Consider the following 137,526-nt stretch of genomic DNA (forward strand, 5'->3'; position numbering starts at 1 on the left):
TTAAGGTTTTGTTTACGTTTTATTTTGTTTTTGTATATCTGATTGTTTACGTTAATGAATGCTAATTTATTGGTTGATTGATCAAATATGGAACTTGATTTTCATCATTTGAACCCCCAAAAGGGTCTTTACTAGCAATTTTAGTTTCTTTCCAAACAATTTCTTTTGTATCAAACTTTGATGGCTTTTCTGTTTATTCAATGAAATTGCTGGACAGATGACAACATTTGTGCATATTACCTTCCTTAACATCCTTTATTGCATATAAGTACGGCTCACATGAACATCAAGTGACATGACTTTAGCTCTGGAAACCCGAAATGAGTCGTTATGTGTGTAATAACTGGGGGAGTGGCATTTTTGTGATATGAAATGGGCATTTCGGGTTTTCAGAGCTAAAGTCACGTCACTTGATGAGGGGCAATTTGTGATATGAAATGGGCATTTCGGGTTTTCAGAGCTAAAGTCACGTCACTTGATGAGGGGCAATTTGTGATATGAAATGGGCATTTCGGGTTTCCAGAGCTAAAGTCATGTCACTTGATGTTCATGTGAGCCGTACTTATATGCACAATATTTATTTATTTTTTTCCTTGTTATATGTCCAGTATTTATATTAAAGTGGTTTTTTGCACTAAATTTTCCTTTTCGTGGGATGTTTCAAATTTGAACTTTTCTATATTGTCCCTAACTTTTTCAAATAATAATGTAAATATTTAAATATTTGTGGTGTTAAATTTGTAATTTTCAAAGGAAAAAGTGCATTAAGTGCATATCACCTAAAAAAAAATATTTAAACCCCAAGTGTGACAGGTGTCGTGGGAAAAAGAGGGTCATGTTGACTTTTGTGTATAAGATGTTAGATTTTAACATTGGAAATGAAGAAGAATATATTTGATAGGAGTATATTTGGATTTTTAACAATTTATAGTATCAAAGTAGTTAGTAATTGCACTAGTTTTCCCGGAATTTGAGGACTATATTTTGGTATTTCAAATTAAATCAAACCCTATTTTAGATTTTGTTTGTTCCAAACAATAATAATTTTATTTTGAATTCCAATCCCACCAAATCCATGCATTAAGTGGGTGTATGAGTTACCATTTTTTGTTTCTAGCCCTGGCAATGAGTGGGGTTATATTCCTTTGCTTACAAAACCCAAACAGATGATAAAACTAGAGCCCTCACATTTCACGTCTCTCTCAATTAAGAGGGTCCTTTCACTCAGGTTCATCTCTCAATCAATCCTGATTAGCATTGTCATTCTATCGTCGATGGCTAGCTTAGTGGGCAACAGTTTGCAGTAAATACCTTTTGTGGGTTTTTTTTTATGTTCTAGTAAGCTAATCTTTTAATGCAATTGTTTAGTCATTGCAAAATTTAATCATGAAAGGATAATTTTTTTATCGGGGCCATTTCAGTCTTAAAGAAGAATCGGTGGACTAATAATGTATTCATTGGTCGGTTATATATGTGAAACCCAAATTAGTTGGGTAAATGTTCTTTATTATTATTATTATTTGGGTGTTCTTCGTGTTTTTCTTGCTGCTAATTGATATTTTGTGGTTTAGTTGAAGTCTTTGTAGATTTGACGGTTCAGTTGGTATGTTTGATCTGATACCCAATGTGGCAATGTGGTTTGTAGTTATAATTGTTGTCCTTTTGTTTTAGATTCTTGGTCAAATTCACGTGTGTAGTGTATCTGAATTCAACACAGATATAAACTGTTAAGCTGCTAGAAAAACACAAGTTTGGATTGAACTTTTGCAATGGAAACACTGATGTGTATTGTATATTTAATACAGCATGGCGTTGAGATCCACCTTGGCAAAATCATCTCATTTGAACCCGAAAAAACACCTCTAAGTTTTATAAGATTTACCTGTACTAAAGCCACTTCATCAACCACCATTTACCTTTCGCTTTGAAAGGAGAGGACATACCATTGGCATTGGGCCATAGGCCTTGGTTCTTTGGTTCTACTATATTTTCCTACAATTTGGGTTTGTTTATCCCTCCATTGTACTTCATCCATGGCAATATCTTTTCTACCAAATGACTTTTAAGTCAAAATCTTTTGTTTTTCATTTTTTTTGTTGCTGTTTACAATCATGTTCCCCGAAATATTTTTTTCCAATTTCAAAGTAATACTTGATATATCATAAATATCCTTAAACCTATGCAACTAATCAATCTTTGATTCTTCACATGTAGTTCAACGCACACTTTGTGCACGCAAAAATATGTTCCACACATGTATTGATTAAACTACTATTTTCACTTTCTTCTATTTGTTAGAAACTGCACTCATCCTTAGTAAGGGATACATTTGGCTAGAGAATGAAATGGCAAAATTATTTTATGCGAAAGTTTTAAAAAGGTTTCTTCTACATTGTTCTACCGTGTTGTTCTGTTCAGTAATCTGACTATCTTTTATCGCATTTCGTTTAAGAATGTTATCAGTATAAGTACTCTTGTTGTGTTTAGCTTGCCGCAAAAAGCTTATTACAGTCTAAATTCTAAAATATATAACCATGAGCTTTCTAAAGAGTTTTTCCTAAAATTTGATGCACATCTATAATAATTATACAAATACGACATCCAAAACACATTATAAATAATTCAACACTTGTTTACTACATTGCTGAAACGCTTTTACGACAAACTAGTGTTTTTTGCAACACTTTGACTGTTGTTAAAGACTTATTTATGGAAAGCTAAAAACGGTGTGAATGAGTAAGAATTTTCTCTTTTGTAATAGATTATTTATAGATCTTCCACCTACTGTGAATACTAGTGAGGTGGGTTGCATGCCTTGACGGCATCTTTCTTACATATTGTCAACGTTTTCTGCATTTATCTTTGGTATTTGTTTTCCTAAGGCTGTATTTTACCTATCCCTGACCTGTACAAGCATGCACGTCTTCTATTTCTATAAATACATCATTTATTGGCTAGTCTTCTATATTTATTTATGTCAAGAAATGTATATACTTGATGTTATAGTTTTTTTCTTTTTTTTTTTTGTTGGGTTGTCTTCTATATTTTTAGGCAGCACTCTGCTATTAACTTGACTTTCTAGTTTCTACTGAGTGAAGATGTATGGATATTCTCTCATTGTTAATTGTTTCACTGAGAACCTTCAACATAAGAAGATTGACGTGATTTAATTTTTATCATTTGTTGACAGTAGAATCTCTTTGTTAGTTTTATATTGAGGTGTGATTACTAGTGAATATTAGGCAAGATTCACTATTTGTTTGGTTTTATTGAATGAATTGGACAAGTATAGAAGTTTAAATGGATGGGTTGGATGACATTCTTTGGACACAACTTTGGGGTTCTGTTTGGTGAATTTTTTGGTTATTTATTTATTTGCGTGACTTGCTTAATAACTTTTTCACACCATGCATGATGATTTGTTTGAGTAGCATTATAAACTCACTCTATGTATAAACAAACGCATATGGATAAACAGGGACGGAGCCAGGAATTTTGAATTTGGGGGGTGAGGGGTAAACTAATCAATTGTAATATAATTTTCCTTCCAATATTATTCTTGGTATATATATTGAGGAAAATACAATTCAAAAAATTAGAAAAATGCAATTGATCCTATATGTCACTGAGTTATAGTAAAAAATGTCCCTCTAGATAGAACAAATTGGCAATCATAGTGAAAGAAATATAGTGATATGTTGGTTCTATAAGCCATTGGAATAAACGCCTTAGTTGCTGGCTTTACTATTTTTAGATAGAAATACATTCAGAAGTATTTATTGCTCATACCGTATAATAGGGTGTTTAGATTGGTCCTATTCTGATAGAACATGTGAGATACTGAGACATACTGGCCCAGCTACCATAACTGGTTATTTGTTGTGATTTAGATTTAGTTCCTTACAAAAGAGTCTCGATGGTAGTAGATAAAACTATAAGAATGGTTGAAATATGTTAGCTGGTGTGGTAAGATTTTGTACTTCTAAGTTATTTTTCATTGATACCTGTTAAATTAATGCTATATTGAATATGTAGGTTTGCCAAGTGCAGACGCTCCTAAAAGATTAAATCGGCTCGGTTCACAAGTGCTGTCGGAGATATATTTGAACTCGAAGAAAATCAAAGAAAGTGCCCCCCTAAAAACCAGAAGTTAAAGCAACATGATGATGCTGTTTATTTTTTCTTCAGGTATTGCCCTTTTATTTTCCTAGTAAAATGTAGCTATAATCAAAAGAACCGAAACCTCTTTAAATAAGCAGAGCTATAAATGAAGTGTTTTACTATATATTTTTTTGCAGAACCATTTTTAATCACACAATTAATAACCACCATTCAAATCTCATTAGCATGACAAAACTAAGCGCTCTTGTGACCTTGTTTATGTGCTTTTGCATTAAAAAGAAAGCAAGGGAACTATCTTGGTTGGCTACTGTACATGTCGGAATTTTTCTCTGGTGATCTTCTACTGCCTTCCACTGTAAGATCATACTTCTATCATTTAGCAGAAATGTGTGAATTTTATAAATATGTTTGTTTACAATCTCTCGTTGGTGTCGATTAGTTGAAGTTCCTGCCCTATCTATCAATTTTCATTATTCATGTATGCTAAAGGAAACTAGTTTTCTATACAGATTCTTTTTATGTGTGTTTATCATACTTCATTGAAAACATATGATGCTTTTGGATGATTAAATACTTCATGTTGAATTTGAATGGAACTCAAAAAGGGGTGGAGCTAAAGGAAAATGAAGCCCATTTACATTTGCATTAGATATATTAAACACTCAAATTTAATGATTTGACATATCTAGAGTTTACCAATAATCAAGTTAGAAACGTCTCACATTATCAAAAAAAAAAAAAAACATGTAAAAATCTTGAAGAGAGGTAAATTCTTATATTTTTAAGGTAAATTTATTTAGGTCGACAAAAACTTTAAAGAAAATCTCAGTGAAATTCCTTTAAGTAAATAGGGTGTCTTCGTGAATCCAACAAATAAAAGGATTAGTAGAAAATGAGTGGGACATATTGTGTCCTGTGTAATAATTGATTCCAAAATTCCACGGTATATAGAAAATGGAAAAGGGCTGGACCACTTCGGATCTGAACACTATGGACACAGTATGTCACGTGGTAATGGTATCGTGCAATGAATAAAGTCCAAAGCCCAAAATCCATTAACAGGAGGGCACATGCCCACCATTTCTTTTTGGGCCTTGTGAAGTGCACGTGTTCACGTGTCAAACATTGGACTCAATTAGTTCATTCTCTTTTGTAAGAGAGAGAATGACGTGGAACATGAAATGTTTCGATACTAATTGATGCAGGACAAAACAATGCTCAATACCAAATCGATGAATACATCAAACAGAAAAGAAGAAGAGGGAAGAATAGAAAGAAAGAAAGAAAAAAAAAAAAAAAAATCTATTTTAGTAAATCTCAATTATGTCAATAATTCAGAAATAATCGATTCTATGTATTGTACTACATTAGACGATTCATAATTGTGATATGTGTTGTATGCATCGTAAAGATTGCTTCATTCTTTATAACTCAAGCCTCCAACTGCAGCAGCACATTTATTCCATCTCTTCTTAGTTTGGAGTCCAACTTTGGACCCTTCATGGATTGTCCCCTAAAAAAGGTGACAGGCATTTTTATCCCATGCCTACCATTGTCCTATTGCATGTTTACAGATTGTGTTTGGCAGATTCAAGGATAGGAACTACTCTTCAATGTTTTCTTGCAATATATAATGAAGTATATATAAATTTGTATAACTCTATCAATTTTTTTTTAAGATTAAGTCAATAATTTAATAAGAAAAAGAAAAAAGGTATTTTATGTGCAATTCCTTAATGAACAATATTTAGGTCCTCACAGGTACACTATCTGAGATGTACCAATAAAAAATGAATGTGTCGTCTTTAATTACCAAAATAAATTTTCAATTATTATTGACAACACTTAGTAAAAACTACTTGTTTTTTTTTTTTTTAAGTTAAAACAAAAACACAAAAACAAAATGCGTGCCAAATATGCCCTAATTATTAAGGAGACAGTATGGTAGATGAACTAGGCCAAACGTGCCTTGTGATCACTTGAACACAGTATTATAAAATTAATAGCTAAATAAAGCAGGGATTGGTGGTCCAAACTGTAGATAACCTATGTTTAGGAGCAATGAAAGTTGGAAAAATAAAGGGCATTCATATGATAATAAAACGACAATGTGGTCATTATCAGCCACATGGGCCGTTCACCATCATGATTTTCTTTAACTTTTCCTTTTTTGGTTTTTTAAGATTTCAAACACCATGGAATCAATGCTGTAATGGGTTTTTATTTTAATACATAATTGTTCAAGTGTAGGACCCTCTCTAAGAAAGGAATATGTTACCATCCTTGATTGAATATTTAATGAAGTTGATGATGAGTTGGGCTTTATTTAGGCTCATTCGGTATGTATTTTATTTCTGTTATTTTTATTTTTTTAGTTATTATAGTGTCAATTTTGACAATAAAAGTATATTTGATACAGTTTTATTATATTTTATATAGTGTTAAAATACTTCCGGTGGCCCAAAATTAAAATATCAAAAAATTATTTTTTCTTATTTTAACAACTGTTCATGGCTCAAAACCATACACCGTGCTAAAACATTCCGACATTTTCACAACAAAATATCGTTCCCAAACGTGCTTTCGATTTTTTTTCCAAAACACTCCTATAATAAAAATATTATTTCTATTTTAGCCAAAAACAAAGCATAACCAATTTCAAGAAGCTGATTTTAATTTGATGTGCTTAATTGTCAGATGACATGATTCAAGCAGCGGTGTTCTTGAGCTAAACTTTTCTCTTTTGCATGGACCTTGTAGACAGATAGCAATGCCCAATAATACAATGTCCTCTACTAAAAATCATGAGGTACAGTACAAATTCACCTCCCAAAAGGGAGGCAGGGATTCGAGCTTCTTGACATGAGTGTGTAAGTTTGCATAACTCTTAAATAAATAAATAAAAATTTGAGTATAAAATTTTAATAGTTTGTGTGTAATTTTGACGGAAAACAACCGGTCAAAATATCTAGAAATTATTAGGTATCTTAAAAGTACCGATATCATTCACTATGATTTTTATTATTATTATTATTAACATTCACTATGATTTTTATTATTATTATTATTAAGAAACATGGTGACTATAATGAACAGAATTTCAAAAGTTTTTGAAACAATCACAGAAGTAAAGAACTCATCGGTTAGAAAAAAACACATTTTAAATTTTTTTTTTTTTTTCAATTTTCAAAAAAAAATGAAATAGAAGAGGATTTTCAACTCTTAACTACATCATTTGAATAATACACTAATAACACATCTATGGCGACATTCTTCCACCTACTTTTGTAACTTATAACTCTCACCCTTACAACTTCTTGTTCATGGTGACACATCTACTCCATATATATATAGAATGCATTACTATCAATGGCTAAAGTATTCTGAACTTTTCTATCTAACTATAAATATTTACAATACCTACAAATTAAACTCTCTACACTTCTACAATATTCTCTCCCCTTAAACAGTTTTTATAATTAAACAGTTTTTATAATTAGCAGCACATCCATGTAACAAGTCTATATTTTTTCTTCAGGGGTATATATATATATATATATAATATTTTGGTTATGGATACGAGTGTCAAAGAACATACTCATCATTGAATGATTAGCCTAAAAAAGGAATCATCCGAGGTTAGGAATTGATTTCCATTTTCCATCGTATCAATCTCTCATAATCAAGAAAGAGAAAACATTGTTAAAGAAGAGAGAGTAATTTTAATATTCAGTAACTCATTTACAACCATTCATTATACTCTTTGAAAAACAGTCTTCACCTTTTAATATATTTCTGTTTGTTTAAAGAGAGAGAAAATTAAAAATGGGATAATTTATTTGATTGTGTGGTAATTGTGTTGGCTCGTTAAATATTTAAATGAACATCGTTAGGTTTTTCAAATCAGTAAATTAAAACAATCAAATTCAGTTGTTGTGCTTACAAAAAGTTTGCCCCACCTTCCCCAAAAAAAAACTAATTAGACTCTGTCCCTTTCATTAGGTATAGACAGTTGCGAATTAAATATATATATAGGCACAGTAAAAATTAAAAATAATTAAATTTCAACCAATCTCTTCAGTAAAAAATTTAAATAATATGGTGAGTCAATATTTGGTAACCATGTTACGAAAGCTAGTAGGGTCTTCGGATTTAAGCACGAATTAGTGGTAGTTAATTACATGTTTTGTGTCCGATGACCAAATTTTATTGGTTGAATATGATGTTGTCGGGAGATTATGAACGAGATATTGTTAATATTTATAGAGCAAAGATGACAGAGATAACTATTATTTTTTAAAATCATATTTAACGTGATTGACTTTATTTATCACGTTTTAAACAATTATTTTTTAGAAACTATTTAAATAGATGGAGTGGACAAAAACACGTCAGATTCAGGGCTTATTAAGAAAAATAATTCGGTGATCCTATCATTTTCCTTTCAATTAATAAAACTTCAGGTTCACCGTCACAATCAGATTTAAAATAAAACACAACATGACACATTATATATTTCACAAGTTTTCTAATAAATAATTGAATATGTCACTTGAGAAACATAATATATTGTTATCGAATATATATATATATATATATAAACACACACACACTTCATTTGTGCAGTAATAATCATCATGTGTACATTTACAATTCCTTAAAGTGAAAAAGAACTTGTTTAAGTTCGCATCTTTAAATATTACTCCCAACCTTTATTGAGTATTTTAAACCTGAACTTTAAAAAGAGGTCTAATTTGAAACTTAAAAATACAAAAATATAAAAACACCAAAAAAAGGACAGATGAAACCTAAAAATACACATGGGTTAAAGCAAGTATAATAATAGAGAATATATATATATATATATATATATATATATATATATATAAATAAACGACTCTTAGCTTACTTAGTGGTCGATCATGATTGAACTTGCACATAAATAAATACAGATAAATGTCTATATTTATTTATATATATAATATAATTTAAAATTTAAAAACACATTAATTAAAGTCGTTTAAATATTCAGCTGACAAACATTAATTAATATTTTTGTTATTAGAGTTGGAAATTGAATGGATAGATGGGTCAACTCATGCTCAATCAAACCAAAGTACAAACTTTAACCCAAGGCAATTCATTTTAAAAAAACATATTAAATGTAAATGTATATAAAAAAAATTCTCAAAAGATTAATCTGTAAGAATTAGTAATAGACATTGAATGAATTGAGCAGCTCAAATAAATGAATGGAGTAATTTCTATAGAGAGGGGTTTGACATGTGAGGTGATGGAGACATAGTAGATATGGTATCAGAAGGAAGAGTTGGTTTGATCTTCGCAGGAAATTTAAACAGACTCGAAAATACATGTGAGATAGATATATATATATATATATTATATAGAGAGAGAAAGTAAAGAATAAAAAGAGCTAGAGAGATAAAGAGAGGGGTCGGGTGCCCTAAAAATAGGGGGTACTCTTCTGGGATTGGGACAAGTTATTGGCTTTATCTCCGCCCCAAGCAAAGGAACAGCTTTGACCCTCACGGGACTGGGAAGCGCGTTTGCAACACGTTCGAGAAAGTGGATAAGATTGGTGGTGTAAAGTGACGCGCTTTGAATGGCGAGTGTGTGTTTGGTTTGGAGTATTGGGACCCAATTAAAAGCTAGCAGCGGGTTTTAAGGGGTGGAAAGGAAAGGAAAGGGTTTTCCTTCCTCCTAAGCAGTTCCCAATAAAAAAGTGGGAGATGGAAGTGGGTCGTGGCCGACAGCCATACGCTGCCCTGCACCGTCATTGTGTTTTGACTTGGAGACCGCACGTGATTTCTCTCCCCCAACCCCACTTGCAGGACTCTTTCAATGCTATACTACAACCTTCGTATTTATTATATATATGTATGTGTATATATATATAGACGGAGATAAACCCACGGCTTAGGCCATGGCCAAGTACAGCTCTCAGTCGATGAACCCATAATGCCAGATAAGGAAATTTTTACATGGTTTGAGATTATATATGATTTTAATCAATTATAACAATTTAATATACAAGTAAAAAAATCAAATTACACTATTGCATTAAATCAAGAATATAATGTGCGCAATATAAGGGTACTAAAAGAAATCAATACAATATAATATGCTAAATGAATGAGTAGTAAAAGAAATATAAAAACTTAAAATATTGTTTAGTAATATTTTTGTTGAAAAATTACATACTAAAAGGAAAAAAAATAGAAAGACAAATGAGAAAGAGAGACTTTTAACTTTTTTTCTTTTTTTCGAAATCAAATGAATTTTAAGAGTAGATCGGGAAAAGAAAACGGGGAAAAAAAATAATAAATAATTTTAGAAATCAAAAGTTTTGTGGGCATTTTACAGAAAATTTCATGTATATGTAAAAATAAATTTTAAAAATTGAGAAGGTGAGGTTAGGCGCGACTTGAGTGTGTGTGTGTGTGTGTGTGTGTGTGTGTGTTCTCAGAGCTACTTAAATCCCCTCTGTGCATCATGAATCACAGGACGGCAACGTAGCAGAATTAGCCCAGCTAGCTCAGAAGAAGAAATGTTGATTTGTTCTTTCACACATCAAAACAAGAAATGTTTATATATATATATAAAAGACAGAAGTATAGTCAAACTCCATTAATATGCGTTGAGGTTACGAAAATTCAGAATTTGATTTGACATTTTTGATTCGTGTTACTTACAAAAATCTTCTTGCCTTCTACAAGTAATTGAATTGACATTTGACACCCCCAAAGATACATCAAAGGTCGATCAAACTGTCACCAATTTTTTTTTTTTTTTTTTTAGGTAAAGGAACTGTCACCAAATTAATTCTGGCTTTTAATTTTTTGTTTTTCTATTTTCTTTCTTTACGTTTATTTCTAATTAACTCTTCCACTTTGGCACTTAAATTTTTTTTCTCAGAATATGATTTGATTCCAACTTTTCTTTTGAAGATATGGCAATTTGTACTTCCTTTGTCTCGTTTTTTATTTTTACAATCTTAAAAAAGAAGGAACGCAATTTTATTTTTTCGAGTAAACAATAAAAAAAAAATGTTTATTAATAAAAACAAAAAACAATAACAGTTTTTAATAATAAATACTTGTTACAGATATACATTACGTTTTTCAATTTTTTTATTTTATTCATTAGTAACAAAAAGTCTTAAATGTGTATGCAATTCAATTATTTCACACATATTAAAAAATACCTAAGGATAATAAAATATAATATTCAATTTAAAATCACAAATCCTATACATAAATACAAAATAAGATATATTAAGACAAAAACATTCATACCAATTATGTATAGAAGTTCATGCAGATACATCATTTATGCATTTATTATATAATATATTTAACATATAGTATATTATAATAAATAAAAAATATTAAATAATATATCTATAATATAATATAGATATATAATAATATATTATATCTGCTGCACAATAATTTAATAATATTATATAAAATAAATAAAAAATGTGTCCCAGAAAATAATTTACAGTATAATATAATATATTATATTTTTAAAATATATTTTTGTTAAATAAAAAAATTACACTAATATATATAATATAATTATATATTAAAAATATAAATTTTATTAGTAGTTAATATGTAGCATTAGTATATAATTAACATGATCGAGTAACACACATTTTATTTGAAATGAATAGTATACGTGTAGTAATTATAGTGAAAACGTTTTTCTTCAATAGTGTCGAAAACATGAGAAACACTTTTTTAATTGGAGACAAAGAATTCATGACATCAACTTTATTTATTTATTGAATTAACTCTTACATGTTATTGCATTTATATACAAAAAAATCTAGAAAATCTATAATATCAATGTTTAACCTGGTAATGTCACACACTTTAAACCTAGTCATCGCTGTCACTGGTCATAGTTTTTTCTTAAATTGGCCTAACAATAACCAATGAAATTGCTATTGCGATTTAATTTGGAGTGTGTTCAATACAATTTGAAAGTATTTTTAGTAATGCTATATTTGTTACAAGATTTTTGAAAGTAAAAATATGAAAATATATTTGATAAAAAAAGTATTGTCAATTTTAAAAATAAAATGGTTAGTTAAAAAGATAATTTAAGAGTTTTTTATATATATATATATATATATATATCTTCATTGTTACAGTGCGAAAAATGAACCAGAAACATTAATTTGATACTTTCAATTTTGACCTCCTTTTTAAAAAAAAATTTGATAGTATTCAAATCACAACAAATGTTATATTGACCAATCAGAATTAATTAATTTTTTTTATATTAAATGTGTAATTTAATAGTATTTTTTCACCTTCCATAATAGAAGGTTGGTTCAAATTTTTATGGAGACAGATTTGCTTGAATTTTGTGAGAAAGTTAAAATAAAAAATAACAATAATGTTTTTCTCATGTTCCTCACGGATGAACAAGAGGGCGTTAATTATTTGTTTATGAATTAGGTAAAGTCATAGTCAAGTCCAATTAATTTGCACCCCACGTAAGAAAATAGAGTTCTCTCCCTGTCTGTTCGACGTTTAAGCCTTCATATTGCGACGACTTTGTTCTCTCTCCTCTCTCTCTTTCTCTCTCTCTCTTTCTCTCTCATCATCATCCACGAATCAGTCAGTCTTGTTTGGTTTACTGGTTCTAGGACACCATTGTTGTCCAATTTTTGGACTATGACTCAGTTTGATTTGCGGACTTATCAAAAGAGCGTTAAATCTCTGCAAGTGAAAAATTGGGAAGTGTGGTAATTTTTTGTATTCAGGAGTTCTTATTCAAGCCTTGTTCTTTTTTTCTTTTTGCATCTAACCATTAACTTTTAAAATTCTTGTCTAGGGGAAAACAAAAAAAACAAAACGCAAAAGTAAATACAAGGAAAGAAAAAATTTAAAATTTTAACTTAGGTTGTGTTTGAAAATACTAAATACTTCTCAAATTTAGAATTAAAAGAGCCTATTGTTACTCCCAGACATAACATTAATTATTCCAACCATATTTTTGTGAAATTTTTAATTTATAAAATCATCCAAATCGTTTTAACCCTCTTCATGTAAATGAAAAGTACACATCAACCGGAAGAGAATTTCCTGCATGCGTAAGACAATAAATTCATATTAGACATATCCATAATGTTATTACACCTATACATGAAATTATTATCATATCATGGTTATTAATACCGAAGGCCATGTAGTTTTATGGTATAACTTCTCCACCTTCAAAAAGAAGGAAAGGAGTTTGAGTCCGGGAGTTTGCACAAAAGAGTGTATGTGACAGTGTATTTTTTGCAGTTAGGTAATCATTTTTGTTTTGCTTTTGTGGTTTCATGCGAAGAAATAATATTAAGTTCATTGTAAAATGTTTCAAAGCAAAAAAATGAAAAAGACAATGGATAATACTAAATATGGTATTAATTTGTATTGGATATTTAAAAATATATATGTGTGGTATTTACATTGTATAGGATTTGTTTTTTAAAATATATATTTATAATTGTTTAGCTACATTAATATAAACAAGTGAAATCATCTTTTTCGTACTTCAAAATTTGGGGATTTTTATTTTTTTTAAGTAGATGTGATACAGTACAAACGCAAAGTTCACCACTTGTTTTTATTTTTCACCAATTTGAGACCAAAATAAAAGAAGTTGCCAAACAAGCCCTCTAACTTGTGGCGTTGAAAAATTATTTTTCTTTCGTTTAAAAAAATCAAATAATGCACTTATTTATCTTCAAAGCATTTTTGTTTTTTCTTTTTTCTTAATTATGCATGGTATCCTGCTAATTAATATACGTATATATACAAACACGGACAAAACATAGCACCAGTGGGGCGGATGGCCCTGGATTTTTTATAGTTTCATTTTATTCCTTAATTTTTTTAGAATTTATAAAAATACCCCTACTAAAATTATGCATTGGATTTGTTTAGCTACAATAATATAAACAAGTGAAATCATCTTTTTCATACTTCCAAATTAGGGGATTTATATTTTTATTTTTTTATATATTTTTTTTAAGTAGATGTGATACAGACTACAGTACAAACGCAAAGTTGACCACTTGTTTTTATTTTTCACCAATTTGAGACCAAAATAAAAGAAGTTGCCAAACAAGCCCTCTAACTTGTGGTGTTGAAAAATTATTTTCTTTTGTTTAAAAAAATCAAATAATGTACTTATTTATCTTCAAAGCATTTTTTTCTTTTTTCTTAATTATGCATGGTCTCCTGCTAATTAATGTATGTATATATCATTTAATACTTTAATTTTTTTAGAATTTATAAAAATGTCCGTACTAAAATTATAATTCGTCCTCACTAAATTTTTTTTTTTACATTTCATATTTCAAAATTTTGAAAATATCCCACTAAAATTACAATCCGCTTCCACTGAATTTTATTTTTTTGCATTTTATACTTTAAAAATTTATAAAAAAAATTTCATTAAGATTATAAAAATGGACTCACAAATTAAAAGCGACCCTCACAAAATTTTCTGTCTCAGTCACTATATATATATATATATATATATATATATATAACACACTCATACACAAAACACAAAATAGAATTCTAATTGCAACCACATAAGCCACAAGAAGATGGGAAGCTGCCAAGCCATGAGTCAATCAGGAGTGGGCCAGTTGGGAAGAAGAGGGCCGTCCAGGGTGGGAGGTAGAGGACAAGAGTGGGGCCCATCCGCCGCAGCCCCCACTTGCCTCTGCAGAGCTCGCCCTCAATTGTCTTTTATAATATAATATATCCATATATTTGTCAATTGTCACACCCTTTAAGTCATCAAGTTTAAGCTTAACCAGACTTGGTCAACTCTCTCAACCCTAATTAACCATGGTTAGTTTTAACCCACATAGAGACACCTACGCCCCCACAAAGGACAAGACCCATCATTTATCCCCATCCACAAATACCCCTCTAGGTTTCATTTACTCGAATCAAATGTTTGTATTTTTTTAATTTCATGCGTGCTTTTGTACAACGTTAAGAATAATGTAACACCAACGCGATCTGGAACCCATCTGCAACCAACTTTCCAATTATATGGCTTCCCTTTAGTCAATAACTTGCACACGACCATTACAACAAAGTCGTTTCCTTTGAAACTTTTCTAGTCAAATTGTGTGTGTTTAGATTTTACTTTTTGTTACATTTTATTTATTTATTTATTTTTGGTTGGTTTGTTAATTTGGACTATTATTATTGCATATATAATTCTATTTTTCAATTTGCTGGACTTTTAAGAAGGAAAAAAATTGAAGAGCAAAGGCATCGGGTCAAAGTGGGGTAATTAAGTCATGCAAGACAACTCATGAGTTGTGAAATTTTCTATCTTTTATGTTTGGGTGAACTTCACTTAACTCTATTTTTGATTGTTAATATTTTACATAAATTCTTTTTTAGTTTCATAATTTTACTTACCTATCTCCACTGTGACTGATGTCAAATTTCAAAACGGTACCTATCTTGACTGTGACTGATGTCAAATTTAAAAAATGTAGTGTGTTATTTTATTATTTTTGTCCATAAAAAGGTTATTGTCATTTCAAGCATTCAAGGGGTAAAATTGGCCTTCTATTCATTTTATGCTACTAACATCAACAACTTCTGTTTGTCAAGGTTATGATTGCAAAAATTGATGAATGCAACCATCATGAAAAAATTTATCAGTCCAGTGTCCTAATGAAAGGGGGAATATGTTACATGTACCACAATCTCAGGAGAGGTAAGTGAAATTATGAAACTGATAGGGAACGTATGTGAGATATTAACAAACATTAAGATACATAAGTGAAATTTACCATTTATATTTTCTTACCTATGGCACCTGAAGTTTATAAAGTTATACCTATTTGTAGGAGACATATACATTGGTTGTATATATACGACTCTAATTATATTTTATATGTAAACTTGAGTCATCATGATTAAGTTTAATTTCTCTCCATATACTCCACTGGTCTCATACGGTCATTTCTTCTCAAACCGGTAATCGGAGGTGATTTTGATTGTGTAAAACCTTTCCACTTATGCTACATTTGGTGTGTAAGAATGAAATGCCCATTCCAATCATACTTTTGTTTGGTATGCAACTTAAAGTGGGAATGGCCATTCTATTGGAATGAAAATCCATTCCACAACTAAACATATGGAATGACCATTCCATTCCCAAGTAGTTTATTTTAAAAAATCAACTTCTCAAAACACCCTCATATTCCAAGTACAAAAACCACAATTACCTTCCACCACAATCATCTCCGCCTTTCACCACTACCACTGCCTTCCACCACCTCCGACTTTCACCATTGCCCACCACTTTTCACCACCACCACCGCCACCGCCTTTCACCACCGCTACTGCCACCGCTTGCTGTAACCACAACCGCCACCTTTCACCACCACTACCGCCACCACCTTCCACCACCACCATTGCTACCGCCTTTCACTACCACCACCACAGCCCTACACCACTGTCACCGCCGCCTTCCACCACTGTCACCGCCACCTTTCACCACCACTGCGACCGCCGCCACCTTCCACAACCACTAACGTTGCCGCCATTGCCTTCTACCACCACCATCGCCTTCCACCACCTTCTATCACCACCACCACCACCACCACCTTCCACCATTGCCACTACCACCACCACCACCTTTCACCACCACCACTACCTTCCACCACCACCACCGCTACCATTACCACCACCGTCGCCACCTTCCACCACCACCACCACCACCATCATCACCACCTTCCACTACCACTACCACTGCCACTTCCACGGCCTTCCACCACTACCACCACCACCATCGTCACCACCTTCCACCACCACTACCACCACCACTTACATTGCCTTCTACCACCACCATAGTCACATCACTATCTCCTTCCACCACAACCACCACACTACTTCCACCGCCTTCCAGCAACACCACTGCCACCTTCCACTACCATTGTTGCCACCAATTTCCACCATTGCCATCACCGCCACCTTCTAATACCACCACCTACACTACTATCGCTTTCCACCATCCACCATCGCCACTGCCACCATTTATTTTTAAAAAATTATTAGAAAATATCATTTTGTTAATTTTATTTTATTTATTTATTACTAAGAGGGATATTTTGGAGAATTCAATTAGAAATTTATTCCATTCTAACTTTTAAATTGGTCCAACCAAACACTAGAATGGTTATTATCATTCTATTCCTACACATTTCATATTTACAACAAAACAATAGAATAAGAATGACCATTCTATTCCATTCTCATTCTCATTCCATTCCCATTTTCATTCCATTCCATTCCTGTACACCAAACGTAGCATTAAGATATTTTAGGATTTACTTTATAAAATGGACTTCACATAATGGAAATGATCCATTTTGGACATAGACGGATATTCAAATAATTTATTTGATCTACCCTGTTCAAATAGAATTAAGGCAAGAATGATAATAATAGAAATTAGTGACCTGTTTAGTATAAGTGTCAGACAACTATAAAGAACTTTTCATTAAAAACATGTTGGCTACTTCTCTTCCATTTTGTTTTTAATTAAGTTCTGAAAAAATGTTTTTAAGAAAATGGTTTACCAAACAACTTTTTGTACTATTTTATTTTTTAAATTTTGTAATTGTTTTTGTTTTTGTTTTTTTTATACTTTTACAAACTAACTCTTATGCAAACAATGAGTGGAGTGATGGATATTGATAACATATGGCTATATATATATATATATTCAAACCTACTTATTAAGTTTACTTTTCAAAGTGAAACAATATAATTAAGATTGTTAATGGCCTGAAGTGAGACCTAAAATAAAGTTGCACCATTTTCATATAGTTGCTTCTTTTAGACTTGTTATCTTTCATTTGCTTTCAAAATTTAAATCCATGTATGTACTAGACTGATTAGCCAACGTGAAGTGATTGTTATTTTTGGTAAAATACTAGGAAAATGTGAAAATCAAAACTAACCGTTTGGCTCAAAATGTGCCTCAGGGTTACAATGGTAATTCTCGCGTGTGCGGGCGTGCTAAGGACTTCTAAGTCCTTGTATTCTTTTCCTTGTCTGATTGCTACTGTTACTTCGGCCTTAGTTAAAAGGCTTTGAAGTACTTCTTCTATTGTTTTTTAGTTAGGAATGAAGACTGGGAGAGATAAAGATTACGACTGTATAGTAATTTAAGCAAAATTAACTTTCTCGTCAGTAACTCATGACATTAGATGAAGATCAGTTACAACTTACAATCCTTTAAATATTATAGGAGTTTGGTCCTAATTGTGAGTTGCGCAAGGCGTTGTAGAAAACAAGTATGAAAACAATATCTAAATAGGTTGGACTTGTTTGATTTTTGTCAAATTTAATTTTTATATAGGTTGGACTTGTTTGATTTTTGTCAAATTTAATTTTTATCAAAATAAAAATTAATTATCAACTCACAAAGCAAAAATAAAGTTGTGATGATCTCTGTGCATAGATGAATGTGAGACACTGGACAAGCTACTACACTAGTAAGTTATAGGGTGTCATAATCTCACATCGTTTGAAAAATGTGAAATTATATGTAAGGTTCAACATCTTTCTATGATACAACACGTTTTAAAACTGTGATGACCTTAAACCCATCAGAACTCCAAAATTAGGCATTCTTACTTTAGATTGGTTACTAGGATCGGTGATCCTCTAGGAGGTCTCTAGTTTGGGAGAGCCAAAGTGGACAATATATTGTTTGAATAAAGTGAGGGTTGTTATACATGATATCAAAGACAAAGCCCAGCCAGAAGTATAGCCAACGAGGATGTTGGCCCCCCACGGGGGGTAATCGTGAAGACCTCTGTGGGCGGGTGTGAGACATTAAACGAATTGCCACATTAGCATGTTATAGGGTGTTATGATCTCATATCGCCCTGGAAAAATGAAATGTTATATATAAGGTTTAACATCTTTTTATGATACAACATGTGTCTCTGGTCCGAAAGAGTCAAAAGCGGACAATATTGTGTCCTGGTAGGGTGATGGCTACTTTTACAAAAATGCAAGTAAGTGGGAAAATTCTAATCAGAGAAATTCATCCAAAAAAATCTCAGAGAATTTTCACGCAATCTCGAGTGAAAATGATCCCACTATATTCGAAACAAAGTACAATCTAATTCAGACTCACACATACATTGCTCAACGTATGTGGCTTTGTGACTCTCCATCCAAACGCTCCAGACTTCAAGCTTACTTCCTTAATCCTTAATTATAGAAATGTTGTTGATAAAACACTCAGCGAATATTATGTTTCCTTCGTAGCTCAATCGATTCGTCCTTTGAAGTTATATTTTTTAACCCAGTTCTCATATAATGATTTGAAAGAAAAAATAATAATAATAATAAAAAACTCAATTTTACAAATTTTCAAACTATTTTTCATTTTACTTGTTCCGCAAAGTCAAACAAGAGAGATTAGGGGTAAAAAAGAAAAAAGGTCACTTCATAGTTTGAATCTCAACAAGATAGAACTCAAGGTTTGATTATTACCTCAGCCATGGATGTAAGAGACTCGGCGAGTGAACTAGGTTTTTTCTCGTCCCTCAATCTATTTCACGGTTTTCACCCCTCCTTATGACTACCAAATCTAATACTCCATTGTCAAAGCTCCTATCTATTGCACGCGCTCCAGCCTCGAGTTAAACTAATATATCATCCCACCATCTTCTCATTTCTCAAAACAAATTAAAATAAACAAACAAATAAATATATTCAAGTACAAATATTTAATACATATATATTTAAACTTTTAGGGTGTAACAAATGACTGCGTTTGAGTCCTTGTCTCCCCCACCTCTCTTTCTTCTTCCCTTCCCTTTCTCTGCACTCAAATCCTCACCACTTTGTTTTCTATTTTCTCTATTCAAATCTAGCCTTCAACTTCCATAACTCTCTTTTTCTATATTTTTCTTTGTCTTTCTTTTTTTTAATCTCTTAAAATAAACGAAAAAAAAACAGTTTAGTTTTTAAAATTAATCTTGCTTTCATTTTTTATAATTTTCTTGTTTTCTGTTGCTTCTGTTTCTGTTTCTTTTCATGTTGTGTGGACATGGCTGGTTTGGATTTAGGCACTTCTCGTTATATTCATCAGCTTCACCAACAAGACTTACACCTCCAAAGACAACAACAATCAGATCAAAACGAAGATGATGACAACAATACAGGTGGTCATTTTTCCGGTGACCACCGAGACGATGGCGGCCACCACGGCCTTGACTTGGTGGCTGCCAACGCCAGTCCGGGCGATATCATGGCTCGTCGGCCTAGAGGCCGACCACCCGGATCCAAAAACAAGCCCAAACCTCCGGTAATTATCACTAGAGAGAGTGCAAACACTCTCCGAGCTCATATTTTGGAGATCGGGAATGGGTATGATGTGTTTGATTGTATCGCGACGTATGCCAGGCGGCGGCAGCGTGGGATCTGTGTACTGAGCGGCAGCGGCACGGTGGCGAACGTTAGTTTGCGGCAGCCGGCGACTGCTGGGGCTGTGGTGACGCTGCATGGGAGGTTTGAGATTCTTTCGCTTTCGGGTTCTTTTTTGCCTCCACCGGCTCCGCCGGGTGCGACGAGTTTGACCGTGTTTTTGGCCGGAGGGCAGGGCCAGGTTGTCGGAGGAAGTGTGGTGGGGGAATTGACGGCGGCTGGGCCGGTAATTGTGATTGCTTCATCGTTTACGAATGTGGCTTATGAGAGGCTGCCGTTGGAGGAGGAGGAGGCAATTCAGATGCTGCCGCCGGTGTCACAGGGTTCCGGCAGTGGCGGTGGTGGTGTTGGCAACAACCCATTTCCTGACCCTTCTTCTGGACTTCCATTCTTCAATTTGCCACTCAATATGCCTAATGTTCAGCTACCAGTTGATGGTTGGGCGGGAAATTCAGCTGGCCGGCCTCAGTTCTGACTTCGGCGTGCATGTAATGGGTGAATTTTTCCGGTGCCGGCTTCGCGGTTTCCGAACTGATAGAGAAGAAATTCAAGCTTTTCGGAGCCGATTGGATGGGGGTGAAATAGGGTTTCTTGAACCATGAAGGTTAGCTGCAGACCAGTGCATCATCTTCACGGATCATCATAATCATGGTTCTCTTTTTATCTCTTGTTTTGGGGTTTTTGTATCTTTGATTCTGGAAATAGTCTTCTTGCTGTTCTTCATGGAAACTACTCTCTTCTTTATTATAAGGAAATGGTTTGAGAATTCAGCTATGGGTTCACTTTTAAAATTGGTATATATATATATATATAGTCACTATATATATATAGTAGTGCTAAGTGCTAAGTGCTAAGTGCTAACTCATCATATATATATATATATATATGTTTTCTCTTCTTGACTACTACTATCGATCATAGAATTTTTCTTAGTAGAGAAATTATATTGATGCATGCCTCATCAACATGACTTGCATTGATGTTAGAGCTGACTTTACTTTGGTAATGTGCTACAACTAGTTTTCTACTGAATAGCATGCCTAGCTAGACTCCCTTTACTAAATAAATGTTCTCATGAAAAAAACAAAAGTTTATCCGGAAACCCAAGCAAGTTGTCTTTACCAATTTTTCTAAGATGTGTGTGTGTGTGTGTGTGTACACACACACACATATACATATACATATATGTTAACAATGAAGAGTCTACCTGTTAACTTGTTTCTGATAAGGAAATAGTTCCTACTTTGTATTGTGAACTTGATAATTAATTGGGTCACACTATATATACATCAAGTTTAACTTGTTGAGCTAAGGGCATCCCTAGAGACACTCATTTTGCAACAGTAGTGATTAATTCATGGTGATTTACTCAGATTCCAACATAGTTTTTTTTTTTTTTTGAGAGTGGTTGGCGCTAGAAGTCTTGTCCTAGCAACTTGCAATATGATCCATGTATAATGGGTTTCTCTTTGTGATGGTGATGAGGATATATATCCTATATTTTGTTTAGGTATTAATTTCCTTGATATCTTTGTTTTTAGGTTGACAAGGATGGATGGTAGTAGACCATATATAAACTATCAAATAAACAGTACATAGGAAAGCTTATATATCCTTCTATATTTTTCCCTAAAAACTAGTCTAAAGTATTTTTGTCACACTAAAATACTCTTCTGCATGTGGGATACCCTATGTACATATATCAAAGCATACATATACTAGTGGTTCCTACATACATACACATATATAGTATAGTCTCCTAATTGGTGTTTGGGTAGTTTGCTCAATGTTAGAGCTATTAATTAGTTTTACAAGAATATATATGCTTATTGAGGCTTATTGATCATGAGTTTCTGGACAAGAAATGTTTAGCTAAAAGCTTAGTTAATCGTTTCAATCTATATCTTGTGGTTGCTAGCTTGTTGCAGTTTCCATTTGAATCATTCTTTAATAATTAGACCTGTATGCCTTGTATATATATAGACCATATCACTTTTCCTACATTTGGTTTCAGCTAATTAACTTAATTTGTGCTTTCAGAGAATGTTTGTGCCTCCTTGTGTATCTTATTTTTTCCTCACTACAAAGAAATCATGCTATATGTTTCCCTTTCTATCGTCATTAATGGAATTACATCTTATCTAGAATTTGGGATATAAATTATAATATACAGTTAGTGTGTGTAAGATATATAATTTAACAAGGAATAGCAGACTGAATGTAGATAGATTATCAAACAATTTCCTTGTTCATGTTTCGTTAAGGTGATGGTGTCGATCACATTTTTCATTCTAAGTTTTTCCAAATGCAAATAGACCGGTATATATATATATATATATATATATATCCTTCTCTACAATATAATCATAATTAAACGTACATTTCCTTGGCAACAAGGTTTTCCATGAACAATGGACTTAAATATTATGAAGATATGCAATGTCAACTATCTTTATTCCATACATTAAAAGGAAAATGATCATTCTGATTCCAATGACATCCTTATATACTGCACTTTGATGAAACAAATTCTCGTAAACCTTGTCCACGCATAATCACATTAGATTTTTAAAAGCGCATTAATGAAGGAATAACTAATCCTAATCCTTTATATATAGAGTGAACTTTTGAGGTCATGGCTAGGTTAAGGTTTGTATGATAGTGGTGGGAATTAGCTTTTGATATTGTGAAAGAACAACTATATCTATATATATTCTCTGAAAGACGAAAAAGATAGAACAAAACTAAGGTTGGCTGCTTTATATATAATATGTTCAAGATCGATTTTGTTGCTAGTATACCTAGATGGTATCTCTTTAATGCCTGTGTGAATCACCATGTCTTGCTGATTAATTTTGAGGTACTGAGAGAATTATTTAGGGTATATTAATTTGTCAGGTATATCTAAGTCTCTTAAAACATTTGATCGAATACATCAAATACATCCTTTGTGACTTTCGCCAACAATATCTCTTCAAATATTTAGCCTTATATTGAATCAAAACTTTCGCCAACACACACACATATATATGTTTTTTGTAATCAAAATTTTGGCTCTTGAATGATCATTTTTTGTGATATACAGGCAGCATAAACATATATATATATATATATATATATATATATATATATATATATATATATATATATATTCTTTAATTACTAAAAATCTATTCAATGATGGAATCCATAATAATTCTAGCTTTCAATTAGGCTTTCAGAAAGAAGGCAAATGTTTTTGCATATATAATTCTTTCAAATACTTAATGGAAACCACAATATTAATTTTTAAACTTTTAGGATATGATCATATGAAGCTCACACACAGCAATAGTGCACTACTGCTACAAACCCAAGGAAATTTGCACTAATATCATGGGGGATACTAAAATTATATTTATTGCAAAATAACTTGTTTTAAGAGATAATTAGCAACAATTGATCACATCATTTGCTTGTTGTACATAGATATCATCAAATATGAAGGAAAGGTGTAATAACTAATCAGTATGCATGTTAGTAATTACCAAACACTTGTTTGCTTACATTCTGTGAGATCATGATGATGGGTGTATGTGTGTGTGTGTGTGTGTGTGAGAGAGAGAGAGAGAGAGAGAGTGAGTGAGTGACTAGAGCCAAATGAAGGGTAGTTAGAACATAAAAATCAATGCTTACCAATAGAAATTAAATAATACAAGTGTTTATAAATAATAGATAGTAGACTTGGATTGAAATAATATTAATTGACTGGATTTAAGCATATTATAATATCAATTATAGTTATCTGCATGAACAATTAAACATGGCTTAATTAAACAGTTTCTTGAAAAAAATATTAGTTTAAGCAAGAGCAGTTGGTTATCAATTACATCGAAAAAGCAAAGTGTCTGCTTATCTATATCTAATTATATTTAGATTACCACATTTCTTCAGAAGTTTGATAGTTATGTACCATATTCATATATATATATATATATATATATATAGTTGTAGCAACAATTTATTATGATGGCAACACATTAATTGGAGTCTGCTTGTAGTCCTTCTTGATCGATCCTGTGGTTAGGGTGATAGAGTGACCTAGATCTTGTCGTTCCTAATCAAGATAATGGTTAATTAATATTGTGTGCATATATAATATTTAGGAGGAAACAACCCTCATCATGATGAACACTAAACTAATAAACAAGTTATATATTGGACATAGCATAGACAATGATTGAAATTCCAAGAAAAAAAAAAAAAAAAGACAACGATTGCTCCAATTCATTTTTTGTGAATATATAAAATGTTCCCAAAATGTTATAAATAGTAGTATATATCAAATTATCAATTTATCTAAAAGCCATCATGATATATATCTCTCTCTCTCTCTCTCTCTCTCTCTATATATATATATATATATATATATCTATTGTCATATTGACATTAACTTGAAAGTGTGTAGGAACTCCATCAACCAATGACTAGGAGAACAAGACCTAGTATCAAAGCAGCAGCTATATATAAAAATGACCGTTAGGGGAGTAACGGCTCTTAACAAGTCCGGGAGGCGTCTCTGGTGGAAGCCTTTTACACTATGGAGCAGAGGCTCCACCGTTGGTGTCCGGTGGTCGCGGAGGCGGTCTAATTACAGCAGAGGGCAGATTCCAGTAGTCAAATTAATTAGAGCCTCCTGGATACTATGGAGTTCTCAAGTTGCAGTGTTAGCAATCTTCCTCTGATGAGGAGGTCACAGGCATTGCTAAGAACAGGCCATTGGGATAATCCCTCGTAAACAAGAAAAACATTTAGTGAGTTCTTAGTACTTATAGTATAGTATCACCTACTAATTAAATACGATTGAGACACCCTTAAATCTTACTCCCGGTATACAAATAGTGGAAGGGCAAGATGTGTAAAGTTGACAAGAAAAGTGCAACCAAACTTAATAAAGGTCGTGCTATTTTTTTTTTTTTAATTTTTTTTCAAGTATGTGGCATGTACTGTGTGATAAGAGATTACATTTACAATGATAGTTGTGGATAACCACAACCCAAAGTTCGGCCCATCGACCAACAAAAAGCAGGCCCAATGGAGCGAATGATATTACGGCCCAACAAAAGAAATAGTCACTCCCTACTGAGATTACAGTCAAAAGAAAGCCGACGGAACACAGCATCGTTAGAGCTCAGCTTCATGGTAATGAAGATCTGGAATTTGGGGGCAAGCTTTGATGGTAAGAATTTTTTGGGGAGTTTTATTGTATTAATTTGTACTTATTATGTTACTATAATCCGATAGTATTTATTTCATTCTAAACTTTCAGTATTATGTGTTCTATTTTAAAATATAACTAAATCACTGTAACTCCTAAACCATCCTAAATTTGTGTGTTGTTATATATGTTTGATCAAGCAGTTTAGTCAATGATTAAGTTAAATAAGAATAAAAAAGAAGTAATAGATTGAGGAAGAAAAAAAATAATTTAAAAGAGAAATAGATTATAATTGATAGTTTAGAGGCGGGTTTTGGATAGTGATTTTTAAATAAAAATCTGAGATAGTGTTTTTTAAATAAAGTAGTCATGAGTGCAAATATCAGTGGCAATATAGTCCATATACCCCATTTGTGCTAAAAACACTCCCCATAAAATAAAAACGCTTAAAAAGACTATAATGCCCTCATTATAATAATGGATCTATCTTGAACTCGATTGATTTAATATTTTTTTAATAATGTTTGCCTTAGGCCGTATAAGAAGGAGATTTCCTTCTTGTAATGAGGTGGCCTAATAAAATATCAACAAGTGTTAAAGTTTTAAAAGAAAAAAATATATATAATAATGACTAGAGGGGATAGAAACTGATCCTTTCTTATTTCTCTTTCAAGTCGCTATATATATTACTTAATCTAAAATCAAACAAACAAAATTTAGAGACAATAAAATATAAACCTGCAAATTGTTATTGGTTCCAATATCACAAAATTTAGAAATAATAAAATCTAAACCTGCAAGAGAGAGATTTACCGAGTAAAAATTATCGAGTGACTTGTACGATTTTAAAGATCAAACCGCTAATTAAAAATCATTAAACTTTGTGAATTTATGATGGTAGTGATGTATAAAAATTAAAAAGGAACATTGTTTGATTTTAGATTCAAAACACAGAAATAATATATATAGCTGCGTAAGAAAGAAAGATGGAAGGATCAGTTTTTATTCACCGTAATCATTATTTTGTTTTTTTTTCTTCTAAAACTTTAACACTTATTGATGTTTTATTGGTTCACCTCATTATAAGGAGGTTCTTTCTTATGCGGCTTAAGACAAATATTGTTCATATTTTTTTATGCTAGGTAAGGAAAAAAAAAAATTATATAAAAAAAAAAAAAAACAGAGAGAAGAGGGTTGGATGAGATATCCTAAAAAAGAGATGATGTACTTCTCTCTTTTTGATCGGTTTGATGAAAGAGAAAATAATAAACTTACAATTTATTGTGCTATTGGAAGAGAAGAAAATTGAGAGTTTTTAATTGTTTTTAGGGCAAATTTCTGAAAACCCCCAATATTTTTAAAAAGTGATCATAAAACCTTAACCAGTTTTAAAAACCCCCAATAATATAATAACTTTATCATTTTATCTCAACTCTATCAACCCAGCGCGTGGTTAACAATTGCTTTGACAAATTGACTTTTGTGACAAAAATACCCTTACTGTCACGTGTGTCAAAGATAGGTATTTAAATATGTTATACCGAAAATACCCCAACTTGTCAAAGTTAAAACCCACAAGCCACATTACGTTTCAGGAAGCAGGAAGCCCTAGATAACCAGAGAAACGCCGCACAAACGAACGAAGACAGTCCACCGATGCGCGACGACCAGGAGAATAAAACTGTGGGGAAACGGCAGCGGTGCACTGCAACGGTGATGACGGTGAACTCCGATGATTATTTACTGGCGTCCGAGAAAGGATTTGGCAGTGACTAGACTTAAAACCGCGAGCCGGGGAGCAAGAATTCCAGTGACGAACCGGCAAGATGGAACCGGCGATCAAGGATGGCTGAACGGCGCTGCTTGCGGCGTGATTCGGGCGACGGAGATGGGACTAAAATTGAGCAGTAACTGGCCCCTTTTTTTTCCAATTGGGAAGCTTTGGGATGGGTGGTGATGATGGAGGTTTTGGGTGGCTGCTGTTTGGCTCATCAAGATTTTTGGTTGCTGTTTGATTTAAACCCTTTTTAATACAAGGAAATTTTTGTGAGATATTGCATATTCTTTTTAGTTGTAAAGCCATATATATATATATATATATATATATATATATATATATTAGCAATTCAATTATATAATACACATTATACAAGCTGCAACGAGAAAAGTCGTGAGCCACCAGAAAATGAGCTGTTTAGGCAGCTTAATTAGTAATTTAGGAGAGAGAGTGAAAGAAAGAAGAAACAGGGGACCGCTCTTAACTCCTTTAAAGCTTGTGAATCACTGAGAATGCGAAGTTCCAGCCTTGAAGCTTTTATGGTCCTTAAGTAGAGGAGGTATTAACAAACAACACCTTGTTATACACTCCCCATATACTCTATTGATAGTGGGCAATAAGGACTCAATAATAAAGAAATAAAAAAGAGAAGTACTTGACTTCCGTAGATGGTCCTGCTCTTTGCATACCTTTCGTTTTTTGAACTACGGACCATACTTCTTGTTTCTTCACTTGAGACCTATGTGCTGGAAATTTTACCTGGATTAAATTATTCCTTACTGCAGCAGTCAAGTTGCTTCCCTCAAAAATATGAAGAGTTAAAGCAAAACATGTGTAGAAGTATTATTGAAACTTGAAGGACATTAAAAATCAGAAATTTAAGACCACTATGGCTTGAAATGTTAGAATGGTTGCACTTAATGAATTAGGTTTACAGCCATCCACAAGTCAAGTAAGGTGGGAGTGACCGGGACGTGATATTACGAGGATGGAAAAGGTTTCGCCCATTCTGTTTATTACTGGGTTGAGTATGAAATCTTAATGGAGGAAAAATTGCAATTTTCCCTTTACAAACATTTTCATTTTGGAATTTTGATCGATAGAACCTTCTCCTTTTGTGCGTTTAGATATAGTTTTAATCCCTTCTGCCCTTGCGTAATGATTTGATTATTACCTGTCATTTATTTACACCTTGTATCCTAGTTTCATGGATGAGTGGCCTTGTATCTTTTCAGAGATAAAACTGTCTTTAAGTCGAAAAAATGAGGCTGCCTAAAAGTTTTTTGATTTATAAATATTTCCCAATAAGCTAATATAGCAAGAAAATTTCCCCCAACTTATTTTTATTTTTGTTTAATTTGTTGCTATTAGGTCTCTGAAAAACTCTTAGAAGAAAAGAGAGCTGGAATTTTACAGATGGGACGGGAGTACAGAAGAATTACTGAAAGGTGTGCGAGAGAAGCTCAACATGCTTGGAGAGGTTAATGCCTGAGATTACCATGCACTATGTCCATTTGACTTGCACTGGAATTTTGTGGAGGCATGTTAATAAGACTCAACTGTTTTACATATGTAATTCTTGTTGTAAAGCCATATATATATATATAGAGAGAGAGAGAGAGAGAGAGAGTGTGTGTGTGTGTGTGTGTGTGTGTTTATGTGTGTTGTTTTAGAAAAAAAGGGGAGGATTGAGGGTGGGGGATGGAGGGGGAAGAGAGGGAGATGATAGTAGCAAATAGAAACCCAAAAGTAGAGGATAATTTTGTAATTTGTAAAAAATAATTTTTTGTTTTTTTAAATAAATTGGAATATCATAAGGGTAATTTAGTCATTTTATGCATCCTTAACGGCTAATTGACAGAATTGGGGTAAAATGATAACGTTATTATATTGTTGGGGGTTTTTAAAACTGGTTGAGATTTTATGATCATTTTTTTAAAGTATTAGGGGTTTTGAGAAATTTGTCCTTATTTTTACCATTACATCCATCATTATTGTATTGTAATTCAAAATTTCCATAATAGCACCACTTGTCTTTCTTCTTTTCTTCAGCTCATATTTGGAGTGTTTAAAATTTATAAAGGGTGAAGGATGAATCGTTGCTCATATCATATTTTCTATCCACCACTCTTCCTTCATACTTACCGAATAGAGCATTAGTATAATTTAGGAGTAAATATTGGATGCACCTGGCGCATCATGTAATTAGTTATACACATCCAATGACAAAAAACTTGGCTCATTGACTTATAAAATTACTGATAACGAGATAATATGTCAAATTTGATTGGATGAGTACACTAATGACATAGTGTTGTGGCGTACACGGCGCATCTAATATCTACTCACAATTTAGAGGTTTACATAACCTTCCAAGAAGGTTATATAATAAAGATTTTTTAAAAGTCATAAACTTGTTCAGCAAAAGGGATTTAAATGTACCCACACTCGATACACTAGATACGATTTATTCATGTACCAAAGATTTGTCCTATCATCCAACTACCTTATGCTCGCCACAGGCAGTGGATTTTTGTAAGTTTAACCTTTTATTTTTATTTTTTTGGATAACTGATTTTTAACCCAATTAACAAAACAGTGCTTAGAAAAGTTGAAAGTCATGGGGTCAATATCAATCCTAACAAAGTGAAAGAATAGTTTTGTTTGGAGGCAAAAAAAAAAAAAAAAAAAAAAAAAAATGGTTTTGTTTGTTCATTGGGGTAATGCCCACTACACCCTTCACAATGCTAAATACAATATATAAATATAACAAAAACAAATATCCCAAAAATGACCTTTTCAAAGTGCAGCTGAATAGATAAGGAACAATAACAATTATTTTGACCAATTCAAAAATTAGTCTAGAAAACAAATACAATTTTCAATATACATCATAATTGATCTGTGGATATTCTCAACTGTCCACTTTCTTTAGTTAGAGACATAATAATATACATTAGGTGACCATCCAACAACAGCAACCACCATCTGTATTTTTAACATTGTTATGGTGTCACAATTACAACATATACTAAACGATAAAGTCTTGTCCGGACCACCAAATTACTAAACAAATCATGTTTTCAACTTGGCCTCTTATACTCTGTCGTTACCTTAAGCCTGCAAATATCACCACTTTTTAACACATTAGAGACTTGGAGTTATCCACAACAATGAAAAAGGTAAAAATAAAATACTATCACCGAAAAAGTTTAAATAACAAAAAAGAAAAAAAAAAAAATAAAATTTAATTAAAAAAATAAAATAGAGAAACCGAAAAAGTTTAAATAAGAAAAAAGAAAAGAAAAGAAAAGAAAAATTAAATGAAACAATAAAACAGAAAAATCATCTTTATACTTAGAGTACAATATCATCCTTATAAACTTATAATCAATTAATTATATCTTGTCATATGAGTAAAAATGCATCATTTCATTATAGTACTTAATTAATAAGACAAGGAAAATTAATAAAAGTGTATCAATAAAAATAACATAATATGTGAACTATGCTTTTACAAAGCAATAATATTATAATTAAATTTCACCAAATATACAAGCCAAGAATATTATAATTAAGCAGAACTATATATATATATATATACCTTTCTTTTCTTCTTTAATAATTCTAATAATCTTGAGCATAGAAGTCAAGAATCTCTCTGAGATTGAGCTGAAACAATGAAGAACAATCATTGTGGACCAACCACAACATGTGCTCAAACAAAATTGCATCCACATCCACATAAATCACTCTTTTCCCTCCTACTGAATCAATTCTTCCCTTATTTTCTTTCCTCAACATATCAATCAAAACCCGAAATGGGGTTTCTTCTAAAACAAACGGATCCACCAAAAACTCCCTCTTCTCTCTCCCAACCACAACCGTCACCGGATCATCTGAATCGCCGAAAACATCGTCCGATAAATGCCGGTAGCGCAGCCGTGACCCCGAGCACCGCCTTTTTAGTATTGAGACCGGCAACACTAAGCAGTCCATTTTAGGAATTGGTCAGTACGTTGGTGGTGAAACAATGGATTTTGATGAGCTTGATGTTGTTGGGTATGTATGTATATGTGTGTGCTTATTATATATATGAATTTCTATGTGTGTTTTGTACTGTGTGCGCGGATTGGTTGTCTGGGAAGTGAAGCAGAGGGGTCTTATAAAGGAAGAGCTTGTTGGGCTGTGATTGAATTGGCCAGCTGCTAACGGCGAATGAGTTGTAACAACAAATAATTTTAGATTTATTATATATAAATATATGCAACGTAATTTATTAGTATCGATTATACGTGTAATTGTCGTGTTTTTATTCCGGAAAATAGCCGTTGGGAAGGGGAGAGAGAGAGTCTCTTGCTGGTAGGAATTGGAATATGACAGGTACTATCTTGTGGTTGAATAATTAGCACTGACTTCCACGCAGATCACCCAAAAGCGCGTGGGGATTTGTACGATTATGGATCCTACTGTACTTCGTTATTTATAGGGTTAATTGCATTAAACCCCCTTAAACTTTTTTCTCTCTCTCAAAAAACCTCCATCAACTATTAGAAAGACACTTAACCCCCTAAACTATTCCAATTGTTGCAAGCCGTTAGATTGCTGTCTGAAATTTAACACTACCTTAAGGCACGTGACACACATGACTTGCCCAATTTGAAAATGCCTAAACTACCCTTGACAGTTAAACCCATTATTATATATACATATACACTATATATCTATCTACGTGAAAATCCCCAATTTATGTTGAACAACAAATCTTTAAAAATCACAATTTATGTTCAACAACAAATCTTAAGAATTATTCAACTTGTGTTCTCTTTCTCTATATATCTCTATCTGTGGGTGTATATATATATCGGTAAATGCTCACTTGGTAATTGGCATATTAATCATCCATTATTTGTCCTCAATCCATCTTCCACAATTTGTTCATGGGAATCAATTATCTTATTTATTTGACTGGGCATCAGTTCAGTTGTTATCTTGCTTCTCAATTCTCATTTACACTTGTTTTATCTATGACAATGGATTACTAATTATGTAATCCCCAAAGTGATAGCCTCACAGAAAGGGTAAAAAAAAAAAAAATCATATAGACAAGTGAGTGAGGACAAAGAGTTTCTTTTTTTGGGAGGAGTGTAATTTGAAATTGCATCTGTGAAGGAAGAGAACAGATGCGGACCATGTCCATACCAAAGAAGCCGGAGCACCTCATGAAGCAAAGAGGGCAATTCGTACTAGGCAAGTAGGGTACCGAGTAAACTCGCTTGCTGTAACTCAAGCTCATTAAGCTGCAGACCGCGATCCATCTCGACGATAAGCGCAAGACGACGATGAGGAACGTCGTGCCGGCGAATCGGCGATCCAGGCGCCCTTTTCTATGCCCTTCATAAGGCGCATCGTTGCGTAGGCAGCGTTCGACGTTTGTTTGCTTGCCTCGGTACTCGATTGAGGACTGTGAGATAGCACTTAAAACCCTAGATAGGATCCTTTTGCTGTCGCTGTTGTTATATCTGACTGAGAGAATCGTTTTCCACCCCTTGGATGCCATCTGTGTGAGAGAGAGATGGGGAAGAATTGTTTGGTGCCATAAATTGATGTAAGGGTTGGTTTGGTCACTTTGGTGCCAGTTTTTGTGTAAGGATAAGGTAAGTATGTGTGCTGTCGTTTTTCTTTTGGCTATTGGAAATTTCCTAGCCACGTCAACATATTAATTCCCATTAACACAAAAACGTCGCCGTTACACTAAAGGGCTTAAAGGTAATTTTATTTTTTTATTAACGGCTGGTTGACGGATTGTACTGGAATGCAACATTTTTATAGTTTAGGGGGTTACTTTTAATTCAGAGGGGTTTCTTACAATTGGGTCATAGTTCAGGGAGGTTTAGTGCACTTAACCCTTATTTATACATGTATATGTTGTGTATATATTTATGCATGTATTTAAAATATTTTTTTGGTGAATTTTATGAATAAATGATTGATAAATTTAATTAAGTAAATATATAACCCCAGTTAAATTATTTAATATTTATGAAATTTTACTCTAAGTCACACAATTCTTCTCAATTGATATCACCCTCACATTCCGAAACACTCGTGTTCTCACACTCCACACGTGCTCTCGTTCAAATTCTCACTATTTATGACATAATTTTGCCGCTCTCATGCTCCCGCTCCAATTAAATTGTTTAATATTTATAGAACACAAGTCGCTAAATAACGGCATGTTTGGTATGCATTGCTTTTAGTGTTTTTATTTTTGTCTCATATTGTAGTAATAAACAATGGATTTTTATTATTTTCTCTTTTGACACATTTTCAAAATGTTTAGTAAATAGGGATCTAAAAGTTAAAACACCAATTTGGTATTTTTACATGTTTGTGTAGTAACAGGTGCAATAGCAATGAACAGTATCCAAAAAATTTTTATCAAAAACTCAAAATGAAATTAGTCATTATATTTTAAAAACTTGCAACACTTTTTTACCACACATGCTCTTATGTTTTTTATTTCAAAAATTTTACAACAAATAGACATCACCATTCAAAACACTGTATAACAAAACACTTATTGTTTTGAATTAAAATAAAAATATAAAAACAAAACACATACCAAACAGACCCTAACAAAATATTCACAATATATATATTAATAATAATAATAATAATTGTCCTTTATTTTTTGTTACAGTTGTTATTCATCAACTTTAAAAGTCTTTAATATATATATAGGAGAGAGAGAGGTCCTTGTTAGGTGTTACTAAAAAGTACCTAACATATATATAAGAATTTCTAAGTTTTCTTTTTCATACTTAGGTGGCATGTTTTAATAATCTAATTATATACAATCTTTATCGTAAAACATATTAAAAGTTCCATCATTTTGTTTTCACGATTGCTGATGTTTTAAGTTGAATGTTTGGTAGGTACTTGTGAAGTACTTGTGATGTATTGGTAAAATATAGATAGGCTTGTATTAGAAGCGTAGAGGTAAGTAATCTAGTGTTGGGCGTGTCAATTGAGACAGGTCTGGTTATATTTTTCCTATATTTGACGCTGAATGTATTTGCCGGTAACCGCCGAGTCGTCGACGTCTACCCATTGGCCTGTGTCGTCGACGACTCTTTGGTATCACCGTCGTCAATTCTCAATGGGCCCTCTCTCCCCCCCTCTCTCTCTCTCTCTCTCCCTCTCTATGTATATATATATATACATATATATATATTTGGTCTTTTTTGTCGGTGAGTATATTATATATAACAATTAGACAAAAATCATACGACGGAATAATCTTGGACTACAACACACATCAAGTGTCCAAACTACCTATTAATATAGTACAATACAAGCAAACCTTTCATTTTCTTTGGCATTGTATAGGAAATTTTTAAAACTTTACAACATTTTGGATAGCAAAAAAATAAAAATCAAGAAAGAGAGTATGATTTAATTTTTCAAAAACAGTTTTCTGTTATCAAATAGCTAAAAACCCAATAAAAATTTTGTACAATTGATTAATTTTCTCTAAAAGGGGGGAAAATAGAGGATTTTCTTCCAGACTTCTAAATTTTTTTGAATTCTACAGTGATAGTCCTATAACGGTTTTGTAAAATTTCACCTTAACCAAATACATGCAATAAAAATATTTATTCAATGCAATATATACTGTTTTTTTTTTTAATATTTATTTTTTCAGGGTAAAAATGTTATATTAGAAGTCAAAGGTGCAAAGCCCAAAATGGGGCTCTCAAAGACAAGAAGGAGCAATCCACTGCTGGGCTATGAAGGCCTTCATAATGTATGCTATCTTTTTGTTTCTAATCATTTCCTTCCAACACCCTGCATCTTAATGAACCGACACCAAAAATGGCCTTTTATTTGTTTATTATACATGGATGAGAGAGTCATTTTCTTCAAATACACGTACAACCAGGACCGGATTGTCGACAATAATAAGCAAAAATTAAGTGTCCATCAAGCGTTAGCTTTATGTATTAGTGTTAAAAAAATGTGGAATGGTAGAGCAGGAGGCACCCCTTTCCCAAACCCGTTCTTCTAACAAAAATCCGTTCTTCTAACAAAAATCCTTTTCTAAAATCCACCCCACCCGTACTCGCATCGAGTTGAGACATATTTGTGGGACCAAGATCACCTCCAGTGAAATTTCCTCCATTTTTGTTAATGAACAGAAGTTATTAAAGTGGGTAAAAATGTATATTTGTTTTATACACAATTTTCATATATATATATATATATATATATATATATATATATATATATATATACACGGTTCACAAATGCTGTTGTTTCTTCTTTCCTCCCTTATTTTCAGCAACCCAAATCCTGCCAGTTTCTTCACTGGAGGTGATTTTGCACCATATTTGTGGCAGTGTGGCACCCCGATATACATTTTTTTTTTTTTATAAAAAAAATCAAGTTTAAACAAATTTGAGATAAATTTCATAAATAATAATAATAATAATAAGTATATTCAAATATTTAATAATTATAATAACAAAAATATTGTTAAATTTTAAATTTATCATAAGAATGGAAGGAAAAATAAAACTATAACCTTTCCCCAACCCCCACCCTATTAGGGTGATGATCCTAAACCCGTCCCAATAGGAGCCGGTTAAATTAACATCCGAAATTCAAAGGCAGAACCAGTTTGTTACTGTACAAATTAAAAAGAAAATTGCCATATTAGTTCAATGCCATTGTAACACAGTAATGGAAGTGTTGACATACTCGAAGGTTTTGATGCTCGTAGTTTATAACAGAAATAAAATTACTATTATATTGAAAAAATCTGTTGTATTAAAATGCCAAAATAAATTAAAAACTCATCCCTAAAACATATTTTATCGTATTCTTTCTTGTTTCTGTGTGTGTCATCCATTAACCTTTCGAAGCTAATGAAAACCAAAATCAGGATAGTTAAAGAAGCTAACACCTTCAATATCGCGTGTGTTTTCCCCACAAAAATTTATACACTGAAACCTGCAACTATGTTTTCTGAGGAGCTAGTATGTTTCGGCTTTGTGCCAAAAAAAATTGCACCTGAAAATGTGGGGGTGAAAGTAGAGTCCAACATCAATTTGGTTTAAAGCAAGAGAGACAGTCTTTAGCTCAAATGGCATCTGTTCCTGCTCCAACATGGGAGGTCAAGAGCTCAATCCTCGTTGGGACAATAGTGTGGTTGGTGGGTGGGTGGGTGTGTTATTGGTTCCTAAAACAGGTTTACATATAATATCAGGTCTATTAACATCAAACAAGATATTCAAGCAAAATCTAAACCAAGAGATCCTAAGAGGACATGGTATAGAAAATCATGCCCTCTGCTAAAATAACATGTCTAAAAATCTGAGTGAAGAAAATGTGAACCAACTCGAAATAAAAATCATAGAAGTATTCAAGTCTAGAAGAGAAAAGAAGAGCACCTAGAAATTATCTATTAGTATCCGCAATCAACCTGTAACTCCATAAGAGCATCAACTAAGAAAATATCCTAAACAATTGTGTTGTCAGTTGGGAAGCAACTTTACCGTGGAGTTTGCCAGTCCATGTTTGAATACATTGACATACCATGAATGGGTTGGCTAGCATTATTATAAAATCCTGAACCCCCCTGGTTAAGAGGACCGTTATTGTTCTCATCGGATGACTCACTTGAGGCTCCTTGGGAGGGAGCACTTGCTGCTGCAACTGCTGCACCAAAATTCAAGCTAGGTGTTGAAGGAAGCCCGGATTTTATTTTTTTTCTATCTTCAAGAAAGCTTCCCACAATTACCTGGAAATAAATTAAAATTGTTCACAACTAAGGTAAAATGAAGAAATGCAAATAGATAGATCCCTAACAATTCCGGAAGTGTGGGACACTAGTCCTGATTTTTTCAGACTTAGCATTGTGTAGATCTACAATTATCTAAGATGCACAGGTGTATATTTAGTTTCGAATTGACAATGTGGGAGAGTTCACACGCACAAAAACCAATAGGAAGATAAAAAACAGCAGAATCAAGACCTGAACTGATGTCGCAGCCTCTAGCATTCCCTCAATTCCACCACCCAAAACTCGACCATCTGGCCCTGCCAAGGACACACTCAGACTACCTGTTTGGCTGTGGTTACCATTATTTTCTGACAGCAAGAGGGAACCCGATAAAGAGATAATCTCAAATCGTCCCTGTAAAGAAAAATATTATCATTACACATAAAGCAATTAATTTTTTGAGTAAAATTTTGAAAAATATACTTGATTACGTGAAGTCAGTACAAATTTCATATTAAAATAGGCCTAGATGATCACTTGATTACTCAGTATAGGATTGCAGCTAACACGTCACAAGTAAAATGGTGAGACATGACCTTCTATTGACAATATGGTCTCAACCCCAAGGGGTTGGCTCAAGCGGGTTAGTGGCCTGGTGCCACATGAAGCATCAAGTCTAAGGTTCGACTCCTCTTGGGTGCAAACAATTCCTTGGGGGGGGAGGTGAGTATCAACTAGGAAAAAAATAATGGTCTCCAAGTGTCCATTGACAAAATGGTCTCAACCCCAAGGGGGTTGGTTGGTGCCTCATGAAGCATCAAGTCTAAGGTTCGACTCTCTTGGGTGCAAATAGTTCCTTGGGGTGGGGGTAGGGGTGGGGGAGTATCAACTAGGAAAAAAATTATGGTCTCCAAGTGTCCAATGTGAAAGGGATTGTAATAAAATTACAACATAGAAATAGGGGGTTAGAAGAGAAGTTTCCATTTGAAGTGGGACAGATTATCCTGAAGAGAGGAAAGGTTAAAAGGGCACAACCCAGTGAGCTCAACTGTTTCACTACATTTCTGGAGTTTATGGTATAAATCAGAAAATCAATTGAGAAGCAAAAGGCTTCTAATTCTCAATAAATTCACTATTGACAATCCCCAAAGTCACGTGAGCTTGAGCTAATCTCATCACCAGTTTCCTCGAGTCCATCTCACGTTGGCTGGGTATAGAGAGTGTCAGCTGACTCCCAGAAAGAACTTGTGCATTGGTTTCAACAATTATGACACCAACAATTAGTGTTAACAATTAGTCACCAAGTGTGAATAGATTCCCAAAGTATTCAGCAACAGCACTACTACAGTAACAAAATATATTTTTAGTTTCAAATATAATAATTAATAAACAAAAAAATTTCAACAAATATGGCTCAAAATTAAAATGATTAAAACTTGAACTAAGGGCACTTTCGTCTCAAACTAAAACGACTTCTTGATTGGCATGGGACCAAAGCATCAATTTTTGGGTCCAAAAGAGGGGTATATCTTCCTTATCTCATTTGAAACCACCCGCTATAGATCTAATTGCATCCTCGCAATAACAAACCCTAACAGCAACCACATCTCAGACGTAAAGAGGTTAGGCATGTACGATATCCATCTCTCCAAGCACCCGAAATTTTCCAGATCCAGGCTCAGTGATGTCCTCCTCTACAAATATGTATTAAACACACCAAACCAACCCAAACCATCATAAATTTATTTTGGTTTGGCTTACTTGATTTGCAACACTAGCATATCCATGCCCTACACAGCCACCCTAATGCCTGTTAACACCTTTAACTAGCACCAACTCCAATTTCTCAGACACCTTATGCATTTCCCACCCACTTCAATCTGGAAGCTTTTAATATAGATAAACTATTGAGCTCTACTATATTTGGAAAGTATATTTACTTCTCAATCAACATCTTTCCAGGCCAAAGTCTCTACAGAACATATATTTCTTGCGTGCCCAGCACTCTACTCTTTAAGATCACTTATAAAAATGAGAACAATGGAGAAAAGAATATCTGCTGATAAAGCAAAATTGCTATGTGAAATTAAATGACAACTACAAATCTAAAATTTTCACCTTTTTGTGAAGGCAAAAGAAACCCTAATTATAAGTCTACCGTGAGGTCCGTTACTTACTAGTTAACTACATCTGATGGACAACTACCACAACACTTGAACTATACCAGAAATCAAAACTTATGCTTGCACACTATTTGAAAGAAGCTACCCTCACTAATTTGAACTGATACAATTATGGTGAGAATGCAAACCAAATAAAAGTTAATTTGCAGATTCTAGCATTTAATGGTGACTGCTTTAGGCAGAGATTTGAAACGTCTTAAAGTTATAAAGCCCCAGAGAACCAACATGTTAAGTCCCCCAGGTTCAGAGAACCAACATGTTAAGTCCCCCAGGTTATCTTTGGCTAGCCAGGTCCCCCCATAACAACCGCAAAGCACTGCTAAGATATGTACAAAAAAAAATCCAAAAGACTGGGCAAATGATGTTATAGAATAACACAAGCGCTTTGGCTCAATTGAAATCTTAATACATTTTTTTAAAAATAATAATAATAATAAATAAATAAAAGTGCTCAATCTAATTAACAAAAACACACATTATATTAATCACATCTGCAGATTGTGCAAGCAAAAATCTGTCAAAAGCTTTATCAGTTTAAACAAATGCCATCTCAAACAGACTGGTGCTTTTGTTTGTATACATGTTCCAGAGAAATGAGCATTATTTTATCAGGTGGCAAAGACATGGTAGCATCCACAACCCCAAGGCCATAGAATGCAGCCTTGCAGGAAAATCCCTAAAAGAAAATGAAATCCTATAGCAACTCCTCCTTATGAGCATGGGTACTTAAGCACAGCGTTCCTGATTATTACCAAGGTGGCAACCTCACGGTACCACATAATGCCAAGGTGGAACACTTATGGCATCTTCAAGTAGCCACATGATTTATCTACAAGAGTTCACATAACTATCCTGTATCAAGACTGGTGACAGTCTCCAAATTAAACGAGCTAGCCTAGTGCACGAGGCTTCCGCCATTGTGGGGTCTAGGGAGGGTAAAATTTATGCAGCCTTACCTTCGCATGGAGAGGTTGTTTCCAGTTTCGAACCCCGTGACCTCTAATTCACAATGGAACAACCTTATCGCCAAATCTTACCCAAAAAGTTAGATGTTATCTCCAATCTCCAGTTGACATGTGGAAAGAACCATAAGACACGGGTCCTTTCTAAACAGGACATGTGCTAGGTCCCCACAGAGCTCCAAAAGGGACCAAGTGGTCCAAGTCCTATAACTTCAAGCTATTAACAGAAGCAATGTTATCCCCACTACTGCACACCTTACATATTGGTTATGAACGGAGAAAGGCATGAGAGAAAAGCATATTGGCTAGTGATTGTGAGGCCCCGATTCTTGACTGGAGGGGACAGCAAAGGCCTCTGCCCTTCCATCCCTTGGATAGACAGAGAGCGAGGGCAGAGCTAGTGGAAGTCAACAAGTAAGGCCAGATAAGAATGTGGCACTGGTGAAAGGCTAATAGACCAAGATCAAATCCCAAACCTTTATTGAAGAAAGAGTTCCCTTATTGAGAACTCAAGCCAGAAAAGAAAGGAGAGACAAGAAAACTCCAGATGAAGAGCCAGATGGAAGGTTGAAGTAGCACAAGCAGTTGAGTGACATTTATGCTAAATCCATTCTCTTTCTTCTTTCATTAATTCTTCACTTCATAAAAGCTTTAACCCGCACACAAACAGACAAATCGGTAATTCACTGTCACGATCTTCTCTGCCATTTCTAAACAAACCACAGAAATATAAAAAATAATAATAATAATACCCGTGTAGTTGGCTTTCTAGATCAACTTGCCCACACTCTAGGGCTGAATAGTCGTGCAATCCATCTTCCACGCATAAGAATCCCTCAATGCCTACACTAGGTTTGACTGCTCACTTTGCAAAAAATGCAATTGATCTTTCCCCATAGACATTGCTGCTGCCTTTGTTGAGTTGGCTCAAATTTATTGGTGGATGAAGAAAGGCAAAAATGGTCTCAGTGCATGAATGAAAAAGGAAAGTTGTGCACATGCATTAAATGCATATGGCAGTGAAGAGAATATGTGGGTTACATGTGGCGGTGAAGCTACGCTAATATGAAAGTGTGTGTGGTTACATGGTGTAAATGCATTGAATTTGTATACAATGAATGGTATATTTGCATGCATTGAATGTGAAAGTAAAAGGAGTAAAAGGTGTGTCAGCAAGACTTGGTGAAATGTATTTACAGTGCATTTAATGCACTGTTGTCTGAGACGATGTGTTAAGCCGGCAAAAGCTCTCCTGTAAATATAGGCATGGTATGCAGAGAATAGTTAGAGAAGAGACGAGAGCAATGGAAGGGCGAGCGAGAAAAAGAAGAGAGGAGAAAGTGGGTGCAAAGGAGGCACCGAGTGTATAGAGATGTAGTCTCAGAAATCAATGTGTGTGGGGGGTAGAGCTGATGAGCAAGTGGTAGAATACCTATGGCAAGCAGGGGCTCATGGAGTGGTAGATCGTGAAAGGCTCGGGTATCCAGCACCATACCTTGGGCAAAGAGTGTGTGTAGACGGTTCGGTGTCAAAGTCCCTACCGGTGTAATTTCTTATGAGGCTGTGAGTGTATTCTCATTTCTCTACAGTTGTAATATCTCTTCTTTAATAATGAATAGTTGTAATATCTCTTCTTTGTATTATTGTTTGTTGTTTAGATCTCTACGTCCGTTATATTTGCTTCCGTTGTGCCGAAATAAGGGGGGATTAATTCTTAAAAGTCTTCTTCACAAGCATAGCTCCAATGAAATATGGTTGCAGTTACACATCTCCGACTCCACAATCCATCCCCTCCTCAGGCAAACCCCTCAAGAAACGATTCTTCATTTTGCAGAGCATCTTGATACACCTCATGCACTGCCTGTGCAGACAGCAGAACTCAATAGGCTACCACTGCTCCTTGTGCTGCTATCAGAATGGCCCACCTCCCCTATCATGTCACAGTTTGTTGAGAGCCTGAGATCCCAGGGTATTTGGTTTGGTTGCTGATGTACCAGCCTCAATGACCTTTCCTAAAGTTTAAGCCTTGACCTGCCTTAAAGAAAGTGAAATTCCTCATGATTTTCGAATGACATACATCATACTAACTTGGAAATAACTTATTAGTCCATACTTATCGTACATTTGCAATCTCTCATGTACATTTGCAATCACTCATGGACTCCATTAACACATGAAACCACCTCATTGGACCACAATAGTGTCTTGCCAAGAACATGTGATTGCCTTAGCAACACCTTGATACCGAAATGTTACCCTTAAATGTCATATTGCCACCCTGCATGGCTGAATTGCAGCCTTCCCTTCCCCCCCACCCCAACAAACAAAACAAAACAAGAAACCTCCATCTGGTACATCTACACATGGCAGCATCTCATCAAACTATAAGCATTGCCTTACCCTCACACATTTACATTAACTAGACATCTAATCTACATTTAATGAGGAAAATAAAACCTTAAGTACAACCTTCAGGTAGTATATTCAATTATAGATCCTCATAGAACATTGAGGATACAAACAAAAAAATATATCTATCTCTTAAAGCTTGGACCAATCCTCAAGGGCAAGGTATTGATCTTGTGAGTCTGGTAATCTCCCTCTCTCTTTTTTCCTGTGTCACACACACATACCAGTCAGCCTTGACTTTTACCTAACCCAATCCACTTGGAACCCCCACCATCTCACGTGTGACACCTCCATGCTTACCATCTTACATGTGATACGTCCATAGATAGATATCTAAAATTTCCAATTACTTAAAGAAGAAACAAAGACATTGCTAAAGCTATTTAAGTATTGGCATGATCTCCAAAAGGGAAGAATGTGGTTAATGGTCAATTGTCATGTAATAGATAAGAAAACATTCCAAACACAGTCGTGCAACCTGAAGATATCTTTCTCCATATTTTAAAAATATATTAGTTGTCAATAGCAATGACTATGGAAGCTCTAATTGGAAAATTTTCATGTCTCCTTGCTCAAATAATTCTAAAAGCGTACATTGTACACATCTACTAAAAATTGAAATTAAATTAAAAAAATTGAGCTGATAATAATATTAAATGTTAAAGGTTATACATATCCCTTGTCATACAAACCTCATATGTCACAGTGCCATTAGACATTGCGGGTTGGCGAAGGGTGACACGACGGACGGCACCATTTGCTGAAAGAATACATACAGTACGTGGTCCTAGTTGCGAAAATTCCATGATTTTCGATGCTATATCCTGTAAACCAAAAGAGAACCCAAATGAGAAGGCACATTGCATTTTGGACAATAACTCCAGTAAAACTTAAACTAATACCCCCGACCTGGTGCAAAAGGCAAAAATAAATAAATAAAATCTCAAAGGAAAAAAATATATATAGTAACAATAAAAAGGAGGAAGAAGAAGAAAAAATGCAATTTTAAACTTAAAATAGAAAATAAAATAAAAACATATAAGCAAGGATAAGAAACCGACTAATTTCGTCACAACATAATTCTACATGACCACAATATAAATAATAATTAAACAACAAAAACACATGCATTTGGTTAAAATTCCAATAACATGACACTGTGCTCTATATTGTTGTATAAAGCATGGATAAATTTCTTTCAAAAATATCTCTCTCCACAATACCATATATGTAAAATATTTTAAGAATGGCATTAATTTAAGTCGTCTTGTTACTTCAACAAGTTGCATACAACAAGCCGTCAATACCAACACCTATTAACAAAAGGGTCCACTAAATCATCCATGTACATAACCCCTCCCCCTTCAGAAATAAAATAATAATAATAATAATAATAACAATAATAAATAAATAAATAAAATAAAGTAAACAAGCAAACTAGTCAAAAGCTAATAAAATAAGAAAACTAAGAAAAATGCACACAATGAGGGAAATTGGCATAAAGTCCTCATAAGATAATTTTACACCAAGGAACAAAACAAAAATTTAAACAAGAGAAATTGTGTTTGTTTCAATATATTACATGATAACCGCTTCCAACTATCCTGTCACACAATGCCAAAATGAGTAAAATAAGCTCAGCTTGTCCCCAAAATACCCACTATTAATATGTTCTGGGACTTTTTAACTTGTGATAATAAAGCAGTAATTTGAAGTCATTTTATTGTTTGAACAAATTTCATTCTTCACCCATCTCTACTCCAAAAATCAGGACTTCTTGTCTTCTCAACATATCAGATTTGGGTTTGGCTCCTCTTAAGTGAGCTACCTCAATAAATTCCGAAAAGCATACCACTTTCAACCGTTTTGGTGTAAATGAAAAGAATTCGGGCTCCACCACAGATGATCAATTGAAAAGGCTAGTTGATTGAATACAATTTACCATGCTATTTGCATTATTTACTTGAAACACACACACATGTTTTGTCACTAATATTTATTAAGGTGAAACCATCAAATCACAAGTAACCATTTCACGTCTGATGTCCAAAAAAGGGCCACATCCCTTCTTTCTATATTTTCTTTCACTAGGAATTGTTCAATATTTCCCTTGATATCTCAATATTCTTCCTTTCGCTTCTCACATTTCTTACTTTGAATTCTCTAGTGGAAGCCACATCAGGTTAACGAACCGTATCAAAGATTACAAAATGCTGGTCAAGGCAACACCCGCACAAACCTAGGTATTTATTCTTGTATTTCAAATTTCATTCCAAAAATGGTGCCAACCTTAAGCCAAATACCAAACTTAACAGCACACAAAAAAGGCTAAACTAAAGATATCTGCAATCACAATGCATCCTACAATAATATATATGTAAAGGCTAGATCTTGAAATATAATTGATGCCAATTGTTCATACTAATATGAAAGGCACATTACCTCGCCAGGTTTGACCAATATAACATGTGGCGTAAAACCAACTCCAGAAGATCCTGTTCACATAAAAGAACTCAAAATTCACTCTCCATTCTTGAAAAATTTATAGCACAAACTAAACATCAATGAATATAACTATATAAGCAACCACATAACAATCAAAACACATCCAAGCACAACAAATTAATATTATCAACCAAAATGGACAACCACTACAAATTAACTACTATCAATAAAAATAAAATAAACAATTTATGATCACCTAAAGCATCCAACTGCTTTTTCCCTGAACCCGCTGGCCTTCCCCGACTCCGTTTGGCAGACGACGACGGCGACGCAACAGTGGAATCTCCATGGCCCACTGAAGAAATAGGGGTAGAGCCCAGACCCAGAGCAATGTTACCGTCGGGGGAGTACTTCCTCGGCCGCCCTCTCTTCTTCCTCGCCGCGTCGACGCTGAACCCACCTGGATTAAACCCAGAAGACTGCGATCCATTGTTGTACTGTGAGTTCAAAGAATCCAAAGTTGTTGGTGCAGAAGTTACCATAGAATTGAAGGGAAAACGAGGGTTTTGCATCATCGAATTAGCGGTAGAATTGGGAGCCAGCGTGTTGTTGGGTATGTTTGGAGTGTAGGAGTTGGGTGGTCCCACTCCCATACCAGGCGGCGGAGGCGGTGGCGCTTCTCGTGAAGCCATTTTGCAGATTGAATCTAAAAACAAACAGATTCTGGGGATGGGTTTATGTTATTGAAATGCAGATTGTTTTTGGAGACTGAGGATTACCAGTACAAAGTGAAATAGGAAACTCAGAGAATGAAAAGCGGAGCTGAAACGCGTGTGTGACTTTTAGGACTTAGTGCCTGATGAATAAATAAAAATATAAAAAAAATTTAAAAAGAGTTTTCAAAGGCATGAAACAAATTTCATATTATGGTTCTATCAAATTCTATTCTTTCATGATTAAAAAAAAAATCTATTCTTAGAAGAAATTTTTCAATGGAACTGTTAATAAATTTTTGCAAGATATTGGTAAAATTAATATTTCAATTGTGAATACCCACCCATCTAAATAATCTAAATAAGTTAAGTCATTGTTATAATAATTTTGTTTTTAGTCCACAAGATTTGCCATTTATTGTATTCATATTTATTAGTCTGTCTCTTTTAAATTTCTTCTATCATATACATAACACGTCAACTTTGATAGTTATTACTTGTAATTACATAACACGTCAAAATCCCAATTATTATATTCCCAAAGTTAATGTAAATCGTGACTATAGATAGTATCTCTCAATAAATTTATTAATATTTCTATTAATGATATATATTTTTATGATTTCTCCAGGACCTCTATGATTTCAATTAATTGCATGCTAGTCAATTAATCATACATGTATACTCGCCTCAGTTATTTAAGTTTTTTTTTCCATAATTAAGTGGTTATTATTTCATTCTTTTAAAAAGTTCAATTATCAAATACAAATTACTACCACACTTGCATTCAACATGCTCAGCAATTAAGTTAAGACTCCAATTGGATTGAAAGTTTTGAAATGAACATATTTTGTATTCAATCGTTTTAAAGGGTAATAACTTAAAATGTAGTCATTTGGGTTTGAATTTTATCAATATGAATTGATTAGGTGACCATTGTACATTTGGATTTGGAATAATAAGGTTAAATGAGTAATTTAAAATCAATGTCAACAAAAAATGTAAAAACTCAAAAATTGTGGAGTAATTTGCAACAAAATAGTTTCTCCTACCTTTAATCAAATAACCCCTTGAGTTGCGGGACTCCATCTCAATAAACCTCTTTCTTTAAACTCACATCCCTTCATAAAAAAAAATTAATAATAATAAAAAAAAAAATTATTTAATTAAAATCATTTTGCTTTACTTCTTAACATAAAGTTTTAATTGTTAAGGGTTTATACACATGTTATAAAATAAAATTAAAAAATAAGTAACAATAAAATGGTTAAAGGATTAGAATCTAGGTCACACAAAAAAGTTTATCGAGTCATGCTTGGAACATGTGACTGTTTAGAAGAATTGCATGACTAAAGTTAGGACACACCCATATGATTTTAATAAATCAAAATAGAAAAAGCAAAAATGAAGTGTTAGGTCAAAGACTAAAGTTAAGACATACCTATATAATTTTAAAAAATCAAAATAGAAAAAGCAAAATTGAAGTGTTTGCTCAAAGACCAAACACGGACTCTAATATCGTTTTACCAGACAAATAAGATTCGGATTCAAGTAGATATAACATATACTACTTTTGGGTTTTTTGTTTTGTCACGTAAATACTACTTTTGGTATTATTTACACAAATTTACTTCTCTCGGCTTGTCACTCTTGACAACTCATTCAAATGAAACTTTCCAAAAACAAAAAAAAAAAAAAAAAAAACACAAAAAAAAAAAACAAAAACTTGATTCAAATGAATATATGTTTCACCAATCAAACTGAAACTGGTATTCATTCACTAATACCTGTAAAAAGTACCAAAATTTATCATTATTATCAATAAATAGTGACAAATATTAGGTAGAATTAAGCAATAGCTGTAATTGCAAACTTTACCAGCAAAAAAACAAAAGAATAATGATGTGATAATCAAATTATCAAATTGCAAGTCTCTTTACAATTTTACTTTCGACATCACCAGTAAAACTCTCTCAATTCCTCTTTCATGTTCAAAACAAGTACAATATTTATGACAAGAAAACTAGGACAGAGAAAAGGAAAACACACACACACAAAGCATCAGAAAAGAAAACTCATACTCTTCCAGTCCTGATGAAGGATTAGCCTTTACAGCACAAATTGACGAAACCAAATTTCTCGCCATGTGTTATCATCGACGGAACTGGGAAGGAAACAAGAAATGCCTCAAAGAATATAAGAACCTGCATCCTTTTCCAGGAGATCTCCATACCGTATCAGGGTAATTTATGCAATAATTTCTTTTAACCCCGGCACAATAGCTTCAAAATGTTACACCATTAAAACGACAAGTCCTCGAAAAAAAATTCAGAGCAGCATTCGTATGTCTCTAACACCTAATCTCATAAGAACCAGCTTTGGTAATATAACGAACCCACTCAACAGTGTTGTACCCACTCTTCTCCCATACCTGCAGAGAGCTTAGAAAGTGAAGCTACATTTACAATAGCTAAAAGGTTTATATACCACTAACTCCAGTAAATTTACCTTAAGAAAACGGACACGTAATCCAGATGCTGTAAACATAGGAACCTGAAAAGGCAGGAATATTAATTATTCTACTATACAAAGGATGATGTCCATGCGCATGTTATATATAGTAGCTATGTGACAGAAATACCTACATTAAAATGTTAAAGACGCTATGAATTTTAAATACTGATGAGGATTATATTTTACATCAAACTTGCTTCACCTTATTTATTTTGTACCTTTTTCCATAAAAAATAAAAATAAAAAGGAAATGATTGGTTCAATATGTAGATGGCTTAAGGAGACTCAAAACAAATGGAACTAGTACAAATTCTTTAAAATCTTAAACCAACACCAGCCTGCAAAAATGTAATCGAATCAGACAAAACCTCTGTGCCATTATGTGGACAATCTTTAAGGCAAGTCATGTAAGCTCGCCAAGGATTTGCATGAAACTATAGTTAGTCCCATTACATCATACAATTTCAGGTTTAATTTTGTTTCTTTAAGTATGAATAACAATAGCAAGTAGTAATAACACCATGTATGATCTCCCTACTACCCACCCACCCAAAGGGTGTTTTTTCCTTCTTTTGTTCCCTTTTAAATCTTTGGTTTGGGGGAAAGGAGGGTTGACGCAGAAGACAATATTTAAAATTAAAAAGAAATCAAATAGGAAAAAACAAAGCTCGAGTATGAACAGATCATAAGCTTTAGGAGAAGAGCATAAGATCCAGGAACAAAGAAACCCCAGATCCAAAAACTCTTTATTTTTGTTAGATCTAAATTTTATCTTACCGCCACTACAAAAACATTGAAAAGAAAAGTAAGCCATTATTTTATTCATAATAAATGTATAAAGATTTTTAAACTCCTTATTCCAAAGAATCAACATCCATGAAGAGGGAGCTTTTATGGGAGACAAATAGAACACACACCGTAGATGAGAGGTGGAACCATTGCTTATTAATTGTGGGGTAGTTAAGATGATCAAGGACCATGCCAATGCATTCTATTCATTTCCATGAGACATCAGACAAGTGAACTACTATTAAGTAAAACCATTTTAAACAAGCTGTAATATGCAATCAGTTAGGCACCTGGAATTCCATCTGAATTGGTGGTCTAGTCCAAGACTTCTTTTCTGCCATCGTGGAAATCAACTCTATTTCCGCACTCAAGGTTGGCTCAGTTTGTCCAGGAAATTTTCTTATCCTAAAAATTTCAAAGAACGTTACATAGATCAACAGCAGCACACTAAAATGAAAGATGAAGCATTGCAAGATGGAGCAAAAACAAAAGGTAAAAGTAAAAACTATTTCGTCATTTTTAGAAACTCCTAAAAATTTAAGAAATTGGAGTTAAGTTAATCATGGAAGTTGTACATCAGACGTGCAAAAATACAGGACATTAGGACATATTTTGTAACTCGTATTTGGCCAAAACATAATATCAACTCTTAACATGCATCCATGTAACCAAAATGGACATTAAATAGATAAAGTGATCAAGATTTAACAAGCAAACAAATTTGCAGAAGCATAAGAGCTCTTTGAATTAACACATTGAAAATTAGAATATGAATGTCTTAAAAAATGCTATACATTGATATTAACGAGTCTATTATCTTCCATAATTAGTGTATGAAACAAAATATTCAGAAAATAGAAGAATTGTTTGCTGCAAATAATTAGATGGCATCCATTAGAATGTAAGGAACATTTTCAAATGAAGTGTGATTTAAAATTCTAAAAGTTAGATGATCTGAAAAACAAAATACTATTTATGAACTTGTACAAAGATAAATAAAAAAATTATGCTTTTGGTATATGCTTATGACCAAGCATGTTTTAAAAGATGCTCTAAGAAATTTTTTTTTTTTTTTTTTTTTTTTCATGTTTCCATGAGCTTCAACCTTCTTATATATATACATTGCACATATAACTATACATGTTTGCTAGGCGTCTCATCAGTATTATTATTGACGACAATCTCCCTGTTAATGTTAATAAATCAATGCCTAAATGAGTGTTAAAGAAGTTCCTAGGCACAAATAGATATCATTGCACTAAACTCCATTACTGCCTTGCACCAACACCTTGATCAGGTAACAAGAAAAGGTCACACTGTTGGGATTTATATGCCCTGGCATAGCAAATTCCTATCTGGATTGTATTGACATATGTTCCTGACATATCTGAAATATTTATGATTTATATAATTGGTGAATTCAATGTATTATGTTTCAATTCACTATGAAATTGATAGTGTCCAGTTAATTACAAGAAATATTTATATATATGTATGTGATGACAATCAATGCATGATATATAAATAGTAATTATAAATTGTTCATAGTCGGTAATTATGGATGGACTCATAATTAATTAAGACTTGAACTGGATCCGCGTTAGGTTGAGATATATTGCGAGAGCCGTCGTATGCAATTACTCCCTATCACCGTCATGGCATTTGACTCTTAAGCATGAGAAAAGTATAGACTCTTTTATTAATTAATAATTACTTTGATTTGTTCGGCGGATTCTTCGGGATCCTTAAACCGACACTTTGGGTAGTTATGTAATTAATAGTTAGAGGGTTATATTTTCAATATTTGCATCATTGCTACTTGTATTTATTTTGTATTGATTATGGTTGATCACAAAGTAAATTCGAAGGCCTTCGTGTGTTTTTAGACAAAATGATTTATTATATATTTATTTATTTAAATTATTATTTTTGTCAAACAAATGTTTTATTGTGATCGAGCCAGAAATAATCAAAGGTACCAAAATAAATATATTAATTAAGTAGTCGGATTGATGGCTATATTTATCCGATAACTAATTATGCATAGAGGGGTCAAAGTGCAATATTGACTTAGAGGTTATTTATTATTTAATTGGAGTTCAATTAATTTCTTTTAGTGGAGTAGAAATTAATTTATGAATTAATTGAATTGGGTCCATGGACCGGGCCAATTATTAATTCATTGTAGCCAATAAAATAATAGGCCCAATGGATTCTCACTCATAGCCCAACTTGATATTGGAATCATATTAGATTTGAGACATATGAATTAGAGATGGAGAAGGATTTGTTGTTTCCTTTTCTTTATTTTTATGTTGCCTATAAATATACATGGTCTATGTATATTTTAGGGGGTGATTTTTATGAGAAGGAAAAAGGAATAAATTTTCTCTCTCTAGAAAATTAGGGTTTATGTTCTCATCTAATGGAGGCTCCCACAAGCCTAGTTTTCCAAGGTCATTCATGGAGGCATATGAGTGATTCCTAAAGGCAAAAGAATTACCAAGAAGATGGAGATCCATGGAAAAGGTGTCTAGCAAAAGGGATCTACAATAAGTGAGAACATTCACTTTAGAGGAGAGATCTAAGGTTTACTCAAACCTTGATGTAAGTATTCAATCTTTTAATTGAATGATACATCATGTTTTATTTTTGCATAAAACTTGTCTCTATGTGATGAATCAAGATCTATGAATTTAAATCCCTCGAAAAGTTTTTAAAACTAGCACGTTTCCCAATAGTGGTATCAGAGCATGGTTTGATTCATTACTAGAGATCATGATTTTATGAAAATCATCATTCATGGATCCAAAATTATATTCATATATATTTTTATTGATGTATGTTGATGTATGATTTAATATGTTGATATATATTGATACATAATGATGTATGAATAATTGTGAATGAATGATGATGTATGGTTGGGCCATGGATGAAGCTTATAGGTTAAATTAATGTAATTTTATCTTTGGATGAATGTAATTAAGGCTTTGATTTAGCCGTTTGAAAGTTCAATGATGTAATTTAATTTTTTCCATTGTATTTCAAATTGTAAATATTTTTAAAGCCATGTAATCTTCGTCAAAGGATGCTATGAAGCTTCAAGAAGGTCCAAAAGGGTTAAATTATGCTTCAGTAATTTTCTGGAATTTTTCCGAATTTTTCCGAATTTTTTGGAATTTTTTTGGAATTTTTTAAGGCTTAATTTAATTTTCTGGCATTTTTTTGGATTTTTTGGAATTTTTCCGGCGTTTTTCCGGTGGCCGGAGCTTCGCCGGCGGCGAGAAGGGGCGTCGGAGGTGGCCCGGATCAGGTGTGGCGTCAAGATGGTGAGCCTGGCGCGTGTTCCACACGCGCCAGGAGAGTGCACATGCTGGCGCGTGCATTGCACGCGCCAGCCAAGGGAGCTTGACCTCCACGCGCGTGAAGGCGCGTGGAGGCGCGTCCCACGCGCCCCAGGCGCGTGGGAGCGCGTGAGTGTGCATTCCACGCGCCCCAGGCGCGTGCCGGCGCGTGGCAACGCGTGGGAGCACGTGCAGCTCGCCCTAGGCGCGTGCCAGCGCGTGTGAGGTCCTCCGGGCTCGTTTCAAGCGGCGTTTTGCTTCTCCTGACGCGTACAAGCTTCCTATGGGTGTTTACAGACAGTTGAAGGATGCCCGTACAGCAAGAATAGTTTTTAAATGTTAAAAGCTGAATCCATTGGCCATTTAATTTGCTTTATCTGTCATTTATTGTTTGTATGTGATGCATGAAATAATTAATTGCTAATTATTATTGTTCATGCATTGGATCCATGATATTTATTTAAATGGCTTGATTTATATTAATTAAATTATGAAAATTAATTGGATTAGATTACTAATTAATTTGAGGGCACTTATTGGGAAACGAAAAATTGTTTTTGTAAATTATTTTTAAAGTGTGCTTCAAATTAAATATTAGTGAATCGTTTAAAGTCCAAATATTTTCTAAATTTAATTGGATTAAAATCAAGACGTTTTGCGTGCATTATATCATGTAAATGAATAAAATGAAAACCCTAATTATGAATGATTAAAAATTGAGTGGGAGCGGGGATTTTTATACATTGCCCCATGGCCTTTGTTATTAACACCATTGTAATTAGATCTTCAAAAATAAGGCCTCACGCATGATTTGAAGAGTCTTAATATTACAAGAATGGTTGTCTCATGAAAATACAAATATTAAATGTTCATTGTAATTAGATCTTTAAAAATAAGGCCCTACGCATGATTTAAAGAGTCTAGATTATAATGATAACATATTTAATGTTTAATTTTTCGTTAGAGTTTTAATAACGTTATACACTCAATCTAAAATCAATAGTATTAGCTTCCCAACGAAGTGGTCTATACTAGGTGATTTTAGAAAGGCTAAATTAAATCGGGAATCATTTCATATGATAGACAAGGCATTGTCTTAAGAGATATGGAAATGATGGGATTTGACTGCCAATAGCAATAATGAACTTCGCCAACCGAATAAGTTATTGGCGTATTGGTTATTCGATTTTTCATGCAGTGGTTAAGGGACCCACATATTATTATTTTAATGGAAGTGCTCACCTAATAGTAAATGAATCTCAACAATAGTAATAATGAACTCCTCCAACAGGATAAGTTATTGACATATTGATTGGTTGATTTATTATGCTACAGAGTTGAGGGACCCGCATTAATTAAAAGGGATTGTTCACCAATAATGATAATGATCTCTTGTTCGATTGAGATTTATTATATTATGTGGTTAACAAACTCATTTTAATTTTAAAATTGCATGACAGAATTAATAATTCACCTTGCATGTTGTATGAATGCATTTATATTCAGATTAATTATGTCTAATCCAGTTTATCTACTTGCTTACATATTCTATGATATTGGACCTTATTTATAATGACTGGAAAATGAACTTAGATATTTTATTCACAACGTAAGGGTACAAAATGTGTTTATTACTCCTATACCTATCTCTTTTACTTTGAGATACCAAATTTGACATTAATGCTTTTAATAAATTAGATAAGGCAAATGATATGACTTGGTACAATATTCTAGAGTTTAGCTCGAATATACTCCAAAGCTAACATTTGTATTATTTTATTTTCTTCAAGCATCATATTAAATGTCAATGAGATATTTTGGTGAGATTAGATAGAGCATATGCCTAAGTACTGTGTCAAATTTAAATACCATCAAGATAGCCTGATGAACTCCAGTTTGAAATCAAATTTTGGAAAATGATTGTTTATTATTTAAAAATTAGCTGGAGATCAATAAGGCTGACTTGGGTGGTAAGTTTCAAGTTGACATGATTATTGCCTTGTTACCAAACTCATTCGACTCTGTTAGAGTGAACTAAATAAGGAATCAGTTTGAGTTCACACTCGCTGATATTCTTATAGAATTGGTAACAGATGAAGGGATAATCAAGAGTATGGGCGTTCCTATCAATCTAACCTAGTCTATACCATCTTCTTCTAGGCCCAAGTGGACGGGCAAAGCAAAGAAGAATGATGATAATAGGACTAGACTAGCACAAAACATGGGTATTCAAAAAGGTTAAAGGGAATAAGGCAGTGTGGGTTGAGGGCGAAGAAACCTGTTTCTTTTGTCGCTAACTAAAACACTAAAGGACGAACTGTTTAAGCAATGACGTGGCATAGGAAAATATATATTTAATCATTGAGCCATGTTATGTGGTTGCGTCTATTAATTCCTGATGGATAGATTCTGGAGCCACTAAACATGTTTGCAATTTATTGTAAGGATTTCAGGAATCCAGAAGCCTTGATGATATGGATATATATTTATCTTTTGACCTGATGCCAAGGTTGTAGTTAAGTCAGTGGGAGTATTACATCTGAAATTAGAGAGTATGAGGATATTAGTATTAGAGAACTATCTTTATGCACAGAAGTGAAACACAATCTCATTCTTATTTCACTTTTGGTTTATAAAAACTGTGTTGTTATTTTGTAAAACTGGTTTTATAAAATTGAAGAGATATGCGATTGCTTCTGGTGCATTGAAAGATGGTTAATATACTATAATCACAAACTCTTAAGATTTGCAGGATGTAGAAACTAATGTTGCATCTTCTAGATTGAATGTTTAAGAAAAAAATTGTTATTCCTGACTCATTGTATTTTTAGTGTCTATTTTTGGGTTGTTATCAATCAAAATAAGATTCAAAGATTGGTCAAAGAAGGTTTATTACCTAGTAAGGCAGGGGAGCCTAAACCAAACTTGTGAACCCTGTTTTGAAGGATAGATAACTCTTAGGGCTTAATCAGCCAGATGAAATAGACATAAAGGACAATTGGAGTCGGTACACACTGACACGTGTGGTCTTATGAACATCCAATCAAGATTACTCACGTTTTGGATAAATTTACCTGTTGCGACACAAGTCTTATACTTTTGGTATATTCCGAGAGGGTCAAGACTGATGTGGAGCTCAGATTAGGTAAACTTATCAAGACACTTCGATCTGATCGAGTATTTGAGTATTTCTTGGGATAGTGCAAAGACTATATGGTCAATGAGGGTGTTGTGTACCAGTTTTCCGCAATTGACGCTAAATTAATTTAGGTGTCAAATAGGAATAACAGAATTCCACTTAACATGGTTAGATCTATGATCAGTAATGCCACATTATCTCTTTCATTTAAGAGTTTAGCGTTAATGACATCGATGCGCATTATGAACTGCATTCCATCTTAGTCTGTCTCAAGGATACCGTTGAGCTGTGTTTTTGACTAAATATTAGTTTGAATCATATGCACATATGGGGTAGTCTTGCACACGTGCGTTTGATATGGACAAGTAAGTTGGAATCAGATCATAGGCATGCTAGATTTGATAGCTACTCTAAATGTCACTAGGATGGATTATTTTATGATCTCAAAGATAAAAGTTGATTGTTTTCACTCACTGTTAATCTATAGGAGAATCATATTATGAATCACATACCTAGTAGCATAATGTTAGAGAATTTGGTATGAGTACCAGGTGTACCACATGTGAACACACTTATTATAGAGATTGAGAATAATATATGAATTCCCTATTGATGCGTTAGCATCATCTACTACACAGATTCTTGCATCGGTACATTGATGTAGTGGGAGGATTATCATCCAATTCGACAGAATCATGTTTTTAGGTGAGACCATTATGGACATCCCTGTTAAACATGAGTTGGACCCAGTAAGCTACACGGAAGCGTGAACCGATGTGGATACAGATCGTTTTGGTGAGTTACTATGAAATCAGAGTTGGAATCTATGTATTCTAATAAATTCTGAGATCTTGTAGAATTTTCTAGTAGGGTGATTCCTATGGAAGGCAAGTTAATCTACAAAAAGATACCAGAAGATTTCTTAGTGAATAAATCATGAGTGTACAAGGGAATGTCATTATTTTTCTTAATTCTATATATTGATGACATCCTACTCATTTATAATGACGTGGAAGTTTTGTCATCAATTATAAGGTAGTTGTTCAATTACTTTTAAATGAAGAATTTTCAAGATGTAAGCTATATTCCTAGGATCAAGCTTTTGCAAGATCAGGTTAAAAGGAAAATAGGCTTATCTTAATAATCCTACATTGATAAAGTTTTGACCAGGTTTGGTATGCATAACTCAAAGAATGAGTTCTTGCTTTATTGATATGGATCGCTCTCTCTAGTAAGTAGTTTTTCAAAACTAGCAGAGGAGATTGAGCAAATGAGACTGGAACAATATGTTTCGGCATATGAGAGTCTCATATATGCCATGGTCTATACCAAACAGGACATCCGCTACATGGTAGGGATAGTCAGTAGAGATCAGTCCAATACTGGACTTGACAACTGGTCTATTGTGAAAAATATCATTAAGTACCTAAGGAGAATCAATGATATCATACTCATTTATGGATGTGATGATATGGTCCTAGTCAGATATGCTAGTTCTGATTTTCAATCAGAAGTAGATACTATGAGGTTCATGACTTAGTGTATGTTCACTTAATGGAAGGGAAATCAGTTGGTAGATTGTCAAGCAGATTTCAACTGTTGACTCAAACCTGCAGGTGGAACATATTGCAGCCTTAAAGGTGGCAATATAAGCCTATTGGTTTGATCTCACTGATTTAGAGGTTGTGGAGCATACTAGCCTGCCTATCGAGCTATATTGTGACAATAGTGCAGAAGTAGTCCAAACCAATGACCCAAGGTTCCATAGAGGAACAAGATACACTGAGAGGAAGTATCACGTTCGACATGATATTGTCCGGCAAGAAAATGCACTTGTAGTTAAAACATTGCATTGGAACACAACTTTGTTGATCCATTATCAAAGGTGTCATTGATCAATAATTTTGATCATCATCTGGATAACATTGGAGTTAGGTGCAATTTGAATTGGCTATGAGGGCAAGTGGGAGCTGTTGGGATTTATATGCCCTGGCATAGCAAATTCCTATCTGGATTGTATTGACATATGTTCCTGACATATCTGAAATATTTATGATTTATATAATTGGTGAATTCAATGTATTATGTTTCAATTCACTATGAAATTGATAGTGTCCAGTTAATTACAAGAAATATTTATATATATGTATGTGATGACAATCAATGCATGATATATAAATAGTAATTATAAATTGTTCATAGTCGGTAATTATGGATGGACTCATAATTAATTAAGACTTGAACTGGATCCGCGTTAGGTTGAGATATATTGCGAGAGCCGTCGTATGCAATTACTCCCTATCACCGTCATGGCATTTGACTCTTAAGCATGAGAAAAGTATAGACTCTTTTATTAATTAATAATTACTTTGATTTGTTCGGCGGATTCTTCGGGATCCTTAAACCGACACTTTGGGTAGTTATGTAATTAATAGTTAGAGGGTTATATTTTCAATATTTGCATCATTGCTACTTGTATTTATTTTGTATTGATTATGGTTGATCACAAAGTAAATTCGAAGGCCTTCGTGTGTTTTTAGACAAAATGATTTATTATATATTTATTTATTTAAATTATTATTTTTGTCAAACAAATGTTTTATTGTGATCGAGCCAGAAATAATCAAAGGTACCAAAATAAATATATTAATTAAGTAGTCGGATTGATGGCTATATTTATCCGATAACTAATTATGCATAGAGGGGTCAAAGTGCAATATTGACTTAGAGGTTATTTATTATTTAATTGGAGTTCAATTAATTTCTTTTAGTGGAGTAGAAATTAATTTATGAATTAATTGAATTGGGTCCATGGACCGGGCCAATTATTAATTCATTGTAGCCAATAAAATAATAGGCCCAATGGATTCTCACTCATAGCCCAACTTGATATTGGAATCATATTAGATTTGAGACATATGAATTAGAGATGGAGAAGGATTTGTTGTTTCCTTTTCTTTATTTTTATGTTGCCTATAAATATACATGGTCTATGTATATTTTAGGGGGTGATTTTTATGAGAAGGAAAAAGGAATAAATTTTCTCTCTCTAGAAAATTAGGGTTTATGTTCTCATCTAATGGAGGCTCCCACAAGCCTAGTTTTCCAAGGTCATTCATGGAGGCATATGAGTGATTCCTAAAGGCAAAAGAATTACCAAGAAGATGGAGATCCATGGAAAAGGTGTCTAGCAAAAGGGATCTACAATAAGTGAGAACATTCACTTTAGAGGAGAGATCTAAGGTTTACTCAAACCTTGATGTAAGTATTCAATCTTTTAATTGAATGATACATCATGTTTTATTTTTGCATAAAACTTGTCTCTATGTGATGAATCAAGATCTATGAATTTAAATCCCTCGAAAAGTTTTTAAAACTAGCACGTTTCCCAACACACACATCCTCTGTAAATCCATGTTTCAATCAGACAAAAATCAAGCACTCACCTTCCACGTACAACATTATACGATCATAACATACTAAATAGACTGAAAATGGACTTAAGTGATAAAATTATGCAAAAGAACTTATTCAAATACTCACTTCCAAACCAAGCAATCAATAGCTGCATTGTACTTTGCTCGACCTGACGTCACTTGGAAACTTGTTTTTGCCGTTTGTTTTGGTACAGGAATCTTAACCACAACTCCAAGCGCAAACATTTTAGCACCAAATACGCTTTTTACCTGAAAATTAAGAAATATTAAGATAAATGCATGGTTATAACATTTACAACCATTTCAAAATGTAGATTAAATGAATACCTTAACATTTACTTCCATGCGCGTCCGACCCAGTTCCTTAATAGTTGGCAATACCCGGAATGGAAGATTTACACCCTCGGTAATACGATACCTGCAGGAAAGACAAATAAGAGCCCATCATCATTAATCCACTTATGTATGCATATGCACCTAAGTATAAAGTGGAAAAAGGATCCTCATTCGGGCACCACAAAGGAGGTAATACACACACAAAAGGTAGTGCCAAAACAATTACAGTGATGACAGTTCAAAACATACAAATTAAAAATACAAGTGTAACTCAAGGTAACACAAGGGATGGAATACAGAAGTAATTAATGCAATCACTATGAACCTTCAATCTAGTGAAGTTAGGAACTACATAGATTAAGAACAGAGGGCTAGATGTATGGTTAAGATATGCTGGAATTGGTAAAAATCGAGGTCATAATATATCTCATTGTGGACATCATGAGCATTATCCACTCCAAGTAAGTTTCATGAGAATTTTTTCTGAGGCATCTTCATCCATCTTTTCCAGGAGTGAACAATGAAAAAAAAAAATAACAACAATTCACCTTCATACATAATTTAAAGTTGTTTATAGTTCAACAATCATGTGTACACAAGTAACTTTTTACAAGTCACCCAGAATAGAAGAAAGTTTACTAAAGAAATATGTCATTACACACCCTGCCTTTGCTGATTTAAAATAAACTACATCAAAGACCTAAAAGTAAAAACATATATAAATGAGGAAGGGTTGTGAGCTTACTTCATCAATTCAAATTCACCATCTGGTGGCACAAAACTAACAGTCTTTTCTGAGTTAAACCTTGTCAAATTTACACATTGATGGAATGTAACATCGTCGAGCTCAATAGTTTTCCCACTGCACAAGGTAGCATTGTCAAAGACTGACCAAATCAAATACAAGGCAACCATCATGCAAAGACTCAAACTAGGAACACATGTTTGGCCAAAGCACTTTACATGAGCAGAAACAACCATAAAAAAGGAAGCAAGCTTTCCTGAGATTCTGAGATGAGAAATGCAAATTTAGAAAATTTGAAGAAAAAGAATACACACCAAAGAAAAGAAAAGAAAAAAAAAAGGAAAAAGAGTTACTGTTTCAATAGAAATAACAAAATAAATCAAGCAACATAGTTATGCAACTCATATTGACTTTGATATTAATCTTTTACAGCAGGGATCACATATGAATTATACAGTATAATCTTTGGTTCAACGAAGAAAGCATACAAAAACCAAAGTAGACTATGATTTTGGAATCAAACTCAAAAAATCAAACTAAACCCCAAAGGAAGTTGTTAAACAAAAGTAAGGGGATGAAGGTACAAATCTACAAATGGATCATACCAATGGTATTTTCTATATTGAAGATTGTATTTTGACGAAAAATACAAGCAATGTTCAGAGGGCAAGTGAACAAGTTACTACAAAACCATTCTAGGAAACCATACATAAATAGATAATTGTTTATCTCACAAACAAACGTTAATGAAGTAAAGGACAAACAAGAAACTAATGAAGAAGTAAATAAAATAAAATAAAAACTGGAAAATAGGAAAAATAAAAATTCATACGAACAAATGAAATAAAGAACCCTGAAGGGCCTCCAGAAGCTACCTCTTCGTGGGACGTGCTTTAGCTTGTGACTCCTTCTCAAGGCCAATTTTATCATTTAATCCCAACTTCAAATCCGGCATTCCAGAAAGGAAGCACTTCATAAGAATTTTCCCCGTTACATCACAACGCAGAACACTGCCTGTAACTCACCAAATTGTTACCATGCAACAAGACAGAAATACATAAAGCAAAATAAATGAGCTCTGTTTACCACCTTTTGAAGACATAAGAAGATTAACACTTTCCACAATATCAAGAAACACCTGCTTAACAAATCAATGTTAAAACCAGCAGAAAAGCCATATTCACCAAGAAGAAGCATATGAGAAAAATAAGATACCTCATTCTTTTTATAAACAAGGCCCTCTCTGCGCCAACCAACAGCACCTGTAACTTGTAATGTTGCATTTGGGACTGGTTTGTCTGCAGGCTTTATATATAATAAATTTACATATGGCAGAAACAAGTCAGAAGAATTGTCCATACAATATTCAAAGGGAAGTAAAAAATTAAGAAATCACATTTCTTCAAGGTAAATCAGATAATATTTATTAAAAATAAAAAAAAAAAAAAAAAAACGTATCAGAAAAAAGTCTTAGGTAACAGTTGTCATGTATCTCCAAACTTTTATATACAGAGAGAAAAATATATATATAACCATAGCACACATCTAACCTTGGATGAGAATGGTGACCGGACACCTTCCTGAGTAATGTAAAGCTTTAAAATTTCCGGAGAAAGATTTTGAGGATAACCAAAGTCCATGATCTCTGCATTTTGAAAGTAAGTATCAAGGATATATGGAAATATATGGGGACTTTGATACTGAAATCAGACAACTTGTTTTGCCTTACACCTTTTTCATATATGTAAGTGTGTGCATACCTTGTGTAGGTGAGTGAGCAGAAAAAACTGATTCTACACACAATCGGCATAACAACAATCCAAATAATCAGACATTCTAGCTCCAAAACGAAGATCATGGACTCCAGAAATAAATAAAGCATCAGATGATCGAAAGGGCAATAAATGAACAATAAAAGAGACTGCATTAGGTTCCTTAAATTTTTTGTACCTCGTGTAATTAGATGGGTGAAGAGTGATTATCTTGAGATTTTCCAGACAATCTAGTTTCGGGCATTTTTATTCTATTTTATATACTCCTTGTCCATTTTAATACTTATTAATGCAAAATTTACTTTTAACAATAAACTCAAACACGCACTCCAGTAAAACATGCTACATATCAACAGCATATCCATCAGCATTTAAATATATTATAAACTGAAAGACAATGTTAAGAGAAGCAGATAGGGATAACCATCTCAAGTTCCATTAAAATAAATAACTTTAAAACATACCATCCAACAGCTCATAGATCAAAACAAAATTATTCCGAATAGCATCTTCATCAAACGCCCCACCAAAATAAGATTTGAACAGTGCAACGGCCTGCATACAAAATTAATTACACATATCAATTTGCACCAAAATTAGTAATCGTAGTATTGGTTATTAAAATGCATAAACAAATTATTTTCCAACTATGAAAAGTGAGACTAAAAATTTCCTGGTGAATAAGGTTCCAAATATTCCCTTTGGATTATGCAAGGAGTATAGCAGATTGCCAAAACAATACAATCTACAATAAATATTACTTGAAATTTTTTGAGGAAAAAATCTAAGCCAAATAAACAGATAGATCCTCATGCTTAAAAAAAGAAAAAGAAAAAAAAAAGATAGCACCACTGAAAACAGACATGTTCAAAATGAATAATTTAGACATAATGCAATTCTACCTTTGAACTTCGTTTTGTTTCTTCCTTTTTTGATGGACAATTAATAGATTTATATATATATATATATATACAAACAAATATAGAAACAGGCTATGCATACACAAGGTATGCAAAACAAAACCAAAAAAAAAAAATTTAAGAGCTCAAGAAATCAGAAAAAGGAGTGACTGCTCATGATACCTTTAGAAATTCCCACAGCAAAACTCTCCTTCTGATAAGAATTTTCAATTTTTTTCTCTTTCACATATTAATAAAATCTCCTACTTCTCTCCTTCAAACTGCACCCAAAGGGCGGAAAGTAGACTCTAGTATCCATTTGGAACCCCCTTCTTGTATACATCCCAACCCCATCTTCCCCCATAATATCAATCGATGTTAACTTAGACAACAGCCAATGAACCATGGATAGAGGAAACAAAAAACCCATAAGGTCCCCAGCACCATTATACGATACAAAATGAAGTATTACATAAAATCGCTCATATCCTTAAACGTGATGCATCTATCAGAAATAAATCAATTATGTCAACTGAAATGACTAACCTAAAGCTATCATCCTCCTCCACATTCAAGGATGAAAAGCTGCCTTAATCAAAACTTCAGGGCTCGGAATGAAATATCAAAGCATGAATATATCAACTGATATATCACAATTGAAAAAACCTGATATCTGCGTTTTTCAAAAAGAAAATAAAAAATCATATTGTGACTCTTTCCAAATTTTCCTTTAATTAACCAGCACTTCAAAACAACCCCTTAACAAAACTCTCACATTCTTTTTTTTGTTACGAGGAACCGCTCTAGCCTGACACCCTTTAGACTTGTGACTACAACATAAATCCCGAATATCCACAATCAACCATGAAAATTGCTTGAACTCAGACTCATACTCGAGACCTCATCACCTCAAGGTTGCAACCCTGAGACAATGCCATCCGAGCAACCTTGACAAGTTAACTCTCTTATAAAATTCCTCTAATATATTTCTTCTTTTTTTATAAAAAAGGATAATTCCTGTAAAATATTCCTTAATAACAAATAACAGATTGATATAATGTCAACAACATTTCATCCCAACCGAGAGCTTTTATCCCCATATAACTTCTGTTACAAGTCTAAGACCTCTTCCTCAGACATTCTCTCTAACCAATCTGACTCCCCTGCATCAACAAATTCCAAACTTAGAACATCAAAAAGGCCTTCTATCCATCTTCTTTCAAGCACTTGCACACCTCAAATAACTCCTTCTAAGGAAGTGGATATATTCATAATATTTTTTTAAGGGCAAAAAGAGGATTGGAAAAAAAAAACTCTTAAACATATTTGTAAGGGTAACTATGTCAAAGTAGTTCCACTAGTTAATTCTATATCATGTTCTTAAAATCCGCTAACTGCATAGTATGTGAACCCTTTGTGTTAAAAAATAAAGAAATAAATAAAAAGAAGGGGTATGTTAGTTTATGTCGCATATTTTTAACAACTTGCATGTTAGTTTGTCTGTTTCATATTCTAATTATCTATGTTATAAGAAGGGGCGCAGGGGTATACAAAATAGTAGGTAGTTAAGATGTATTAGAAGAGGCATGACGAGCTCACACGCATGAAAAGCAGAAAAAAATTGGAAGAGAGGGGAAAATACATTTTCCAATGGTGTTATTCTGACAAGCAAACTACTAAAAGGAATATGAATTGCAATAATCTAACGTCTGTAGTACACAAATAATCTAATAGTGCACAACATCATCATGATATATACAGGGTAAAAGGAACACAACTTCCTAGTTAATGCTGAAGATACGGATTTTAGTTTAAAACGGGCAAAGCCAAATCCATTACAAAGCATAAGCAGCAAGAAGATGCTGACTACCTCAACAACGAACTTGAATGCACAAGCTACATTGGCATTGCTGCTAACAACAATCACAATGTAGACATTGCTTATTCTCATGTAGAAGAAAGAGCAACCTCCAATCTGCCGCACGGGACAGGTACCTAGTTCTTTTGTCTGCATTATATGCGTCCGGAAGGCATCCACCATATTTCCCCTAAAAAATTGATTTAGTGTCAATAAAAAAAATACAGGACCTTCTGTAAAATAAATTTTAATCATAAAAAATGCAGCTATCAAGACAAAAGAATGAATGTGTGGTGGGGATGACATAAGCATACCAAACAAACTTTAACAGAAAAGCAAGTATTGACACAAAGAAACATAGATAAAGTTATAACATGAAATAAATGCAAAGAATAACTTGACGCCAATAAAGGAAGTAGACGTATGTTTTCCAGGATAAAAGATATTCAAAGTTACAAAATAATTTCTTCAGACCATTATTAAAGCAACAGCACAACCCCATGGCGGTATAGTGTTTAAGATCTTTAGTGCCACTATACCTTCAATCTGAACGAGAAAGGCACAGCTAAGAATTTAAAGAACTGACATCTAGACTGCATTGAACAGAACTTGCTACTCACCGTGAAAAGACTGTGATGGGTCCCTACAAGTGTATGTTAGGAAGAGAAAGGGCAACATCATGTTGGTCCCACTAGTTAACCAACAAGACCCAGCATAGTTGCCAAATAATAGAGGGCCACACTTATTAAGGTTTATGCTTAAAGCCACTTGATATTTTGGAGCACTAAGATTTCTTTACTCAATAATACTTTTTGTCCAGGGGTAATTTTGTAATTGAATATTTGTTCAGTATCTAGATTAGTAAGGTGTTCTGTTATGGGTTTTGTCAGTTATCTTGCTTCTTTAGAATAAGTTGTATAAAGTCACTTAAAATTTTTATTTTGAGTAGCTTGGCATAGTTTTGAAACTTGCCAAACTATGCCGAGTTGGCTCAGATTTTCAGCCAAAATTTAAATTTATATTGTGTCAGTTGAGACTTGGTCTTACTCAATCGACCCTGCTGAATCTCAACCGAGACGACCATGATTTGGGAACTCATTGTTGTCTAGACTGAAACTTGGTCTGACTTGACCAATACGATTGAGTCTTGGCCTGACTTGGCCAAGACAACCGTGATTTAAGGCTTGAATCATCCTCTTTTTAGTTTCCCTCTCTACTCCAAATTTTAATATCAAAATAGAGAAAGAAAAAAAAAACCAAGCCCTCACCCTTTTTTTATAAGTAAAATTTCATTAAAGAGTGCTCTGGAGTCCCTCCAGAAACAACTTCACAAAGGGCCAACAAGGCCCGCTATACTGACAACGTATCCACAAAATCCACTATATCCCCCAACAGATTTACAATTCAAACCCTGTACCCACCCTATCACATAAAATATTTACAAATTAAGACATGGAAAACTTGAGAATTTTGGTAGATTTACGTTCTAAGTACTCCAAACTTGAGATTAATTGGTAAGTTTTAAAATTTTTAGTAAACTACTGGTACATGTGTATAATATGAAGTTAGAAACATACTTCATATCATGCATATATTAATATAAATTAATTTTGCATAGAAAATTTTAATAAGAAAGTAACTTTAAAAAATCAGAAAATTATTAAAATTAATTGAGAAATAAGAAAAATAAAATAAAATAAAATAAGAGAAACAAGCAAATAAGTAAGAGTGTATAACCCTTAATATATAAGATTTCCATTTGCCAACTCCAGCTATACTAATTTCCAATTTCTAAACTTTCAGTGTGTATTTTTGCGAATGTGACATTTTTTTGTTTATTTTTTAATGTGCATTTGTAGCCATAAATTTAGAGTGCAAAGTACACTTTAATACACCCATACTATTGACAGTGCCTTAACATTTAATTTATAAGTCATTCCTCGTATGATATCACCTTTGGATTTTCAATAAAATTCATTTAAAATAGTAAAAGCATAGTTCTATTGAATTCTGGAGTAAAAGCTTGCATATCAATTTGTTTTGATCAGGGTTCTTAGTGTCGAAATTTTCTACAACTGTGACACTGTTACTGCAACCGTGTTTTAAAACCTTGGCTTAACGCGTCCTGTGCCTGTAAGAGTTTCTAAGTTTGAAAGCTCTATTGTATTATATCTTGCAAAGAAAATTAAACAAATTTGAATTCAGACACTCCATGATATTTTCTAGGCGAGCATCCTTAAAGACCTTGGTGACGATATAAAGTTAATCTTCACTTTCTCCCTCTCCCTCTCTCACTCTCTCGAGATTAATAGGCAAGTACCATGACTCAACTGACACTTTGATACAACCTTCCTTAACGATTATCCTCTTTTTGCATAGATGTAATAACCACAATCAGCCCTTCAACCATCTTAATCTTATCCCCGCATCATAAAACCCTAACCTAATTGTGCCAAAATTTCAAGCTCCAAATTCTTTGAATTTTCATTGATTCCCACTGATCCCAGCTTTTCCCCTTGATTTGATACAAAAATCAGCCCATTTGATTTCACACCAAAAAAGAGTCTTACACCTCAATCAATATAATTTTATTTCCATCATAAAACCTTAACTGAGCCTCTCAATCATCAACTCTAAAAAGCAAAGCCTCAATCCCCATTATCTCATTCATTGTAGACAGCCTTAACTCCAATTCTTTAATGTTTGGCACTTTGGCCCAGATCACGAACCCAGTCTCTCAAATTTCTGTTGGCCAACACATTATTTCTTCATAAAGAATGCTTCACAGAACCCAAAAATCCATAAGAAGCACCCAACTGCTAGATTAGCATCCCCAAATGACATTTGAAATGATCTTGCTAAATTGTCTCCTCATAACATTTAGGATGTCATTAAGTGCTATGAAAGGATGTTCATAAAATTGAATTGTTCCTAGCATCAACAAAGAAATACTAATTCAAATATCATCAATTGATATGATACATTAACTCAAAGAAAAAGTGATTGCAAGAGGTTTGGAAAATTAGATTTGTGATTTATTATCCGTAAACAGATGAACTCATATATAATTTCAACCAAAACTACCACATTCAGTGGACAAAAAAAATGGGAAACGATTTAGTACAATGTGAAAGCATGGCATTACGAAAAAGCCCTTCAGAAGATTTTTCTTTTCAAGGGAAAGTGTGTAGGTGGGAATAGTGGAGACATATTACTGTGCTTAACAAACATGGAACAAATATGTAACTAACTAATGCAAAATGGTGAAAGAACGAAACCATCAAGCTAAAAACAATAGTTATATACACAAATTATGCATTACAACTCCAACAAAATTTTAATAATAAAAATATATATATTTGAAGAACTGGGTGCAACTAAAATCTTCTCTGAATGAAGACCAAAGCATAAAAATCTAAAAAACTTGTTACCGACCACAATTTATACAGTTTTTAAAGTGTACAAACAAGTATTCTATCTCTGCACATTCTGAACATCTTAGAGTAAAAATTAATTTTAAAAAAAAATATATGTGAGTACAATAGTGATTCATATACTGCCAGCATATATATATATATGTGTCTAGAGAAGAGCAGTCAGCACATAACTTATGTAACACGTACCTCCAGCTTCGAAAGCATCTTAGCAACAATTTATTCAAATAATTGAGACACGTAAATATATATGACATGTATAGTGTGTGTATATATACATATATGTTGAGAGAGAGAGCAGACCCAACATCGTCGCGGTAGAGGCGATTGATGAGGACATCGCCACGGAGATTCAAGAAGTATACAGCGGAAGCAGCCACCGGCATCTTTCCGATCCAGTGGATCCAGATTCAGATTAAGGACGTCCCCGCCAACGGCTGATCAAATCAACTGATATCAGATCTAGGGTTTGGCTGGGGAATCGACAGACGGTATGGGCGGACTTCTGATTGGCTTTGCTTTCGGGATTCAGTGAAACATCATCATCATCGTCCAGATCTTTGCATTTGCAGGAAGAAAATTCAAGTTGTTCGGGCGTGTGTGTGAACCGGGTTTTTTTTCCTTTTGTCAATTATGAAATGATGCACCGGCTCTATCTCTTTTAAAAAAATAATAATAATATCAAATATTACTACTATTCTTGAAATTAAAAAATTAAACTCCATTATTATTTTATAATTTTTTCTTGAATATTTCAGAAATTACTCTTCTATGCTTGATGAAGAAAAAATATATTTAATATTAAAATTTTAAGGACTGAATAATAATTGTTCGCTGAAATTTAAAACTTTAATGACAATAATTTGGATTTTAAAAAGTGTTTTTCTTAATTTAAAACTTTATTTCATTTTTGGTGAAGCTCTTCTTAAGCGATATTGAAACACAACTAAACAATATCTAAATTATTTAAATAATATTATCAAACAACTTGTTCTAATTAAATTACAACACCTTACCATTTTTTTTGAATTGTTTTTATCGGGCTTACTGTGTAACAAACTAAAATAATAAACAAAAAGCATTATTTCGTACAAAAGATAAAACAAAATTAAAAAAAATTTAATTTAGGAGATATGATAAAATATGAAATGGGAAGATATAAAAACTATAGTATGTTAGGTTTATTTGTAAAAATGGAAAGTAACAAAAAAACTACAATACACTTTTCTTTTCTTTTTTTTTTAAAAAAAAAAAAAAGAAAAGAAAATAAGACTTGATTAAGCAATAGACCAATAATTTCTCTTCAGGTTTCATAACTCACCTCTTGTTCATCAAATTACACTTACATGCATTAAAATTTGATAAACAAGAGGGAATTTCAGAAAAATATTGGAAAAACCTCATAAAAGGTTAGTGCAATTTATTTATTTTTGTCCAGATAAGATTTGCCTACTCACCAATTAGTAGGTCCTCCTATGATCGTTGATGTACAAATGCACGAGATTTTTTTATTCACGGATGAGTAAATCATCTCTATTACTATTGATATGGTCCAATCACAAATGCAAAAATAATTTGTAATTACAAAATTAAGAAAGTAATAAATAAAAACAATAATAACTTTTTAGAATAAATTCAATGTGATTTCCTCATTTATAGGTTTCCAAAGTTTTACAAACTATTTGTACATTTGTGATTGAATCACATCAGCTGTAGGCAATGATGATCTACTCTGTGAGTAGACAAGTCTTGTCCTGCACAAATAATCCCTATTTACAAAACCAGAAAAGTGAAAAATAAGTAAATCAGAGAGGGTGGTGGGATTTATTCCCAAAAAAAAAAATTATGATCATTTTTTCATCAATTTCCTATATTGTAATTAAGATTATTTGTGCATTTTTTATTAAACACGTCACAATTAGCAAGGATGACTAAATATATAGACAGATCTTATCTTTTGTCGTCGTTATAATAATGATGGTGCCTACTAGAGCACCCTATAATATTTTTAAAAATAGTAAATAGTTTAAAATCATAATAAACATTTGTAAGTACGCTAGAATTTACCTAGCATGAGGGAAAAAAACCTTAATTGTTAAGAGCTTCTGCAAAACAAACAAATAAAATAAAAATATTAGAAGTAAAGTATGTGAATTTGGTATAGAAAACATCGTTAAATTAAAGCATCAAAATGACATATTCTTTATAGCATACCACATGATTTGATCGTGTGTTTTTTTTATACTACTTAGTTATTTATCATTTTTGTAACATAACGCGAAATATCTCTCAGCCCACCTTTTGACCATCAAAAAACGAACCAATCACATCGCAAAAGGGCCAAACGTGCCCAAAACCAAAAACCAAAAACCTATCGTCCCCAGTTCTCTCTCTCTCTCTTCTCTCTCTCTACATCTCTCCCCCCCCCCCCCCCCCCCCCCCCCCCCCTCTCTCTCTTTCTCTGACCAGAGTCACCAGTCTCAAATTTAGCAATCTCTGTCACCTCTTTAAACCTCACTCCCTCGATTTTCTACAACCGTGACGCCTGCAGTGTCCGCTTCATCCTCCGCCTTCTCTCTCTAGATGCATATCTTTCTCTCTCTACATCGCCCACAGGGATGAGGCTTCTGAGGAGGATCGCGGGGTTTCTAGGGTTTGCGAATCACGAATCGCACGAAGTAAAGGATGAAAACGAAGACAATGAAGATCATGATGATGTGAGTAGTAGAGTAGAAACTCATCTTCCTCGTAAAGGGTTCAGTGTGCCCGTTCACGTGCCCGTTGAGAGAGCTCAAGTGGGCCCAGTTGTAATTCCCTGCAGCGTAGGCGAGGGCGGCGTTCAGGTCAATCTTCTCTATTTACTATTTATTTTTATCTTCAATCTTGGTTTTTTATTTGCGGTGTTAGATATTTCTTTTATTTTCAATTCAATTTCGTGCTTGATTGTGTGTACGAATGTATTTATATACATGCTTGTGATAGGTAACGAATTAAGGTTATCTCACTTGTGATCATAAGCAATTTGTGACGTTTAGTTCATGACAATGTATATTGATAATTGGCCAACATGTATGGTCTGTTGCAATGTATATTAGGGTTCAGAGTATTTGTCCAATGATGAAAATTTACATACAAATCCATAGATCATCACTACTAATTGATGATTTCAATGTGAATGTTCTTCTTATTCATTTTTTGTGGCACAAAATGTTTCTGTTCTGGTGTGCATTGAAATGAAATATCTTTGCAATCAAATGGATTTGAATTTGATTGATTATTCTTTTGCCCCATTTGCCATAGCCAGTAGGTTATGGTTTTTTGACTGCATATGATTCTACTCGTGGAAAGAGCCTCATGCTTTTTTGGGTGTAGTTTGCTTTCTAGAAAAGAATATTTTTTGAAGTTCTGGCTCTGGCTTGAAGACATCACTGAGCTTAGGGACAGAAAAACATTTTTATTTTAAAGCATCGATTAGACTTTGATTTAGTTTAGTTGCATGTTGAGTCTTTAATTATCTAGAGGAAGACTCTGGTACTGTTTTGGTATGCTCTTATTGGTAATTGGTAGCAGCAATCTATGGTAAACCTTGCTGCTTGACTTCTAGGCACCTCTGTTGATCCTTTGTGACAATTCTAATGTGTTGAAGACGCCAGTGGGATGTCAGCTTTCGTTTGAAGACTCTCTCTCTTTGGTCTATTTGGGGAAAGAAAACACTGCATCACCATTAAGGTCTCTTTTCAGTTGCAACTGCTACAGATTCCTATCCGACACAATCTGTTGGAATATATCCATTACGGATAGGTTTGGAGTAAAGCAACAAATTGGTCATTTCCTCTCTCTTACTATACTTTTATGATGTAGATATCAGAGCTTGTGTATTTTTTGTATTAAATTTGGATGTTGGCTAGAAGAAAATGCAGTTTGTTGTCAACGGAACATTAAGTGTAACATTAGTTAGGTGCCTAACCACCCAACCAACTGTTAGGCACTTCAGGATGTGCAGTTGCTTCCTTAGTGCGTAATGTTGACACTGGTCACAATGTAAACCGTAATTTTCGATGTAACATTATCATTCATAGTTTTAACAAATAAATAATGTAAGTGGGAAGCAATTTTTTAGAAAATGTGGGGAAGCAAGTAAGTCAAAGTAACAATAAGTTTTAAGAAAGAGTAAAAGGAAGTGGAAAAGTGTAAGGTTTCCATTATCCTATGGGTGTTGGCAGAAAAGGGTTGACATTATAAAATCTAACCCTGCTAATCAGGGCACTAGTAGTTAGCATGATGTGAGCAAATAGTAAAGTAAAGAATAGAAGAATTAGAAGGAGGTTAAATGAAAGAATATTATAGCCATGATTATTGAGCCGTACAGCCTATCTAGCTTTGACAATATCTGGTAATCCTTTTAAGTTTTAAAATATAGTAACTTTGAACAGAAATCACAAAATACTGGAAATTAATGGATTGCTTGGTATTACTTTTGTGTTCCCTAGTACTCCCGATTTTTTTTTTTAATTTTTTATCGAAATATATAATTAAAATAATTATCTCAATTTAGCTAATATGGTTATACATTAATGGTTATGGTTCCTTGGATCTATAGGGTATAGATATTGTCAATGCATCCATAATCAAGCTTGTATCCATAATCAAGCTTGCCTTATCAAAATAATAATAATAACAAAAGGTAATACAGCTTCTTGTCAACGGGATATCAAGTGAGCACGTAGTGTAACATTCCTTAGGTGACCATTTACCTAACCAACTGTTAAACACTCCAGCATGTGCAGTTACTTTCTTAGTGAGTAGTTGTAACACTGGTCACAATGTAAACAGTAATGTTTGATGTATCATCATCATCACTCATAGTTCTCACAAATAAATGAATAAGGTAACTGGGAAGCATATGTCAGAAAACATGGGGAAGCAATTAAGTCAAATTGACAATGAAGCTACGAGAAAGAGTACAAGGATGTGGAAAAGTGTAAGGTTTTCATTATTCTATGGGTGTCGGCAAAAAAGTGAAGACACTGATAAAATCTAATAATGCTCATCCGGCCACAAGTAGTTAGCATGATTTGAGCAAATAGTAATGAATAGAAGTAATAGAAGATTAAATGAAATAATATTATTATTGAGTCGTACACCCTCTCTAGCTCTGACAATATCTGGCAATCCTCCGAAGTGGTAAAATAGAGTGACTTTGAACAGAAATCACAAGATACTGGAAATTAATGGATTGCTTGGATCACTTTTGTGTTACCGAGTATTCTGGAATTTATTCTTATCTTGAAATATATAATTAAAATAATTTTTTCAATTTAGCTAAAATGGTTTTAAATTATTGGCTATGATTCCTTGGATCTATGGGCTATAGATAGTTAGATCCCATCAATGTATCAATAATTTTTGTAATGTAACATATTTTATACTCCTTTCTTCCCAATTTAATTGTCCATCTTTCCTTTTTGGGTTGTCCCAAAATATCTGTTCAGTTAAATAGTCCTAGTAAGATATATGTATCTTTTTATAAATACCCTTGAAGTTTTCAACAAAATTTCAACTTGATTATATATACTATGTATATTTTTAAACTTGGAAGAATAACTTGGAAATTTTAAAAGGGGACAATGCATTATTGCATGTCCCGTTTAAAAGTTCAACTCCCCAACTAATATGTGACGGAGGAAGTATATGGAACAGATTAAAATGAGAAGTATATGGAACAGTTTAAAATGACATTAGTGCGTTAATAATTATAAAGAATATAAAAGAATGATATGATCAATTATTCTGTTTAATGCCAAGTAGTATTGAAATTTCCATCTCCTAATGATTTATTAAAATATTTTCCACTAGTGCCCAAAGGTTCAAGATTCATTGAGCTATTGGTTTCCCTTTCTCTTTGCTTTATGACGTGGTGCCTGCTATGGTAAAATAGTAGCAGAGAGATTTAATTGATGCTTGTAAATTGTTAATGTCGTCAAGCATTGGGAAGATCTGTTGACTTTAGGTTGAGTACTATTATGTAGCCTACCCCGATGTTATAAATTATCCCCATTATTGCAAATTCCTTTCATAACATGTGTTTTGGTTAGAGTAAGAGTAAGGCTATCGAGAGAGCCTTTTGAGATATTTATTACTCCCTTGTCGTCCCATATTAGTTGTCCCTTTTGGGGAGTAGAACTTTTAAGGGGCATGCAATTAATGCATTGCCCCCTTTTTAAAATTGCCAAGTTATCCTTTCAAGTTTGAATATATATATATATATACAATCAAGCTAGAAAACTTTGAAAACTTCTAGGGTATTTATGGAAAGATGCATTTATCTTACTTGGACTTTTTAACTAGGACAAGTATTTTGGGACAACCTAAAAAGGAAAGATGGAAAATTAAATTGGGACAGAGGGAGTAAAAGTTTTATTCGACTTTTCAAAGATCTCAAAACTGTCTCAATCCAGTGGTTAATAAAGAGAGCTCATGGCTCTTGTCTAGCCTCGCTTTATTCATAATACAATTCTTTAGCTCTTGCGAAGGTTGTGATGGTCGTGCCTCGTTAATTTGTCTTTGAGTTGCCTTAAGAAGTTCTAAATATTCTATTCATCCTTGTGTCTAGGGCTGCAAATGAATTGAGTCGCTCATGAAAGGCTTAGGTGCAGCTTTTAAAAAGCTCAGTTAGGCTAGTTCTCTTGCCAAATGAGCCAAGCTTGGCCATATCTAAAAGCAGCTTGAACACATCTAAGCTTGCCTGATCAATCTTGTGAACAAGGGCTCAGTGGCAGATTCAAATTCTGAATTGAATCTTAGTCCATTATCTTTGAAGTTATAGTATTTTTCAGCGCTTTATTAGGGTAATGCAGCTGTTTGAATCCCGACTATCTACTACCTATGCCCCTGATTTTATGTTACTGGCCCAACAAAAGACAGTCTGTTAGCTTTTTTATCTTACACATTGACCAGCCTAAAAAAATTATGCATTTACTTTTACATTGAAAATTAAAAATATAAATTGTGATACTTATCCAAAAATAAAAAAATAAAAAATCAATTGAAACAATAAGGGTTTGACAAGTGAATGGTTCAGATTAAACTTCTCTTCAACTTTGGGTGAACGAGGTGAGTTGGTTCGCAAGTTCAGCATGTAGCGACCAAGTCGAGCTCAAAAACAGATTGTTTAGTTCGAGTTTCAAAGATTGTTTAGTTCGAGCAGAGTTAGTGTTGTTAAAGGCGCCCCTAGGCTTCAGGCTCATACGGACGCAACACTTGCACCTGTTGTGTGCCGAGGTGCACCTTTGACAACATATGCGCCTTTAATATGGAATTTGAATATGTTTTAATAGTAATTTAAATTTTCAATTGTGCGCCTCGGTCAGGTGCACACCTCGCCTTGCGCCTAGGCTCCAAAGGACCTCTAGTGCCTTGGGCTTTGATAACACTGCAGAGTTCAAACAAACTGATAGTTTAGTTGAATTGGATGAGCTTGTTTTGCAGCCCTACTTTTGTCAGGTGTGTAAGTTGTCTAATTAGGTGACATTAAAAAATTAACATTATACATTGTTTACCTGCATGTTCATGTTCAATGACAAGTTGGTAGAAGTACGATTGTCCTCATTATGTAGTCGATGATGCATGAAAAGGAAGTGTAACATTAGTAGAATACTTCTTCTTGAACTGAATGCTGATGAAATGGTGGTTATTTTAGTTTCCTAGTTGCTAGTTTTACATTTTGAGTTGTTTCATTGTGATGGTAGCCTGATTCTCATTTGAAATATTTCATGGTGGAATTTATGAAACATTTAATGTATCAACTGTTAAGTGAAGTTGCAATGTTAAATAACCTTTTATTTTCAATAGGAAGCAAAGTTGGATCATTTAAATTGTGAAAAATTAATTTTCAACTTTTAATTGGTCATATTTTGATAAATATCTTTACAAGGGTCTATTATAGTTAAGAAGATTTGACTCGCTCAATTTTAGAGAATGAATGTGACAGGTAGGGATTGCGAGGGATTGGGTTTTAGGAAGGGCATCCTTATCCCATAAAGATCAGGGAAAATCCTTCCTAAATGAGGCTAAATCTAATACGGCAATGGGCAGTCTAGGCCGGCTCTGGACGCTGTCAAGAAAATGGAAATTGAGAACCACTAGACAACAGAGTAGAACAAAAATATCTTGATAGATTGCATGTAGAAATCAAATAATAACTTGCTTCATAAATAAAATTTGAGGAGAAGTTGATATGTTTCAGTCTTCAAAAAACAATGAGGATTTTTTTTTTTATTTTACAAAAGGGTATACTCTTAGGTGAGACTAAGCTCTTCTGGGGGCACACGCAGTGCTCATACTCACTCGCTGGGTTAGTTTGGAAACCTTGTGGGGCTGCCATCAAGAGTGGGATCAGGATAATCGCGGTATTTTTAGTTACTCCTTGCCAACTGTTTTACCCCTTGGGCAATTAAAGAAATCATTTTTCTTGATAAAACATGAAATTAAAAAAATATAAAAAGTGAATCTAAAGGAAACCTTTTTAATGAGGATGCTACCACTCTAAATTTAATTCGGTGAGTTTACTAAAGAGGAGAATTACTAAAAAAAAAAAAATTGAAAAAAAGAAAAAAAAACAATTCTGTAAAGTGGAATTCAAGTTTTTAATATGTGAACAAGGGCTATTGAGTTAATCAATGTATAGGTGGAAGGTGTAGAGTGTGACCTCATTACATTGAATATCACATTGAATGCAAGTTGGGTCTTCTACCTCTCAAACTCACCCCTAGCTTTATAAGGACCTTCCTAAATTTGTCATCCCTTTATTTATCCATGAGCTCGTGATAATTCTTGGCTTGGTGTCTAGAAGCTTAAGGTAGTCATCTCTCTTACCTTCTGGCGGCGAGAGAATGTGTAGCAGATTGCAGGAGGGAAATCCCACTTTGACTTCAGACAATTTACATAGCATGCTCCACGCTATCAGGTTTATTAGTTTATAGAGTTGTGCTAGCCTAGCTTGCTGATGTCCAAGTGATGTAGGGATTTCTTGCCAGACTACAGTATGATTGGATCCGGGCCTTGTAATCTGGGTGCTCTTTATATCCTTGTGTAAAATGGCTGCAATTTCATCAGGTGGACAATCTTTGGAGCCTTTGGACTATAATTTATATCTCTACTTCTGAATGGTCAAAGAACACCCACCCCTACCAAACGCTTTCTCTTTCTCACACCTCCTCTGTAAACCTCCTCAAGATGCAATGCAGATTCCCTGTTCTGAACTATTGAGTTAAGTTGTTCTCTATTTCCATTATTTGGTTTAAGAACTCTTGGTAAATATCGACCGTTGACAAAATCTTTTTGGTATGTATAACACCCTAAATAGGGGCTTGCTACCTTTGGTGTGCTGGAAGAAACTAGGATTATGCTGTCATTAGAATTTCAGCTAAGTCTATGTTCATGATTAAGGATCCTTTTTTTGTTCTTCGTCTTTATCTTGTGTTTTTTTCCTGGAATTATTATTTTAAAAAAATAAAATTTGCATATTAAATCTTTTTCACTATATTGCGGAGGATATGAAATTTTGTGTTGCTTGTGGATTCTGAATCAATAGCATTTCCTTGATGAGGTTTTTATTGTCAACCAATCACCATAATATATATTGGGAATTATCATGCTGTTCCATGAGCTTGAGATGCCTTACTTTCAGTCTGGTCCATCAATTTCTTTTTTCCATGGAACAAAGTTCTGTTTCGTGTACTTTGCACATGTGCACACAACACAGCACCCTTATACCACATTTCTTGTTATTTATTTTTCTAGCTGTGTTGCTCTCTGTTTTGTTTGATGCTCTGGTGTTCATAAGGTTATCCATTTTTATAATTTGATACATCTTTTTGACATTGTGTTATCTAATATGATCTTCGTTGATATGAGAAACCGTTATATGTTGCTCGGCTTGCTTACCCAGGCTTATATCTAATTTTTCTCATAAATAGGTGCTATGATAATTGCTCATCTTTTTTCTTATTGAAAATTTTGATCAAGCTTTCTTTTAGTTTTTTAGATGGAATGCAATGTTTGACACGGTGTTGTGAAATCAAACTTGCTTTTGTGGGCGGTGGCTCCCAAAAATAGAACATTTTTCTAAAATACCATCAACTTGGACAATTTACACATATGTTTGGACAAAATAGACTTCAGCTGCCATGTGTCCAATGGTGATAAAATTTTTAGCTTTTGTAATTGGTCATAGTTTAGGAGCAGTTTAGTCGGACTGAATGTTTGTGATATAACTTTGATGGAAGAATTCAGGTCTTTGGTAAACATTTATGGTCTGCAATGAGGTGGAAATATATGTTTCTCTCCCTTTTAAAGGTTTTATTTATTTATTTTTTATTTTTATTTATTTTTTATTTTTCTTGTCTGTATGCGCCTGTGCATGCGTGTATCGAAGTCAGGGTTTTGTCTTTGATTAGGAACATTGCTTTCAAGTGTTGAGGATTATCATTTATGTTCTTTTGTCAAATGTGTTGTCATTTACAATTTTACATTCTCTCAAGTTTCTCTCTTCAATGTCATTTTTTTAGAACGGTCTGTCCTTAGCTTTCTAATACTTCTTTTAAGCTTAAGGTCATTGCTTCGTTATTGGAACTTGGGACCTGCACAATATAAAAGTGATTTTTTTAAAGCTTTTGATTGCCGCTGTGTTGCTAGTGGATAAAGCACAACATAGTGTGTTCCTTCCTGACTGCTTGCTGTGGGCTATTAAGCGTATTTATATGCAGACAAATATGAAAAGTAGTCATGAGAAATCTTCCTTCTCATTGGGCCAGACTAGCAATTTGGACTTCGACACAGGGCCACGGCCCAATCTACACCTTTGAGTTCTTACTAGGCTTGAGAGATCCATTGAACGACCAGTTCTCCTGATTGATGGTCATGTTGTTACCAATTCGATGGGGATTGTCTGAATGAAAATTCATTGCATTGGCTACCTAGAGCATAGCTCTAGTGGTTCTCCTCTACTTTTGAAGTGGAAGGTTGAGGGTTCAAGTGCCCATAAGGAAAAAAAGGGGGGGGGGGGGGGAGAGAGAGAAGAGGCAATTCCCTTCCTTGAGGGCCTTTGGGAACTCACTCACAGTTTTTTAATTGCTGTTGTGGGGTTGTGGTGGGTGGGTGCAATTTCAATCCTTCATTTATGGTGCTATACTCAAATCTTGAGGGAGATCTTTACGTGTCTAAGGCTCCTTATGAGTTGGTGGATTACTTAGCTCTGAGAGCAGTGGTTTCACTTAATCTTTCAGAGGCAATTTCTGCATCTTGATAGCTTTGTTCTTCTGGAAAGATTTGCCATCCTTTATTCCTTCTTTGTCCTGTTCCTAATCAATAATAAATTGTGGTTTAAAAAAGATTAGGAGATATACAATGAAGAATACTTTACTGATGTAGTAGAAATGCATTGGATTGGAGACACAGATGTTTTATCTCTGGTGCAACCAGGTTCATTTAAATTGGTTGCCTACAACTTATAGGAACACAACCCGGTTGCTCTACTGATTCGTTAAATAGCAGAAATGCAATGTCAAATGTGTTTGGACATAGAATATACAGATGTTTGGTTGCTTGTGCAATCAGCTTCACTTAATTGGTTTCTTACGATCATTTGAAAGTGCAAACTAAGGATAAGATTTACTTGCAACTTCACTATCTCACCCTAGATTGCACTTCTGTTATCTACTTAAATAAGTGAGTATGATCTTCAATTTATAGAAAAGACACCATTACCTAGTATCGGTCTGATGATTCAGCATGCTGGGACAGGCGGATTGATTCAGTCTTTGATCTGCACTTATATATATCTCTCTATACTGAGATTCAAATCCTTGTCTAGTATGTTAATTTGTTTTCCTGCTGTACACATCGTAAATCGTTTATGTTTATTATGGATTCAGGGTTTGAGATGGTACGCAAGGCGTCTCAGGATAGATGAAGATGGAGATGTTGCAGATGAGTTCCTCGAAGAGGTCTTACCGGATACATTATCTAGTACGAATGATCATCATCGACCATTACCAAGCTTTCAAGTGAAGTACAGCACTAGACCAGCTAAAGTGAGGAACCAGACGCTACTTGATGGTAAAATCCAACAGCATGTGGAACACCATGGCAGATTGCAGTGGGTGTGATGGAATTTGAGAAAGCATCTATGCGAATTGGGGATCAGGTTTTCATTTGAACTGTTCACTGGGCGAATATTTGATTACTCATTCTTCTGGAATAGATTTGTGTTTGATTGGAGTGGTATGAACTGCAGTTTCGTGCACCCTATTGTTCCAATCTTGTATTTTAAAGATTCTCTATCCTTTAAGGATTTTCTTTGTATTTTTCTCTGCTATAAATTACTAGGGAACTGGTTCTTAAATCCCATGGATTATATATGTAAGTTACTTTGAGCCAACAATCTATGTACACAAAACATCAGATTGTGACCAGTCATTTTTTTCCTTCCACCTGTTATCCTTTTAAAAAAGCGAGCTTTGATCCTTGGTTTGTCTAGTTTGTTTGATTTGTTTAGTTTCTACTGTTTGGGAGTAATAGCTGAACACAGTGGATGAAAATATACATTGAGGTAAAGGAGCAAATTCAGGTGGTCTTCTGATGACCCTCAAGTCAATAGTTTTATACAGTAGTAATAGCTTGATAACAATGATATGGCTATACGGCAAAGAAATGCTATAGCTTGAGTATTGGATAGTGGTTAAAGGAAATGCTATACAAATAAAAAAAATTTCCCCCTAGTTGATACTAACACATCTCCCTCCATGGAAATTGTTTACTCAGAGGCTCGTACTTGATACTTCATGAGGCACCATGCCCAAGTTTTCACCCACTAGATTAACCCAACGGGGTGCTAACCGTGCTATACAATATCTTCATTGATGGACACTGATTTAGAGTTCATTGATGGACACTGATTTAGAGTTAACTACTTTAATAGTGGAGACAAACCATCTATAATACTTCTCATGTAAATGGAATATATGAAAAGTCGAATGCATAAATATTTATGGAGACATACTAGTGAAGAACCAAATATATGACATGGTACGTAGTGTGAAAAAAGAGAAACAAGAACAACATAGACATAGCTAGCTAAAATGAGAACATTGAAAAGGATAATAGAATAACTCAAAGATATATTATCAATAATATCAAAGTGTTATATATATCTCAAATGAGAATGTTACAAAAAATGATAATGTTACAAAAAATTGATAATGTTACAAAAAATGTTTTTTGGCTTTTTAAATGAGAAATTTATTTTGGGAGGTCAAAAATGGAAAGGTGGATATTTGGTAATTCATTCATTATTAGTACAATAAAAAATAATAAAAATTATCATCTTAGCAGTGCTACGCATGTCGAATTAAACTAGGTTTTCTCTCTCTATGGTTAATTTGCTTTCCTCTACTAATCTTTTTAAATATATATACTATTTTCTGCACTCTTATGTTTTTCAACAATTCTACATCTTTGTTGAGTATGTCTTTAAAATTTAATCAGAAAATATTAAATCAAAATATAATTATAAAAACTTTTAAGTGAATTATGTAAATTAAGATTCTTATTTACCAGAAAGAGATCACTCATTCCTGGTAAAAATTTGCAACTTCTAGTTTTAATTAATTATTTAAAGATTTAATAAAAAGAGTTTTCCAAACGAAGATTTATACAGACAAGATTGAATTCAAGTTATTAAGTTATACTAGTATTTGGTGTCCATAATTATAAATTTTGCTATTTTTTTTCTCTCCTTCCTTTTAAAGAAGACAATGCATTAATTGCACGTCAAGTCCTAGCATTGTTCTTTTTTTATTTTTTTCCTTTTAAAGAAATTATATTAAATAAATTTGTTAGCCATTCAATTTATAATTTTTCTAAAATTCTCCAAGCATTTATTTATATAATGTCATATCTATCCGCTTTATTATTACAGTACCAATTTTTTAAAGTGCATCCTCTATACTTTTATTATTGATCTTATTTAATATCCATATAATAGGGTTCATTACTCACAATTTTTTCTCTAAAATATTTGTTGAAAGTTATCTTTACATCTATTTAATAATATATTAGAATTTTTAACTAATATTTGATCTATATATTAAAGGTACCTACTACCTAATTTGATTCATATTTATGGTTAACCAATTCCTATTTTTTGCCTAAGTTATAAATATCTTTTACGCAGCCCAAGTCTTATATTATAGAGCCCAACCCTAGCAAGTCCCATAGCCCCAGACTTGGGCCCATTGGCCCCATTCCTGGTAAATAAATACAATGTGTTGCATCTCGCTCCTCTCTCTCTCTCCTCTCAACCTCTCTCTGTTCTCTCTCTCTTTACCATTTTGGTGGTCCTTCTGCAACTCAGACCAAAATTTAAACGCGGATCTTCTCGTCATCTGTGAGTTTCTTTCTCAATCTAATTAGGTTTATATACACATATATATATACACATATATAGATATAAACGACATATTTAATTTACTGTTGTTTTTTTCTTTCTAAGGTTGTTCTTAAGAATCATAGTTTTCTCTCTCTAAACTTCGAATGGGTTGCACTGTTAGAGAAAAACATATTCGAGCCAATCGTAGGCCTCGATCGGTTAAACCCGATATCGATAACAACAATCTTGTAGACAGAAGATCAATCTCTAAATCTGTAATTGAATCGGGTCTCAGACCATTGGAAAATCAAGTGGGTGTCACTGAATCAACCCAAGACATAAACCCTAACCCTAATTGTAATCCCAATTTTGATGAAAATGGTTGGGGCTACTGTACTGAAGAACAATTGGAAGAAATTCTGTTGAAAAACTTGGAGATTTTATATAATGAAGCTATTTCAAAGCTTGCTGGTTTGGGCTATGATAAGGACGTTGCTTTAAAAGCTATACTGAGGAATGGGCATTGTTATGGTGGGATGGATGTGTTGACGAATATATTGCATAATTCTTTGGCTTATTTGAACAGCGGGTCTGGGAGTAATAATGGGAACTCGGAGGAATCTGAGCCAGTATTTGTTGATTTGAGGCAATTAGAGGAGTATTCCCTTGCGGCTATGGTTTGTTTGTTGCAACAAGTTAAGCCGCATCTGAGTAAAGGGGATGCCATGTGGTGTCTCCTCATGAGTGAGCTTCATGTGGGTCGAGCGAGCGTGATGGAAATTCCTGTTCTTCCTTCTCCTAGTAGTAATGAGTGTAGCAGTCATGCTCATAGCAATGTTGCAAGTGTTACTAATAATCAGGTTGGGGTTGCTCCCATGCTTTGCAAGGCTCATGGTGGCTGGGGTTTTGGAAATGGAGGTACTTCTGAATTCGCTGTAAATGGGTTTCCATCGTATGCATCAGAAATTATTATGCAAAGAGAAATTGAGTGTCCGAAGGGGTTTAATCTTACACCTTCAATGAAGTCAACATTGAAGAGGAATGTTACAATGTTTGTCGCAGGCTATAGAGCAAACTTGAAACAGTCGCAGACACACTCTCAGGCTTCCCCTGGCTCTTTATCAGGTGGAGATTTGCCAGTAGGAGTTGTATCAGGAGAGGAAGTTCCAGCTGAGCAGACCGAGGAGCTTCAAAATTCAAAGAACCAAGATGTGGTTAGTTCAATGTTGAGTAAATTTCGTGAGTTGAATCTTGATGAGAATATAGAATGTGTACCAGAAGATCAGAAAGATGAGATGGTTTTAAGTTTGATTCATCAGATTAAAGATCTTGAGAGACAAGTAAAGGAGCGAAAGGAGTGGGCTCATCAGAAGGCAATGCAAGCTGCAAGAAAGCTCAGCCATGATCTCACTGAGCTCAAGATGTTGAGGATGGAAAGGGAGGAGACCCAACGACTGAAGAAGGGGAAGCAGACGCTTGAGGACACAACCATGAAGAGGCTCTCAGAGATGGAGACTGCTCTGAGGAAAGCAAGTGGTCAAGTGGACCGGGCAAATGCAGCTGTGAGGCGGCTTGAAACTGAGAATGCAGAAATCAGAGCAGAGATGGAGGCTTCTAAGTTAAGTGCATCAGAGTCAGTTAAAACCTGTTTGGAGGTTGCAAAGAGGGAGAAAAAGTGCCTGAAGAGGCTCTTGGCTTGGGAAAAGCAGAAAACTAAGATGCAGGAGGAAATTGCAGCAGAGAAACAGAAGATTTTAAAGCTGCAACAACAGTTGGTTCAGATTGAGGAGTCTCAGAAGGAGGCTGAGGTACATCTATTTATTTTTCCATCAGTTTAGCTACAGACTTACATTCATACATATGATTCCTATTATACTGTAAAGAGAAAATATTGGTGGTACTTTTATGCTTTTTTGGCTTAATGCAGAGACACCAGTTTAGAAGTTCACGCGAGGTTCTAATGTCCTATTGTCATTGATAGTTTCTGAACTCAATTTTCGTAAATTAACTTGTTCGTAAATAAGAGACTTTGGTAGAGATAGCACCGTTTCCTGTTTTCCTGCTTTCTTCTCTTTTTATTTTTTAACTAAAATCTTGTGTTACTTTGCTATTACTTTCTCTGTGTGGTAATTTTGTACGTTCATGATTGTTGATTGTTTTAGTATGTAGACATTTTTTTATTTTATGTTTTTTCGGTCCAAGAGGTGAGCTATGAATAGAATGGTCTACATGGATGAGTATGCGAGATGCTAGTGGGTGTGTGTAGGGTGCATGCTCATACTTTTTGAGGTGCATGATCATGATGCATCGTTCAGTTTGTTGTTCGTTTATGCCATATAATGGTTTTCGCCATTGACTTCCATAAATGTGGACCTACCTCTCTTTCTTTATTACCATCACATAATACACCCATGTATTAGTTTTAACTTCTTATGGTGCTTTGCAATTCACCTTTCACGAGTTGGGTTTTCACCTAGTAGTCCTTATGAATCACTATTACATTTTTTTTTATAAGTAAAATTTTATTGAGAAAGTGCGGGGAGTGAACCTGAACAACAACTAATCTATCAAAAAAATCAAGAAAATCCTCCACAGATTTACAAATCTTTCTTGTAACCCCAAAAAAGAGAGGGCTCAGAATATGGTGCTTTATCGCTGATATTGGAGCTTCTACAGCATCAAAAGACCTATTGCTCTCATGCCAAAGCCCCCCCAAATACAAAGAGGTCCAGCCCTCCATGCATCTCGAGCCTGGTTTTCCATTGTCACCCCCCTAAGCCTCGAGCATCCTGGTTGTAGATCCCATAAAAAATGGCAAAGAATATAATGCAAGGGAAGATGGTTCACCGACTCCTCATCTCTCTTACACATGTATTACCGATTGATTACAATTTTCCATCTCTTCTTCAAATTATTAAGCGTCAACATCCTTGCTGTCCATCCAAAGAGGCCACCTTGAGAGGGGCTATTATTCTCCAAACCACTTTCCACAGAAAGATATTCTCTTGAGCACCTCAAAGAATTTGATAATAAGACTTAACCATAAAACTTCCATGCCTGGAACTCACTCAACTCCACTAATCCTCACCTTCTCCAAGCATCTCTTGCTTGTACAATAGCTCGAACATCTCATGTCACCCTTTCGTTATGAAGTCATCCCACGCTGGCAGAGTCACATTTTTGGAACACCATCCCTTTCTAATGTACCTCATTTTCGCCCTTGCTGGTAGAGTCACCTCTCTGGAACACCATAAGCCTTTATCCTTGCCAGTCTTCCTCTTAATGATTCTTTTCTATAATATGTTCCTGTTCGTCTCATATCTCCAAAACTATTTCCCCATCAAGTTTTGGTTGAATGCTAAGAATTCCCTTACACCCAATCCACCCATCTGAAGCTGTCTACAACTCTTTTCCCATTTCACAAAGTGGTATTTCAATTCATTTTCTTACCCTCACCACAATAAGTTACTTTGCAGCCCCTCAATTCTTCTTACTACAGAGGAAGGAGTCTGGAATAAAGAGAGGTAGTAAGTTGGAAGATTCGAGAGGGTGTTCTTAATTATAGTAAGGCGTCCACCCTTTGACAGATATTGTTTCTTCCATATGGCTAGCCTTTCTCGTACCTTTATATCAGTGGCGCCTAAATAGAAGACACCAACAATGAAGCTGCCAAAGGTAAGGCCAAGTAAGACACCGTGAAGGTCCTGATACCACATCCCAAGATATTAACTAGGTTGGCTATGTTATCTACCTCCCCAACTAGGACACTCACTCTTTCTGATGATAATTTTCAGAATAGATACTACTTAGGAGTATACCGGCACACATCTCAAGTACCTCAGATGCTCCTCTACCTCATTGCAAAATCACTATGGGATCATTGGCGAACTGGATATGTAATTCAACTGAGGAGGGAAAATAACTTTTTCTTAAATAGAGGGCGGCTTTTTTTTGGAACTGTTGGAGAATATTAGATGAGCGATTCTAGGCTGTGATAGAATATTAATCGGAGTGATTTATGGGATTGATTTTATGAATCCTCCATCAATGTGTTTTCCTTTATGACTTGTATTCTTTCACCTATAAATAGAGATGCTCATTGTAAACAATATTAAGAGAGAATATAATAAGAGTAATGTAGCCCTTTAAACATGACTTAGGATATAATGTGGTTCGACCTAAGTCACATAAAGTGAGAGTGGGAGCAAAAACCAATTCGAGAGCGAGAGCGTGAAAGCGGCAAAATTAAGTCACAAATAGTGGAAACGAGAGCAAAAGCGTGCGCAGAGCGTGAGAGTGACGCCCAATGAGAAGGATTGTGTCACTTGTATTATTTCACCTATAAATAGAGATTCTCATTGTAAACGTTATATCCTTGTGTTCTTCATGTTTAATTTCTCTCTTCAACTTTTATATCTTTCATTATGGTATCAAAGTAGGTTTATCATACCCTACTTTACTCGTCTCTGATCTTCGAATCAACTCGTCTCGGATCTTTGAATTAACTCGTCTCGGATCTTCAGTTTAACTCGTCTCAGATCTACCTACTCACCTCAGACTCTCGACAACTCCGTATTTAGTTTTGAGTTGGACACTTGAGTTAAAATCTCCGCGTACTAACTTGAGGGGTGGTGTTGGAGAATATTATGAGTTATTTTAGCCTGTGATAGAACATTGATTCGAGTGATTTATGGGATTGATTTTATGAATCCTCTATCAATGTATTTTCTATATTTATCACTTGTATTCTTTCATCTATAAATAGAGTTGCTTATTGTGAATAATATTAAGAGAGAATATAATAAGAGTGATGTAGCACTTTGGGCTTTGTGTGCCGTGGATGTAGGCCGTAGTGGCCGAACCACGTTATATTCTTGTGTTCATGTTTAATTTCTCTCTTCAACTTTTATCTCTTTCATCATGGTATTAAAGCATGTTTATCATGCCCTACACTACTCATCTCCGATCTTTGGATCAACTCGTCTCGGATTTCCAGATCAACTCGTCTCAGATATTCCAGATCAACTCGTCTCGGATTTCCAAATCAACTCGTCTCGGATCTACTCATCTCAGACTCTTGACAACTCCGTATGTAGTTTCAAGTTGGAGACTTGATGGGTGGTGTTGGAGAATATTATACGAGTGATTTTAGCCTATGATGGAATATTGATTAGAGTGATTTATGAATCCTCCATCAATTTATTTTCCATATTTATCACTTATATTCTTTCACCTATAAATAGAGGCGCTTATTGTAAACAATATTAAGAGAGAATATAATAAGAGTGACGTAGCCGTTTGGGCTTTGTGCGCCGTGGATGTAGGCTGTTGTGGCCGAACCACGTTATATGCTTATGATCTTCATGTTTAATTTATCTTTTCAACTTTTATATCTTTTATCATGGTAGCAAAGTAGGTTTATCATACCCTACACTATTCGTCTCCGATCTTCGGATCAACTCGTCTCGGATCTTTAGATTAACTCGTCTCGGATCTTTAGATTAACTCGTCCTGGGTCTACTCATCTCAGACTCTTGACAACTCCGTATTTAGTTTCAAGTTGGACACTTGAGTTAGAATTTTCGTGTACCAACTTGGGGTGGTGTTGGAGAATAATATATCTGTGATTTTAGCTTGTGATAGAATATTGATTGGAGTGATTTATGGGATTGATTTTATGAATCCTCCATTAATGTATTTTCCCTACACTACTCGTCTCCGGTCTTCGGATTAATTTGTCTTGGATCTTCGGATCAACTCGGCTTGGATTTTTGACTCAACTCGTGTCGGATTTCCAGATCAACTCGTCTCAGATCTACTCATCTCAGACTCTCGACAACTCCGTATTTAGTTTCAAGCTGGACATTTGAATTAAAATCTCCGTGTACCAACTTAGGGTGGTGTTGGAGAATATTATATGAGTGATTTTAGCCTGTCATAGAATATTGATTGAAGTGATTTATGGGATTGATTTTATGAATCCTCCATCAATGTATTTTCTATATTTATCACTTGTATTCTCTCACCTATAAATAGAGGTGCTCATTGTAAACAATATTAAGGGAGAATATAATAAGAGTGATGTAGATTGGAGTGATTTATTGATTGTATGAATCCTCCATCAATGTATTTTCCATATTTATCACTTGTATTCTCTCACCTATAAATAGAGATGCTCATTGTAAACAATATTAAGGGAGAATATAATACGAGTGATGTAGCCCCTTGGGCTTTGTGTGCCATGGATGTAGGCCGTTGTGGCCGAACCATGTTATATCCTTGTGTTCTTCATGTTTTAAATTGCTATTCAAGATTTGGCTCACATTGGAAAAATCTTACCTTGATAAAGATTAGCTTTGGTTGAGCTGTTGTGGTTCTTGATCATGTATGACAGCAGATACAAATCTTATTTCAACCCACTCAGCAAGATTTGCAGTAGTGCATGTAACGATTCCTTAATTGATACGGATATTGTTTTATGCTTTTTTATGTCCCTAATTCTTTAAGTTTAGTTCTCCAAAGGATTGGACAATGGACTATGGCTAATCATGCTTAAGCTATCTATCACCATAACTAGGTGCCAAGGTGATGCTTAGCTAGGATTTTGACATGATCAAATTGTCTATTTGTTGATGCCTAGAAGTGACAGCCACCTCAGCATCTACATGAACAGGTGGAAAGAAAGACAAGTGGACTGAGATACGGACCAATAATAGAATGGTACATGGACGCTATATTGGGTTAATTATATTCCAACACTTGGACATCTTATTTGCTAAAACTTGGGCAGTCTATGAGCTTACACTTGGAGGAATTGAATGGTGACAACTAGACCTTGATGTTACTGGGGTGAATTAAATGACAAGTGGGCCATTAATTGAAAGGCTTGGATAGCTCTCATTAATCACAGCTACTATCCCAACTGTAGAAGCCGTGACAAATGCAGAAACGAAGACTTCCATGGAAGAAATTCCCATTTTTCCAGAAGAAATGTTCACGATAGATTGACCTTTCAACGTCGTCGCAATTGGCCAACGTCAAGCGATAGTCAGCCGAAAGGAGTTACAGTTATACGCTCCGAAAAATCCTTGGCGAAAAGGATTCTTCCAGGGCAGCGCACGCAGCCGAATTTCAAGTGAACTTCAGTGCAATCTGAAGTTTGGATCCAGAAAGGAACTGTCTCACATCGGCCGACCTGTTTATGGATGATTGAGTGCGGGCAAGCTAGAGTCTATTATGGACTCAAAGAGATTGAGTAAGCTATCCCTTTTGATTCGATCAGTTGATTGAATAGAAGTGGGAATAGGAAACTTCTAGTAAGGTTTCTACTGCCTTAATGAAAAGGACTTTGAAGATTGCAATCTAAAGAATTGAGACTAGTAAATGTAATGTGATTCGGAATTTAAGTGCAAGGAAAGTAGATGAATTGAAGGGCTTGAATAAAAAAGACTTGTATTGAAAATTATGGAATTGAAATACAAGGTAATTGAAAGACATGAAATATAAATGACAACTTACGGAAGTTGATAATTGAAATGTTGTTGTTGTTGTGTGGAGGGGCTTTCATGTTGTCCCAAGTGCTCTATTTATAGACATCCCAAGCCATATAATAGTGATCCACTTTCTGCTTGATATTATCCCATTAACCCATGATCTTCTTGTTTGCCAAGCAGATTCATTCTTCAAATGCCATGTGTCCCCATACGGGCCATACTTTATTCCATGATCGTAACCTGTAAGTTCACATCCATGTAAACAGGCCTTGCCTCCAGCTTTGATTTTTCAGATGCCACATGTCCAACCCAATTCCACCACTCCATATCTTTAGTACTTGGTTGATCTACCAACTAATCCTCTTTCCCTGTTAAAATGAGTCTAGTAGCCCATTTCCTCCTCTCCGTAGGTACCCCAATTGGTCAACCGAGTCAACAACTACCCCAATTGCCCCCTGTCATTTAATTCACCCAGCAACATCAAGGTCCAGCTGTCACTATTTAATTCCTCCAAATGTAAGCTCATAGACTACCCAAGTGTTAATACATAAGTTGTCCAAGTGTTGGAATATAATTAACCCAATAACGTCCTCTTACCCTTCTATTATTGGTCTGTATGTCGGTCTACTTGTCTTTCTTTCTACCTGTCGACTTAGACACTGAGGTGGCTGCCACTTGGCTGTCACTTTTAGGTGTCAACACTAATATAACATGTTAACTAACGTATTTTGCATTATAATTTAATTAACCTATGTTGCATTATCATGCGTCCTATGGGAACCTGTGAACCAATCAAATATTCTGGATTGGACATGTAAAGAAGTCTCATATTTATAAAGCAGTTATTAGGTTAAGCTGAATAAAGTAAGCTTATCTAAATAATCCAAATGTTGTTTTGGTTGATAAGTTATGTGATTAATTGTAATTATGTAAAAGGAAAAAGCTGAGATGGCGGTGGTCTCTCACAAGTTTGTGTCACTTGCTCCATGTCAAATTTCTTCTTTGTTTACTGGAGTGAACTCCGTCTCTGTCCCTTGTTCTCTGTCTGTGTGTATCCTTCACTTTTTATCTGTGTATGATGGACTCTTTCTAGGTTGTATCATATTGGAATTTGTTCCCCAACAACTCTCTGGACCTCCTCCTCCTCCTTTAGAAGCACGCTTAGCTGTTTCCTTGATCTCTCTCTCTAAGTGTCTGATTATGTTGTTTGCTTTTGTAACCTAAACTGTTCGTTGTGCTCCATAACTTTTGTGGCATTACAAATTTAACTTGCTTCGATTTGGTTCTGAAGCATATGCATCTATTGTTAGTGTACTGCAAACACTTTTTTGTATGATATTTACAGATCCTGGTCCATTCCAAGAATTACATTTAGAGTAGTGTCTTATGCAAAGCCTGCACATTCAAAAGTATACATAATGCCTAAACCTTCTTTCTCCCAGCCTTCCTCATTCCCTTGTAGGGTTCTGAACATGCTTTTAGTTTGTAAACTTCTCACTTTGATTTTGCCATTATTCTTCATGGTGACCACAAAATCTCATTAGTCGTGATGTTTCTTGTTAATGTTTTATGATCAATTGAAACTTTTCCATCGAGGATCATTAGTTTCATATCTTTGTTATGAATCCAGTGCCTTGGGACCAGCTTTTTGGTTTTAGTTTCACTGTAATTTCTGAATGGCTTTCTGTGAAGTTAAGCATGTGTCCGTGTTGGCACATTTCATATCCTTTTTATTATTATTATTTTTTTAGCTTTTATGCTCTTTCTAAGGGCCCTAAACTTTGAGCAGCGCGCTTATTCCTTGGACTTGGGCCATCTCAATTGGATGCTCTCTCTCTCTCTCTCTCTCTCTCTCTTGCGCGCGCACACAACTAACTTGAAGCTCTTCTGAATTATTATTTAATTTATTATATTTTTACTTTTTCTATGATGTATCATACTCGTTTCTAGTAAGCTTCTTGAGTTTTGTTATTTTTACTTCTTCCTTGGTGTATCATGCACGTTTCAAATTCATTGGCCAATGACAGGGGAAGTGGAGGCAGGAGCAGAAGGCTAAAGATCTAGCTCTAACACAAGTGGAGGAGGAACGGCGTCTCAAAGAGGCAACTGAGGCTAGTAATAAAAGAAAGCATGAGGCCTTGCGCCTGAAGATTGAGATAGACTTCCAGCGCCATAAGGATGACCTTCAGAGACTGGAGCAAGAATTATCACGGCTTAAAGTGTCTGCACAATCCACTGACTTGCATCATCAATCTGATAATTCACCAACAGGAAACCCAGAGGGGGAAAAACCACAGGGAGAAACAATTGCAGGATTGCTCCATGAATTAGATAAACTGGAGGATTCTTCAGTGAAAGACAACTGCCGTGATAGGGAATGCTTAATATGTATGAAAGATGAAGTTTCTGTTGTTTTCCTCCCATGCGCCCATCAAGTTCTTTGTGCTGATTGCAATGATAACTACGGGAAGAAGGGAAAAGCTACATGTCCATGCTGTCGGGTTCCAATTGAACAAAGAATCCGTGTGTTCGGTGCAAGCTCATGATCATGGTGCTGAGAATACAAAGGGTATGCCCGGTTAATCCATCTCAGGTAGAGAGTAAAAGCAATGTGTTTCCTCATTACTTGCAGCAGTAAGGACCTGTGGCTTTTACCATTTACAGTACGTTTTTTTGAAACATTGTGGTTGTATCAGCAGAATTGAATGTATGTAAATAAGTGGCAAAGCCTGTATGGAGCTTCTGCTTTCATTTTATATTTACTGCAATGCATATTATATTACCCAGGAGTGGGGTTTGTTTCACTCAACTTTTACTTTCGTCTCTGAATTACTGTAATGCATATTGCTTCTTGTCATTAGCTTTTTTCAAAATCACGACCGACTAATATGCTCTGGAGACATCTTCTTCAATGCTTTGTGAGCTCCAGTACACTCGGAATCATTCCAATGAACACACACACAAAAGTGGATGAGCAGTTTGGTTGAGTAAGTCATCGCCATAATGCTCAACGTAACATAACAGTGGAGGCAAGGGTTTGACGGAAGTGAAAAGGGGGTTTTGGTTCCTCTTGTTGTAGGGGGTCTCTGTGTTTCAGAGTTCTCTGTTCTATCAGAGTGTTCGGTGTTTGGTGGTTTCTGTGTTTGCGATTATGGTGGTATTTCTGGTCTGTAGTTTTCTTCATCTCCTGCTGGGTGTTGATCGAACTGGGGCTGTCTAGAGATCTATTTTGTTGACCCGTGGTGAAGTCTTCCGGTGTCGAGATTTTGTTGGGTTTCTCTGGCCGAGGTTTTCAAAACCAGCAGCCTTTGGGTTGTTCGGCGGTTGGATCTCACTGGTCGGCGACGTCTTTTACAGTATGGAGGGGGTTTTAGGAATCTCGGCATGTCGGCTTAGAGGGTCGGTGTTTCTTTTCTCGGTTGGGTTGGGGGTGATGCCATGGGTGACGTGTTGGATGCTTTTGTGGGGAAGATTTGTTCTGGGCGGTTGTGGGCCAGGGGTACGTGAAGGGTCCAGACCTCTGTTTGGCGGTGATAGTTTCTTTATTTGCTGGTACGTTTCCCCATACGGGACTCTGGATATTATACAGAAAGGTTCAAACATTGCACCTTTTACCAATACTATGTAAAGCCTACCAGTTTAATGTTTGGCTTTCGAATTAGAAAAAAAATAATTTAATATTTTTTAAAAATTGGTTCATTCAACTGATACAAGAACCATTAAAATGTTTTTTTATTTTATTTTTAAGTTGATGATACTCACTCTAAATAAATTATTTGCACTCAAGAGTTTTGTTAGACATGATACTTCCTTACGAATCATAAACAAGTTCTGTCACCCATGCCAACCCTCAGGATCAAGCACCATTAAAATGTTATTGTATTAGAATTTACTATAAATCCATTTAATGTGCGTTGAGTTCTAAAGTAAGTTTATTATTTTATAGGTATATTAAGAGATCTATCCATAGATATATTTTTAACCAATGAAATACTTTGACATTTTTTGTTATCTTATTTTGTACCAAAATCCTGAATAAAAAAAAAATGGGTAACATGAATTAGAAATAATTAAAGGATAATATACTTTAAAATCTATTAATTTTCAATTAAAGGAGGCATTAATTTCAAACAACGGAGAGATTATCATTGTGACATGGAGGTCACGGGATGTATGGATGCGCACATTTAATTTTTTCCATACTCCACAATGACGCGAGTATCGTGCAATGAGTTTGCTTTTTATTAGTTAGTGAAAGATTTTTATTCAAAAACCAATTTACCTTCTTTTTTTTTTTTTTTCGGTTGTGATTGAAATCTATTATTGCGTGATACGATGGATGTAGAAGGATCAAAATCCTGCACAGACACTTGAACTAGCAGTGGACTTGTGGTCTGTTCAAATTTCATCTTCGTTAAAGTAGTTGGAAAATCTCTTTCATTATCTTCCAATATCTCTCATTTTTCATCCATATTTTATGATGTAAAAGGAATGTGATCTCTCAACAAAATTGAACTTATTATTATTATTATTTTCTTTATTTTTTCGTTTCTGTATTCATCAATTCATTAAGTAAAATAAGTGGAGAAAATGTTTTCCCATTTCAATAACAAACAATCCCATTTACTCTCTCTCCCTCTCTTTTATTTTTTATTTTTTTTGGTATCAAAGAGAGAGAGAGATTGAAGAAAAAGGTAAATGTTAATAATTTCATAAAATAGCCTATAACCCATTATTTATTTATTTATTTTTTTCCAGACCTATAACCCATTAACAAAAACGTATTTATTTATTGTAATTATGTACTATTTTTTCAGTAATTTTTTCTTCACTATATTATTGAAGTGCCTATCCATTTCTCAAATCCAATCATGAATATTATGGTAGTCATAATAATTTATTGTTCTGGTGTTTGATCTATTCGTTCCATGTCAAGTTCCTTACTTACATTTATATTGAGGACCAAGATTCATTACTTTTTTTGGTTAGGAGGAATATTCAAATTGATTTTTCATTATTTTCTCAAAAAATGTCAACTTTATTGTTTTTCTTTTTCCTTTTTTTATATATAGTGTTCAATTAGTTTGGATTTTTTGGAGGATCGATGAAGCAATATAGCCGTTTTTCACTCACCTCATGCATTACGTTATGTGCTAAAAGGTATGAATTCTTATAAATTGTAGCATTTCTTTTATATATCAATTTTATTCTTCATTGTTTCTTTGATTGTTTAAGTTAAGTTGTTTATTTTATTTATTTATTGGTGACTTATAATATGAAAGTATTAAGGTTTTTTTTTTTTTTTTTTTTTTTTTCTCCAAGGGAAATAGAATATATTATATTTGAATATATAATGATAATATACTTCACACACCATCTATACTTGCTCAAGAATTGATATTGCAGATGAAATGTGTATTTGATCTATTATATGTTATCGTATAATGTTTATTTATTAGAACCAATGTAACAAAAATGATGATTGTTTGTAATATATATATGTGTAAATATGTGATTTCTATGTTGCGTTAGATATGAATATATATCAGGATAAAATGTACAGTAATATCTAAAAATTCCAATAGATGATTGGAAAATAAAATATAAATATTGTTCACTGTTGAAATTCTTATCCCCCAACCATAAACGTGTCAAGATTTTTAGTACAATACAATTTGGACCGACTTGATATTGGTTGAGGCCTAAAACAAAATTTATAAATTTGGTCTTCTCATATTTAATATATTAATATTTTTTTTATTTAATAAAATAAAAAATAGTGATTTAATTTTGTAGGCAATAGATGTGTATGAGTTCAAAAAAAACAAACAAAATGTTGTTATTTATTTATTTATTTATTTTTGAGTAAGTAACAATGAAATATATAAAAGGAAAAACAATTTACAAAAGTAATTGGGGCATACCCCAAGCCCAACAGAGAAGCCCAAAGCCACCGGGGCTACAAAGAGCGATCCATTCTATACAAAGAGAGCCCAAGTAGGCTTCATAAAAGGAAAACACAAAATGAAGTGCAATGGAACATCCAAACAAGCCCTTAAATTCAAAAAGTAACCCTAACTAATAACTAACAGTAACATAGAAAGGGCGTGATTATCAACAATTTCCAAGTTCCTGACTATGCGTGATGGTGGTGGTGTGGATTGTTGAGGAATTGGGTAAGTTATGGTGGTGGTGGTGGTGGTGGTGGAGGTTGAGGGTGTGGCAGGCTTGTCACGGCCATGTTTTCATAGAAGGATGAGATGAGGGCAGGTTCCGTCATTTGCTAGGATAATTGTTTAATATAATAGGTGTTGTATTTATTTGGTAAGTAATATATTAAAGGAAATATAATTAATACATAAAAATAAAATAAAAAATTGAGGCCCCTTCTCCTATGGGCCTTTGGAGTGGCCTTAAATCGTTTTATGGTTGAGCCGTTCCTCTTGTTATTAATTAGATCGATGATGAATTATTATTATTATTTTTCGACAATCACAATGTCCGACCTTTTAAAGTATCATATAATTCATTACTGAGCCACGCAAGTCCCTCGTCTCACATGGGCAATTAGGAAAATATAAACTCATATCAAGCATTCAAGCTTGCGTTAAACATGTTGAGTTAAGGGTTAATTAGAGTTTGAGTTAGAATTGGGAGTCGGTTAGGGTTCCTTACCGTAGATCTTCTCCACGTGGAGGGTTGAAGGAAGCGCCACGTGGCAAATTATGGACTTCATATCGAGGGGTTGGGCATGCACGAGAGAGAGCACATAAAAAATTCAAAGTCCAGCTGTGTGAGAGATGGAAGTGGGAATAGTGCATTTGAACTTTGTAACAAATGGGTTAGGTCAACAACAAGCTTTCCCTTTCTACTTACCCTAAATAACAAACAGCTTTCCCTTTCTTTACTTGACAACTTAAAACACTTATAAACCACAACACTACCTATTGCCCGTGAGCTAGGTTGAGACCAGCAGTTTGAATAATCTTGCAAACAAACATCACTCATAGTCTCACACCGCTTTGTGGGTGTATTTAAGTTTGGTACACTGGAGGAGGGTGTACCGTTGAGACGCTAAACCAATCATAATGCGACACGTAAAGTATATATTGGGGCTTTTCTTCAAATAGTGTCTTTGTTTCATGGTTAGCTGGACTGTCATGCTGGACTTTGGTGTACCTGCACTGGCCTGAAACGCCGTCCAGCTCTAATTGGAGAAACTCATTTCCCCGAAGCAGCTTCTTGTGACGGCAATAATGAGGCAGAATGTGTACACACACATCAAACATTTTCAAAACGTTCACAATAATTACTCATGGAAATGATGCGATTACTTTATTTTGAAGCACTGATAGAGTATTGTGACGGTATTAAAAACTTGGATATGATAGTAAACGATCTGAATATGATTAGTTGTATTTTGGAATTTGAATATTTTATTTTCTTATTGGAATAGGGCATAAACATATTTGGGACACGGCAAGGTACTTTTATAATTATTTTTTTTTAATCTTTTCTAAAAGAATGAGATTTAATTGCAATTTAAAGTATGTTATGGGTTAATAAAAAAAATAATATAAAATTAAAAAAACAAAAATTACAAACATTAACTCTAAACTCCAAATGAATAATTTCATTCGTGATTATATAAATAAAATGACCAAAAAAAAAAAAATATTATATACATACAATAATATATTTATTATTATTTTTTGATGTATTTATATTTTATTTTTAAAATTTTTTATATCATCGTATTCGTATTATGTTGTAACTATGTTTTGAGATTCTTTCTAGATCATAACTCATAATTAAGTTATTGAAAATCTACCTATGTACAATTTAATTCGTATTTTTCAATAAAGGAAGTTGCAAAATTATTCCTTAAAAGGAAGGGTGAAGATATTTTTTGAAATAATTATGAAAATTGAGAATGCTTTTTGAAGATAATTGCGTAAAAAAAAAAAAAAAGTCTCAAGTCGATTGCAAATCTCATTAAATTTCCACTCACATCTCACCAAAAAAATAAAACAAAAATAAGAAAAAAAACATGTAATATGTTGTCATAGTATACAATTTAAAAGATGTTCGTGTAGCTAATGAACAGTGATACTTACACCTAACATTTATAATGAATTGTATAACTGAATAATTTGTAATTAGCTATTTATATCAAACACAACTAAATAGAGGGCTTTACTTTCTTATTTGTTGCATAATTGATTAATTAAAAAAATAATAACTGCAACTATTGGGTATAAGAATCATTTTCCACAGCTCATTCATGAATAGGGGTTGGAACTACAACCAGCCAAGAGAGACACTTATAGCAAGAAAAATTTCAACATTTTGTGATACATACACATATACAGTATAAAACTATATGTATATATTTAAGTCTATTTATGCACTCCCCTGGTTTAGTCCCTTGTATTGAAGTCGTTGACTAGGAGGACTGAATCGTATGAAACTTTGGAAGTAAGCAAATGCACCTCTTTCTTCTTCTTCTTATTTTTTTTTTTGGCAACATAGATCACAAACATATCTTAATACTTAGCTTTTACTTCCTCCTCCTTAAAATAAATGAGCTAAGACTTTAAAAATAAAATGCCTTACTTATATCATTCTACTTTAAAAGTGAAATGCCTTTGGTTAAAATGTACCCTTTGAACATTAAAAAAAAAATAATAATAATAATAATTATTATAAGGTTGGAGACTATAATTCCTACCAATTCAATTCTAACCCCATCGCCTATATAAATATGTTAATATTATTTAAAAATTTGACTTACATGTGATGATTAATCAAAATCATGTAATTTGCATAATAATTTCTTCGGGCCCTGCATAAGCCACGCCCTTTAATTTAGCTATTACCTTATTTATCTCTGCATCAGTACATATCATTATGCTAATTATGAACGTGTCAGGGACTCAGTGATTCATTGTTACCTTCTGGTGCATTTTAGAAACCTCTTTTATATATATAACACAATTAGCTTTCCCAACAATTCACAAACAATCAAAGGAACTTTGGCCTAACGGTATAACCTTCTCATCTTCAAAGAAGAGGGGAGGGATTTGAGCCTAAACGTGGGCAAAAAAAGTGTGCGTGCTTTACCAAAAAAAAAAAAAAAAAAAAAAAAACCATTTTCCGCGTAATCAAGTTTGACTTTTGACTCCTTGTGAAACCCATTACAGCTCTTACTTTAATTCTACAGCATGTGATTAGAACACATCAACCCCCAACCTCCCTCTCACTCTCCCTCCTCTCTCTTTCTCTCTCTACATGTATATAAAGTAACACCCGTCTCACAGGGAGAGGTGTTGTGGCACATTTATAGTCCAAAGCTGCAATATATATATATAATGTCACTTGTACTCAACATATAACATACTCTCCTGAGACTCATATGACTCAGGGTTGTTCACTACAACTTCCATTTTTTTTGTATAACTATAAATCCACAATCATTGATCATATATATATATATACACATATATATTACAATCAAAGAATGTTTGGAGTTTCAGGGACGAGTGGAGAAGATGGTTGCACCAAAAGTAAGGTGGAATTAATGGTGAAGAAGCCGTTTGAAAACTTCGGGGACAGAATGAAGAGATTGCCAGGCTCGACATGGAAGACAATTTGGAAGGTGGGTAGAGAAGATCCGCGAATACCGATTCACTCACTCAAAGTTGGCTTGGCCCTAACACTGGTTTCACTGTTGTATCTGATGGAGCCATTGTTCAAAGGCATTGGAGAGAATGCTATTTGGGCTGTCATGACTGTGGTGGTTGTTCTTGAGTTCACTGCTGGTATGTAATTTTATAAGAGTATAAGTTAATCCGTGAACTTAACCCTAATTTTGGGTGAATCAAGTAAATTTGTCTCTTTGTGTTTTATTATTTTATTTTGTAGTATTTAACATTTTGTTGATGTGATAGGGGCAACTTTATGCAAAGGATTGAACAGAGGATTTGGGACCCTTCTGGCTGGATCATTAGCATTCTTGATGGAGTACGTTGCAAACCGGTCGGGTCGGGTATTTCGAGCAGTTTTCATTGGGTCTGCAGTTTTCCTGATCGGTAAGGTTCATCTCTTGTTGAGTAGGTAATGAAAACTATTTTGAACAGAATGAGTAACAAATTAGTATTATAAATGCCCCATTTATGTTTTTGTCACAACATTAAATGTCCATTATAAGATATGATTCACATTGGACTAGCTAATTTATGTTTTGATCACACAAAATGCTGATCATAAAAAATATTATTATTATTATTTATGTTGTTTCTTAGTTAGTTTGCAATTTTGACAGGATTTGTATCTACATACATGAGATTCTTCCCTTCCATAAAGAAGAACTATGACTATGGTGTAGTGATATTTCTCTTGACCTTCAATCTGATCACTGTGTCGAGTTATCGCGTCGACAATGTGCTACAGATAGCTCACGAGCGCTTCTACACCATTGCCATTGGTTGTGGTATCTGCCTTCTCATGACACTACTCATATTCCCAAATTGGTCAGGGGAAGACCTCCATAGTTCCACTGTTTCCAAGTTTGAAGGATTAGCCAAATCTATTGAAGGTACGCAGAAGTTTCATATATATATATTGGGTAAATAATTTCATATAGTTATATCATAAATACATTATTGACAATCATCAAATTTGAGTAGTCACTTAGTATACATTTATTCAATGGCCAAACAATGCATGGTTATATACTAAAAGTTCAATACAAAAAATGCAGCTTGTGTCGATGAATACTTCAATGATGAGGAGGAAGAAGTGAGTGGAGACATTCCTCCTGAAGACCCCATTTACAAGGGCTATAAGGCAGTTCTGGACTCAAAGTCCGCTGATGAAACTCGGGTAATTATATCTTTCTCTTCTCTAATTTGATTAGGTTTATGTATTAGGGTTTTAGGGGACTAAAGTCACTAAATTTACCAGTGCTAATGGGAAAAACATATGATATATTTCGGGTTGAGCAGGCACGGCATGCAAGTTGGGAGCCGAGGCACTCCAGACACTGTTACAGGTTTCCCTGGCAGCAGTATGTAAAATTGGGAGATGTTCTTCGCCATTTCGGATACACAGTTGTGGCTCTACATGGTTGTTTGCAAACTGAGATTCAGGTAACAAATATTCCATTTTTTTTTTTTTCAATAATATTTTTATATGATCATGGTTTAGACCTTTAACTACCTACAACTAAAAGTGGACAAACATGAATTAGGTACGTCCCTGCCCAAAACAGGTTGAATTGAGTTCATAAACAAATAGCACTTATCCATAGTAGCCAAAATCTTGCCTTTTCTGGAAAGAAGCAAAAACAATTCCAATCCAGAGATGAAGCAATTAATAATGTATTTTTCAAAAGTAGATTCCTAATGCAGTACTTTAAAATAATCTGGTTTTTTTAGTTGTTTCAAATCACATCTCACTCCTTGTTGGAAGTCACTTTGTAGAGCCAGATTCAATGTAGCTTGGAAAACATTCTATTAATTACTGCTGGAACAATGTTCCTAGTAGATTCATGGATGCATCATATAGTGTGTGTGTGTATATATATATATATATTTGTCAGACAATGGTGGTGTCGGACTTCTTAGAGCATCGTATAGTAGATTCAGTATACACAAAACCTGTTTATTGTATACACTCTATGTCCACTCTATACCCAAAGTGTTTCTTAGCACATACATCTACAAATCTGAACCCCTTGTACTAAAAAACACAACCTTTGATACACATTGTGAGCACTGCTTATTCCTAGATTGATGTGGCAATATCATATTTGAAATAAACAAAACAATGGTAAATATTTTTACATTGAAACAATTTGTAAAAAATATGGTGGTGTTATAGAGTTGGCTTGTGCTGATTGCTTCCAAGTCATTACTGAACCATTCAATTGAAATATCTGTTTTTCTGTTCTCCAAAATCAAGACTAAGCCTGTTTTTATTTTTTATTATTATATTTTTTTTATAGACTCCACGCTCTGTTCGTGCCCTCTTCAAGGACCCCTGCATTCGAGTAGCTGGAGAAGTATCCAAAGTTCTAGTGGAGCTAGCCGATAGCATAAGGAATCGTCGCCAATGTCCTCCAGAGATATTATCCGATCATCTCCATGAAGCGTTACAAGACCTCAACACGGCCATAAAATCACAACCAAGGCTCTTCCTTGGCCCCAACACGAACCAAGCTACCAACATGCTAGCCCTAGCAGCTGCAACTGCCAGACAGAGATCCGACAAGGACTTTGGAGTGTCACTACCAAGTGTGAAGACGGATTCATCTGCATTGCTGGAATGGAAAGGCAAAAGGTCTTCTGAACAAATGAGGGAAAACGAACGAAAGGTGTTGAGGCCAACCTTAAGTAAGATCAACATCACTAGTCTTGAGTTCTCGGAAGCACTTCCATTTGCTGCTTTCGCTTCTTTGCTAGTGGAGACAGTGGCTAGGCTCGATCTTGTAATTATGGAAGTGGAAGAATTGGGGAGGATAGCTAGCTTCAAAGAGTTCATACCTGGTGATGAAGTTATTGTGACAGTGGAGAGACCGAAAAGGGAAAATGCAGCCCCTTTAGGGAACCATTTGCCATCCCAGGGAGCAGATTAACTCATGAGGCCAGAGATTGTAGAGATATATTTATATATATATATATACATACTGTTATATTGATTTCTATGGCTGGTTTATTGTCAAAGTACATGTAGTAATCAGTTACTTAGCTAGGTTGGATGTTAAAAGATTATTTTTTTCCCTAATGAGAGATTATGTTCGACTTCTCATGGACCTATCTAATCTCATCTTATATCTTCAAGATGGACTAAATCATCCAAATGTTTCAGTCTATTTTGAGCCACAATTACCAGAAGCTTTTCTATATGGTTTCGTTTGGTTAGATAGAAATAAGTAAGAAAAGAAAAGAAAAGTGAAGTGAATGAAAAGAAAAGAAAATTTTTTTTTCCTATGAAGCATTTGGTTAGCATGAAAATTTATTCAAGAAAATTATATGAAAATATTAGTTTGTTAGTTTGGATAGCATGAAAATGAAAACAAAGTTATCGTGTATACCAAAATTACCCTTATGATTTCAAATACTCAAAAAATAAATAAATTTGTGTTTGATGATGTTTATTTTATTCAAAGTTTTAATAAAATGATGAATTATTAAATTTTAATAATATAATTATTTATATTGTTTAAATTAAAACAATACTTCAAGACAATATTATGTAGAACCATAGAAACAGAACTATCTATTCATTTAAGAGAATTAAGAAAGCTTAAAAATTAAAATTAAAATAAAAAATTTGGGCTCATGGACTTTCAACAAGAGAACACAAAAAGAGAAAAATATATATATTATTCTCTGTCTATATAATAGAGATGTATAATATATATGATACAATGTATATATTTGGAACAAAAAAAAAAAAAAAAAAAATCGTCCAAATAGTATTACAATAGAATATGTTTAGAGAGAAGTTGCTTTCTAGAAGTCTACTAGAATATAAATTGTTAAAGAACTTGTCTCTAGTAGAAAAGAAACTCAGTTAGAAAATAAAGAAATTAATTGTTTTACATAATTCAGTTGTTGGATAAAATAGGAATTTCAAATAAAAAGAACCAATTTTCACGAGAAAATATTATTTCCTCGTGTTTTGTGTGAAAAAAGTTTTGGGAGAAAGTAACCTAACGCGGGAAACTATATTTTCTATTACGATTCTTTTTCCATCTATTCAAACTCTAAAAAAAATTTAAAAATTTTCTCTTTCCTTTCTTTTATAGTTAATTCCATCTTACCAAACGAAGCATATGGGATTCACTTCTGCCTATTGATCACTACAAAGGCAATGTATCATGACACAGCGCGAGTAAGATGTAAGATGTAAGATGTAAAACCATAATTGTCTTGTTTAGTTGTAACCTTAAGTCACATAGAACGAAAGTGTGAGAGGAGTGAAATCTTAATCACACAGAATGATAGTGAAAGTGTGGAGCATGAGAGATATGAGTTCAATAGTTTAATTTCCAATATACATAGTTACATACACAAATTTATTCTACTCTTTCGTTTAATATGTGAAAGCCATAGTTACATACACAAATTTATTCTACTGTTTCGTTTAATATGTAAAAGCATAATTGTCTAGGTTTAGTTGTAACTGATGATCAATTTGAAATAGAGGATATGAGTTCAATTTCTGAATTTAAATAGATTCCAGGTCTTTTACTTGAATGGCTCAACCATACAGTTTCAAGAGTCAACCTCAGGGGTTTGCTATTAAACAGTGAAAAAAAATCAAAAACCTCAGGGCCCTACCGGGTTCGAACCGGTGACCTCTTGATCTGCAGTCAAATGCTCTACCACTGAGCTAAGGACCCAAGTGCTGCTTCTTATTTTACTATATATAAGTTAGCGTAGTTAATCAATGGGCGACAGGGTTGCGGTTCCATACCAATGGGCTTTCATTGGTAATAGGCCCACTTAAGTTGAATTGGCAATTTCAGCCTTTTTTTTTTGGTTAAAACAAAGGCATACCCTTTTCCTCACAACCGGGCTCAAATCTCCTTTCCCTCAATTTGGTATTGGCATTTTTGGCCATGATAAGCCAAATCATTGAGATTGATCAATAGCAATGAAGAACATTGAGCTAACTGTCCCGCTAGTTATGCATAAGCCAACACAGAAAAATGTAATCTGCCACTGGATTATTTGATTGGTAGAGAAGAACTAACAAAGGATAAGGTATCTTTTTATTTATTTATTTATTATTATTTTTTTTATTTTATGATTTTTGTGAGGTTGGTAGTGAATGAAGTGTTGAATGTGGTTTTGCCATCTGCAGATGGCTTTTTGTGTGTCAAACTATGTATTCCAGAACTGGAAGACAAGCCCACAGTGTTTATTTGGTTGGAATATAGGTAAGAGAAACACTGATGATAGGCCACAGCCCAAGTACCATGACATTGATCTTCCCTTCCCACCTTCTTTGGTTGGCAAAACATTCTTAAAAGGTACTCTCTCTCTCTCTCTCACACGCGCACACACAAATGACAAACCTTGGCATGCCATATATATCATTGTCAAACTAATCTAGAGAAAGAGATAATTATCTAGATACAAAAGAAGAAGCCAAAATATATAGGAAGAAATCTTGATGGACTAACCACTATTATGGGTATATGAGCAATATTAAGTTAAAATGAAATTGGCTGCACATGTTTAAAAAGTTGCCATTATTAGAAATTTTGTTACTAGTAAAGCTAGGATATCTGCTTCACTTATTTGGTGCTTTTGTCCCTCAATGTGCTTTTAAATTTGTTTTGCACTTAATCACATGAAACAGTGAAAGCTGAAGGTGAAGTACAAATAGCACTGCCCATCCTGTTGGTGTAATAAGGTTTAGGCATTTCCAATTTGTTTCATTTAAGTCATGGGATTTGTTTACTGGCCTTTATTTGTTAAGGTCCTAGAATAACACATTTGGGAAAATTTATCTTCAAAACGCGATACCAATCAGCATTAATTGCATCAAATCTTGTATTGCACACAAAAAATGCACTAGAATGTAGCAATCCAGCAATGGTCCTGAGTTATGGGATGGTCATGAGCAGGTAGAGAACTCAAATGCTGCTATAAGGTCACCATCAACGGTTTTAGCGCGACTGACTTCCACAACTGCTGTGACTTCAAGGGACCATGTGTTATAGTTGGCTACACAAACAAGTCCTTCAAGTTTGGTGCATTTAGCCCTGAAGGCTACAGAAGTACAGATGACTACTATGACACTTTTGATGCATTTCTCTTTTATTGGACAGACAATGAAGAGACTGACCCCATCACTCTCCCAAAAGTAGGAGGAAGTGGTGCAGCCCTTTTCGATTATGCACGAGGAGGGCCACAATTTGGGGCCGATGGGTTGCTCATTGGACCGCCATTGGCACCAGTTATGGGTGGATTTGCAGGACCTGATACCAATTCAGGCATTGGTGACTTAAGGCAAGCAAAGTCTAGGTTAGGACTGTCTTATGCTAAAAGGCCAGATGGGAAGGAGTCATTGTTTGGGGATGAGTCCAAGACTACTCTTGAAGAAGTGCAAGTGTTTTGTAGCCCACAAATTGCAAGTCTATACTAAATGAATAACAGTTCTTACTTCTCTACAAAACCATTAAACAGATGAAATACTCCTGTTTCATTACCTTGTTTGCCTCTCGTCTATTTCAAGTAATGCAAAGGAAAATGCTATCAAGGGAGGGCTCTCATAGTGACCGCATCCCCTTGCAGCAGTTGGATTGAGAGACTTTCTGTCATGACCTGCCCCACCCAATCCTGTGTAGATACTGTCCGCTTTGCTCATATGCAAATACTACTACAATAAAGCATAGCAACATATATCAAAATAGTGATATTCGTGTCATCAAAATTTAATAATACAGTTGCTTTCCTTGTACCATTTTCAATCCAACCAAGTGGAGCATAATCTTTACAGAGCAGGCCAAAAAGAAAAAGAAATATCTGAAAGGGATTTCATTAACAATCACTTCATTTGCTCACTAGAAGAAAAAGGGGGTGTGACACGCTTGTTCGTTACTCCTTTGTCCAAGTGGTGGATGTTGCAGATGAAGTAGTAGGGGGGGTGGAAATGTATTATTATAGGGAATATTAGTTGGTGTTGCATGAAAAGAGTTCATAGATTATAGGCTTTTAAAAGCACTTCCTTAAAGTTCCATTGCTGCCCTTTCTTTGGCCAATTTGGAATTTTCAGTCCAGATAAATGTGAGCTTCTTGTATGCTAGCTGGCCTACACCTTCTGATGGACTATCGAGCCGCTGCTTCACAATTCCCTTAGCAATCAGAATATTTGCAAGTAAAAGTTGCATTTAGTTCTTTCATAATCTGTTCATGCTAATGACTGGAAGTTGATATAAAAAAAGAAGTGATTCCAGGGAAAGATTAAATATAAGGACATTTAAATTACTTTTTGAAGTATGGTTCTGATGTTTTTCCCCCACTGTAGGAAGGTAAATTTTGACAGAAAAGTGCTTAACCATGTAACTTCTTCAACTATAAAGTTGAGTCCAGTAGAAGGGTGTACCTGCTTCTTCTATAGGTCACTTCACTTGTTTTCTTGAAATGGTCAGCTGTAATACCATCCACTAATATATACAAGTTTGATCCCATTAGGATATATAAAATATACACCTATATAAACCTAAAAATGTGTGTAAATCTTTAAAGTGAAAGTTCAATATGAAGATCAAATCAGTATCCTTGAATTGCTTCCAAGTTCCAAGAATGTTGATTTTAGAAGTGAAATGATGGAACTGGTACAAGATTACATGATTAAAAGCAAGGAAATGAGTTTTAGTTGACTAAAGAAATGCTCCTCTGTAGTGCTTGCTACAGTACCACTTTATATGGGAGAAATCAAGGGACAGAATGTCTATAGAAACACGGTCATAATGATGCTGTGCAATGACTAACTCATCAATCTGTATCATGCTTGTGTTGAAGACAGAAATTCATGAAAGATCTGCAAGTTGGATCTACATTGTACCCTCCAAACTGCCATGCTCTTCCAAGTTGTAAAGACAAGAGCCTTAAGTTTAGGGATTATGTCTCGAGACAACTTTTCAATGGAATTTGTCTCATTCCCATTATTTAGATCATTTGAGACTGACATTTTTTAAGAACTTTGAGAAGTATTCTGTCTAATTTGCATGCCAAGCAAATATAAAACGGGACCAAGACCATGTTGAGGTATGTGACTAGAAGCCGCGTAGTAAGGAACCAAAACAAGCATGAATGCCCAACACATAAGATTGATAAATGGTGTATGACATTGTAATCTACTGTTGGAGTTGTTATGCACAATCAACCGGATTTCTGATACCAGTCGTTGTGGCGGAAACATAAAATAAACAATGTTGTTCGAGAAATAATCACAAGCAATCAAAAAAAAAAAAAAAATCACACAAGAACACAAGATATATAAGATTCACCCAAATCTTAGAGTTACGCGCTAAATCTTAGGGCTACGTCTATGGAGCACACCAAACAAATTCACTATGAAAAATATGAAGAATTACAATAGAGAATTTTCTCTCACTCTCTCTCAATTGCTCTTTTGTGTGGGTACAAATTAATCAATCATACAATACGTATGATGATTCTCTTTTTTCTTCTCTCTATTTTTCACCACACCCTAAAATCTGATTAGAATTGATATATATATAGCCTCAAATAATTTGTCCTACAAGAAATTGTCTTTTGTAGAGCCCAAAATCAATAAGTTAAAATATGTAAGTTCTCAGGAGAGTTGAACCGGTTCAGCTTTTCGAAACCGGTTCAACTTTGTTGCCCAAACTGCTACATCGCACTGCCCCGCTTGAACCGGTTCAAGGAAGCTGAACTAATTCAACGTTGGCAATAGCCGAAGTTCAAATCAACTACTCCAGTGGAACCGGTTCAAACATGCCAGTAACCATAGCATAGAAACAATTAACTTCCCAAATCCTTCACGTAATCAACACGTGATCAGACTTCACAAAAAACACAACATCTACAAGAAGAAAAATGAAACGAAAAGTGTTTGATTACTTAAAGAGTGTCATATACCATGCATGGACACGTTTATTACCCTTAAAATTGCCGCGATAAGCATATTCCCGAACATAGATTTGAAGACATTCCAGTGGCACATAGATGTTCTTTTCAGATGAGGATAATGCTTCATACAATACTTCAAAAGAAGGAAAGATGGCTTTCAGGAACTTAAAATTACAGAGTAGTGTTTGACAGTGAATAGCTTCCATACAAGATTCTTATTTTATAACATGAAGATAGTTCAAGCTACACCAACTACCAGTGCGATCGATAAAAGTGATCAACACTAGGGATACCCAAAAAGTAACAACATAAACCATAAAGACTGAACACTTACTATACCAATACTAACCATATCAGGGATTTTTGCAGCAAATCCTTTCTGCTTGAGATACTAGAAGGGTTAGTGATCACGGTTTCCCACTCCAAGAACAACGATAAAAGGCGTTGTCTTGGACACTCATTCTAGCTTATTACAAGGTAAAACTAGTAGGATTGCCCTGATTTTTGGCTGAGTATTACATCACAATAACTAAATTATCTTCCTGTGACCATAGACTGCCAAGTTCTCCCAAACTTCCATCTCCACTACTCTGTCTGCAAATTGGAGTTTGGTTCCAAGTTCCAAACCCTGCATTAAAGAAAATATGAGATAGCCATTTGATTTTCAGAAGGGGTTTGGATTTCGTAGTGAATTGTTCTGGTCATAACCTTCATATGACACATCCTCATTTCCATGAAAGCCCATGTAGTTCACATTTCCCGAGTAAGGTGACATGCTGCTAAATCGATTGAGATCATCAGCAAGTTCAACTTCCTCTGTAAAATTTGAGTATGATGAACTAGGAGAGATTTCATAAGGATTATATGGCTGCCATGTACTCATGGAGTTGGGAAACTCATACTGTGGGTTGAATCCAGGTACACTTTGTCCTTGTGGGTACTCCTGTTGTGAGCCATAAAGAAAAAAAAAAAAATGTTCGAGAAATTCATCATCAATAACAAAACTCCTGATAATGCAAATACAAAAGTCAAAAATCAATTATAGAACCTTTGAGGAATCAAGAATTAAATCAGGTGAGACCCAGAGACTTGTAGGATTAGTCCCCATTGAAGCCGGTTCACACTCCATCATTGATGTCTGATATGGAGAAGTGATAGTGCTAGAATAATTACTCTCATTGCATGGATAACTTGTTTGAAAATGTGTGTCATCAGAAATGATCGCAGCCTCATTTGAGATTCCTGCTGAGGTGAAATTCATATTGCTCGAACTACTTCCAACCTGCTTAGCTTTTGGTTCTCCATGAACATCACTCGTTTTCAGTGTGTGATCATTCTTCTTAATGACACGGCACAAAGCAAAACCACCCTACAATGAGAATTTCAGTGGCCATGTACTATTTTAGTCTCTCAATAGTGGAACAATATAGGAATTAAAGCTAAAACATTAAATGAGATTACTGAATTTACCTGAAAACTTGGTGATCCTTGAGAAATATCGTCACAGAGGCGATACTCATGCATTACCCACTCTGTTCGATCTCCCAATGGGGCTCGTCCACGATAGAAAACTAAGGTCTTACGGTAACCAGTCACAGAAGACTGACAGACTACTTTCCGGTCTTTACCAGTGGCTTTCCAGTAGCCAGCTTTGGTAGCTCGATTTGTTCGTGACCCATTGGGGTATTTCCGATCCCGGGGACAGAAGAAGAACCATTCCATATCCCTTTTGGGGAGAAAAGATTTCTCTGCAATTCATGGCTTACATATCAGAATTCTCAAATTTCCGATAAAAGGAAATTGGAGGGGAAAAATTGAAACAGTAAGAAACTTCTACTGTAGAAGTTGTTCTTTTCTTGTAATGATACGTGGTTTAATAAAAAAATGAAAAGAAACCACACACCCGATGGAAGCGGCTTTGAGCAGAAAAAAGTGAGATGCCCCACAGAAATACATACTTGCCAGTGGCTTAGTTCATAAAGGGGAGAATAAAAGAAACAAACAAGAGAACACAAAGCATAAAAGCAACAACTTTCCAACACTCACAAATTTTCTATGCAAATTGGCACCAACAACATATGTCATCATTCATATACAACAAATTTAATTTCCATCTAAGCACAAAATAATACACGAAGCACATTAAAAATGGAGTGAGTTGGCTTAATTGATGACTGCCCAACAAAAAAACAATAAGCCTAGTTATATGCTCTCCAAACCATAAGATGTTTTATATACAATTCTTGCAACATTTACTTCTCATGACTCATTTTCTATCCAAATGAACAGATTCAGATGAACTGACTAGATCTCATTGAAAATGAAAACAAACTAAATACATCAAGAACATTAAAAAAAATGAACTCCGCAACAAAAACAGTTGCAACTAATTCATGGCAAATGTAGATAAGATTTCAATTATAAGCCTTAGGTCATGTCTCCTTTAAACCGTAAAATGTTCTCTATGCAATTTTTTCAAACATTTAGTCCTCATGGCTTATATATATACTACATATGACCAAATTCAAATGGAGTGCATTGACGTCACTGAAAACCAAAACAAAACACATAACAGTAAAGAATTTTTCCCAAAGAATACCTGGCAACTCCCATGGGTCGAATTTGTACAAATCGATCACCGGAATCACTTCAAGCTCAATCTCCAGTCCCTCAACTTTTCTTTTCAGGTAATACCCAATCAATTCCTCATCGGTTGGGTGGAAACGAAATCCGGGCGGCAATGATGCCCCGCCCATTTTCCTACTCTTCTAAACTATCCAAAATCTCCAAGCTAGAGAAAAAAACAGAGCAAAGTGTAGAAAAAAGTTGAGAGACAGCAATCCAAAACTCTTAGTTAACTGCCCAAACAGTACCTATTGAAAATCTGGAAAATCCAAAAGTAAAAGCTTTTCGCAACACAAAACTTCTTCTCAAGAATTGCAAAGAACTTCCATAAAATGCACCCCTTGAACAACAGACTCATCTTCCACAAAATTCAACCCTTGTTCTTTATGATGAAAAACACCCCCCCACCAACCAGTTTGAAATTATAACCCTAAGCAAAATCAACTGAAAATAACTAATTTTCAACAATACCCAGAATCTAAAAAAGCAGTTAGAACTTCCAAAAATGGAACCTTTTGTAATACCCAGTAGCCAAAACCATTCAAAATTATTCAAAAGTGCAAGATTTTGAATGTTTGAATTCAAAATTTATGACCCAGAAAAAAGATTTTGAAAAAATGAAGAGCTATTTGTGAGCCTAGAGAGAGAGAGAGAGAGAGAGAGAGAGAGAGGGGAAGAGTTGTGTAGAGTAAAAACAGAGGAGTGTGGGATGGGTTTTATATAAGGGTTTGGAGCCTGGAGGAACGAACCAATAGTCCAAAAACATGAACACCGAAAGGTTGATGATTGCTTGTCTGGAGCGAACCCCAAATTCCAAATGGGCCCACAAAAACCCCAAACCGTTCACACCTAAACAGTAGCTAACTTCCCGCCAAAATAATATTAATGACAGTTAATTAAGGGCATTGATTAGAGATTTTGGAGGATTTAATTCGATTTGGTCATAGATCATTCCAAGCCTTAAGCTCCTTCCGCGTTATGATGAGTCAGACAAAACACTTTTCCTTTTTTTTTAATGAGAGTTGATGTCATTGGGATGGCCCACTGTTCAAAAAAAGGGGGTCCTGAAAGTGCTAACTGAGTTTTTTGACACTTTTTGGGATGACCCAAACACAGCTTAGTGGACATTGGATTCACATGAAGATGAGAAAGTTGTGTTCTTAAGGCTTAATGAATTAAATAGGTCCAACTAATGAAAGAATTAGCAAAGAAACCATATGTGGATCAATAGAACCACTTGCTTTTACATTTGAAAAGAAAAGGGTAAAGAGAGTGAAAAAAAAACAAAGTATTGCTGATGTATAAGAGCATAAGAAGAGGTGTTTGGTCACAATTATAAAATATATATTTTTTAACCTTTTGTTCAAAAAGAATGTAGGGGGAGGGGTTTGGTAGGGCCCTAAGCTAGGGTTAGCTGTAAAAAGTAAAAACCAACTTGCTGCAATGGTTAGAAGTTGGTAGAAATCTGTACTATAAAAGGCCAACCAACTAGGGGTGATTTAGTGATGGACTTACTTGCTTTTACCACGGAAAATAGGAAAAAAAAAAAAAAAGAAAAAAAAAGAAGAAGGAAGAACAGCTTTAGGGTTTGAAAACAAAGAGGGTGTTTGGTCACAGTGGACAACCAATTGGATGGATTCTCATCCCTACTATGTGTTTTTTATATGTGAGTCTGAATTTAGTGTTGAATATGATGATTAACTTGCCCAGCTTTTCCCAAAATTTGCAGGTCACCCCACCTTCATTATCCAAAACATGTTCCAAATTAGTTTAATAAAAGAAGACCCAAAGTTTGGTTTAATCCCTTTCACACACCTTTAGAATGGAACACATGCAAAGACAATCAAACTCTATATAATTTTGATAAAGTTTCTAAATAGTGTTCTAAGCAATTAAATTTTCTTTTGAATTAATTCCCAATTATAATATAGAGGGAAATCAGCCTAGCTTTATTGAAGATGCTTCTTGTGATGATGGACTAAGTTTCTGAAGAAGCACAAGTGGAAGGAAACTTGTTAAATGAGACAATGCAGAAACCAAATTTAGCAAGTTAGGAATACTTTTGGTGGGAAAAAAACTTGTTGATGAAGGAGCAAACAAACCCAAATTTGGGTTAACATTATCCTAAATGCAGCAGCTATATGGCTGAGTGCCACTTAAGAAATCTTTTTGACATTTGTCACAATTTCATTCCATCAAATTCTATAATTATTCATATGTCTTAGCTAATAAGAAATAGTTGTGAAAGGAAATTTTTTTTGACAAAATTCACTTTATTTTCTAGCCTAACATTTACTTGTTGGAAACCAATAAAAAAAAGGTTAGCAAATTTAGCAGGGAAACTATAAAAGAGATTGAAAAAACTCCTTGCTTTTACATTTATGGTAAGGTTGGCAAAAAATAAAAATTGTAACAGAGAAATCAAACTACTAGTACTTGCTTTTGCATTACAATAATGAAAAAAAAAGGGAGAGAAATTGATCATAAAGGCTTGTAAATGAAATTTCAATGTAAATCATCATACTAGGCTCTTTTTAAAGTTTCAAGTTTGCATTTCAACTAATCAAGCAAATTTTTCATGAATGAATTGCCTCCTCATTGAGACTACAAAATCCTACTCTAGTAAGACAGAATACAAGTCACTAGAAGGCCATTAGCTTAGTGTAAATATTTATGTGAAAAGGAATTGTTACAATTATATATATATATATATATGTTAATTATTATTTTTAATGAATTGCATTTAACCTCCTCTATAATCAATTTGTTGTAGTTTATTCCCTTATACTTTATTTTAATAGATAACACTCCTAATCTACAAAAAGAATTGCACATAACTCCCTTACCGTCAAATGATCACTAATATAATGACGAAAAGTGATATTATAATCTTTAAATAACACTTTTATCCTTCATGTTAGCGAGATATGTATGTAGACATATTTTGCAAAACAAGGCCTGATTTTTTTTTTTTTTTTTTGGGGGGGGTGGGGAGGGGGGTAGTGATGTGGGTTGGTGTGAAATGGGAGCAAAATAGAAAAGTTGGTCAATTAGTGAGTGAATGATAAATGGAAGAATTGAGGAGGGTCTTTTATGGGGAATTGAAAAGAGTGAAACATCATCTTATCCTTGTCGCTGTTGGTCTACTGCTTTCGGCCCTTTGTCACCATACCATGGTGGGATTTGTATCACTGCCACCTCAAATCTACGGTGAGAATCAGAAAGAGGACGAGAGAGCAAATGGGTTGACAAAAACATGAGTTGCCACAATATATCATGAACTCATTCCAATTAATTCATCATACATATATATATATATATATATATAGAGTGAGAGAGTGGAAATCTTTTTGTCAAGATATGTTGAGCAATGTTAAATTAATAGGACAACCTTATCATAAATGTGCAATGTATATGTGTTGAGAGAAGAAGTTTGATTGTCAACAAACATATTGAGCTTGACTGCTTAACCAATACAAATTAGATGGTTTTGTTTTGGATGATCATTCATTAACAACATATTGAATTATTAATACAATTTGGTTATACTCTATATTCATCAAGCTACGTTTTTGGATTTGTTTCAATTAAAGCTGAAATAATTACAATAAAAGCTCAGGTTTAGGATGGGATTAGTTTCCCCCAATTACCAAAAAGGGAATTCTCCACCATGACTTTACCAATGCTACTCTCAGCTCAAGTTTACTTTGAAATTTCACTACTATTATATTCTCTCCTCCTGAAATTAGTAGTTCATATTCCCTCTTTAGAATGTTTCAAATTAGTTGTCTACTCTGAGAAGTAAAAGCAAAATAAGTTTATGTTTCCATTATTACCTTTTAACTTTTTAAAAAAATTCTAACTTAGTAATATACATATTTAACCTTAAAAGGATAAATTTGTACTATAATTTCAGATGGGGACTATGCATGTCTCTTTTGAAATTTCTAATTCTTAACTTGAACAACTAATATGAGAAAGAGAAAGTAGTTAAATTTTACTACTTAATAGTGAATTTTCATTAAGTGGTAAAATTTGAAGTACCAACTATGTAAGTGTTTGAATTTGTATACTTCACAGCGTTCACTCATGAGGATTAAAGTGAATCAAGTACAATAGTATACTGTATCTGATGGATCAGGATGAGTTAAGTGAGATGTGTGATTATGTAACTATAGGAGAGAATTGTGAATCCTTAAATACAGGCAGTCGGTAGGCGAGTTAGGCTATCTCCTAAAGCCCCAAACAATAAAAAGGTTTCATAATTTTTTATTTCTTTATATATTATAACTTCTTAAAATAATTATGTTAATTATTAAACATCAACAAATAGAGGGATTTGACAATAACCTACAAGATTTCTATTTTTTATCACCTTCTTCTTTCTTTTTTCAGGGCCCAAAATTTTTTCCTTATATATTATAAGCTACCTAAAATTTTTATTTTCTTCTATCATTAAACCTCAATCAATAGAGAAATTTAATATTAAGCCCACAATATTTCTATATTTATATTACATTTTTTTTTTTTTTTTTTTTAATCTCTCTCATCCTTATTACATGAGCGTATACACACACATATACATGTATATTACTACACCAATTATAAATATTATTCATGGTGGTGGAACTTGTGAAACTTTCTATATTTTTTTAAGACACCTATTAACTTTTTTTTTTTTTTTTTAACATATTTTTTCTCTTCTCATTATAATTTTTTTTTTTTTTTTTTTTTTTTTTTTTTTTTTCATCTTCTCCACTCCTACAATTTACAACCTTACTCCGTCACAAGACTTTGAATGAACTTTTATTCTGTTAAAGAATTTTTTGGAATATTGGACTAAATTATTCGAAATCAGTTTCTATTGTTTTATAACTTCAACTAGTTTATAGTTTTATTAAATTTTGTTATCATAAAATTATTTATTTTGGTTGTGAGTTGTCATCATTTTTATTTATATTGTTGAATATGTTTTCTAGAAAGTATATAGTCAATTAATTAACGATAGAACTAGAGATTGAAAAAAAAATTAGTACTACACTTAAAAATCACAAAACAAATAATGAGCATATTACAAGTATAAACATATTGATAGACTCTATTAAAAGATCATTTTATTTTTTCGTTGAAGGTCTCAAATTATATTGAGCCGCCCTGATAACACTTTAACGATGTACGTTGTAAAGGATGCCAACTCGAGTAATATACATATTTAAACTTAAAAAAAAAATTTGATAATTTTAAAAAGAAATAATACATTTATTGCATGTTCCCTTAAAAACTTCTATGAAAAGAAGGGAGTAGTTAAAATTTATTGCACGCCCTCTTAAAAGCTTCTACCAGAAGGAGGGAGTAGTTAAATTTTACTACCATTTTGTAGTGAATTTTCATTAAGTGGTGAAATTTAAAATACCAATGATATTCATATAAGCGTCTAAATTCTTTGTATGAGTGAATTTGTATTGCCATGAGAATTTAAGTGACATAAGCGGATCAGATACAATACTTATTTGGTGGTTCACAATGAATCAAGTGAGGTGTGATTCTGTACATGTACGAACGAATTGTGAATACTCAAATGCAATGCAGCACAACACTTTAACTGTGTCACAGAGGACGCGAACTCGAGTGAGAGGGAGACTGAGAGATGTGATGGGGGGTTGCTTTCCCAGATCAGTGGATACAACTGTATGAGTGAGTGGTGGAAAAGGAAGTACCAGACAAAGTCATTTGGCTGCATTTACCAAAAGTCTTGTGGAGGGTCTTAATGATTTGGTCATTTGGAAATTGGAAAGGCCGCCTCCAAACCCTGTTGCCAAAAGCTTCAAAAGACAGGTGGCCCCAAAATTATCTCCCCCTAATATGTGACTAAACCTCACTATAATCAAAGATGGTCTCCTCTAAACCTAATTGTTTTTTGAATTTTTTATAACTGTGTTTAACATGGTAGATATAGTTCAGCCGCCTTTTTTTCGTCGTGGAGACATGATTATTGATTTTGCATATCTAATTGCAGACTAAACAAAAACTTTGTTTTGAGATTTGAAAATTATTAGATTTGGCATGTTTTTCACATTGAGGTAGTTTATAAAAAAAGAAAAATTAGAGGGAGCATATTTAGGATAATGTTGCATTCATAATATACGAGAAGAATCATGAGATCTTAATATTTATTACCTTTTTGTCACAATTTATCAAGAGTCTATAATTAATTATAAGTGAACTAAATTAGACTTTGTCATGTTTTTCACACTTGGCTAGTTTATCAAAGAGGAGTAACGCTCTAAAAAAAAAACTCTCCATGAGAAGAATTATGAGGTCTTAATATTTAATCATTGAATTTTGAATGTTTTATTTATTTATTTTCGAGAAATATGTAAAAATTCAAATATGGAATGCCAACTTATGGACCATTTGACTGTCTATTAAATAGTCCTCAGCCACTTATGTGTGGCCCATTTGGTTCGTACCACCCATTTCAATCTGAGCATCCAATAATGATTATCGATTATTCCTCGCATTTTAGATATTGATCTTTTATACTATGTTTAAATATTATGTCTTTTGGTACTTATTTGGGAGAATTTTGGAAATGTGATTCGACCTTTATTTTGTTTTTAGTTAATGTTTATTAAAATTGAGTTTTTTATTTTTTATTTTTTATTAGTGTTGACATTTATCTTAGTTTGTAAATATTATGAATGGACAGGGCAGGATGAACCTTATTATTAACGGATGTAGCATGCAAAAACAAAAAAGAATTAGGGATGTAGACACAATCAATTAAAAAAATTAGAAAATAGGGACAAAAGTATTACTTCTGTTCCAAATACATCATTTGTCCCTAATATTTATTTGGGACGGAGGGTTATTCCATCTCAGTTGGTCTCATAAGTGGTTTTTTTTTTTTTTTTTTCTCGTCATCCCTAATAGTCTAATTTCTTGTAGTGTAACTATAAATCATTTAATATATCTTTTAATTTATTGATTAAAATTGAGAGCTCTTGTAGTAGTGAGAGAACTCTCCTGAAAGCATTACTGAGAGAAAAAAGTTTTCATGAATGCAATGTCCTGAAATAAATATGCTTTCCTCAAATTTACCAAGTTGATACACGTGTTTTAAGAAAAGAATAAAAAATAAAGAAAAAAGAAAAAAAGAAGAAGGTATATTTAGAATAATAGTGCATTATCAAGGGTCTATAATCAATTGTAAGGGGACTAGGAAGTAGATATATACCTTGAATTGTCGTTAAGTGCATGAAATGATCATAACCTTTTGGCTTTTGGGAAAAGCAAAAGTTCTCATAAATACATTTTCATCTAACCTCTCACACCTTCAATGGTGCATTCCATGATACACATGATCGTTTGTAAAATTTCTGAAAGCGTCTATAATCAATTGTAAGCGGACCAAGAAGTAGATATATACTTGAATTGTCGTTAAGTGTGAAATGATCATAACCTTTTGGGAAAAAAAAAAAAAAATTAAATAAAATTTCATAAAGACATTTTCATCTGACCTCTCACACCTTGAATGGTTAGATAAAGAGGTCGAGTATGTACCTCTCAATTCAACGATTGAGGACTCTATCTATCAGTGAGGATCACCCTCCTAGTACTTCACTTTCTCCATATTATACGCCTTGCCTCTCTTTTTTCCACAAGTGATCATACATTTTTTGAATTCCAAGACTAATTTATGATATAACAATCTAAGGAGAAAAAAAAAAAAAATCTATGCTACCATGGCTTAAAACACTTATGTTTTGCTTCATATGTACTTTTTCGTTTTACTTTAATAGTTCATTTTTGACATTTTAACTTATCAAGTGGATGTGTTACATGGGAAAGTTATGTCTCACATCAAATCCAGATGAGTGTTAGCACAATTTAATTGTTTAAACTTTTAGGTTAAATCTCAAAACACTCAATCTATTATAGTTGATATCAGGGGTGGCTCAATATAATTTGAGACCTTACGCGAAAAAAATAGAATGGTCTTTTAATAGAGTCTATCCATATGTTTATGCTAGTAATATGCTCATTATTTGTTTTTGTGATTTTTAAGCGTAGTACTAATTTTTTTTTTCAATTTCTAAATCTATCGTTAATTAATTGACTATATACTTTCTAGAATACATATTCAATAATATAAATAAAAATGATAACAACTCACAAACCAAATAAATAATTTTATGATAACAAAATTTAATAAAACTATAAAATAATTGAAGTTATAAAACAATAGAAACCGATTTCAAAGAATTTGGTCTAATACTCCAAAAAATTCTTTAATAGAATAAACGTTTATTCAAAGTTTTATGACGGAGTGATGTTGTAAATTGTAGGAGTGGAGAAGATGAAAAAAATAAAAAATTATAATGAGAGGAGAAAAAAATGTGAGGAATAAGAAAAAAAAAAAATGTTAATAGGTGTTTTAAAAATATATAGAAAGTTTCACAAGTTCAACCACAATGAATGATATTTATAATTGGTGTAGTAATATATATGTATATGTGTGTGTATACGCTCATGTAATAAGGATGAGAGAGATTAAAAATTAAAATAAGAAAGTAATATAAATACAGAAATATTTTGGGCCTAATATTAAATTTCTCTATCGATTGAGGTTTAATGATAGAAGAAAATAAAATTTTTAGGTAGCTTATAATATATAAGGAAAAAATTTTGGGACCCTGAAAAAAGAAAGAAGAAGGTGATAAACAATAATGTCAAATCCCTCTATTTGTTGATGTTTAATAATTAACATAATTATTTTAAGAAAGTTATAATATATAAAGAAATGAAAAATTATGAGGCCTACTTATTGGTTGAGGTCTTAGGCGACAGCCTAATTCGCCTAACGCTCCAGCTGCTCCGGTTGATATTAGACGACGAGAACATTCAATGATCATGACCATAGTTTCGTAAAAGCATTTATATTGTTATTCACACTATGATACAAGTTTTGTATTATATATATTAATTAATAACATGAATTTACCAAGATTTCAAATTTTTTTTTTTTCCATATACTTCCATGCTCTTGTAAGTTTGCATTTGGAGTGACTCAAATTCTTTTGTTTTATTTGTTTTAATCAAGCATAATTCATTCTCTAGAGCATGATCTTGAAGCTTCGTATACATTGGATCCAGTCCTAATTGTCACTTGTGATACTAACCAATTCTAATAGAAGTGACACTAACCTATGTGTCCACTCTTAATCACCCCATAATTTTAGTATTAATTCAGAAAAGTAATCATTAAGCTTGTCAACTTGGCAGATTTACCCTTATCGAAAAAAAGCACCTGGCAGATTTACCCACCAAAATGTCTATACGGAGTAATTGAATTGACTACAATTATATATAAATCATGGTGGGTCAGATTTAGTTCTATATTTGGTCAACTGTGTGTCTTTATTTGGATAAAAGTTCAAATATTGCATTCACTTTTACTGTAAAGAATTTTAATCTGGTACGTAAAATCCACAAATAAGATCTTTGATGATCCACAAATAAGTTGACTGGTCAATGTGTGTTTGTTTTATATATTTAGATGAAGTTGCAAATACTATGTGTGCTCTTTCTTTGGGCGGAGCCAGAATTGTAAAGTAGGAAAGACTAAAAATAACTAATTAGTGTGTCATCTATACTTAAATACATAATTATCATGCATAAGTTATTCAATTAAATCCAATAATTTACAACCTTCTAACAGATTTACACTTTCAAACTCTAACGTATTTTCACAGTTAAGAATCTATTGAAATTTGCTTTATACAAGTATTAAAACAAATAACTACAAGAATGTAAGATATATATATATATATATATTCTTTATTAATAAATTCGTATTAGAAAGTAAGACCTATGTGCTCCGCTCTTGACTAGTTATTAATCTATTATATAATAAATTACCCAATTTTAACAAGAAATTATCAAGTCATTAACAAAGCCACCACCCCCCCTCCTTTTTTTTTTTTTTTTTTTTGCAAAAATAAAATTCAATATTTCACTGGATTAACAATAATAATTCATGATATCCATCCACCTATGGCTTAGTACCTTACACACGAAGAGTTTAGGTCTTTTTCCATAGACTAACAATATGTTTGATTTACTGGACTGGGCTTATTATATTTTATTATGGTTTATTTTGTGATCGGACATGTCCATGGTTTGTGGGCTTGCTTATATTTAAGACTTGACCTTCGTAAATTTTATTACTTTTTTTATTTATAGAAATACTATGGATTAGACTGGGCTGATACGAAGAGGAATAATAGTATATAGGCTTATAGGAATAATAATACTAATTTTTTTTTTTTTCAATTGGACTTGGGCTATACCCCATGTTAGCCCATTACTAGTTCCTCCCTTGCTCTTTCTCAAAATATTTGGATTTGTTATCCATGATAATTCAATTTGGATAAAATTACAAAAAGATGTATGTACACTTAGTATATTGATTATATGATATTATTAAGGGATTAAATGTTGATACGTTAGGATTTACTAAGTTAAATTGTATGTTTACTTATGAATAATACTATGTAGCTTGGCTCTGCAATAACTGACTCTATGTGACTGATTAGATGTCAAGTTTAGTAAGACCCGTCGTAAACCAATTGCAATATAAAACCGTAAAAATTACTTAGAAAGAGTAAAAGACACTGCAAATTGCAACCCTGAAAATTATTTTAAAAGAAAACATTTACGAATTGCAATCAACACTACTTTGACTGCACAATACTTTGAATGATATTAAATAGTCTTATATCATCAATGAAACAAGAAGATAAACTGAGATGATATTGCATTATTCTCTCTCTACATGAATCTGATTGTATATAATAAATAAATAAATATATATATATATATATATATATATATATATATATATATATATATATATATATATAAAATATGTACCCAGAGCGAGGAATTTGATTCCGGGCACACTGACACATAATAAAATAAAATTTTATTGTAAAAAAAAAAGAAAAAGAAAAAAGAATTTGATTGAAGAAAAGAAATGCAATTCTCTTTGAAGATATTAAAAAAAAAAAAAAATGAAGAAAAAGACGCAAGGAAAAAAAAGGAATTAGAAGATTTTTTTTTGAAAAAAAAATAAAAAAATTAGGGAGTCATTTTGTAGCAATGCCTTCGTAGCTCAGTGGTTGGGTTGCTCTATGTTGTTTTGGAAACTTTTAATTTAATAATATTTTTTTTTTATTATTATTTATTTTTGAAAGTTAAAGCAATTACTCACACACCCTATCTCCACTGAGGTTTGAACCCCCAACCTTCCTTTTGGGAAGGAAGGGGTGATACCGCTGGACCAATTGGTCCCTTGGTAATTAATTTAATATTCTTGCAAAGAAAGAAAAAAATAAATAAAAGTCATTTTGTAAACTATATGCATAAAATGGAAAAGAATTTAATAGGCTAGCAGCTTAGCATGGCCAGGGGGGAGCTTTGGAAAAAAAAAAATTCAGGGGGGAGGAGGGGATTTTTATAACTTAATGAACTAGAGGTCAAAATAATTATAAATAAAAAAAAAAAAGAAAAAAAAAAAAGAAGGAGAAGATTTGCCTACTCATGGGTGAGTAAGTCATTTCTATTGACCGGGTCCAATCACAAATGTACAAATAGTCTGTAATTACAAAATCTGAAAAGTGATAAATAAGAAAATAAAAAAAGTTCATTGAATTTATTAAAAAAAGAAAAGAAAATTAATGTCCTTATTTATCATTTACGAATTTGAAGATGCAAAGAATTTTCTCTCCTTCTTTAGACAGAATCTCATTACATTTTCAATCAAAAATAAATCTCCCTCTTTCACTCTCTTCACTGCCCTTTTATAGGCAATTACAAGTGCTGGACTATCTGTGTTGGGCCTTCTTTCCAATGGGTTTGGTCTTCTTCGGTGGATCCTCCTAGCTCAGCCCATTCTATGGTGCTCTTGTATGGGCTGTACTTCAATTGTTTGCCCTGATCCCACGTCCGCAAGCTACCGGCCCATACCACTTATCGTATCCTCAGAATTATTTGTGTATTTGTGATTTGACCATATTAATGGTAGGTAGGAATGAGTAAACAAGTCTTAGTTTACTTTTTATAGGATTGAAGTTAAATTGGTAATGTTATAAAGAAAAAAAAAAAATAATGGACTTTTCAAATCAGAAAATTATTTCGGGACATCTAAAAATAAAAAGGTGGACATTTTTTTGGAAGGGAGTACAATACTGTGCCCGTTCACGCAAGGTCCATGCCAGCATTTTACACTTTGGCAAGTCCAATTTGGGTTTGTTTAGTCGTATTTGGATCCTCCTATCCCAAGTAATCAGAATGATCCAATTCATGAGCCCAAGCAACAAAGAAAAATAGGCCTAATTCCACACAAACTAGCAAGCCCAATTAATTCAAAAGCCCAATTAGGTTTCTTGTTCACACGTCACTTCTATCACCATGATTATTGATTAGTTGACAATGTCTCTCTGCAACTTCAAACTCACCCACCAACATCCATGGCTGCTTCAACGTTCTTCACACCGAATTTGTATACAAATCCCACTGTATCTATATCTATATCACCATATCTCTCTAAAACCAGAATACCCAAAACCAGACTTAGACCCAGAACAACCAAAACTAGGGTTTTCACTCACCCATCTCTAACACCAATTGCAACTCTCTCCGACCCATTTGTCCTCCAAATTGCAGAAACCCTAGAAGACTCTCTCTCCTCATCCCCAAGCTTTTCTTCACCTCCACCACCACCTCTTCAGAAGCTCAGAGACACCTCCTCTCAGTCCCTCCTCTCAACCCCATGGCCTTCTCGCAAAGACGAGCCCTTTCGGTTCACGGACACTTCCTTCATAAAACACTCTCAAATTCAACCAATTACTTCCTCACCTCAGGATTTGAATTCTTTGGGTGTTTCCACAGATACCCATTTCCCCAATCTTGCCATTGTTGATGGTTACATTGTAAATTCTCTCTCCCAATTATCTGAATTGCCCAATGGTGTGTTTGTTGGTAATTTATCGAGTCTCGATTCCGAGGTTATTATGAAAAGGGTGTTTGAATTTGTGTCCAATTTTGAAGGGGACTTGTTTTGGTCACTTAATGGTGTTGGTGCCCCGGATTTGGTTGTGGTGTATGTGCCGGTGGGGTGTCGGGTTGAGAGTCCATTGCATTTGAGGTATATTTCGATGGAAGGGGGTGATAGTGAGTCGAAAACGTTGCCAATTTCGAATCCTAGGGTGTTGGTGTTGGTGGAGAGTGGAGGAGAGATTGGTATAATTGAGGAGTATATTGGGGGAGATGGGAATAAGTGCTATTGGACAAATTCAGTTATGGAGGTAGTGATTGGAGAAGGAGCAAAGGTTAGCCATTCTTATATTCAAAGTCAGTCTTTGAGTGCTGCTCATATTAAGTGGACTTCTGTTTGCCAGGTGATTATCCATTCCTTTTTCACTTATATTTGATCCATTTTTTTTATTATTTTATAAGTCTTATATTTGATCCATTTATCTAGGTTCTTGTTAGCATATAGAATTCATGTTTGATGTATTTGAACGATAAAAAGTTATCTGGGAACCAAAATTTTGTTACATATTTGTGACACATTATATAGGATTTGATTTATTGAAATATTAACAATTGTGACTTAGGAAAAAGAAGAAGAATATTAACAATTGTGGATGAGGAATTTATTTTTTTAAAAATACCACCGATCCTTTAGCTCAAGTGGTATCTCCTCCTTCCAAATGGAAGGTTGAGTACCAAAAAGAAGGGGGGGAGGAAAGAAAAATGATATTGGACAAGAAACTGATATCAGATTTGTAATTATATGAAGCCTTGAATTTTCTACACCGCATTCTAACTTTCTTTAGAAATGGTCCAAAGTAATGCTTTGACTTTTGAGGAGCTTTATCATGCCAAATGAAGAATTTTTAAAAAATGGAGAAGAAAAGAATTAGAAAGGGATTTGCAAGGAAAAGATCCACTTCGTTCTGGGGTTCATGCCTTTGAGTTGACTTATAGATGATTGTGCGTCACGTTCAATTAACATTCAGGAAACATGTCTATTAACTTTTTTGATGTGTTATCAGATTGTCCACCCACATGCTATACACACGCTAGTAAAAAAATATTTCAGCACCCAAAATGTCAAAGTTTAGATATACTAATTCCCTATAGATACACAAAAGCGTTCAGTAAAAGTATGAGTTGAACAAAAACTGTGCAATGAACTATTTAGAATAGCATAGGTGATAGACATCCTCATGGTCAACTGTCTCTTGTCTTGAAAAAGCACATGGGACACTCCATCTTAATCATCAAACTGAACTTTGCAAATCTTAGAGAGACTTTTCCACTGTTGTGTATTACACTATCCATGAGCAGAGAGTATAATTTTCCTTCCAGGTTTCTCCTTAGTAAGTTAATTGGTGACACAAAGTCTTACAAAATTACAATTACAAATTTTATGATGCTTACTCAAAACCATGAAAATTCAATATAATGATGCAGTTTTTATTTTTTATTTTTTTATATAAATATTTTTTTTGCTTAATCCGCCTTTACTAAAGATCAAGGAGTACACTTGTACTCCAGCTATTCAAATCCAAATTTGAGTCTGGTCTGGTACGAGAAGTTATGGGAAAGAGTATATTACAGCTAGAGGGGCGATGAATATAACTAATGAGAATTTATTTTAGTTCATTATGTGACACTGAAAGTCTTATGAATCTTGCTGCGATATCATCCTTTTAATAGTTCTGGAGGTTTTAGTTATGAAATTTTGAGTCTTTTATTTTTTATTTTTATTTTATTACAGAAGGGATAGGATTTTTTAATTTGTTACCTAATACTTCTAGGGCTTTTTAGAAGCCTACAAATAGACCATTATTCTTGTAAATCAGGAGAGCACCAAAGATGAATGAATATTAAAGGCAAATTTCAAAAGCTTTGCATGCGCTCTCTTTCTCTCTCTTTCCTGTGATTGTCTGCTTTGGTCTTTCTTCCTCTCCTTTTGTTTTCTCTGTTTTGTCATCTTTTTCCTGCTTCTCTCTCTCTCTCATTCTTTCTTCCTTCCTTATCTCCCAATAAGTAAATATATTTTCTTATTTTGAAGAACCTGGCATGTTACATCATCAAATAATTCAAACCAACAGTTGGTTCTCGTAAAATGATTACAACCAACCGTTGGTTCTCGAATAATGATTACATTTTTAGTCTTTTCCAGAATGTACCAACAATATGCATTATGCACCATTTGCATGTATGTTAGTCCACTACTTCTTATTTAAATAAAGGGTATTTTGCGCTCACACCCCCTCGGCTTTGAGTTAAGGACAACTAACTACAACTTGGGGCGAGTGTGAACCAATCGCCCCCCAGGTTTGCAAAATTGAACAGTCACACCCCTGACACCTCTGACATAAGGTAAAAATACCTTATTACTCTTCGACTTGTGAATTGACCATGAAATTATTATTTTAACCTTTCTAAGTCCCTTTAATGGACCAAAATAACCCTCCCTCTATCTCTAACCTCTCATCTCCTCCTTCACCAGGTCTCTCCCTCTGCAACCTTGCTCTGCCCAAAAATAATAATAAGTGCGAATAACAAAATGAGAGCTATAAACAATAAACAACAATTTCATCAATGAATACATTGAATAGACTCCATTAAGTGTGAGATAAAATCAGCGTTCAGGCCACACTTTATTGTATTCTTTTGGGTAAATGGGCGGGACTGTAATTCAATGGATTGGATTTTGTGGATAGCTTAAAGTTGTAGTGTCGTCTTGGACGGCTGTAGTCTTCTTTGGGAGCGCTCCCCTTTTGAGCGCCTTTTATAAAATCTTACTTATCAAAAAAAAAAAAAAATCAGTAAATTTCACATTGATGTATAAGAATTGAACAGGAAATTTTTTTTTTGATTGAACAATGTTGAATCAGAAAATTGTAATTAGTTCTGAAACCCACAAAAATAGAACTTCCACATTCCCATTCCAATTAAACTGTACACAATTAATGGTCACATATATGTATCGTATATAGGTAATGTAAGGAGTATAGGTTTTTTTTTTCCTTTTTGATGCTTGCAATCACTTTGTTTCCCTAGAGAGGAAAAAAAAAAGAAAACGATTTCTATGCTTTGATGGCAGTCAGTTGAGTGGAGGCTCTCATTTTTTCAGTGCTAAACATAAAAGAGAAAAGAAAAGATTAGAACACAATTCCTAGCAAATCTAATCCAATATAAGAGAGAAAAAGATTATACAAACTGCAAAAACTGATCCAAAGAAAAATTTAAGTACAATTTAGTATCTACACCCATAAGAAAAATTGTGTCCGAAAAACCTAAATTTCACTCTTCAAGCACCAATTATTTCCGCTTATTTGTTTAATCAAATTTCAAACACAAAATAAAGCTCAAATTCTTGCACCAGCAACACAAAATTGACCCCAAAAATCTGAACTTTTAGTTACTAGATCCCCAAACAAAACAAACACCATTACTCAATTGAAAAACTGAAAAAAAAAAAAAAAAAAAACTATTTTGCGTCCAAAGTAAATGCCTTCCACAAGAACCACCGTCCACAACCAGGGTGGCAAGATGTGCTCGGCGGGGATGAACTGCACCGGCAACAAAACTTGGAGTGAACTTCAATGACTGCCGGCGAGGAGCAAGCTCTGAACTACAGCAATGATTGACGCTGAGCAAGAACAGAACGGCCAAGAACAGAGCTGCGAGGAAGAAAGATGGTGAACACCTTCTTGTGCAGCGATGGCAGCGGCGAGCAAGATGAGGAATACAGAGCGGCTGAGGTGTGTGGTGGTGGTGGTGGTGGTGATATAGAGAGAGAAAGTGGGAAAGGGCATAGGGCATGTGTGGTGTATAGTCACTGAAGGGTAGTTTGGTCATTTTAGGTGAGCTGGTATTTTGGTTTAAAATACAATATTTTATTGCGCGGCATATTAGACATTTCATGTCATTTAAAGCTGTGGTTGGATCTCATTTATGAAATGGTGTGTCATTGTCCAAAAAGTGCCTAAGTTGTAGCTAGGTGTCTTTAACCCAAACTTGAGGGGCGTGTGAGTGCAAATTACCATTTAATAAATAAAATTTCAGTTACTAAATTAAATGACAACTCCATGAAAAGAAAATTGAATAAAAGAATGAAGCAAAGATAGATTCTGCTGGCAAAGTAGAACTCTGCATAATTTGGGGTAATAAAATGACTGCTTTTCAAATTGAACAGTTGCCAACTTCTCCAATCCACCTGCATAAATGAATTTACAAATTACATAACCTAATATATTTGGCAAGCATCAAACATAAACTTCATCCAACAACAAAATGTTCTATTTTTAAGAATGATTTGACTTCCACCAATAACAAGACTGGTAAATAGGGTGTCTATGTAGACATTGACAGGATTGGATGAATTATGAATAAGGAGAAATAAATGAGAGTGATAATCAATTTCTGGTCTGTAACAGGATCGGACATATTGGTTTGGTCCAAGTGATCCATCTCAGTTAAGCTCTCTGTGTGTGCACGCGCGTGCATGTATGTCCCATGTGTGCAGTTCACAATCCATCTTATCTTATCTGATCTGGATTTCCCGTTGTAGCCAGGCCATAGTACTTAGGAATTCTCTTTCAATGGGAGAAATTAATGCCACTTTCCTCCCTTTGTGTGAATAAGGCTAGAGATTACATTTATGTTTAGTCCATCATTCCCTGTACCCCTCATTGATGGAATTGATACTGATCAAGGCCTTCTATGTCCTTTTTTGAACTAGCTGGTTGTCATTTTATTAGCCATATGTTAGGCATTCAAATGTCATTCCAACAAAGTGATCTAGGGACAATTTTTTGTCATTTAGGGTTGGTTCCCTAAATAATGAAATGTATTGGTTCCTTGGTGAATTTGGGTCGATACTCTTTTTCAGCTTATAAATTATTCTTCAATGAACTAACAACTCATAATTGCCTCTGCTTGTTTTTAGATTTCAAGTGTTCTATGATTAATGATTGTTCAAAATCATGAGATAGAGAGATAGAAAGAGAGAGAGAGAGAGAGAGAGCAGACATCAGTATGTTTCATGTATATTGCATAACCCTAATAAGCCTATATAGGGTTATATAAAAGATACAAGACTAACTTAATAACACAAGGGCCCTACCAACTATATGTAATTACATAATGACCCAACATATATATATATATATATATATTCTAACACTCCCACTCAAGCTGGAGAATATATATCAAATAATCCTAGCTTGGAACAGATAGTCCTTAACCGGTTATGACCCAATGCTTTGGTAAACATATCAGCTAATTGATATTCAGACTTTACGAATGGAGTAGAGATGCTTCCACGTAATATTTTTTCTCGAATGAAGTGACAATCAACTTCAATATGTTTGGTCCTTTCATGAAACACAGGATTTGATGCAATGTGAACTGCTGCTTGATTATCACAGAATAATGAAGTAGGAGCTTTAACTGTCAACCCAAGTTCTTTTATAAAATGTTGTATCCATGTCAACTCACTAGTGGTATGGGCCATTGCCCTCTAGTCAACTTCAGTACTAGATCGAGCTACCACCATTTGTTTTTTACTTCGCCATGTAACAAAATTTCCTCCTACAAATGTGCAGTAGCCTGTAGTAGATCTCCTATCTGAAGGAGAACCAGCCTAGTCGACATCTGTAAAACCTTCCACCCTGAGATGACCATTTGATTTATATAGTAACCCAAAACCTGGAGGTTGCTTGAGATATCGGATAATCCGAAGAACAACAATCCAATTTGGCATTCTAGGAGCTCCCATGAACTGACTTACAACACTAACTGCATATGAAATATCAGGTCGAGTGATAATGAGATAAATTAATTTCCCAAGGCAACGAAATCTGCCCAGATCATTAAATAGATCACCCTCATCAAACACGAGTTTTGTATTTGAATCCATAGGAGCATCGACCGGACGACCACCCAACATACCTGTTTCTTCTAATAAGTCCAACACATATTTTCATTGAGATAAACTTATACCCGTCTTGGATCTAGCAACTTTAATATCTAAGAAATACCTAAGTTTACCCAAGTCTTTAGTGTGGAATCGATGTTGCAGAAACAACTTCAACTTAGTAATGCCTTCAGAATCATCACCCGTGATCACAATATCATCTACATACACCACAAGAAAAATGAAGCCAGCTTTAGTGCGCTGGTGAAATATCGAATGATCGGTCTGACATCTGTTAAGACCAAATTTTAATGCCACCTGAGAGAATTTTCCAAACCAAGCCCGTGGAGATTGTTTCAATCCATTCAAGGCCTTTTTAAGGCGACAAACAGTATGACGATACTCCCCTTGAGCAACAAACCCAGGTTGTTGCTCCATATAAACCTCTTCTGCTAAGTCACCATGCAAAAAGGCATTTTTAACGTCTAACTAAAACAGAGGCCAATGTCGATTAGCAGCAAGAGAAATCAAAATACGAATAGAAGAAATCTTAGCAACGGGGGCAAACGTCTCATCATAGTTAACACCATAAGTCTGGGTATAACCTTTGGCAATAAAACGTGCTTTTAAACGCTCAATGGACCCATCTGGAAGATACTTCACATGGTATCAGGTGGTTGCTCTGATACCAGGTTCAAAATCATGAGATAGAGAGAGAGAGAGAGTGCAGACATCAGTATGTTTCATGTATATTGCATAACCCTAATAAGCCTACATAGGCTTATATAAAAGATACAAGACTAACTTAATAACACAAGGGCCCTACCAACTATATGTAATTACATAATGACCCAACACACACACATATATATAAATATTCTAACAATGATCTGATTCTTAAAATGACGGTGACAGTTTTTGGGGCTGTATGTTATCACTAGTATCCTTGGCTTTTCTTGATGACAAAAAGCCTTTAGCAATCAAGGAACTTTTTTTTGATGATCCTAGTTATCAATAGAAGCTTCCCCTGCTCAACTGTTATGTGTTTCCACCTATTGAATTAGTAATTTTTTTTTTTTTTTTTTGGCCTTTTTGGAGTGGGGTTGATGGTTGGGGGAAGGGTTGGCAAGCAGAAGTTATTTGTTTGTGGTTAATGAGTTTAAAAGGCGAAAATTTTCTTGAAGCTTTCTAAATCCAGGAATGAAGTAACACCATCCCCATGACTTACTACCTCAGCTAGATGATCTAGTGATGTTGACTTTAACCATCATATCAATGGCTGTGATCCTATCTGGATGCTGGTACATTTTCTTTTTCCTTTCATTTCATGTATGGGCATATTAAAATAAAAGTTTTAGATTTGCAAGTTTTCAAAGGGCTACCTAGGGCCCTAAAATGCTGGGTGACAAACTATTTGCGATTATTTGTTCCATAAGATGAAATGCTACAATGGATTTTAGGAATAACTAGAAGAGATAAGGTTCATAACCAATGTGTAAGAAAAATTAGGAGTAGCGCCTATTACTTAGAAAATAAGAGAAAATAGACCTAGGTGGCTGAACGCATTTAATGCAGACCAATAGATGTGCCGGTGAGATAAGGAAGATTGGTTTATGTAGATGGTAAGAGACAAATAGGTAGACCAAAACTAGCATGGAATGAAGTGATAAGAAAAGATTTTAAAAAATTAAACCTATTATGAGAAAAGACTTATGTGACCAACACCATCCAGAAGGGTTTAAAGATAAGGATGATGATGATGATGATTTAGTTAACGACCAGTAAATTTTAAGAAATAGAAAACTTGTTATAGTTTCTATTTCTGGAACTACTTCTTCAAAAACATGTTTTTTAAGACTAGTGAATGTTTTCAAGTATATGCCATATTGTATAATTTTGCTATTTCCCTTTGAAAGAAAATAATATATAATGGAAAATCCCTTTTGGATGTTGTAGAAATAAAAAGTCATTCAATTATGTCATGTGAAATGTTGTTTGATGCATTATATCCATGTCTTTTGTTTGTTATATTTGCAAGACACGGTAGTATTTGCTTTAAAGGTGATCCAAACATGCAACAGAGTTCTGTATATTTTTCACGTATTGTTATTTGCCAGCCACACTCCCTCCCTTTATCCTATTCTTGCCTTAGTGTTTGTCGTCAAACTGTTGTCCAGTTGTTTATTGTTTTATCTTTTCTAACAAACCTACAATGGTAGGACATTTTCAAACACCTTCTCTCTCTTTTATTCTTTTAATCCACATCCAAAGCTGTAAAGTAATCACGGAAATTTAGCTCTTTGGGTGGCATAATCACACCTAAATTTGGCTCTTTGTATTTGGGATTGGAAAAATTTTACTTCAAATTTTAAACTATACTTCTTCCAATCCCAAATCCAAAGCACCAATTCAGTGCTTCCAAACATAACATTATTTTTGTTAGTAAGTAATTAAACTCGTGATCCGTGGAATTTTAACCTTGTCATAACCACAGTGCTAATGCTACATCCGTGTTGATCCTTGAGACATATTGCTGAAATGAATCTATGCACCCCTGTCAAAATTTATAAAGCTAAGTTGATTATATGCAGGAATCAGCTAGCACCTATGAACTCATAGAGGTAAGCACTGGTGGAAAGTTGAGCAGGCACAATGTTCATGTTCAGCAACTTGGTCCAGACACGGTTACAGAGTTATCAACGTTTCACTTATCTGTCAGCGATCAAACACAAGATCTACATAGCAGGCTGGTCATGGACCACCCACGTGGTTTTTCTCGGCAACTTCACAAGTGCATCGTGGCTCATTCCCTAGGACAGGCTGTGTTTGATGGGAACGTTAGAGTCAACAGGTAATTGTGTTTCATCTAATCCTTTACAGTTCTTAAAGCACCTGGTAAATTACATGTTGTCATGTAGTACACATGTTCCACAGTGACATATTGAGCCTGTTCTTTACCATAGCAATTTTATTGTAGCTATTGCATTTGAATTGCATGTAATGTCAATTCTAGTTCGGTTATGTGAAATTCCTTTTGGTTGAAAATAAAGCTGAAGTAATATATAGTGGTGTATCATCTTTTGGTTAGATTCACCTTTCCAAATGACATTTGAATAAAATTTCATGTTTTTTTCCTTTTATGATTGCTCAATCAGCAGTGTTGCTTCCTCATTCACCAATTTTTTGCAGTGGACCATGAAGATGGTATTGATCAGACAATTAGAGTTATCAAACTAGTGTAGTAAGGGTTTCCGTTCTAATCGCGCACATCATTTTACTGATCATGGATGTATTGCTATTCTATGTGGTTTCCGTCTGTGACGCCTTTCGTAATAGGTGGCCTATGGCCAAGGTCAAAGGCTTTAAATGTTAGAACTCGGATGGTTTGTATGTTTCTGATTATTGTAATTTGATATGCAGATACGCACAGCAAACGGATGCCGGACAACTAAGTAGGAGCCTCCTCCTTGAGCCTCGTGCGACTGTAAATGTCAAACCCAATCTCCAAATCATTGCCGATGATGTCAAGTGCTCCCATGGAGCTGCAATTAGTGATCTGGAAGAGAATCAACTTTTCTACTTCCAAGCAAGGGGTATCGACTTGGCGACGGCTAGAAGAGCTCTCATCTTCTCGTTTGGAGCAGAAGTGGTAGAACGTTTCCCCAACACTTCCATCCGAAACAAAGTAGAAAATCATATAAAAGATTTGCTGGATCCCAAAATTAAAGGATCTCTTTGAAGGTTGATAAATGGCAATACAAAATCTGGTTTTGTTTGTCATGTAAATTATCATATTACTGCAAAAAAATGATGCATATCCTTTTATCATTCAAAGAAGTATTATCTGATAGAAATTATGTTGCACCTAAATGCTCCTATGGAGTTTATAAACTTTCGTCCATATAAAATTTTCTCATTGCCATCCCGTCTGACACTGATAGAATTAAAGTGGATGCTTCTTCTCATTATTAGTATTACCCTGATTTTGCAGTCTTGGTTCATAACTGAGCTTCACTGTTCCATGTTATAGTAATTAGAAATCCATAGTCCCATAGAATGTCAACAATTACAAGAAAAGTTCATGTGACATGGGTCGGGTTGGATTGGGCATATAATGTGAAAATGATCCATGAAAAAAAAAAGAAAAACGGAAATAGGATTGATGGGTGATGTTACCTTTTTGTCAAGGATGTGTAGTAATATGAGAGGATGTATCAAGACTACTCTGTTGTTGTTTCCGAAGGAAGATTGTTTGGTGAAGCAGGGGATTTTGATGGTATGGGGGATGTCTTGCAAGAGATGAAGTCACAGGTAGGTAGGGCATGGTTGAAGTAAGCTTTTCAAATGTAAGAAATCTAAGCAATATAAAAATAAAATTATATTTAAATCATCAGCAACCAAATGAAGGATTAAAACTGATTTAAACATTGGACATTGTTAAATTATTGTTGTTAATTGAATGAATTTTTGTATCTCTTTGATCTAATATTTGATATATAAAAGCACAAGTAAAATATACGTGTAGCATGCAATTCATCATGATTATGGTATTTGTAAATTATAATGAAAACAATTCAAGTCCAATGATAAAATAAACTATTTTTATATTTTGTTATTGAGAATGTCGACGGTTGAAATTTCAAACAAAAATAAAATTCATTTAATTTAAAATTCATACATTATTATTGAATGGTGAGAGCTACCAATAACTTCCTTTTTTATAAATTTTAGAGTTTGATATGAAATATATATAAAATTAATACATTTGATTTTAAACTGGGATATATATAGAATTAATAGGTGTAGTATCAAATATCATTTAGATCTTTTTTGCTTCTGCTCAAGTTACATGAGTTACAAATAACACATTCTCTCCATATATAGACTTCTTATTTACCTTCTAAAATTTTCTACACAAATATCTATACTAAGACTCCCTACACATTTTAGAAGTTCATGACACTACCAACAAACTCTCCAATACATTAGCATCTTCCTACTGTCTCCAACACTCCACTACGAATTCCAGAATACATTAGCATCTTCCTACTCTCTCCAACACTCCACTACGCAATTCCAGAAGTCTCTAGAGCTCTAATCTATTCAATGCCATGTAATATGAATGGAATAACTTTTTTGGATAGAGTGAGCACAACTTTTTAAAAAAAAATATCATGTAAACGTCGATTTCTATTCATTGTAGTTGAGATAAAACAGATTTGGGCATGTAGCATTACTCCAATTTTATTGCAGACCATTGCCTTTGAGTTGCAAATGTAATCTCAATTCTAGTCATGTGAAATTCCTTTTTGGTTGATAATAAAGCTAAAGTAATATATAATGGTGTATTATCTTTTGGTTAAATTCAACTTTCCAAATGACATTTAATTAAAACTTCATTTTTGTTCCTTTTCCTATTGCTCAATAGCAATGTTGCTTCCTCATTCACCAATTTTTATTTATTTATATTTATTTATTTATTTTGCCATGGCTCATGAAGCTGTATTGTTTAGACAGTTAGAATTAACAAACTAGTTAATTGTCAAGGATGTATTGCTATTTGAAAAATTATTACATACTTTCGGGACTATTGATTCCTGCGAATCACTAATTGATTCGCTAGCAAAAAAACTTAAAAAATTGGCACAATTTTTTTATTTTTATTTTTATTTATTTTGCCATGGCTCATGAAGCTGTATTGTTCAGATAATTAGAATTAACAAACTAGTTACTTGTCAATGATGTATTGTTATTTGAAAAATTATTACATAGTTTCGGAACTATTGATTCCTACGGATCATTAATTGATTCGCTAGCAAAAAAAACCTTTAAAAACTGACACATTTTTTACCAGGGCCATATAAAAATTTCTCCTTGCTATTCTACGTGGCATCCAGCCGTGACATCTCTCCTTAATAAGCCTATGGCCAAGGTCAAAAGCCTTAAATATTACTACGTAGAGCTCTGGTTTATATGTTCCTGATAATTGTAATTTGATATGCAGATACACACAGCAAACAAATGCGGGACAACTGAGCAAGAGCCGGATGTCAAGTGCTCCCATGGAGCTGCAATAGACATGGCGACGGCTAGAAAAGCTCTCATCTTCTTGTTTGGAGCAAAAGTGAGAGAGTGTTTTGCCCAACACTTCCATCGAAAATAAAGTAGAAAGTCATATAAAAGATGTGCTGGATCCTCTCAGTTTGATGGTTAATAATTTTGGGTTAGTAGAAAAGTTCGTGTCATAATGAATAGTACAACAATTACAACTAATCCTTTTCTCAATTACTTAAGGTCGGTTATATGAATTTATTTCCATTCCAGTATTCCATTCTATTTAAGGGCATAACCTTAGTCAATCCACATGCTATCATATTTTTCTTTATTAACTCTATTCACGTTAATTTTGATCTTTCTCTTAACTTAGTATTACCTTCAATGTAAACTATGTCACTTTTCTAACCGGTGCATTTAAAAATCCTTTTTGTACATGTACAAACCATCTTAACAAATTCTCTCTTATTTTATTTCCAATTGGTGCTAATCCAACCATCTCTCAAAATGTGAGCACTTGTGAAGATTTGGTTTCTTATTCTAGTCCGGCAGAAAGAGGGTGGAGGGAACACGAGTAAGGAAATGGAATTTCACTTGACAACTGAGAAAAGAAAAAATCTTGATAATATTTACCAATTATTAGAAAATTCATAATACACACACACATATATATGCGCAATTATGGATGCATTTGAATGTGAATACAAGCTTTAATATTAGTTTGTATATGTCTCAATATATGAGCATGTACACTTAAAAAAAAATATATACACACAAACACTATCTAAGCACATTCACCTATTTTATATCATCAAGCCCAAGTTGAATAGGCCCATCCCATTGTCCCACATCGGATAAATAAAGAAGTTTATTAAGGTTTATATATGTCAAAAGGGAAACATC

General features: G+C 34.0%; 9 protein-coding genes and 1 non-coding gene across 11 annotated transcripts; 6 read left to right on the top strand and 4 right to left on the bottom strand.

Moving 5' to 3' along the window:
• The first annotated feature begins 19,799 nt into the window (after nt 1-19,799).
• LOC132285076 (AT-hook motif nuclear-localized protein 23-like) lies at nt 19,800-21,363 on the top strand. Its single transcript, XM_059787241.1, has one exon. It carries the CDS (start codon nt 20,263-20,265, stop codon nt 21,112-21,114), a length of 852 nt encoding a protein of 283 aa, XP_059643224.1. The 5' UTR covers nt 19,800-20,262; the 3' UTR covers nt 21,115-21,363.
• Nucleotides 21,364-36,996: 15,633 nt separating this feature from the next.
• LOC132285052 (AT-hook motif nuclear-localized protein 8-like) lies at nt 36,997-46,262 on the bottom strand. Its single transcript, XM_059787218.1, has 5 exons — nt 45,656-46,262; nt 45,397-45,449; nt 43,647-43,778; nt 37,653-37,814; nt 36,997-37,418 (listed from the first exon to the last, which is right to left on the bottom strand). Exons 1-5 carry the CDS (start codon nt 46,089-46,091, stop codon nt 37,170-37,172), a joined length of 1,032 nt encoding a protein of 343 aa, XP_059643201.1. The 5' UTR covers nt 46,092-46,262; the 3' UTR covers nt 36,997-37,169.
• A 1,737-nt stretch (nt 46,263-47,999) lies between these two features.
• Nucleotides 48,000-69,012, bottom strand: LOC132283142 (AP-2 complex subunit mu). The gene is made up of 13 exons (XM_059785051.1): nt 68,686-69,012; nt 64,961-65,138; nt 62,656-62,746; nt 61,970-62,064; nt 61,635-61,724; nt 61,509-61,557; nt 61,295-61,433; nt 60,420-60,536; nt 59,666-59,756; nt 59,445-59,587; nt 49,706-49,820; nt 48,621-48,665; nt 48,000-48,543 (listed from the first exon to the last, which is right to left on the bottom strand). Exons 1-13 carry the CDS (start codon nt 68,766-68,768, stop codon nt 48,463-48,465), a joined length of 1,317 nt encoding a protein of 438 aa, XP_059641034.1. The 5' UTR covers nt 68,769-69,012; the 3' UTR covers nt 48,000-48,462.
• Nucleotides 69,013-70,812: 1,800 nt separating this feature from the next.
• Nucleotides 70,813-80,873, top strand: LOC132282844 (uncharacterized). Its single transcript, XM_059784652.1, has 2 exons — nt 70,813-71,225; nt 80,316-80,873. The coding sequence occupies exons 1-2, from the start codon at nt 71,001-71,003 to the stop codon at nt 80,547-80,549; spliced, it is 459 nt and encodes a 152-aa protein (XP_059640635.1). The 5' UTR covers nt 70,813-71,000; the 3' UTR covers nt 80,550-80,873.
• A 1,820-nt stretch (nt 80,874-82,693) lies between these two features.
• On the top strand, nt 82,694-93,160 carry LOC132286933 (MND1-interacting protein 1-like). The gene is made up of 3 exons (XM_059789371.1): nt 82,694-82,828; nt 82,934-84,618; nt 92,331-93,160. Exons 2-3 carry the CDS (start codon nt 82,975-82,977, stop codon nt 92,847-92,849), a joined length of 2,163 nt encoding a protein of 720 aa, XP_059645354.1. The 5' UTR covers nt 82,694-82,828; nt 82,934-82,974; the 3' UTR covers nt 92,850-93,160.
• A 6,486-nt stretch (nt 93,161-99,646) lies between these two features.
• Nucleotides 99,647-103,113, top strand: LOC132286383 (aluminum-activated malate transporter 12). Its single transcript, XM_059788711.1, has 6 exons — nt 99,647-100,124; nt 100,254-100,394; nt 100,628-100,900; nt 101,066-101,187; nt 101,310-101,453; nt 102,311-103,113. The coding sequence occupies exons 1-6, from the start codon at nt 99,719-99,721 to the stop codon at nt 102,938-102,940; spliced, it is 1,716 nt and encodes a 571-aa protein (XP_059644694.1). The 5' UTR covers nt 99,647-99,718; the 3' UTR covers nt 102,941-103,113.
• Nucleotides 103,114-104,641: 1,528 nt separating this feature from the next.
• Nucleotides 104,642-104,713, bottom strand: TRNAC-GCA (transfer RNA cysteine (anticodon GCA)). The gene has a single exon. It is a non-coding gene; the product is annotated as a tRNA-Cys (tRNA).
• A 183-nt stretch (nt 104,714-104,896) lies between these two features.
• Nucleotides 104,897-106,785, top strand: LOC132286325 (uncharacterized). 2 transcript variants are annotated; one of them, XM_059788645.1, is made up of 3 exons: nt 104,897-105,077; nt 105,178-105,346; nt 105,947-106,785. In XM_059788645.1, exons 2-3 carry the CDS (start codon nt 105,178-105,180, stop codon nt 106,465-106,467), a joined length of 690 nt encoding a protein of 229 aa, XP_059644628.1. In that variant the 5' UTR covers nt 104,897-105,077; the 3' UTR covers nt 106,468-106,785. The 2 variants fall into 2 exon arrangements, with proteins under 2 accessions (XP_059644628.1, XP_059644627.1); XM_059788644.1 differs by lacking the exon at nt 104,897-105,077 and having other exon boundaries at nt 105,124-105,346.
• Nucleotides 106,786-109,125: 2,340 nt separating this feature from the next.
• On the bottom strand, nt 109,126-112,254 carry LOC132286324 (NAC domain-containing protein 71-like). The gene is made up of 5 exons (XM_059788643.1): nt 111,541-112,254; nt 110,412-110,689; nt 109,990-110,310; nt 109,650-109,884; nt 109,126-109,569 (listed from the first exon to the last, which is right to left on the bottom strand). Exons 1-5 carry the CDS (start codon nt 111,695-111,697, stop codon nt 109,457-109,459), a joined length of 1,104 nt encoding a protein of 367 aa, XP_059644626.1. The 5' UTR covers nt 111,698-112,254; the 3' UTR covers nt 109,126-109,456.
• Nucleotides 112,255-124,032: 11,778 nt separating this feature from the next.
• LOC132282560 (protein ABCI7, chloroplastic) lies at nt 124,033-134,494 on the top strand. Its single transcript, XM_059784285.1, has 3 exons — nt 124,033-125,029; nt 133,161-133,420; nt 133,990-134,494. The coding sequence occupies exons 1-3, from the start codon at nt 124,100-124,102 to the stop codon at nt 134,306-134,308; spliced, it is 1,509 nt and encodes a 502-aa protein (XP_059640268.1). The 5' UTR covers nt 124,033-124,099; the 3' UTR covers nt 134,309-134,494.
• Nucleotides 134,495-137,526: the final 3,032 nt, after the last annotated feature.

Source organism: Cornus florida, unplaced genomic scaffold, assembly GCF_030987335.1.
Source record: "Cornus florida cultivar Cherokee Brave unplaced genomic scaffold, ASM3098733v1 CherokeeBrave_3.0.0_Hap2_Chr11, whole genome shotgun sequence".
NCBI lineage: Eukaryota > Viridiplantae > Streptophyta > Magnoliopsida > Cornales > Cornaceae > Cornus > Cornus florida.

Coding starts and splice junctions, on each gene's coding strand:
- LOC132285076 (XM_059787241.1), top strand. CDS start 20,263: ATGGCTGGTTTGGATTTAGGCACTTCTCGTTATATTCATCAGCTTCAC.
- LOC132285052 (XM_059787218.1), bottom strand. CDS start 46,091: ATGGCTTCACGAGAAGCGCCACCGCCTCCGCCGCCTGGTATGGGAGTG. Junction 45,450..45,655: donor AAAGCAGTTGGATGCTTTAG/GTGATCATAAAT, acceptor TTATGTGAACAG/GATCTTCTGGAGTTGGTTTT. Junction 43,779..45,396: donor TATTGGTCAAACCTGGCGAG/GTAATGTGCCTT, acceptor TTTGGTTTACAG/GATATAGCATCGAAAATCAT.
- LOC132283142 (XM_059785051.1), bottom strand. CDS start 68,768: ATGCCGGTGGCTGCTTCCGCTGTATACTTCTTGAATCTCCGTGGCGAT. Junction 65,139..68,685: donor CTCTACCGCGACGATGTTGG/GTCTGCTCTCTC, acceptor TCAATTTTTTAG/GGGAAATATGGTGGATGCCT. Junction 62,747..64,960: donor CATTCAAGTTCGTTGTTGAG/GTAGTCAGCATC, acceptor TTTTGTATGCAG/GCCGTTGCACTGTTCAAATC.
- LOC132282844 (XM_059784652.1), top strand. CDS start 71,001: ATGAGGCTTCTGAGGAGGATCGCGGGGTTTCTAGGGTTTGCGAATCAC. Junction 71,226..80,315: donor TAGGCGAGGGCGGCGTTCAG/GTCAATCTTCTC, acceptor TTATGGATTCAG/GGTTTGAGATGGTACGCAAG.
- LOC132286933 (XM_059789371.1), top strand. CDS start 82,975: ATGGGTTGCACTGTTAGAGAAAAACATATTCGAGCCAATCGTAGGCCT. Junction 84,619..92,330: donor AGTCTCAGAAGGAGGCTGAG/GTACATCTATTT, acceptor GGCCAATGACAG/GGGAAGTGGAGGCAGGAGCA.
- LOC132286383 (XM_059788711.1), top strand. CDS start 99,719: ATGACTCAGGGTTGTTCACTACAACTTCCATTTTTTTTGTATAACTAT. Junction 100,125..100,253: donor TGTTCTTGAGTTCACTGCTG/GTATGTAATTTT, acceptor TTGATGTGATAG/GGGCAACTTTATGCAAAGGA. Junction 100,901..101,065: donor ATTAGCCAAATCTATTGAAG/GTACGCAGAAGT, acceptor CAAAAAATGCAG/CTTGTGTCGATGAATACTTC.
- LOC132286325 (XM_059788644.1), top strand. CDS start 105,157: ATGTGGTTTTGCCATCTGCAGATGGCTTTTTGTGTGTCAAACTATGTA. Junction 105,347..105,946: donor TGGCAAAACATTCTTAAAAG/GTACTCTCTCTC, acceptor GGTCATGAGCAG/GTAGAGAACTCAAATGCTGC.
- LOC132286324 (XM_059788643.1), bottom strand. CDS start 111,697: ATGGGCGGGGCATCATTGCCGCCCGGATTTCGTTTCCACCCAACCGAT. Junction 110,690..111,540: donor CGACCCATGGGAGTTGCCAG/GTATTCTTTGGG, acceptor CATGAATTGCAG/AGAAATCTTTTCTCCCCAAA. Junction 110,311..110,411: donor AAGGATCACCAAGTTTTCAG/GTAAATTCAGTA, acceptor TTCTCATTGTAG/GGTGGTTTTGCTTTGTGCCG.
- LOC132282560 (XM_059784285.1), top strand. CDS start 124,100: ATGGCTGCTTCAACGTTCTTCACACCGAATTTGTATACAAATCCCACT. Junction 125,030..133,160: donor AGTGGACTTCTGTTTGCCAG/GTGATTATCCAT, acceptor GATTATATGCAG/GAATCAGCTAGCACCTATGA. Junction 133,421..133,989: donor GGGAACGTTAGAGTCAACAG/GTAATTGTGTTT, acceptor TTTGATATGCAG/ATACGCACAGCAAACGGATG.